Consider the following 144,179-nt stretch of genomic DNA (forward strand, 5'->3'; position numbering starts at 1 on the left):
CGGCTATCTATTACAATGTGCGATCTGCACATTGTAATAGATGGTATGCAAAATCCCCATATACTGCCATACTGCAGTATGGCAGTATATGATAGGATCAATCAGACAACCTATGGTTAAAGTACCCTAGGGAGTCTGAAAAATAGTCAAAAAAAATAATTAAAAAAAGTTAAAAAAAAAAAATTATATTAAAAAAACATAAAAATTCAAATCACCCCCCTTCCCCTAGAACTCATATAAATATGAATAAACAGTAAAAATCCTAAACACATTAGGTATCGCCGCGTCCGAAAATGCCCGATCTATCAAAATATAATAACCGTTTTTCACTGCGTTTTACCCCGTAGCGGAAAATAGCGCCCGAAGTCGCAAATTGCATTTTTTTGCCATTTTGAAAAATAGAAAAAATTCTATAAAAAGTGATCAAAAGGTTACACAGTCCTAAAAATAAAAGCGTTGAAAATGTCATCAGAAGTCGCAAAAAATGACACCACCCACAGCTCTGCACACTAAAGTATGAAAAAGTTATTAGCGCAAGAACACTGTAAAATGAAGAATTTTTTTTCTGTACAGGAGGTTTTAATTTTTGTAAATGTATGAAAACATTATAAAACCTATACAAATTTGGTATCCCCGTGATCATATTGACCCAATGAATGAAGAAGACATGTCATTTGGGGCGCACAGTGAAAGCTGTACAAACCAAGCCTACAAGAAATGGCGCAAATGTGTTTTTTCATCATTTTCACTGCATTTAGAATTTTTTTTCCGCTTCCCAGTACATGCCATGGAATATTTAGTACCATCACTACGAAGTGCAATTTGTTACGCAGAAAATAAGACATCACACAGCTCTGTACATGGAAAAATAAAAAAGTTATAGATTTTTGAAGGTGGGGAGTGAAAAATAAAAACGCAAAAACGAAATAGGGGCCTGGTCCTTAAGGGGTTAAAGGAAGCCTACCACTTTAAGTGGCAGGTATAAGAGGGAACTACCGAGCACCAGCTCAGGGTGAGCTCGCGCCGAGGTTATTTTTGTTAGTGTTTTAAACCGCAGTATCGCGGTTTAAAACACTTTTTAAACTTTATGGCCGAAGCTGCTCCGGCGCAGGGAGGTACGCGCTCGGCGATCACACGCATGGTAAGCGCCGAGCGCGTACCTCCCTGCGCCGGCTATAAAGTTTAAAAAGTGTTTTCAACCGCGATACTGCGGTTTAAAACACTAACAAAAATAAGCTCCGGCACCAGCTCACCCTGAGCTGGTGCTTGGTAGTTCCTTCTTATACCTGTCACTTCAAGTGGTAGGTTTCCTTTAAGGAAGCCCAAGCTGTAATCAACCCCATAGTGGATGATAATGAACCCTAAAGTGCAATGTATAGAATTGTATTCTAATAAATTTATTTTGTCATGACCTTCCCAGAATTTCCATTTAACAGATTTCAATAAGAGGCAGAGAAAAATGGCATGACCTGTCCCGATACTGTTCAGTGGTGGAATCACCATTAAACTTGCAACAAGTGTCTACATATGAATTATCCCCTTTGAAAGCCCAGTGGAATAAAATGTTTTTGGAGTCTATATGATTATTAGGTTGGTATAAAATCCCTGTGTGAACATGCCCTTCAGTGTTTTCTTGACATCCAGAGAACATGTCACACTTATGTAATTGGTGAATCTCCTGACTCCCATCTCTGTGAAGAAGGAGCATCAGATACTCTGAGCAGATGAACAGTTTTGTACTTTTGACCATCCATTTCTTATTTTTGACTCTTATAAACCTATAATTTTATAATATTGATATATTGTTTTTTTTTCTGGAGTCTTTGTTGGGACCCTTTTGCACCAGCCATGGAGTGACTTGGGCGAGAGCCAGGGGCGCTCAATGTGCGGATTATCTCAAGGTGAAGACTTGAAGACTACTAGGGCATCAGCACCTTATTCTGAGGGTAACACGCTTGATGTTGACCAACCCTTAGACTTTAACTCAACTTTTTGTTGGAGCTCAATAATATAGTGAAGTCTGAGAATAGTATAATATTACAACAGTGAAGCCTTTGGAAAAAAGGAAGTCTTGAATGTAGTGAATGCAAGATGTTGTTTTGTTGTAGGACAAGGAAACAGATGTATATAGAAAAACATGAAGTAGAGAATCCACGTGCTCTGGAGTCATCACATACCAGATGTGGTGGAGAAGTTCATTCCCCTTTTGACCAGTTGTCTTTGTCACAGGTTCTATATGGAACTTGTGCTTAATCACGTCATGACCGGCCACTTGGAACTCTTAGTGACTAATCAATTTTTTGCATTTTTCTTCCAGTTATGGGTAGGGATGAGCAAACCTGTTAAAAATTGGGTTGGGCCACTAGTTAAGGGCTTGTTTTTGCAGGGTAAGACAAAGTTCTAAGTGACACAATTTTGGGGTACAAATATTGTACTGAAAAGGTTTTATCTAGTTTTACTGGGAGAAAATTAGAGACAGAAAAAAGCATTTCCACCACTGTAGGACTTTTATTATGTAAATTATGTGTAATGTTTTACTCCTACTGTGCAAAACATGTTGTGTAATGAGAGGTTTACCAACAACCCCAGAACTTTATGGCTAATATGAGTGGTAAGTTGTAGTGAGGACACAAAGTTGCCTAGACCGTGTGGGTACTAGCTGAGCAAGCCTCTCTGAGAATTGAAGAACGATATGAGTGACCTGGAGAGCATGCTCTGTGGTTTGTGGGTGCTACTCATTTTTTATCACTTTCAAAGTTAGGACCATAAAGTCAGTGGTTGATTAAGAAGTGGCAAACAATTTATAATCCTACACTTTATAAGTCCTTTGTTAGACCTCCAGTATAAGATCCATGTCTAGTCCATGGGTAAGACTAGCTTATTATTGGTGAGTTTCACTTGACCCTAGAAGAAATAGAATTGTTTCCTCTAAACCCCTTCCTCATCCAAACCCTTACCTACCTTGGTTGAACTTGATGGACATGTGTCTTTTTTAACCGTATAAACTATGCAACTATGTAAATTGCAGTAGATGTCAGCTGCCAGGTTACACATTGTGTTAGTGTGTTGAACTTAGACTGAAAACTGAAGGTTCACAACAATAATTATCAAGTTAATCGTGTAGGCTGCAGAGTCGGGCTCCTTACCAGAGAAAAAAACAATAAGAAGGGCCAGAAGAACAGTCAGGCCAAAACAAAAAGCCATGGATATAACTCAAACAAGGAACTAGGCAGATCTGGGGACCATAGGTTGGAACCAGTGACCTGGAAACTCACCAAGTCTTACTTTTTGGTGTAACCAAGTAGCAGGTGAATACAGGACAATACTCTTAAACGGCGGGTAATTGACAATCCATCAATCGTCAACAAGACCAGGAACCTTTACTATATATGGAATTACGACCTGGTTGGTGTCCATTGGGTTTAAATGCAGAGCAGAAAAAAGTGTATATAAAAAAAGAGAAAATAGGGAAAATAGAGAATATAGAGAAGGGACCACTGGTGGTATAAATTGAAACCTTTCCCAGGTAAATTGCAGAAACGTCATGGAGGATGAAGAATTTATGATCATGTAGGGTGCAAAGCTCCAACAAGACAAATAAAGATGCCATTACATAAGGTACTTACCCAAGGGGCATGGCGTGAGACTCTTCTACCATCAATCCACTGTAAGACCCTACCTTCTGCTGTACATTAGCTTTCCCTCATTTATATGGTATTTGTATGGAACACTGCGCTTCAATAACAATTTCGTGATTTTGACACAGAACAAATATTATACCCGAAACATTATCCCTGATATATTGTATATAATACATTTTAGTCTCTATGAGAAATATTTTGATATTTGGAAATTCCCTTTAGATACTGGAACAATGAAGGGTTTCATATCACTTGTTTATCAGTACTTGAGCCTCACCAAATAAAAACCTGATTCCTCTTCTAAATTCTCCAAATTTCTCAATAACGAAATGATCCCTATGCCCAGACAGTAGTAGGTCTGTTTTTGTAGATAAGAAAAGACACGGGTGCCTTATGGTGTAGTATGAAAATTATTCAGTAGTTGAGGGTAGGGTTGGAAATGTGTTTGACGTTAAAACAGAGAATGAACTCAACTGATCCAAATATTAAAAATTTGCCTTTATACACTATGGCTTGAACTTCATGGTTTTTCACAAGTTTATACAAGTCAACTTTGATGCCGTCTCAACCTAGGCTGGAAATATTCTCAATAAGCATTTTATCCACACACTGAAGATCAATATAATACCTTCCGATGCCTAAAGTGTAACTGTAAAGTTACCAAATAAAAATTAGTTTTAGCACAGCTGGAGAAAGCCTTTGATAACAATTCCAATGATACCTGCATCAGGCTGCTGGCTTATTCCGGGGCTTAGTTACATCTTGTTCTATCTATCATTCCTTTCTATAAAATGCACTCAGCTTTTCCTGAAGGGGGCGGGGCTTCCTGTTTGTAACATCAGTTGTGGGTGATGAAGCCAGAGTTACTCCTGGCACCACATGAACCACCAAAGATGGTTTTTCAAAGCACCGATCCACTCACTTAGCTCCAAGCATTCTCTTTTTGTGGCTAGCCACAGTTGCTTTGCTCCCAATACTCTTTGCCACATGACAAACATCAAACTGATGTATGATATTTGGAAACTCCTTTTTTATATGAAACCTACCGCCATGGATCTACTTGTTGATCCGTTGGCAGGTTCATCTAATCTATAGTAGGATAACCCTTTATAGGGCTAATCCTTTAGTCTCCCATATCTTTTATAATTTTTAAATGCCCTAATATGCAAATTTAGTAAAGAGGCTACTGGGGCATGGAGTAGCCGGAGCTGAGGCTACACTGTGTGGCTACTCCATGCCCCAGTTGCCTCTTGCAATTCGCACACCAAGCCATCTTCAGCATGCAGCTACGAGGAGCTGAACGCGACTGTCCGCAAAGCCCTACAAAGAGCTATCCTACTATAGATTAGATGAACCTGCAACCGGATCTACCCTAATAGGTAGATCCGTGGTGGTAGGTTTCTTTTAATCATTTTCTGTATGCGATGAGCAGTCCGACAGGCCAATTTTTCAAGCCCTACTGAACTCCCACCAGTTCTAACTGGTCGATATGAAATGCAAGAATTTCTTTGGTTTTCATATCCATAAGGGTATAAGCACTATGGGGCAGATTTACTTACCCAGTCCATTCGCGATCCAGCGGCGCGTTCTCCGACGCTGATTCGGGTATTCTGTCGATTCACTAAGGTAGTGCGCCCGATGACCACCAGGTGTCGCTACTGCGCTGAAGTCCGCCGGAGTTCACTATCCGTTGCTAGGTGCAGGTAAGCGCGTGTCGAGCGACACATTTTTTTTTTGATGCGTCGATTTTTCCGAATCCGACGGGTTTTCCGACAGCCACGCCCCCCGATTTCGGTTGCGTGCATGCCAGCGCCGATGTGCCACAATCTGATCACGTGTTCCAAAAACCCGGTAATTTTCGGGAAACCCGACTAAAAAAAAGCGATTCGGGCCCTTAGTAAATGACCCCCAATATCTTGCACTATGCCCTGGAGAATCACATTGTCCATCACCAGACAAGCACACTCCTTCATTACCCAAGTTACACATATTTTTATCTTGTTCCTGTTTCCAACAGATGTCAATGTTCAGGAACAGATAATTTAATGTGTTTATAATAAATGGATTCTGAGATGAATTTAATCCTATACAAATGTAAAAAATTGTTCATTTTTACATAAGTGTTGCAACTTGCTATGAATAGCAGAATACACCAGTAGATTTCCTATTGCCTTCATGTTAATTTTTGGCTGGCTGTCCCATAATTTGTTGGAATGATTTCTTTCACAGGTGAACAGCACCAATATAAGGGTTCCCATTCTTCTTTTTACTATGTTTGTACATTTTGCACCACATTTAGCTTTTGCTTGATGGTGGACCATGTGTATTAATTTATCCAAGTTGGATTCAAATACTATAAATTTTTTGTTCCCTAACTGCTTTTTCGCATAAAGTTATGCTTACCTTCTCCAAATGCCACTTCGCTCAAACTACTTCCACATGCCTGATCACCATAGCTAAGCTTACGACAGTGGAAAGATTTCGTTAGCTTGTGATTCTTTTGGAACGTAGCTGGATAGCACCATTACACCTGGGACAGAGGACTGGTGACAGAGCAATCTGGCTTCACAAGGGAAGAGATGATGACTGGCTGGACACATGCACCTGGTTAGGTCTCTGAGCCATAATATACCCAATGACCAGGCCAATCCCTATTATAGTCCCTGTCTAGCAAATCAAAATGTACAAGGTCAACAGTGGTCAACAGAATACCTGACCAGAGTTCCATTACAAAAACAATAAGAGGTGGTGGCCATGTAGTAAGCTACTTACAGGGACCCAATAACAGAAATGTTCACATGTAGTGGCTAGGCACAGACATATGACAGTGACCTAATTAGTTTTGAGAAGACCCCCAACCACAAAGTTCAGAGCAAACTTTGCTGGTTAGGGTTCTCGCACCTGACCACGAACTTTATTTGAGGTTCGGAGTTTGGTTCGAAACTGGTCCCAGGCATTATCCAATTGGGGGAAGTTGAGCCCTACCCAAACCCGAAAAGTTCAGTAATAACCTAAACTTTGCAGTTTGGGTCAGTTAGTGCTACAAAACAGTAAGAGATAAGGACTAGAGATGAGCGAGCACTAAAATGCTCGGGTACTCGTTATTCGAGACGAACTTTTCCCGATGCTCGAGTGCTCGTCTCGAATAACGAACCCCATTGAAGTCAATGGGAGACTCGAGCATTTTTCAAGGGGACCAAGGCTCTGCACAGGGAAGCTTGGCCAAACACCTGGGAACCTCAGAAAAGGATGGAAACACCACGGAAATGGACAGGAAACAGCAGGGGCAGCATGCATGGATGCCTCTGAGGCTGCTTAATCGCACCATTATGCCAAAATTATGGGCAACAGCATGGCCATGACAGAGTGACAGAATGAAGCTAGATAGCATCTAAAACATCCAATAATTGACCCTGACACTATAGGGGACGGCATGCAGAGGCAGCGGCAGCAGGCTAGAGAGTGGCATGGCGACATACCCTAAATGGACTCAGGCTTCAAACCAATGGGTGGCAGAGAGGAACCAAAGGAGGTGAGCAAGAAGCGCTCAAATAATATCGGTACATGATAAAAGTTTGCCAGTATATTTTGTGGATTACACAGCAGGGTGGCGACAAAGTTAACATGGAAGCCATGAAAACAACCCAAAATTCTGCCTGACACAGCTCGTTTGATAAGGGGACCATGTATGGAGGCAGTGAACTAGTAGTAGATTAAAGGTGCTGCAGTTAAAACTATGTTAGTTGGATCTTGGCATGGAGTTGGCGCTCCGCTGCCAGGCGAGCTTTCGCCAATCCAAGCCCCTGTCTCTAGGCTACTCCCCAAACAGCACTTCTAAGAACCTTTTGTATAAGATCAAGTGTAGTAGCGTTCTTATAAGTTTAGGATATGGCGGGTGAGGGGAATGTAAACAGATGCGCAAGAAGCGCTGAAATAATATTGGTAAATGATAAAAGTTTATTAGTATATTTTGTGGATAACACAGCTGGGTGGCGACAAAGTTAACAACTTTGATGTGGAATCCATGAAAACAACCCAAATTTCTGCCTGACACACCTCGTTTGATAAAGGGACGATGTATGGAGGCAGCTATATGGACGACTTTTGGAGGTAGCAATGGAGACAACGTGTGGAGGCTGCTATGGAGACAATTTAATTTGGATAGTGCCTGTATGTGGCAGTCCCAAAAATTTTTCAAACCAGAGGAGCAGGTAGGTGGCCCTCCAGAAAAATAGAATAGATTGAGTGCCTGTATGTGGCAGTCCCAAAAAGTTTTCAAACCAGAGGAGCAGGTAGGTGGCCCTCCAGAAAAATTGAATAGATTGAGTGCCTGTATGTGGCAGTCCCAAAAAGTTTTCAAACCAGAGGAGCAGGTAGGTGGCCCTCCAGAAAAATTGAATAGATTGAGTGCCTGTATGTGGCAGTCCCAAAAAGTTTTCAAACCAGAGGAGCAGGTAGGTGGCCCTCCAGAAAAATGGAATCGATTGAGTGCCTGTATGTGGCAGTCCCAAAAAGTTTTCAAACCAGAGGAGCAGGTAGGTGGCCCTCCAGAAAAATAGAATAGATTGAGTGCCTGTATGTGGCACTCCCAAAAATTGTTTAAAACAGAGGAACGGGTCGGTGGCCCTCCAGAAAAATTGAATAGATTGAGTGCCTGTATGTGGCACTCCCAAAAATTGTTTAAAACAGAGGACCGGGTCGGTGGCCCTCCAGAAAAATTAAATGCATAAAGTACTATAGCAAGAGCCAGTGGGCCCTGTCAAAAAATAGCCAGTTTCCTCTGCTTTACTGTACAAAGAGGAGGAGAAGGAGGAAAATGAGGAGGAGGAGGAGTGGATCAATTATTCAGGTTGAGCTTCCTTCACCTGGTGGAGATTGGAAATTATGAGAAATCCAGGCTTTATTCATCTTAATAAGCGTCAGCCTGTCAGCGCTGTCAGTCGACAGGCGTGTACGCTTATCGGTGATGATGCCACCAGCTGCACTGAAAACCCGCTCGGACAAGACGCTAGCGGCAGGGCAGGCAAGAACCTCCAAGGCGTACAGCGCCAGTTCGTGCCACATGTCCAGCTTTGAAACCCAGTAGTTGTAGGGAGCTGTGTGATCATTTAGGACGATGGTATGGTCAGCTACGTACTCCCTCACCATCTTTCTGTAAAGATCAGCCCTACTCTGCCGAGACTGGGGACAGGTGACAGTGTCTTGCTGGGGTGACATAAAGCTGGCAAAAGCCTTGTAAAGCGTACCCTTGCCAGTGCTGGACAAGCTGCCTGCTCGCCTACTCTCCCTCGCTACTTGTCCCGCAGAACTACGCACTCTGCCGCTAGCGCTGTCAGAAGGGAAATACTGTTTCAGCTTGTGCACCAGGGCCTGCTGGTATTCATGCATTCTCACACTCCTTTCCTCTGCAGGGATGAGAGTGGAAAGATTTTGCTTGTACCGTGGGTCCAGGAGAGTGAACACCCAGTAATCGGTGCTGGAATAAATTCTTTGAACGCGAGGGTCACGGGATAGGCAGCCTAGCATGAAATCTGCCATATGCGCCAGAGTACCAACGCGTAAGAATTCACTCCCCTCACTGGCCTGACTGTCCATTTCCTCCTCCTCCAACTCCTCCAACTCCTCTTCTTCTGCCCATACACGCTGAACAGTAAAGGACTCAACAATGGTCCCCTCTTGTGTCTCGCCAACATTCTCCTCCTCATCCTCCTCATCCTCCTCATCCTCCTCCACCTCCTCCGATATGCGCTGAGAAACAGACCTAAGGGTGCTTTGGCTATCAACAAGGGAATCTTCTTCCCCCGTCTCTTGTGACGAGCGCAAAGCTTCCGACTTCATGCTGATCAGAGAGTTTTTCAACAGGCCAAGCAGCGGGATGGTGAGGCTGATGATGGCGGCATCGCCACTGACCATCTGTGTTGACTCCTCAAAGTTACTCAGCACCTGACAGATATCAGACATCCACGTCCACTCCTCATTGTAGACTTGAGGAAGCTGACTGACCTGACTACCAGTTCTGGTGGAAGTTGACATCTGGCAGTCTACAATGGCTCGGCGCTGCTGGTAAACTCTGGATAACATGGTCAGTGTTGAATTCCACCTCGTGGGCACGTCGCACAACAGTCGGTGAGCGGGCAGTTGGAGGCGGCGCTGCGCTGCCCTGAGAGTGGCAGCATCTGTGCTGGACTTCCTGAAATGCGCACAGATGCGGCGCACCTTCGTGAGCAAATCTGACAGATTGGGGTATGTCTTGAGGAAACGCTGAACTATCAGATTTAACACATGGGCCAGGCATGGCACATGTGTCAGTCTGCCGAGTTGCAGAGCCGCCACCAGGTTACGGCCGTTGTCACACACAACCATGCCTGGCTTCAGGTTCAGCGGTGCCAGCCACAGATCAGTCTGCGCCGTGATGCCCTGTAATAGCTCTTGGGCGGTGTGCCTTTTATCGCCTAGGCTCAGCAGTTTGAGCACCGCCTGCTGTCGCTTAGCAACGGCACTGCTGCTGTGCCTAGAGCTACCGACTGATGGCGCCGTGCCCACGGATGGTAGTTCGGAGGAGGAGGTGGAGGAGGGGTGGGAGGAGGAGGAGGAGGCATAGTAGGCCTGAAACACCTGGACCGAGGTAGGCCCCGCAATCCTCGGCGTCGGCAGTATATGACCAGCCCCAGGGTCAGACTCGGTCCCAGCCTCCACCAAGTTAACCCAATGTGCCATCAGCGATATATAGTGGCCCTGCCCGGCAGCACTCGTCCACGTGTCCGTGGTCAGGTGGACCTTGTCAGAAACGGCGTTGGTCAGGGCACGGGTGATGTTGTCTGACACGTGCTGGTGCAGGGCTGGGACGGCACATCGGGAAAAGTAGTGGCGGCTGGGGACCGAATACCGAGGGGCGGCCGCCGCCATGAGGTTGCGAAAGGCCTCGGTCTCTACTAGCCTATAGGGCAGCATCTCCAGGCTAAGCAATCTGGAGATGTGCACATTAAGGGCTTGGGCGTGCGGGTGGGTTGCACTATATTTGCGTTTCCGCTCCAGCGTCTGGGGTATGGAGAGCTGAACGCTGGTGGATGCTGTGGAGGATCGTGGAGGCGACGATGGGGTTTTTGTGGCAGGGTCCTGGGCAGGGGGCTGACTATCAGCTGACACAGGGGAAGGAGCAGTGGTGTGCACGGCCGGAGGTGAACGGGCTTGTTGCCACTGAGTGGGGTGTTTAGCATTCATATGCCTGCGCATACTGGTGGTAGTTAAGCTAGTAGTGGTGGAACCCCTGCTGAGCCTGGTTTGGCAAATGTTGCACACCACAGTCCGTCGGTCATCCGGTGTTTCCTTAAAGAACCTCCAGACTTCTGAAGATCTAGCCCTCGCCGCAAGAGCCCTCGCCACGGGAGCTTCACTAGTTGACACATTTGGCGCTGATGCACCAGCTCTGGCCCTGCCTCTCCGTCTGGCCCCACCACTGCCTCTTCCAACCTGTTCTGGTCGAGGACTCTCCTCCGTCTCAGAAGCACTGTGTTCACCCGGCCTCTCAACCCAGCTTGGGTCTGTCACCTCATCATCCTCCGATCCCTCAGTCTGCTCCCCCCCGGACTTCCTGCCCTGACAACAACTTCCCCACTGTCTGACAACCGTGTCTCCTCATCGTCGGACACCTCTTTACACACTTCCACTACGTCAAGAAGGTCATCATCACCCACAGACTGTGACTGGTGGAAAACCTGGGCATCGGAAAATTGCTCAGCAGCAACCGGACAAGTGGTTTGTGACTGTGGGAAGGGTCCAGAAAACAGTTCCTCAGAGTATGCCGGTTCAAATGCCAAATTTTCCTGGGAGGGGGCAGACTGGGGGTGAGGAGGCTGAGGTGCAGGAGCTGGAGGAGTGGCGATTTCGGTGACATGGGTGGACTGCGTGGAAGACTGACTGGTGGACAAATTGCTCGAAGCATTGTCAGCAATCCACGACATCACCTGTTCGCACTGTTCTGGCCTCAACAGTGCTCTACCACGAGTCCCAGTAACTTCAGACATGAACCTAGGGAGTGTAGCTCTGCGGCGTTCCCCTGCTCCCTCATAAGCAGGTGGTGTCTCACCCCGGCCAGGACCACGGCCTCTGACCCCTGCAGTAGTTGGACGCCCACGTCCCCGCCCTCGTCCTCTACCCCTAGCCCTCGGGTTAAACATTTTTAAAATGAGAGTTATAGCTTTAATTTTTTTTAACTTTTTTTTGTGTTTTTTTTTTTTTTTTGAGTTTTTAAAACCAAACAATGCTATCCTATTGCTATGGCTATTTTCTAGCCAAGTATGAAAGCACACTACTATGCCAGATGAGATGACGCTGAGTTATTAAACAAAATAAACGTAAAATAAAAAAGGACAAATGGCAGACTGTGCCTAATTGAAATCCAACCCCTACTAAATTTTCCCACTTCGGTCTTTGCAATGGATATGTGCGTCACTAAGCGCAAAACACAGCGGTCGCAAGTCTCACTACAAATTGCTGACAATTGGCTAGTAGATGCACTGCAGCAAGTACAGCCACCAGCAGATCAACCAGAAATCAAATATATAACGCTACTGTAGGCGTAAGCCGTTTGGATTCTCCTATGGCTATTTTCTAGCCAAGTATGAAAGCACACTACTATGCCAGATGAGATGACGCTGAGTTATTAAACAAAATAAACGTAAAATAAAAAAGGACAAATGGCAGACTGTGCCTAATTGAAATCCAACCCCTACTAAATTTTCCCACTTCGGTCTTTGCAATGGATATGTGCGTCACTAAGCGCAAAACACAGCGGTCGCAAGTCTCACTACAAATTGCTGACAATTGGCTAGTAGATGCACTGCAGCAAGTACAGCCACCAGCAGATCAACCAGAAATCAAATATATAACGCTACTGTAGGCGTAAGCCATTTGGATTCTCCTATGGCTATTTTCTAGCCAAGTATGAAAGCACACTACTATGCCAGATGAGATGACGCTGAGTTATTAAACAAAATAAACGTAAAATAAAAAAGGACAAATGGCAGACTGTGCCTAATTGAAATCCAACCCCTACTAAATTTTCCCACTTCGGTCTTTGCAATGGATATGTGCGTCACTAAGCGCAAAACACAGCGGTCGCAAGTCTCACTACAAATTGCTGACAATTGGCTAGTAGATGCACTGCAGCAAGTACAGCCACCAGCAGATCAACCAGAAATCAAATATATAACGCTACTGTAGGCGTAAGCCGTTTGGATTCTCCTATGGCTATTTTCTAGCCAAGTATGAAAGCACACTACTATGCCAGATGAGATGACACTGAGTTATTAAACAAAATAAACGTAAAATAAAAAAGGAAAAATGGCAGACTGTGCCTAATTGAAATCCAACCCCTACTAAATTTTCCCACTTTGGTGTTTGAGGTGGATATGTGTGCCACTAAGAGCTAAACACAACGGTAGCAAGTCCCCCTGCTAATTCCTCACAAAATGGTACTAGATGCAAATAAAAAAAAAAAAAAGTATAACGTTATTGTAGCCCTAAGAAGGGCTGTTGGGTTCTTGGAGAATCACTCCTGCCTAACAGTAAGCTAATAGAACACCCTAACGCTTTCCCTGACCAGCAGCAGCTCTCTCCCTAGCGGCATCCAGACACAGAATGATCCGAGCAGCGCGGGCAGCGGCTAGTCTATCCCAGGGTCACCTGATCTGGCCAGCCAACCACTGCTATCGACGTGTAAGGGTACCACGTCATGCTGGGTGGAGTGCAGAGTCTCCTGGCTTGTGATTGGCTCTGTTTCTGGCCGCCAAAAAGCAAAACGGCGGGAGCTGCCATTTTCTCGAGCGGGCGAAGTATTCGTCCGAGCAATGAGCAGTTTCGAGTACGCTAATGCTCGAACGAGCATCAAGCTCGGACGAGCATGTTCGCTCATCTCTAATAAGGACCAAACAACAGACTGACATGGTCCCCATAACAGAAACTATGTGAGGTAGTAGCACTAGGCAAATGTGTATCTAGTAAAAAAGTTAAGTTTATTGAAGTTCATATGAAGTTTATATGCTTACTTTTCATGAAATAGTAGCTGAGTTACATATAAGTGTGAAAATCGACACTGCAAGAAAACGAGAACAACAAAAAAAATTTGACAAAACATTTGACACACATTTTTGAATATTCTCACAATTAAAAATGAAAAAATTAAATTGCTTATTGATTCCAGGTTATTACGAAGCAGTTTTGATAGATCTTATCCCAATAAGGGTCTGCCAAGGGAATCCAGCATTCACAAGACAAATCCACTTTTTTTTGTGGGTATGTGTCTTGCCTCTGGTCTTTTAGAAGTTAATCCTCTGCAATTCAAAAAGAATTAGTATCACGTTGGTAAACGAAAAAAACATTCTCAAATTAATTTAGTGAGATTAGAGGCCTACAACAACTATTGCTCTAAAAAGTTTATCCAGATCATTTTTAACCCCTTACTTCACAATGTTACTCGGTTTTATTGGTGTTTTATCTCCTATCACTCAGTGATGGTCAGTGTAATATTCCACAAAGTGGACGGTGACTCTAACCAGAAACATTATAATACCTGTGAGCTGACAATCTGGTTAAATTATTAGGGTACAGGGTTTATCTAGCCTTTTATTTAGCTTATGAACATTCACTAGTATCCGACACATATAGAAAGAGAGACGAGACCGATCAGAGACGAGAGATCCATAAGATGGATATAACACACAATGACACTCTCCAGCTCTGCTAACTCAACTATAATACACACAGTCAGCTCTGCTATATTACTCCCTCCCCTTCTATATATATCTTATCTGTCTGTAGCTTGTAGATTAAGTCTCCTGCTGATGCTGCTTGCCAGCAGGAAATGCTCACGTGAGCATCTGTGTGAGCTCATCTTGGAATGCAAGGATTGGTGCCGCTGCAGAGAGCAGACAGGAGAAATTATTCATCAGAAGAATCTGCCCTGCCCGACCCTAGTCAGAAGAAGATTGAGGGTCAGATCCAGGGACAACCACAATTGTGTACACCGGGACTGATAGAGACAGATTGAAATTTTATCTGTGAAATCTGTACTTTTGCTTATAACTGTGAATTAGAGAATGTTTTATTTTGTTATCCTGAGTACATTTAAGACTCTTGTCTTTGTGGGAATATCCCTTTAAGAGGAGCTAAAGTAACTGAAGGAGAAATCCTGAAAAAGACAACTAGAGATCTTGATATCTGTCCCAATGTGTACACATACCAGGGTGCAGGATGGGTGTGTTGCTTTGGGTTGGGGTATCTACAATAACCCAATTTCAAATCAGTATAATTTAGAAATATCCAATTTCCTTGTTTCCTGAGATTTTTGTTGCCATGCTCTGGTACATTAGAGTTGTTATATGAACACATGGCCCAAAAGTCAAGAGAACACATGGCCTGATAGTCAAGAGAACATATCTTGTTTCTATATGACTATTTTAAAAGTTTCAAAAGCCTCAGATGAAAAAACAAACTCTTAAGGCTGAAACTAACTGCCTAACTAAAAACGGGGGGAAAATTCAAGAAATGTCGAAAAAAAAGGGTGGAAAAATTCAAGAAATGCCGAAAATATACATTTTATATTTTTGCTCACCATTAATATGGACAGGAAACTTGTGACTCCTCTTCACCACATTCCCTTCTAATATTTTCACCGTGCAGGTGTAATTCCCCGAATCCTCCAGCCCTGCTGACTGAACGTCATACGTATCAGATGGACTGAAGTCCTGAATATTCTTTCCATCTCTATAGAAAGCAAATTCCAGTTCTGTAAGGTTCCTCAGGGGGACTGTGTCACATTTCAGGCTCATGTGATCACCCTCTGTCACCCGAGATGACGCCATCTTTATTTCTGGGTGCAAAAACAATTCTACAAGGCAAAAACACACGAGTGATATAAACAGAAGTTCCAGGGTTTGGATTTTTTGAGATAAGGGTTATTTCCAAAATGTGATGGTCTGATTGTTTCATGGTCACATTGGTAGTCATGTGGGGATTGTGACTTTACTAATAGTCTAAGATTTTGTGAAGTCACATGTTGGAGTTTTATATAGTATATTTCATCTGTTCATGTCTACTATGCTACTACATGGTCACCTTAAGGACCTAATGTTAAAAACTTAATGTTTTTTTAATTATCTAGAATATTTTGAGCTATTTTTTCATCTTGCTGACAAAGAACACTAATTTGCAATGTCATACAGTAATGGGGTGCGGTTGATATCTCCAGGAGCTTTCTGGGTGTAATTGCGGAACCAGATCAAACCTAGCCAATCAGGGTTGAATAACCCTATATGGATGGAGTGTAAGGTTTTGGCCTTGGGGACTTTGTGTATGTTTTAGTAGAAGCAGGTCTCAGGAACATCTATAAAGGTAATGCAAATTCTAGTAAACAAAAGGGCAAGGATGATTAATTTCGAGTGTTATGTGAGTGGAAGGAATCTAGCAAGATATTCGGCACATGGATTATTGACCACAATTATGATTAACGTTTTTCATAATCTTATCAAATTTAGTTAAACTTTCTGAATTCACCTTCAACTTCAATGAATGTTTTGAGACTGTTTTTCGTCATGTTGTTGGTGGCTAAAACTTCACAAGAATAATCTCCGGAATTCCCATATTTAATGGCTGGAATTTCATATGTGTTCAATGACTCAAAGTCCTGGACCTTCTTCCCATTCTGGTAGAACGCAAACCTCAGGTTTCCAGACGATCTCTGCGGACTGAGACTTGTGTCACATGTCAATGACATATGAGCACCTTCTACCAAAGGGTTTGAGTTGGTGGCAATTTTTGGAGGAGCATAGAGCTCTGAGGGGATAAAAATATATTTTGGAAATTTTAGCTTAATCTATAATTTATGGGAAAAAATAAAGTAAGAAGTAGATGACAAAAAAGGGAAAATAGAAGTGATGGCAAAAACTGTTGTAAATTGTGAAACCATGAAAAATGGTTGACAATGGTCAAGACTAAGTTTTTGGCTCATTTTAAGTCAAATTTTTACACAATTTTTGACACAATTTTATGATTAAAGCCATGCTCTCTTTATTACCAAGCTCAGCCCAGAAAACTATCACTTCAATCCAAATTTTTTGCAACCAAAATAGAAAAATTGCTGCATAATATATGTAATTATAATAGAAGTAGTTGGTATTTGAACTCACCTTGGACAATGATGTCTTGTTTTTGACTTGATTTTGTCAGTCCTTGTGTTGTGGAAATCTCACACATATAATCCCCAGAATTTTCCTGCTGAATTTGCAGAACTCTAAATAGATCAGACGAACTGGGTACCTGAACCTCCTTATCACCTTTGTAGAAGGCAAACTGTAGATCGGTAGACTTAATGTGTGGGCTTAGACTTGTTTGACATGCCAGGGTCATGTTATCCCCTTCCACCACTGGATATGGAGTTACCAATATTTTTGGAGTGGAGAAAAGCTCTAAAAGAATTAAAAACATAGTTAATGTGATAGAGCATGAGACGCTCCTATTGACTTGAATTGTGAGCATGCAAACAGTCAAGAGCAAGACAGTCACGAGCAAGATGGACGTCAATGGTCTTCTGTTCTTGAGATAGGTGGGGTCCCATCTGTGTCATAAGTGTGAAAAGGGAAGCTCAATTTCTTTAAAGAGGCTGAGAGACTGTCATGGAATTATTATGAAGTTCATGTCAGTGAAACTCATAGACTACTAACCCACAAGCAGTATGGGCTCGAGAGTGTTCCTAGATTATGATCAGGTCTACCGTGAAGATGTAGAACCATAAATGTCACAGTGCACCAGGAAAGAAACTTAGCCAGGTCAGGATCAGTGTCACCAGGTCTGTTCCTTCTGGAATAGATTTACTGGTATGGCTTAATCCCACATCATGTTATTAGACTTCTTGTAGGTCATACTTGGTGTTAAGGGAGCTGCCTTTCAAGGTAGCAAAAGGAGGTATTGTTTTCCATTTAACACCATTTATCCCAGGTCAACCAAAAAGTATACGGCCAGCTTGTTTATAAGCACCTGACATGTAGGAGGTTGGATGCTCTAGTTGTTGTTTTGAGCCGCCAAAGAATACTGAGTCATTTGTTATTGCTCTTAGGGATTAGAACAGTGATGGAGAACCTTTTGGAGACAGAGTGCCCAACCTACAACCAAAACCTACTTTTGTGTCGCAAAGTGCCAACATGACAATTAAAGCAGTAACCTTTTGATCCCAGTTGTATCACAAGTTTCAACCATATTGGCGTCCTGGGGACACTAATACGATAGAAAGAAGATTGAGAAATTTGGATTATAGCTTCCTTATAGAGTCCCCTGAAGAGGAAGAATCAGGGGACCCGGAGCAGGAGCTCCAACGATAATCCATCTCTGCCCACACCTTCTCGTTGCTCGTGTAGTCCCGGCAGCCAAGGAGGTGTTGCTTCAAAATAGCACCGAGCGTAGCGCTCAAGCCTTCCTCCCGCGATCCAAGACAGCCTTGGGTCTTGGATTGCAGCAGTATGGCTTGAGTCTCGTCTAGCAAATTCTGTGCTGGGGTGAAGGCCTGGGTGCCCACAGAAAGGGCTCCGAGTGCCACCTCTGGCACCCGTGCCATAGGTTCGCCACCACTGGATTAGAACGTGAGAATGTGTAAATAGATGATTTACAGCTGCTTTACAAGGAGAACTCTCAAAGAACATTTTAGAGATTTATGCCCTCATGTTGAGGACACATTCTTAAAGCAAAGCTTTAACCTTCTGCTGATTTTTACTCACTGCCCCAAGCAGCACCTACATAACCATCTAACAAAATAAACTGCAATTGGAATGTAAAGTAAGACATATGGGAAGATGGAGGGTAGTTACCCTAAATGCTCTTGAACACTAGCCCTTCTGTACCACCATATTTTCAAAACTTTTAGAGACTTTATTTTACATTTTTATTCTACATGCTGAGATAACAATCCCTCAAAGGAAACCTATCATCAGAGATCTACCTATTTAGATAAATGTAATTGTGGGTTCCCAGTGACCTTCTAACCACTTATCTATCTTTAGCTAATACCTTTTAATGCTAAGCTACATGTGGTCTCAATGTTGTGCTCAATTGCCAGAAAGGCACGCTCCTTCTCACAGCTAGCTTCTTCAAGTTCTGCTCATGTGTGGTAAACCCTTTGAGCAAGAGCCGCAGAGACTACTAGGGCATGGAATAGTGTTTGCTCTCACTGCCCGGCGAGGCTACTCCACGCTCCAGTAGCATCACTGGGAAATTGACATATTAGAGAAACAATGTAGTTCAGCATGGAAAGTATTCTAGGTTTAGGTAAACATTGATTAGGGGTTAGGTCACTGGGAACTTATCATCAGGTCTACCTTACTAAGTCGATCTCTGATGGCAGATTTCCTTTAAAGAGGTACACAATGGGGCAGATTTACTGACCAGGTCCATTCGCGATCCAGCGGCGCGTTCTCTGCTCTGCATTCGGGTCTGGCCGGGATTTATTAAGGTAGTTCCTCCGCCGTCCACCAGGTGGCGCTGCTGCGCTGAAAAGCATCAGAATGCGCTGGAGTTCACCGAGCCGGGCTGAGTGAAGGCAAGTGCAAGCTCCGCGACAGTTTTTTTTTTTAAATGCGGCGGTTTTTCTGAATCCGTCGGGTTTTCGTTTGGCCACACCCCCCAATTTCTGTCGCGTGCTCGCCGGGACAGATGCCCCAAAATCCGATCACGTGCGCCAAAATCCCGGGGCAATTCAGGGGAAATCGGCGCAAATCGGAAATATTCGGGTAACCCGTCAGGAAAAACGCGAATCGGGCCCTTTGTAAATGACCCCCAATGGGTCTTCCTCTCTCTCAGTTCTTAAAGTGCTGTCAAGGAAGAAACATTTTTCTATACAACCTACTTTTTTTTACTTACTCTCCAGCACAACACAGAGCTGTGTGGGTAGAGGACACATAGCCCCTGCCTTGTTACCAGCTTCTTCTACCTATTTACACATTATATATGAGAACTACAAGGGAAATAGTTGGTATTTCAGCTCACCTTGAACAATGATATCTTGTTTTTGACTTGATTTCTTCAGTCCTTGTGCTGTTGTAATCTCACACTTATAATCCCCAGAATGTTCTTGCTGAATGCGCAGAATTTTATATAGTTCAGAAGAAGAAGGTTCCTGGACCTCCTTATCACCTTTGTAGAAGGCAAACTTCAGATCGCTAGTCTTAACATGTGGACTTACACTTGTATTACATGCCAGGGTCATGTTATCCCCTTCCACCACTGGATATGGAATGACCAATATTTTTGGAGTGGAGAAAAGCTCTAAAAGAAAATGAAATGAATGTGAATACAATTAAATGGAAGTCGCTCTTGTTGACTTGAATGGAGAGCATGAAGTCAGACCAAGCACTGTAACATTTGAGATGAACGTCAATTAACCTCTGTTCTCAAAATTGTTGTGGCTCAATTTCTGTGTAAAGACAGATAGTCATGGAATGATAATGAAGTTTCAAGCACCCCCCACCTGTACTGAGATTTGTCCGCGCATTGTCAGCAGGTTGTGTGCTGTAATCTCCTCCTTCTCCTTTCCTCGTAGTGTGCTGCATGACGAAACTCATTGGGGGGGCATTTATTATTGACTTTCCAACTGTTTTCGATGTTTCTTTTTTTTTGCCCTGCAGTGCCTGTTGTGGTTTATTTATGAAGTGTCAGAGCCACAATATGGGTCCTTTTCCAACTCATGCCTTTTTTTGGGTGCACAATTTGGGCGAACTTTGCCATCAGCTTACTGGCTATACCGCAGGAAGATACATTTTAGTAACACAATCCTTAACCCATTCAGGTTACAAACAGTGGATTTAGTTGCAATAAAATGGATCCAGGGATAGGAAAAAGGCCTCAATACATGAGTATCTGAGTGGGGAAGCCCAGTAGGGTTGTCTCGGGTGCTCCGGCGACCCATGTCCCGGGTCGCAGGTGCACCCGTGTTCCTCCCTGTGCCTCATCATGCCAGCAGCAGCTTCCCTTATCTGTCCATGGTCCAGCGGCGGTCTCCATGCTCCGGCATGCGCGTCCCTGCCTCCATTGGCACATGTGCGCTGATGATTAGCGCTGGCCAGCCACCTTCCTGTGTCCCCTGGCGGATCTTTGTGCCTAGTACCCTAGAGAAAGCTTGCTGCTGATGCTATACGCTGATATTGTGAATTCCCCTTGTGACCCCAGTACTGTTCCTAACTAGGCTTCTTTGCTGCCAGCCCTGACCTTTTGCTCTGTCATTGACTTCGATCCCTTGCTGCCTGTCTTGACCTCTTCCCTCCACAATCACGTTTCTGCTCTACGATTCTGTACTTCGCCTTGGCTGCCACCACAAGCAAAGTTGCGCCTGTGGACTGACCTTGTGGTATCCCGATACAACAAGTCCAACCCACTTTGCGGCGGGCTCTGGTGAGAATCGGTTGCCACTTAGACTCTGCTCCCAGGTGTCTGCTTACGCCATTGCTCACAGTGGTACAGTGGGTCCACTACCCCTGAATCCTGACAAGGGTGATCAGTCCCACTAGGTCCTTTGCACCGGAACTCCAGGGACCAGATTCATAATGGCCCTACTCAAGAACATTGCAATTTAAATGAAAAGAAACATTACTAAGGTTTTGCCAACAAAGAAATCTCAAATTTAATGTATTTAACATACCTTGAATTTGTATATATTTTTCCTGACTTGTTTTATTCACTCCATTATTTGTGTTAACCCCACACTTATAAATCCCAGCATGACCAAGATGAGACACTTTAAGCTCAAATTCTTTAGCTGAACCTGATTCCCGAATGATTTTCCCATTTCTGTAGAATGTAAATTTTAGGACTGTTGTCTTTCTATGTTGGTTTAGACTTGTGTCACATGTCAGAGTCAAGTTATCTCCTTCGACAACTGGATATCGATTTATCTCCATTTTTGGAGTGGAGAAAAGTTCTGGAAAAATAAAATATAGTTTTTATAAATATTTTATGCACAAAAGGAGCAGCAAAAGAAGACATGGGGAAGCTTTGGCTAGTTGGCTTTGGCAAAATCTTAGTCACAACAACTGAAAATCTAAAAATAGATTTCAGGTTTAGGGTGTTTAAATGTTACTGGAAATTTAAATCATTTTGGTGTGTGTGACCCAATACTTACTTGCCCATGCCGCGTGTACACCACCATTTTGGGGAGGATCGTGCTCCTGGATGATGTCACACGCAGTGGCAATCCTCTCCAAAATGGCGCCAACCTAGCTCTACCAGGATTTATTACTACCAGGGCTTTGCTTGCAGTATTTAACAGATTATCACGGTTACTGGTTGGGGCTCGATTCCGGATTCGGGTAACAGGATATTCAAGTTCTGGTTTGGTTGAACTTGGTTGGACCCGAACTTTAGCCGGTCTGCTCATCACTTGTGACTATAGGAAAATAGGACATAATAATTCTAAGTCGTTCAAGACCCACCCAGGTCAACATCTGCAAAAAGTTTGTATGTTCTCTCCATGGTCCTCTGTGTGGGTTTCCTCCGCGCGCTCCGGTTTCCTCCCACACTCCAAAATATACTGGTAGGTTGATTAAATTGCAAGCCCTATTGGCGACAGTGTCCGATTTGGCAAGCTCTGTACAGAGAGGCTTAATCTGTAGGTGCTAAATTAATAAAGAATTATCATTATTATTACTTTATGTGGTTTTTAAGCTTACCTTGAATCCAGATATTTTGCTCTTGACTTAATTTTTTCAAACTCTTTCTTAAAGAAACCTCACAGGTATACTTCCCAGAATGTTCCAGTAGAGCCATCGAAAGTTCATACGTCTTGGATAAACTTGCTCTCCGTACTTTTTTCCCATTTCTGTTGAAGGCAAACCTCAGGTCTGTTGTCTTTCTATTTGGGTTAAGGCTTATATCACATGTCAGTGTCATAAGATCCCCTTCTATTACCGGATTTGGGGAGACAGCCATTATGGGATTATAGAAAAGCACTGAAAGGAAAACCCAAAGCGGTTAATACCAATGGAGAAGATTTATCAATCTGTTCAAGACAGAATTTTGTTGTAATTGGACAAAAAATGTCTAAAATGCCTTGTACCAAAGCTATAGAGTTTTATACTTTTAGAACTATTGTAAAAAATGTGTGATTTAAGGGGGAGTGGGTTTGCAGAAAAAAAGTCATATTGCATATAAGACGCAAGGAAATGTGGTTAATATTGGGGGAAAATTAACATTTTGACTTTTTTTTTGCTCACAGCCAAATAGTCCTGTTGACTGGAGGATCCTGTCCGATCTCAAGCGGCAGAAACTAACCCATAGGGATACCCCTTAGCCATGAATCTTTTTGTTAGCATAGTACTTTGGTCATGCTATTCAGTGTCTGTACCATTTATTCTGGCCAAACGGTATGTTGGTCAGCCATGTCTTATAGTGACTACTCCAGAAATCTATAAATAGCTGTTGCTATCCACTTTCTTTTACCTAAAATACGTCATTTTGGACACTGTAACTGGTAATTTTTAAACCATTTTATATGAATTTTATCATTTTGAAAATATGTATTTATTTTGGAGTTAAGTCATTGTTTTTTCTGACGTTGATACTTCTAGTCCATCTGTTGCCAAGCCTGCCCATTTTAGACAAATTTCCTTGTGTCTTGTATGTTGCCAATCAACAGGTTGGGAAATAGGCTTATTATTTTTTTGCTAAAAGAGTAGTAGGTCATGTCTGGACACCTCAAGGCATTGTTGACCATACATCATGGATGATTACTATTCACCCTTAAAGAGTTATATGCAAAACAGCAAAGTGGGCTATAGATGAGCACCCCCTTGGGGATTGTTTTATTTCACCCAACGTTATTATTTGAGGTGCCTCTCTCTGTTAGTTGTTTTTTTTTTTATTTCCACTATAAAATTATGCAGATGTAACAAAACTTTTACAATTTTTTCTGGTGTAAACAAAGTCAACCAATAGGAGGTGAAAAGAAAAATTATTTTCTTTCAAACAAATATATTCTAACGACTGTGTACTATTTGTACTGCACCGGTTGCATAAAGGTAGCACATGGCCATATTCACTACAACAGGTGATACGGTCATCCATATAAATGCTAGTAATTGTCATGGGTGCTCCCACGACACACATCTCAGGTCGCAGGTTTACCCATGATCCTCTGTGTGCCTCTGCGCCCCGCACTATGAACTTACCTCTCCTCATTCCTGAGTCCCGTCCCGGCAGCCATGCGCGCATGTTCTCATCTCCTAGAGCACGAGCGCAACGGCTACAGAAGATTTAAAAAGCCAGCGCACTGCTGATTAGTGCTGGTCCTTTCAGGAAATGGTTAAAAGCCAGTATCTCCCAGCATTCCCTGCCAGATCTTCATGTTCTATGCCGATGAAAAAGCTTTATCTTCTACCTGTGATTGGATTCCCTGTTGTGACCCCGGACCTGTTCTTGTTTACGCTCCTCCACTGTCAGCCCTGACCTTCTGCTTTGCCTCTGATCCTAAACCTCTACCGCTTGTCTTGACCTCTTGCCTGTCCCTAACCGTGAACTTGCCTACCGACACTGTACCTCGCCTTGGCTGCCACACCTTAGGAACGACCTGGTGGTACCACGCTGCGGCAAATCCAACCCGCTTTGCGGCGGGCTCTGGTAAAAACTGGTGCCACTTAAAGGGGTTATCCGGGTTTTAAAAATTACTGATGGCAGGGCTGGGGTGGGCTAGTTAAACATAATAAACAAGTACTTACCTCCTGCGGCACCGCCGATGTCCCGCACCGCGGTCCCTTTGATCCGTGCCCCTGTTTGTTTACAGAATCATAGAATCTGTGCACAGGGAACTTCCGGTCCGCGATGTGGCCGGCTCCTCTCATCCATCCCTATCTCTCAGCGTTGTAAGCACAAAGGAGACGGGCCGCGGGACATCGGCCACGCCGGACGAGGTAAGTACATGTTTATCATGTTTAAATAGCCCTCCCCAGCCCGGGCCTTAATGATTTTTAAAACCCGGATAACCCCTTTAATCTCCGGTCCCAGGTGTCAGCTTGTGCCATCGTCCGCAGTGGTCCAGTGGGTCCAGTACCCCTGGAGCCTGACAGTAATGCCCACTGTACGAATCCGTACTGTGAGCAAGACTTAAAAAATATAGAGAACGTCCTATTTTCTCCTGTATTATAATCCCATAACCCCATAAAAGCCTACTGGAATATGGTTGTGTACCGTATGCAGTCATGTATAAGTGTAGTATACAGGATAGTGACCTCGTATGCCAACCCATCATATTTTATGTGGAGACGGAACAGATACAGTGACATATGTGCACATATGGTTAAAAAAATGTCATGTATATATGGTTATATATGTGCGTGTAAAAGACTGTCTAGTCTTCCTTTCTCATATTCAGCCCCTTTCACAAGAATGTATGATTTATCCACTCCTGTATATACATGACGTTTTTTTATCTGCATGTGGACGTCTGTCTCAGTTTCCATACCGTATCTGTATAAAATAGGCTGAGCTGGCAAATGATGGTTGCCTGATGGTTGGGAGAATGCACCTCCCACTGGTTCTGCTCTCCTTGGATACTGCACGTATATACTGCAGCATACGGTATTTTAATCATTCCCACAGACTTCAATGGGGAGTACGGAATGGAAATTCTGTAGAAAATAAGACATGCTCTATACTTTTTTGTATCTCGCTCACGGTACCGTATGCTGGACAATACTGTCATTTAACCCCTTTCCGACATGTGATGTAATAGTACGTCACATGCCGGGTCCCGGTGCATGGAGAGGGCTTGCGGGCCGAGCCCTCTCCATAGCCAGTAAGTCTTTGCTGCATATTTCCGGCACCGATCGCGGGTGTCTTCCTGCTGATCGCATGGGCGCCGCCATCTTTCCGAGGATCGCCGCTCCCCGTGACGTCATCGCCATGGTAGCATCGGGTCTCACGAAGACCCGAAGCTACTTCGGGTTAGCCCATTCATTACAATGTGCTATCAGCACATTGTAATGTATGAGGAGTAAAATCCCCATATACTGCCATACTGTAGTATGGCAGTATATGATAGGATCGTACAGACAACCTAGGGTTAAAGTACCCTAGGGAGTCTGAATAATAGTAAAAATAATTAAAAAAAAAAGTAAAAAAAAAAATTATAATAAAAAAACCTAAAAATTCAAATCACTCCCCTTTCCCTAGAACTGATATAAATATAAATAAACAGTAAAAATCATAAACACATTAGGTCTCGCCACGTCCGAAAATGCCCGATCTATCAAAATATGATAAAGATTTTTCACTGCGTTTAACCCCGTAACGGAAAATAGTGCCCATATTTTAAAATGGCACTTTTTTGCCATTTAAAAAAAATTTAAAATTCTATAAAGGGTGATCAAAAGGTCGTACAGTACTAAAAATGATAACATTGTAAACTTAATCAAAATCCGCAAAAAACGGCACAACCCACAGCTCCATACACCAAAGTATGAAAAAGTCATGAGCGCCAGAAGATGGCAAAATCCCCCCAAAAATAATATTTTTTTTAAATGTATGAAAACATTATAAAACCTATATAAATTTAGTTATCCCCATAATCGTACCAACCCAAAAGAATAAAGTAGACCTGTCATTTGGGGCGTACAGTGAATTCTGTAAAATCCAAGCCCACAAGAATACGGCACAAATGCATTTTTTTACCAATTTCACTGCATTTGGAATTTTTTTCCCGCTTCCCAGTACACGGCATGGAATATTAAATACCACCATTGTGAAGTGTAATTTGTTACGCAGGAAATAAGCCATTACACAGCTCTGTACATGAAAAAATAAAAAAGTTACAGATTTTTAAATGTGGGGAGTGAAAAATGAAAACGCAAAAACGAAAAAGGGCGGCGGCGGGAAGGGGTTAAATAGATAGCCTTATTGCAAATTGAAATTATTATAGCCATATGCTACCCATATAAAAACGGTACGGTACGTGTAGAATACTGCCGTTTTCATTCCCGTTTTTGCTAAATCATCCTTGGCACTTGTACTCACCTTGGGCAGTTATACTTTGTTTTTGACTTTGTTTCTTCAGCCCTTGTGTTGTAGAAATCTCACACATATATTCTCCGTAATGTTCCTGTTGGATGCGCAGAATTTTATATAGGTCAGATGTACTGGGTTCCTGAACCTTCACATCTTCTTTATAGAAGGCAAACTGTAGATCACCAGCCCTTATATGGGGGCTTAGACTTGTTTTACATGCCAGGGTGATGGTGTCCCCTTCCACCACTGGATATGGAGCGACCAATATTGTTGGAGTGGAGAAAAGCTCTAGCGGAAACAAATCAAGTGTTAAAGCTATTGTGTGCCCGGTAAGAACAATAGTAATGAAAGACAGGACAAGAAGACATAGGAAAGTCAGAGAGGTTTTAAAACATCAGTTGGTGAGTCCATTTATATTAAGGGAGACCTGCATATTACATTTTTCTTGCATTGCCCCGCCTTCTGGTTCCTGATTGACAGGTCTCACTGTTAGGACATGCTGCTGTATGGAACTAGTACTTAGGGACCGTCTGCCAATATTCAACTACAGACATATTCAGCTCTGTTTACTTATTATTAGAGGTAAATGCTGCATCAAATGCCTTACTCGATGCTTTGCTGGAATGTTGAGAGAGATCTGTTACATCACTAAGCACTTCACGTAATGTGAGCAAGGTGATGTCATCTAAGGTCCTTTACCCAGTATCTTTAACATCTACCGCACATCTGATCATATGAAATCACAGAATCATAGAGGTATGGAGCAGAAGTCCATGGAGGCATAACGGATTTCATGTGATCAGATGTATACATGGGATAGATTTAGGAAGTGTTACAGATTAAAGGACCCTAACTGAATGGTGAGGAGGCATATGACATGCAGATGAGTAGAGGGAGGGGCCTGCCGAACATGACATACCCTTTCTGATACCAGGTAGGATAACATAAAGTTGATTTTATGAGGATGTGAGAGAAACAATTTTTAGCTAAAAGAAGGGTGTCATTAAGTTAATAGGGCTCTTTGGGAACCTGTCACTAGCTGTATTTGTAAAATATGGGTCCCTTTAATGCTGTGTTTGTGTGGATATTGATCTGTCACCTTTGGTTGTTGGTTAAGTACATGGTTAACTCACAGTCATACAGTAAATGGAGTATCATGGGTTTTAAAAGATGCAATGCCAACCACTAGTGGGCGCACATATTGGACAAGAGTAATACTGGAAGACATGTATATTCTATTTACAAGTTATGCTATACAAATCTGATAGATGTAGATTTTTAATTCCCCCCCCCCCCCAGGCCCTAACCATAAGTGCACCTCCTCAGTTACAGTCAAGTCAAAAACAGTGAGTGTTGTTTGATGTCAAAGCTTATTGACCTACATGGTTTCCAAAGAAGAGAAAGCTTGATCGTTCAAATAACTTAGCTTGGAAGGACTGAGTCTTGTGGGGCTCAGTTTAGAGGAGTGGGACAAACATTTATAAGAAAGTTTTTGTAAGGTATAAATACCCTTTGTGGGGCAACTCTTTATCTTTAGAGAAGAAGTCGGCTGATGTAGAAGCATTTTAATAGAATGAATCAATGTATCTGCTGCAGTTTTAGATTTCCTGTTAAAAGGAAATCTACCACTTGAAAAAAGTTAAAAAAAAAAACACCTACACATACTCACCTACACTCCTCTTCATCTGAATCCTAGTGGGGACAAGATGTCCAGTGCACCTGCTAATAAATCACGCCTGCTGTCTGACGTCACGTCTCTCTCCAACACAGGAGAGGGAAGCATCTATTGTTTAGGAGGCATGAATTCCCACCTCACGTTTTGTCACTTTCCTAGCATGGGAGAGGGAGGTGCGAGAGGCTTGTATTATTAGCAGCCCGTAGCACCGGACATCACGTCCTCGTGCTCTGGGTTGCTTTTTATAAGTCTTTTTTTTTAAAGTTATTTTGGTGTGTCACGATTGAGAGATGGTCACTGCAAAGCATAAAAATGGCCAAAGAGAAAGGAAAAGGAAGACAATGTAGACAATGTAGACAATGTAGTTTCCCTTCACCATAGGCACGTGAGGAGTAAATAATAAAGTCACAGAGTATGGATCATTCTCAAAATGAAGAGAGAGAACCAAAACAGTCAGTCCAACAATGAAAAGAAACAGCCAAGAATTGATGCCATCTGGTCAACCCTTAAGTAGATATGGATGTCTCGTGCCAAAAATGCGAAGTAGTCAAATTTTAATCTTAGGCTGCATTCAAACTGCCGTTACCCGCCGTACCGTACCTTAGCGGGCAACGGCAATGTGCGGGGAGAGGCGGAGGAGGTATCTCCATAGGGATACAGGGCACACTGCGCCGTATTACGGGAAAAGATAGGACATGTCCTATCTTTTTCCCGGGTACGGAGTGCTATGGTGCCGGATGTGTGCTGCACCATACTGCTTCCATAGGGTGCCGTGCGCCCATTGCCGCCTATGGGGGACGTATACCGGCCGTATATACGTCAGCCGTGTATACGTCCCCCGTACGGTCATGTGAATGTAGCCTAAAGGTCGGAAAGGCAGCTTTTTTGTCTGTAAACTCTAGAGAATACTAGAGGTGAACAATATAGTAATAGTAAAGCCAGATTTAATTTGGTATGTGAACTCACCTTCAATGTGGATATATTCTATCTGACTTGTTTTTTTCACTCCTTTACTTGTGGAAACCTCGCACTTATAACTCCCAGAATGATCAAGACGAGACACTTTGAGCTCATATTTTTTAGAGGAGCCCAGTTCCTGGATGATTTTCCCATTTCTGTAGAAGGCAAACCACAGGTCCGTAGTTTTTCTATATGGGCTCAGATTTGTATCACAAGTCAATGTCATGATATTTCCTTCCACTACTGGATAGGAATTCACCTTCATATTTGGAGTGGAGAAAAGTTCTGGCAAAAAAAAAAGAAGCCGGAGATGGAGTAAGTTGCTTATGTTTCAGCATTTTTGCATATGGAAGCAGTGAAAGCTCTACAGTGGGACAGAGCTGGATTTAGCCCTAGAGAACCCCAACATAACTTGGTGCCATTTGACACAAATAGTTACGCAATGATGCCTATTTTTCTGGACTTTTTGTTAATAAACTGACCTCTACTCACCGTGCCTCAAACTACAGCACATCAATACAATTTAAAGTTATGGCAGAACAGGGAACAATAGACCACAGTAGTTTTTTAGTAATTTAGAGAATCTCAAAAGCCGCCTCCTCTGGAAAATCATGAAAGCATTAACAATACTCCCACACAAACAGTGTCCCATCCAATTAGCTATATTATATTCAGTGGTTTCCTTTTTATTATAGTTAAAATTCATCAACCATCAAACATAATGTGGGCACATTTACCCGGTCCTGCCGCGATCCCCGATCCGGACGGTCCGACGAAGATGAAGTCCGGTGCGATTCACCAAGATTCACCCCATATCCTGCATGTGTCACTTCCCCGCTCAGGTCCGCCGGAGTTCACCATCTTCTTCCTGGTGCATGTAAGTGCTTGGCTTGTGACACAATTTTGAATGTTAGATCCCGCGCGTTGTCCGAATCCGTTGGATCGTCCGTCAGCCTTCCTCCCCATTTGTATTGCTTAAAACCCAGCGCCGATGTGCCAAAATCCGATTGTGTGTGCCAAAAACCTTTTCTAAATGCGGCGCACATCGGAAATCGACGGGTATTCTGACGATAGTGAGGACCACGGACCCTTAGTAAATGAGCCCCAATATGTTGCCTCTGACCTAAATTAATTATAATATAGTAGCTCCTTAAATCCATTGTGATGTAGGCCTCTCCATCCAAATGACTTAATTGTAAAATAGAGAAAGTAAAAGATTTATATAATGTACATAAATGTAGGGTCTGAACAAAGCTTAATAGATGAATAAAGTACCGTCACCAAGCTTTGTGAATAAATACTTCACCAGAATAAAGCTGAGTAAAAAAAACAGCCCTAGAACAGGGCTCCATACAGAAATATTGTAGCACAACCATAAACCGTACAGTAAAACAACATTAGAATCAGGCTCCTTACAGAAATTCAGTTTCATCTCTGTGCATAAATATAGCACCTGAACCAAGCACAGTACATAAATACAGCACCAGAACCAGGTCCTGTAAAGAAACAGCCCCAGATCTGTACAGAAATATAGCAATAGGTAAAAGCATAGTTTATTAATATAGCATCATAATCAAGCTTGGGGCATAACTGCAGCACCAGGACCAAGCTCAGGACCTACAATTGAAGTTAGAATTCTGTCTTAAAAAGATTAATAATTCCATTGTTTTAAATTTATTTATAAGTGTTTTGTGTGGACTATAGGTCTGGAGGAAACACCACTTACAGTATGTACTTTTTAAAAATTATTTTCAATCCAAAAACTTCCTTAAAGTGTAAGTGCCATTTCTTGCTATGCTGTAGGTCTAGTGGATAGTATGTAGCTGCAATGTCTTAACCTTCCGGTTATTGTTTCCTTGCAAACACAATCCAATCTGTCATTTCAGAATGTTAGGGGGATTCACATAAAATATCACGGGTAGAGATGGGTGAATTGGTTCTAATGATTCTAAATTTGTTTAGAATTTCAGGAAAACTTTGGCATCTTTTTGAAGCAAAGATGCCCGCGGCAATCTGTGGGTTAACACCCGCGATCAGTGCTATCACTATGCAGCAAAGGCTTCCCGGTTATGAAGAGCGTTCAGTCCGTGAGCCCTCTTCATGCACCCGCACCCGGTTGGAATCGAATTTTCGGATGAAATTCGGCAAACCGGGTCGAAACGAATTTTAAGAAACTCGCCCATCTCTAATCATGAATTATGGGGAAAATGTTGATTCTTAAAAGTTGAACTTGATGGACTATTTTCTTTTTCCAGCCTTGTATATTATGATAAAAAGAAAATTAAAGTTAAATTCCACATCTTAACTCACCTTGTACCTGGATATATTTTTTCTCACTTTGTTTTTTCACATTGTTGCTTGAAGACACTTCACACTCGTAACTTCCAGAATCATCTAGGTCAACCACGATAACTTCATATTTTTTAGATGAACTGGGTCTCTGGATCCTACTTCCACTTTTGTAAAATGCAAACTGTAGATTTGTATTCCTTCTGTGTGGGCTCAGAGTCGTATCACACGACAAGGATAAAGGATCACCTTCAACTATAGGATATGGGGGCACCACCAACTGCGGAGTGGAGAAGAGCTCTAGGTAAAACCGGAAAGTTGTAATTATTTTTCCATCGCTAATTTACGTCTCCTGTAACTTCAGAAATATTATTAAAGGAAAAAAAAAACCCTAGACTTAGGTGCTCTTGTCGGAAGAGAATTTACAAAGGTCTTGCAATAACATTATACAGTTGAGGTGCCATAGAGTACATTCTGGAATAGGTTGTGTCAAAATGGTCTCGCCCTGAGAACAAAAAAATTCTATTCCTTGGAGGTGAAAATTCTTTTGATGTAGCTAGGAGAGGTGCCATGATATTATGATTGACCACAAACAGGTTCTGCTACAAACTGATCAGTGTTCACTTACTCAGACTCTTTCCCGAAGGAAGGCAGTGTATTTACAACTAAAGTATCATTTGCAATTGTTAAGTTAAGGCAATAAAGAGAATTAGAATAACACATTGGTACAAAATGGCCGCCTAGATTTGGGAATTGCTTGACATTTTGTTATCTGCTTGCCTCATTCGAAAAACACTTGGATCTATAAATCAGTTTGTACCTCCAAGACCTCATGGTTCTTCGACTTTTTCAAAATTTTATTCATGAATTTAAAAAACTCATCTATATACAACAGACACACTTTATTTGTGGGCACAGATATCAATTGCACCGAAAAAAGGAGGGGTAGTGTCAGAGGTCTCCATCAATCGGCATATTCAGGCATAAGTTGTCATAATGTTATTAAGCCCCTTATTGGAGTCTATTAATAATTATCCAAAATAACAAATAACTAATTTTACTGTAGATTTGGGAATCAAATAACCAATGATTCACAGTGAGGTCAGTCACTCTGCAACTACACGATCCCTACAAAAAAAACATGAAAAAACCCCCAAAACAAAACAGGCAATACATGATGCCTCACTATCTTCCTACTCTACTTGAGGCACTATAGGGATAATTCCCAAATATCACATCGCTCCTCTTCCTAAAGCAAAAATATATGCAATCTTCCAGAATAATAAAATTGGTTTATATGCCACATACAGTATAAGGCAAACAATCCATGCACCATAAATACCTTCCCCCAATGTAACATCCTCTTCCTCACACTTATGAATACAAGGGAAACATTTTTAAAAAAATCATGATCATAAACTTAATCAACATATGTTTTTCATTCACTTCTCTAAGTAGGGGGCCTTAGCATCCTTACACCGGGACATCTAAGCCTTTGCCACTCAACTAGCAAAACCTCCAATCTGTATCCGGCATTCCCTCAAATCTGGGCAATCCTATGTAGCATGAAAAAAAGTACCCTCGCGGCACTCCAACTGAGCCCACTGGTTTTACCCATCAAGACATGTCACAATTGTGGCACCTTCGTAATAAGACACCTTTGTTAGGCCATCGGTTGAACCATTTTTCACTAAGTGGCAGAATTGCTTCCTTATTACTGATAAATTGCAGCTGGTGTCATGACTTTTCATGGCCATATGCACTTCTCTCTTCATGTAGTCAATAGTTTTTCCCCCCAAGTCATTTTTTATTATTATTTATTACTATATACTATTTATTATTATATATGACTTATTTTATGGACATCTGTGGCTTGATTTTTTCACCAGTGTGCATTAGATGATCTGTTACCAACATCTGGGGAGAATTTCATATCCATAGCATCTTTAGAAATATATTGCTGACATGTTCAATGTGTTAAAGCCACTGTATAACTATCAATTTCACATTAGTAGATATTGCAGAGTGATCTATGAAAAAGAAAATTAAAGTCAAGTTCAATTTGATTTGTTAACTCACCTTGTATCTGGATATATTTTTCCCGACTCGGTTTCTTCACATTGTTGCTTGAAGACACTTCACACTGGTAAATTCCAGAATCATCCAGATGAGCAACGCTAACTTCATATTTTTTAGATGCACTGGGTGTCTGTATCCTACTTCCACCTTTGTAAAATGCATACTCTAGGTTTGTATTTCCTCGGTGTGGGCTTAGACTTGTGTCACATGACAGGGACAAAGGTTCACCTTCAACTACAGGATACGAGGGCACCAACAACTCCGGAGTAGAGAAGAGTTCTTGATGAAACCAGAAAATTGTTATTACCTTTTTCATCAATAATTTTCATTTTCTGTTGCTTAGAAAATATTATTAAATGTCAAGTATTGTGTGAAAAATAACAGCACTAGAGATGGGAAGAGACGTTTGTATTGGGAGACAATTTACAAAGGTTAGGTAACTATACACTCACCGGCCACTTTATTAGGTACACCTGTCCAACTGCTCGTTAACACTTAATTTCTAATCAGCCAATCACATGGCGGGAACTCAGTGCATTTAGGCATGTAGACATGGTCAAGACAATCTCCTGCAGTTCAAACCGAGCATCAGTATGGGGAAGAAAGGTAATTTGAGGCCTTTGAACGTGGCATGGTTGTTGGTGCCAGAAGGGCTGATCTGAGTATTTCAGAAACTGCTGATCTACTGGGATTTTCACGCACAACCATCTCAAGGGTTTACAGAGAATGGTCCGAAAAAGAAAAAACATCCAGTGAGTGGCAGTTCTGAGGGCGGAAATGCCTTGTTGATGCCAGAGGTCAGAGGAGAATGGGCAGACTGGTTCGAGCTGATAGAAAGGCAACAGTGACTCAAATCGCCACCCGTTACAACCAAGGTAGGCAGAAGAGCATCTCTGAATGCACAGTATGTCGAACTTTGAGGCAGATGGGCTACAGCAGCAGAAGACCACACCGGGTGCCACTCCTTTCAGCTAAGAAAAGGAAACTGAGGCTACAATTTGCACAAGCTCATCGAAATTGGACAGTAGAAGATTGGAAAAACGTTGCCTGGTCTGATGAGTCTCGATTTCTGCTTCGATATTCGGATGGTAGGGTCAGAATTTGGCGTCATCAACATGAAAGCATGGATCCATCCTGCCTTGTATCAACGGTTCAGGCTGGTGGTGGTGGTGTCATGGTGTGGGGAATATTTTCTTGGCACTCTTTGGGCCCCTTGGTACCAATTGAGCATCGTTGCAATACCACAGCCTACCTGAGTATTGTTGCTGACCATGTCCATCCCTTTATGACCACAATGTACCCAACATCTGATGGCTACTTTCAGCAGGATACTGCGCCATGTCATAAAGCTGGAATCATCTCAGACTGGTTTCTTGAACATGACAATGAGTTCACTGTACTCAAATGGCCTCCACAGTCACCAGATCTCAATCCAATAAAGCATCTTTGGGATGTGGTGGAACGGGAGATTCGCATCATGGATGTGCAGCCGACAAATCTGCGGCAACTGTGTGATGCCATCATGTCAATATGGACCAACATCTCTGAGGAATGCTTCCAGCACCTTGTTGAATCTATGCCACGAAGAATTGAAGCAGTTCTGAAGGCAAAAGGAGGTCCAACCCGTTACTAGCATGGTGTACCTAATAAAGTGGCCGGTGAGTGTATATTACAGTTTATGTCCTACATTCTTATAAAGCAAAGGGTTGTGTCGTGTAACAATGGTCTCATCCTGAGAACACAAAATTTCTATTCCCTGGAGGTGAATTTTTTTTGATGCATGTAGGACAGGTGACATGATATAATAAGTTACTCCAAAAAAGCCCAGTCCCAAAAATATGATTTATTTTACCAAATCTGCCTCTTTTTCTATCTTGTAATTATCTATTGAAATATTTTTGTTATTGGCAATCAAGAGAATCACAGAAACCACTTGGTACAAAATGTTTGCCTCTGATTGGGATTTACTTGAGATTTGCTCTCTACTTGCCTTATTCCACAAACTTGGGTCAACAAAATCATTTTAGACTTCCCAAAGCTCGAGGATCACTAACAGTGCTAACAGTGTTGAGAAGTTTTAGTTCGGTTCAACTCCCCCCTTCCCCCCCCCCGTCAATAACAGCTGCGGTTCTGGCAATGAGTGTGGGTGCTATCTCTTCCATTCATGGTTTTTTTGGGGGACAGGTTTGGGTTCAGTACCCCAACCGAAACAGAATTTTCAAATCTGGGTACAGCCAACCTCATTCAGACCTGAACTTTATCAGGTCCGCTCATCACTATTCACCAACCTTAGGGTCACCTATCTTTTTCCCTAATGTTATATGGCAGTGTTGGCGAACCTTTTAGCGACCGAGTGCCCAAACTACAACAAAGACCCGCTTATTTATCGCAAAGTGCCAACACAGAAATGTAATTTGTGATTTATACTCCCTTCTCTGTCACAGTTTTCATTGATACCAGCCCCTGAGGACACAAATAAAGCAGAAAATAGTCCCAGGTACAGCTGTCACTTAAAAATAGCTCTGTGCACAGCAAGTCCTGGGCTGCCTCGGCTTGAGAAAGCGCCACAGTGCGTGAAACGGCCCCGTTGCCGGAACCTGTCTGTTTACCCCCCTGCATGCTTCCCCACCAATAAAGGACGCTTTTCATGCTTTTGGAACCGGTGAGTGCCGTCATCTCTTTCTATGTTTATGTATGGATATCTTCTTATATACATTGATTGAGCACCGCTGGAAAGTCCTGCCGTGATCACCCCTGCCCCTGGAGAGTCGGGCCACGCGTTGGGCTGTCGGCGGTATCGTTGGGGCTGTGCCCGCCAGAGACTTTTCTCCATTTAATATTCCTGGGCTGTCTGGGACTGCAGGAAGATACCTGGAGTCATCTCTGATGATGGCCTGAGTGCCCACAGAAAGGGCTCTGAGTGCCAACTCTGGCACCAGTTCCATAGGTTAGCCATCACTGTTATATGGTATGGTATATCCTACCATACTTTACTATCATTAGACGCACTCATGACAAGGGAATGTCTCTTCTTCTCCCACAAGGTATAATCAAAATACTTAGTGCATTATTCCCCCTTATGCTTGATTCTAGACCCTCGCAAAACTACACAGGAATTAGTTCAATGTACAATTACCAGGAGTGGGATCTGAACTCATACGAGAAGACCCACTCAGGTTCGGTTTTGACTGAGTTTGGATGAACCTGGGCCTGAAAGCTCAGTTTGGTTTTAACGTACCAAAACAGACTCTATCACATTGGTAACACCAGTGATTGGTGCTAACACTCTTACACTGTTCCCAGCTGTTACCCTTTAAATGCTGATGGTCTGTGCACAGCACCATTTTTGTGATGATCATCGAACCATGTGGTATTATTGCGGAACGGCGATCCTAAGAAAAAAGGTGGTATGCATGCATGTTTTCCAAATTAAAAATGGCTTTGATGCAAATTAGCCTGAGAGGCTCCAGCTACATTCACATTTGCATAATTTGAAAATACTTTTTTGTGTTAAAAAAACAGGGCATAAGAAGCTAGAAGAATAGCAAACCCTGCCAGAGGGGGCACACAGCAGCATGTAAGTTTGCTTGGTTTATCTCCGGCAAGGCCCAGCCTCCCTATATAGCACCCAGCACAGTCTACACTCCTTGCTGGTCAAACTTCCATCAAGCCAGTTCACATTGCTCTGTTCGTGTTTTGCTATCCTTCTGGTATTTGATCTCAGCCTATGTTTCCTTACTTCTAATTTTGGATTGTAATTTTAACTTATTTTTTATGTCTGTCTGTCCACACTTGGCCTCGTTATTGACCTCCTTTTAGGGGGGACCCAATAAGTAAACAGGTAACAGAATGGGGGCTCAGTGCTAGGGCTCACTGTATTTGTGTCCTGCCTGTCACGGGTGCTCCCACGACCCATATCTTGGGCTCACCCGTGCCCCTACCTGTCCCACTCCTGATGCCGGTCCTTCGGCCTTGCGCTTGCATCTCCTAGGGCGCGTGCTTGCTGGCTTCAGAAAATGTAAAGGGCATTTCCCAGAGTTCTGTATAAACCTGCCTCTTCCTGCATACTCTACCGGATCTACACTCCATGTGTCTTAAAGAAAGCTTTGTCTCATGTCCTGTGCTGTGATTTCCTGTTGTGACCCCGGTTCCGTTCCTGACTATGCTCCTCTACTGCCTGCCTTGACCTATTGCTATGTACTCGACTACGATTCTGCTCAACCTCACTGTACCTTGCCTTGGCTGCCACCGCAGACAAATTCGCACCTGTGGAACGACCTGGTGGTACCACGCCGCCGCAAGTCCAACCCACTTTGGGGCGGGCTCTGGTGAAGACCGGGTGCCACTTAGATTCCGGTCCCAGGTGTAGGCTTACGTTATCGTCTGCGGTGGTCCAGTGGGTTCACTACCCGTAAAGCCTGACACTGCCCTTACTTGACCAGAAATCTTGGTATGTGACCCACAGAAGAGGGTTGACTTATTTTTTACCATGACTATGTCACTGACCTCTCTTAGATAAATTTGGGCTAATGAAAAAAACACAAACAGGCACCCAACACATTACAGAAGACCAAAAGGGTTTCGCATTCCTACATAGTAAACTAAGGATTAGCTTCTTATAGAATGATCTACTATTCAGTAGACTGGAGACCATTTCTAATTTGGAAGTATAAGGGGTCTATGAAAAGTAGAAGTCTATAAGTCTAGTAGTGGAGAAGCAAGATTAGAAGTTTGGCATTTGGAACTTACCAAGAACCTGGAGAAAATATGCAGGACTATGTTTTCTTACATCATTTGTTGTAGAAACTGCACAATCATAAGTCCCAGAATCCCCCAGTTCTACTGACTGAACTTTATATTCTTTAAATGAACTGAGTTCCTGAATTTTCTGATTGTATTTGTAGAAGGTAAACTCCAGATATGTCATCCATCTCAATGGGTTAAGTTGTGTGTCACAAGTCAATGTCAATGAATCTCCTTCCACTACTGGATATGGGGTGACCGTCATTTGTGGCGGAGAAAAAAGCACTAAAGGAGACACAAAGGTTATTTGTGAAAGATGCTCTTTATAGTAAAAATGTTCCACTTTTATTTCATATGTTTTATACATCTTGTATGTACTATAGCTGATAATTAAAAGTAAACTTCTATTTATTAAAGGAACCTGTCACCAGGAGACCCATTTTTAGCACTCCCCCAGTCCCCACAGAGTATAGTACATACATTGCCAAAGTGTTTTTCTATAAAAATTAGGATATGTTATATTGTACCTTTCATTAGCATCTGCTGTGTGACTAGGTACTCATCCCCTGGGAGGGGCTGGAAAGGAGCAGTTCCCCCCCACCCTTAGGAAACTGCTCCTCCATGTGTCCATTTCAAATATATGAAAACACACATCACTTGGCTTAGCAACGCCCCCTGCTCCTCTACAGCCAATCCCGAGTGTGGGGAGTTATTCATATATTTGAAAAGTACACGTAGAGGAGTGGTTTCCCAAGGGGGGGGGGGTTGAACTGCACCTTTCCAGCCCCTCCCAGGGGACGAGTGCCTAGTCACACAGCAGATGCTAATAAAAGGTACAATTTAACATATCTTTTTTTCTGTAAAACCTATTTTTTATACACAAATACTTTGGCAGTGTATGTACTATGCTCTGTGGGGAAAATGGGTCTCATGGTGACAGGTTCCCTTTAATATACATAGGCCCACATTTATCAATAACAGTGCAGTGTGTACTATGTGTAGTGTCCTGTGTAGTGTGCAGGGGGCGCCAGATTTGTGTTTTGTGGCACCCGTTCTTCATGGATCTGGTGCCCCCTGCACTGCTCCGACAGAGTGCACCAACTTTTTTGGTGCGCCTTTAACATGAGGCCTGCAACACAGTTCTGTAGTACTTTATATGATCAATGTGTGGCATGGTCCAACTGAGCACCGGACGCCCCCTTCTGTGCAGAAATTTGTGTTTAGGGAATAATAGCACAACTTAGAAACTTCTAAGAATATTAATATAAATAAAAACAAATGAAATATAATAGAAATATTTCCATAGTTAAGGAAATAAAAGATTTCAACCCTTTAGCAGTTCTCAATCTGTGGGGATCGAACAACCCTTTCACAGAGCCTAAGACCTTTAGAAAACATTTGTTTTTGATTTTCTTAGGAACCAGAACACCTCTCCATAGCCACAGTTAAGCCAGGAGACCAGGATCCTACTGCTATCTGCCATGGTCCACTTCCTATCTGTAGCACCTATCTTTGCCCTAGGTCCACACTGCCCCTAGTGTAAGACTGTGCCCATGTATTGACTTCCATACAGAAGAGGAGACGTCCTCTCCATACACCCTTTGCTGTTTGCTGATGTTTCGTGTTTTTTGACAAGGGGTTAAGATTTGTCACCAATCTTAAATGGGTTTCTCCAAGAATCTTATAAAACAATTAGGTAATGGCTTGCTGTTTTTGAATTGCACTTTTAAAGCAATTCAAAGATAGTGGGTACGAGTTACTCTCAATCACAGATGAGTTTACATCTATCTAACAGCAGCAAAATTACACATCCGAAGAAGCAGCAAAAACTATTTTATGGTGGTGGGGTGGAGTCATCAAACATGAGGAACTATATAAAATGGTGGCCTTCAGGACCAATAGGGAAGAGGCTGGGATACATCAACATTCAGCATAGGTCAACGTAAACTTAGAATGACTGATTTAAAGGGAACCTGTCATCAGGAGCCCTTTTCCTGGCTCCCCTGGGAGGGAGAAGATATGGGGGACATGGGAGGTTTTTAAAAATTGTGAAATCGATGCTTGACGGAGCCGTTTCCCGAGGGTGAAGAGGAAACCGCTTCTCACTGGCCACTCCCATGGGACTATGGACACAGCTTTGAATAGAGAAGGTAAACTTTGAACTAACTTATCTTTTTTTTTGGAAAAAGCCACTTGTACTATAAAAAATCTTTGGCAATGTGTGCACTATTCTCTATGGGGACACGGGGGGAGCCAGAAAAAGGGTTCCCTTTAACTAATAAGCAAATTGGGTATGAATCAGATATTGAAACATCAAATATAGTTACATTTCATATTTGTACCAACTTACTTTGAACGTGGATAGGTTGCACACAGCTATCTTTTAGCACAGAAAAAAATGGAAAATATTCCACATATTTGCAGTGATAAAGTCCAGAATCCGTCAGCTGAGCCTTGTGAACTGTATAGTCACAATAACCTAAGCAATTCCTCATACCAAATTCATTTTTGTAATAAAATAATTGAAAATATGGGGTTCCAAAGGGGAGTGGGATGCATCTTACAGTGAATTCTTCACCCTCAAACAGGGGACCTGGGGTCACATGCACGTCAGGACAGAAGTAAGGTACTAGAAGATATAGAGGATGGATACAAAATAGAAGGTTATTATCTTGTACAGATATTTTAGAGGCTGTAAAATATGAAGATTTGGCGGTATGTTATGTTCTAAGTGAAGCTAGTGTACTCACCTAAATGATTCCCCTTTGTAAGTTGGCTCAAGCCCCTTCCCCACCAATAACACCCAATAACGATCGGTGCTGGGGTTGTCCATGAGTGTTGTCACTTTAAATGGCACTGGTGCGGGCCAGGACTGATGACATCACGGGGAGCGTCCCCAAAATGACGGCACCCATTCACATCTGTCAGTGGAGTTTAATGGGCTAACATGAACGATCAATGCCAGTACCAATTGTGGGTGTTACTGGTAGGGGCTTGGGTCCAGGTCAGGACTCCAACAAACCCAAACCCATCACACAAACATCAGCAACAACATAAGTAATTAAGTGACATCTTATATACACATCTTTATGTCTTTTGCTACAATTTGCAAATCAGATAAACAGATAAATCAGATAAAAACTGAAATTATATGATGAAAGCCTTTGAAGGCAATGGGATAAGTCAAGTTGAGGTTGGTTGCAACTGTGTAGCTGTCAACGTAAACTTATCTACAACAAAAGGTCTATGGGTGGCTACCCATTGGTTTATGAATGGGAAACCAATCTCAACCAAATGTAGGGGTTTTCCAAGTATTGGGGAAAACTCAATGGGGGGGCGGGGGCAGTGATGGCAGGAATGCAAACTTACACTGCTGTGACTCCCGATTCATCACATCTTTACTTGCCAGATGTTCCAGAGGGGTTATAGGTAGATACAGGACCCACTTTGACCAATGAAATGTCTGTAGAGGCCATCCATTAATGAAGTGTGTCGTGTTTACCGGTAATACCAGAGCAATGTGGGAACCACAGGAGAACTGTTTTCCCGAATTCCTTGAACATTAATACAGTTGTATAGCAACACACACACAATAGTTACGAGCACCCATATCATTAATTTTTGCATTTTATAATCTACAAGATTGTGTGCACACAAGTAAGGTTCACATAGTAATTGAGATAAGTTCCAAAGGTCCTTGGATTCTTTTCTTCAAGAGAAAGTATCATAAATTGTGGCAGCAACATATCTGTGTTATCCTCACTATAAGCCGATTGGCATCGGCATTATTGGGCGTTTTCCCTTCTGTAAATCAAATCTATAGGTTTATTGGTTGAATTCTATTGACCTATATCTTTATTCAACTTAATATATATATATATATTGTATAATATATATATTCTAAAAAAAATGGAAACTGATCAAAAAGATAATATTATGAATATTGATGAGCGGACCTGACCTGCAATGTTTGGGTCCATGCTGAACATTGTGGGTTTAGGTTCACTTACTGGATTTCAGACAAAAGTTCGGGCTTGGTTTCTATGTTCAGGCTCAACCCCTGATTGTAACGCCCACAAAGAGTTCCGATCGTGGTTGTTAACTCTTTAAATTCAGAGTAATTTACTCTGGTTAAAGGGTTAGCAACAGATAAGCTTTCGGGTTCAGGACCTAAGCCAAACTTTCAGGTCCGAACCTGAACAGGTCTGCTTGTCCTTAGTCATGAATACAGATGAGCGAGCACTAAAATGCTTGAGTGCTCGTTATTCGAGACAAACTTTTCCTGATGCTCGAGTGCTCGTCTCGAATAACGAGCCCTATTGAAGTCAATGGGAGACCCGAGCATTTTTCAAAGGGACCATGGTTCGGGAATAAAATGTGTTAATTAATTGAAAAAGAATGTCTTCTGATAAGTTAGCAGATGTATGCAAACATCCGCAATCTATTCTTCACTGTTCTGCGCGTATATTATCTCCCGACCAGTTAGCAGATGTGAAGAACAGTGAAGAATAGAATAAAAACAGTGAACACAGGATCATTTAAGTGAAAAACACAGTGAAGAATAGATTGCAGATGTTCGGCACATCTGCTTACTTGTCGGGAGATACGCTGTCCCGGGATCCGCTGCTCTTCTTCCACTGACGTCTCCCCGATCTCTCCGTGCTGCCCCATGTCTCCCTGCTGCCCCTTGTCTCCCTGCTGCCCCTTGTCTCCCTGCTGCCCGATGTCTCCCTGCTGCCCGATGTCTCCCTGCTGCCCGATGTCTCCCTGCTGCCCGATGTCTCCCTGCTGCCCGATCTCTCCGTGCTGCCCCATGTCTTCGTGCTGCCCGATCTCTCCATGCTGCCCCATGTCTCCGTGCTGCCCGATCTCTCCATGCTGCCCGATCTCTCCGTGCTGCCCGATGTCTCCGTGCTGCCCGATGTCTCCGTGCTGCCCGATGTCTCCGTGCTGCTCGATGTCTCCCTGCTGCCCCATGTCTCCATGCTGCCCGATCTCTCCGTGCTGCCCGCTTTCCGATGTCTCCGTGCTGCCCGATGTCTCCGTGCTGCCCGATGTCTCCGTGCTGCCCGATGTCTCTGTGCTGCCCCATGTCTCCGTGCTGCCCCATGTCTCCGTGCTGCCCCATGTCTCTGTGCTGCCCGATGTCTCCGTGCTGCCCCATGTCTCCGTGCTGCCCCATGTCTTTGTGCTGCCCGATCTCTCCCTGCTGCCCGATGTCTCCCTGCTGCCCGATCTTTCCGTGCTGCCGCTGCCCCATGTTTCCATGCTGTCCGATGTCTCCCTGCTGCCCGATGTCTCCGTGCTGTTCCCCGATGTCTCCGTGCTGTTCCCCGATGTCTCCGTGCTGCCGCTTCCCCGGTGTCTCTGTGCTGCTCCCTGGTGTCTCTGTCCTGCTCACCGTGTTCTTCAATGTGTTCTATTTTGTTCGCACCGTTCCGCGCGTATCTCCCGACAAGTAAGCTGATGTGCCGCACATCTGTAATCTATTCTTTACTGTGTTTTTCACTTAAATGATTCTGTATTCACTGTGTTCACTGTTTTTATTCTATTCTTCATTGTTCTTCACTGTGTTTTTTTAATTAAATGCTCGATCTCGAGCAGGGGAAATACTCGTCCAAGCAACGAGCCGTACCTTAATACTCGAACGAGCATCAAGCTCGGACGAGTATACTCGCTCATCTTTAGTCATGAATTATTAATCAGATATAAAATTCTTATTTAACGTCTTGTTTAAATAATATTTTTTAAAAATTCTGTAATTAATAAAGGAAAGGCCTTATCACAAACTCCAAGACCCACCTAAAATAAATGGGTTATATTGTAACAGATGTCTTCCTCCAACTCCTAAAAAAAAAAAAATGATTTATTTAATGATACATTTTTCTTCAGCAATTAATACTAATTGCATTATTTTCATTATTTACATTTATGATTCTTCTGACAAATTTGAATGTGGCTTAAAGGGGCTGCATTAAGAAAGTGTATCAGTGTGTATGGGGAGCAGGGGTGGGCAATGCTGGGACCCTAAATTACCTTTAACAAACTGGAACTTGCAGGACTGGCTCATCTAAGCCTTCTAGTCGATCAGAACATAGGAGATTTGACTCCAATTAATTGATCAACTCCAATTAATTGCCTGTTGTTTGTAGTACCCAAATCACCTCCAGACAATTTTTTTTTTGTTTCTATACATGTTTTCTAAATAAAAATTGTCTGTCTTAAAAAATTGATAATAATAAAAGTTAAATTTAAAAATATATATATTTTTCCTTTGGTTGAAGGACCTCCTGTTTGCTCCTATGTGACATCACATGACCTTGGATGGGTTTTGATCACCTGACTCAAACCTGAATAGGGGACATTTATTAGGATTTCTACATCAGTTTTCTGGTTTACAAGCTCTGAAATTAGCAAATTGGCTTCCAAATTACCAGGTATTGCGATTATTATCCCCTTTAAGTCACCTCTCTGCCAAGTTGAGGTGGAGGGGCCTGACGAGGGGCACAGCCGGTGACGGTGTGAGCATGAGTATATTGGAAAACGGTGTAACTGTCCATTATACAAACAATAACTTATATATGCTAAATCTGGAAAAACCCTTAGAAATTCTCCACAAAGTCCATTAATTTATGGTCCAGGGGAAAACAAGAGTCAATTGGGATTTAAACATTTCTAGTAAGTTGGGCACAGAACCACAGAATGGAAGACAACCTTAGATATAATAGAAGGAAAAATCAAATACTCACCAGGGCTGTGCGCCATCACTACTGCAAGAGAGAAACAACAGCACACATTAACAGAACTGAGCAACATAAGACTAAATATCAGAGTTTATTCAGGTCAGTGATACCATAATCATAGAATTGTCCCCCGATATCAGACTGGTGGAGGTCCAACCTTCAGCATGCTCCAAATCAAGGGGTTCTCAGTAACAGAGAATCCAATAGGAAGGAAATAGCGCTGCCCAATGTGTAGTGGTCAGACCAGGTTTCTGCAGATCAGCTCCCATTCAATTGAAATCTAAGCAATGGCTCCAATCAACCACTTAAAAGAAAAATAAAAGGCTAGTAGAACTCACCTCCGCTCCTCTTCATTTGATGCACTGTCCGTTGCTAGTCTTGACACGCCAGGAGTTATAATTATCAGCACAGTCAAGATGTCCGGAGCTCTGGAAGCATGGGAGAGTGAGGTGACTTCTCTCAAGAACCATGGGAGGGGGAAGGGGATGGAGGTGCCGGGAGGGGGGGGGGTGCATAATTAGCAGCCAAGAGCGCGGGACATTCTGTCCCTGCCTTCCATGCTGCTAATTACTAGTGACAGACAGCGCTGGGTTCAAGACGAAGAGGAGCAGAGATGAGTATTTCTAGCTTTTTTTAAGTGGTTGATTTCCTTTAATAAATTAAAACATGTAAAAATTCTCCCCCAAAATGGACTAAATAAATAAAACTCATTACTTACCTCTGGTGATCCTCGCAGCTTTCTTCCTCCTCCTCGCCAGCAGCAAAGACAGAGACATATCCTTGTGCTCTGCCTGTGAGCACTGTGTGATGTGCTGATTGTGCATCGTGATGACATCATAGAGGGCACACATACATGTCTCTGCCTACTTTCCTAATCACTTGCATCTTTTACATGCATACAATTGATTCTTTTAAACTTTCATGGACCCCGGGCCTTTGCCCCTGCCTCCAGTCTAGAGCCTCCCATCAACAATGGCTTCTGTTGGTATTAGGAAGCTCGCCAATGACATTGTGCCGATAGTGCACACCCGTTACAGGATTATTGGGTGTACACTGTTGTTGTGATGCCACAGAGGAGCCTCTTTATACTGTGACCTGTCTATTTTGGACAGACATATGTAGAAATAGTCTTTCTATTGCTAACAGATCAGCTACTGAATTACAAGGAAACGGAATGAAAATGCTGACATTGCTTTTCCCTGACCAAAGTTCCTTCTCATCAACTGGAGAAAGAGGAAGAGCCATGGCGGAGAGTGAAGCAATGCGGGACTAGGTGAGAAGACGTGTATAAATATAGAGATGTCAATGACTCATTTCCATCATATCCGAGACATTTTACACTGGAAATGGTGGCACTTTTGGGGGATTTTTATGATACATAATGGGCCTTACTATTTATCTAAAAATATTTTGGACTCTGGTGCCTCATTGGGAGCTCTGACCATCTTGTCCCTATAATTTTCTTATATTTATGAAAGATGCCTAGTCCTTCCACACCGGCACAGCCCCTTCTGTAGTGTAGGTATCTCAATTGTGTCTATGGTTTTTTTAATATCTCCATAATCAAGAAGGAATAAGCATCATATTGTCACATACTGTATAGTTATTTGGAGAACACAGATCTCATTTGCATGGTCTTTATTTTGACTGGTTTTCTATTAACCCAACCTTGGCATGGGCCATGATAGTGTCATGCAGGAAATTGACCCTGAAAGCAGGCACAGGTTCAAGGGGCTGAGTTGGTATCATGAACCGCTCAGAATGCAGTGCCAAAAATATGTCCGATTGAATTGGATAAAAAAAAAAAATCGGCAACAGCAGCCTCCCCTTATTAATATACTGTCCAGCAAGTCTAAATGTCTCCACCATTTTGTTTGTGTTCATGTAAAACTCTATTTTTGTAATTCATTTTTTATTCAAAGGTTTTTCAATGCTACGGGATACATAATTTTAATGTTTAAAACATGTAAAAGTCTTAAGGGGTTAACAAACAGCCTAAAAGTTGCTTGAAAACTAAATTAGATTGGAAAATTGCTGTTAGATTGTAAGCCCCATAAAGTATAAAAGGTTTACCAGGTTGCTGACTGCCCACTGTAGATTTATGGATCCCGTAAAAGAGGTTTGCACATGAAAGAAAGTTTTTAAATTTGAATCCCCCAGTGATGTTCACACAAAAAAGATCATTTTTACCCCCTTAGTTTACAATTTTACTCAGTTTTATTGCTGTTTTAGCTCCTATCACTCAGTGATGGTCAGTGTAAGATTCCAGAGTGTGAGCGGGGACTCTCTAAGCAGACACTTCTGTGTACTGACAATGTGCTTAGATTATCAGGGTACAGGGTTATCTACACTTTCATTTTGAACATTGTACTGATATCTGACACATAGAAAAAGAGATGAGATGATAAGATCCATGAGATGCATAATGCACAGAATGACACTCTCCAGCTCTGCTAACTCAACTATGAAACACACAGAGCCTGCTCTGCTATACGCGTCCCTCCTGGATAAAGACCTTATCTGTCTGTAGCTTGAAGAGCAGGTCTATGCACACTGCTGCTTGCTGGCAGGAAGTGCCTGTGTCTGAGCTGGTCTCGTAATGCAGGGGGAGGGGCAGGAGGAAGAGAGCACTGCAGTATGCAGACATGAAAAGCTTTGCATGAGACAAATCCCACCATTGTCAGAATATTTACAGTCGGATCCAGGGGCAGTTGTATACACCAAGACTGATAGAGACAGGTTGGAATTATATCTGTGAAATGCTGTATTTTTTTTATGTGTTAATTTGTTATACTAAGTATATTTAAGAATGTTTGTCTTTGTGGGATTACCCCTTTAAAACCACAACATAGCAGGTTTAGGAAACTGCCCAGATAACCCTAGAGAAAAGGTATAAGCAGAGAATAGAGGTAGTGGAGACTGAACACAGGATCGTCAGGATGTCATTTGTAAGAGGCTGCCGCTATGTCTGTCTAGGTACAGTACAGCACAAATAGTGACAGATGTCACTATAAAAGTGCAGTTCTCACCTGTTACTGGGGCTATTCAGCCACAGTTAAAGTGGAAAATTTAAATGTAAAAAAACCTGAAAATATAAAGTTTCCAAAGGTTTATCTCTTCTGACCTATGAGGAACATAAAGTAATAATTACAAATTTAAAAAGTATTAAAAACAAAGACTTAAACCTGAATAACCTGCTAGACAGGAAACTACAAGGAGAAGAGGAAGACATGGGGATCTCCAGAGCACAGGGGGTAAGCACTGAATTTTTTTTTTATGATTAGGGGCCCTGTGTCTGCTCCTAGACAATTTATTAGTGAGTGTGGGCTAACGCTGGACATTTTAAAATGAGAAGTGGCTTCTAGACATTTTATAAATTTGGGAAGGCTGCTGCTGGAAATTTCATTGAAGGGCGGCTACTACTGCTTCATATTTTATTAACAATGGGAGGCTGCTGCTGGACATTTTATTAGTGAGGGGAGGCTGCTTGTGCACATATTTATTAGTGAGGGGAGGCTGGTGCTGGACCGTATATTAATAAGGGGAGTCTGCTTATTGACATGCTTTTAGTGAGGGGAAGCTGGTGCTTGACAGTATATTAATAAGGGGAGGCTGCTGCTTGACATGTTATTAGTGAGCGGCGGCTGGTGCCGGACAGTATATTAATAAGGGGAGGCTGCTGCTTGACATGTTATTAGTGAGCGGAGGCTGGTGCCGGACAGTATATTAATAAGGGGAGGCTGCTGCTTGACATGTTATTAGTGAGTGGCGGCTGGTGCCGGACAGTATATTAATAAGGGGAGGCTGCTTTTGGACAGTATACGTATGGTATAAGAGCAGTGTGTATATGTTTGTGTAACAGACACATGTATTCTCAATTGTAATGGGCAGGACAGGGGTGGCAGCGCAAATTTAGGTATATGGGGGTCCAGATCCAAAGTTCGCTGCAGGCCCACTGGAGTCTTGTTATTCCACAGATGTTAATGACTCCAATCACCATCTTTCAAACTTTAAGAAACAGTCTTTTTTGCACGTGATGTGCTTCCTTAAGCCTGTGATGCAGCTCGCTCTGATAAGTGTGTACTGGTGCCATTACTAAGAGACCAAATATACAAACATTAAGAATTACCCCACACCATGGGAAAATAGCGATGGACCACTGAACCCCGAGCACGTTTTGCTGTCGCTTCCTCAGGGGTAATAAAAAAAAAAAAAGCACCATCCACACTCTGCAACATGATTCTTTTTGCATACAAGACAAATTGCCAACGGACCAATAGCCTCTCTGAGAATACTTCGCCTCTTGTCTTAAAAGTCTTTGCTACGATTTCCTCCTGCAGGACCAACATTTACTTCTTCTATCCTCGCAAATTGCCTGCATGTATCTTTTTGACACGTACCGTCAAGAAGAGGTTAGCAAAGGTATATGCAACTGGCGCACCCATGGCAGTGCCAACCTGCTGCATGCACCACTTGCCACCCAAAGTGAATGCATTATTAGAGAGAATAAAGCAAAGTGATTTACAAATGAATTTATATTTTTATATGGGCCTGCAAATTACCCCAGGTCCTGAACTGGATAAGAAATGGCACCACCATAATAAAAACATATAATAAATGTCAGTTTTTTGTTAATTTGGGTAATAAGAATATTTGTTCAAAAAGCAGAGAATTAAAAATATTTTTAATTTTTTTTTTCTAAAACGTTTCAATATTACGTAAAATTATTTACATACTGTAATTTACTTTAAATCATATAAAACTAAATTGACTGGTAACATAAAATGTAACCTTTTACCCCCAAAAAATGTTTAAAAGTCACTTGGATAAATCAAAGTGTTTTCATTTGTTAATACATATTTGAAAATATGACTTTTACAGGAAACCCAAAAACTTGCTGCTGGGACTTAGGGTCAAATTATCAAATGGCTACGGATTTGCACAAATTTTAGAATGACAGAAGGACCTGCATTTTTTTGATTGACAATGGTGCTTATATGCCAATGTCATACAGACCACAAACAGGGTCACACACCCCATAGTATGCGGCCCACATAGTCATGTGCATGAGGCTTAAGTTCTAAGGTGCCTACATTCACCATGGCTTCCAGGAGCCGCAGTGTCAGCTCCAAATAAGGGACATTATTAGTCATGTACAGGAACCGGTCAATGAAGTAGACACCTTTCCCATCTATGGGCATTTTGGGTAATAAAGGTGGTCAAAACTGCTAAGAATTTGAGACAATAATAAGTGAGCATTTGGACCTTCTATGAAAATTTTTAAGAAGTAAACACTTAATATCGGCACAAAGCTGCATGAGTAATAGTAATAAGTACAATATACAAACTCAATTTCAGTTCCTGCACTACACCACCAGTGTGCGCACAGAGGAGGTACCAATTTTCAACTTACATTTAATGTAACATTCAAAAGTTTTCAAAAATTATGAAGTCCCCGGGTTACATACAAGATCGGTTCTGTAGGTTTGTTCTTAAGTTGAATTTTTAAGTTGAAGTCGGTACTGTATATTTTATAATTGTAACTCCAGACAATTGTTTTTGGTCTCTGTGACAATTGGGTTAGAAAATGTTGGATTGTCATGAGAACCAGGATTTACAATAAATCTTCATTACAGCCACCTGTGATATCTGTTACAGCTGTTTATTGTAGGCTAAGATTAAAGTACAGCAATTACCAACATCCAGAGGTCAGTTTGTAACTAGGAGTCGTCTGTAAGTCGGGTGTTCTTAAGTAGGGCCTGTACTTACATAATAGCTATATTTAGATTTCATATGAGCAACCAGAGACAGTACTGATAGCAGACCACCGAGAAATTGGGAGGTGGAGACCCCTTGCGTTTATCGCCCCACTAAGCCACTCTCAGGCTACCCCCTGGAAGAAATTCTGATTATATTTTGGACTAGATAAGAAGTACTTACAAATTAAGATCAGGAGTGACATTCTAGACATGTTGTCTTCAGGCATGAGGGAGAAGTGACTCCTTCGAAAGCAGAAGCTTTTATTTATTTGTACAATCTGACTTGAGACAATGAATTTTCTCTTCATATCCCAAAATTTTTTTTTAAATAAATTCTTTAGTCATGTCAACACCCAACTGCAAATTTTCCCACTTCCCCTATATTTGGAATGAAGAACAACTATCCAGACCTCATCTGACCTGGTTCATCACTTGACGGTTCGTAAGCTGATGAAGATGTTATTCTGATTTTGAAATCCAATGTTGTCTTGTGTTTTTTTTTTTTCAATTAAATGCACTAAGAAACCTAATTGTGTTTTGATCATCCTTTTACACCAAGGTTAGCACCACCTCCATATCCCATTGTTCTTCATACTTCCTTCTGTGGTGGTGGGTCAAAGGAGTGGTGGATCGTAGGAGTGGTGGACACAGGTTTACACAAAAACACCGTAATATTGTAAACATTTATAATATTAACAAAAGGAACAGTGCAACAACAACAACAACAACAACAACTACTACTACAGTTATACAATTGCTGGTGTAGAGCCCGAATGATAACACCTGATCTCTCTATTTACACTTAAGATGCTGTGATTTGAGGTTAAAGTCAGTGGTGGTCATTGCCTACCACTTTTGCCTGCAACCTAACAACCACGAGGGATGAAACAAAGCTTTGCAAACAACATTTAGGAGTTTAAAGTGAGACAAGATTACCTACTGTATAATGCAGGTTTAGTTTTTTTTGTACTAACCTTGTACTAATGTCTTGGTTCTGTTACGGTACCTATAGTGAAGTGTTGGTTAAGTATAGATTTTGGGGTGCAATGTAAATCCTTCAGACTTGAATCGGTGCAATGTCTGCTATATAAGATTAGTTCTATCCGCACAGCTTGATTGTGTTTAGTGATAAGCGGACCTGAAATACATAATTCAGGTCTCTACCGAATTTGACGGGTTCAGCAGGGTTCTGTCCCTTAGCAACCACAAGTATGTCTTCTGTAGGCTTCCTGTGGTTGGCTGGGCTGAACATGTGACGATCAGGGCACTCTGAAGATCTGCATTAGGTTACTTATAAGCAGCTACAGTGCAGGGATCTTTTTACTGATTGCAGAGGATGAAACAGCAATACTTGGAAAGATGTGCAGTAATATGTGGATCAGAAAAGTGCTCTTCCCGGTGAATAGTGAGCAGTAATACATGGATCATGGAAGTGCTCTTCTCTGTGAATAGCTATTTACAAAAAGGGCCTGGCGGCCCCACTAAGACCCATTGGTTGAGAAAAATTCATCTTAGGCATAAAAATGCAATTTTTTATTGATATGCATTAAAATAGAAAATTCAGTGAAAGTAGCACTATAAGGGTGATTAAAAATCTACAGTCAGTAGAGACCTAAATGTACATATATGTCCTTAATTGTTCTTCTCTGTGAATAGCACACATTAATGTGTGAATCACAAAAGTGTTCTTGTTAGTGAATAGAGCACAGTGATACATAATAGTAGATCATAATAGTGCTCTTCTTAGCTAACTGATAAGGGACAACTAGCCGATGTCTCTTTCTGCGCCAAAGTGCAAAACACAGTGATGAAGACAAGACAATATAAACACAGAAGAATTCCCTCCAGAGCCAGGTCAAAACCAAGAGGACGAAGAAAGTACAAAATTACAGGCATAAAGATAGTCTGAATACAATCGGAGAGTCAAAATAGCAGAGTACATTGTATAAAAATAACAGGATAACCGGGAGCTTACTAATGCAACATCCCCACCGAGCCGTCAGCATGCAGAGCTATCAGGTACTAGAACCCGAAGTGGCTGGCTATGGTGGCAGCTCAGCTGCAGGTGTCATGGAAGCCTGGGGTAATGATGTAGGCCTCTTCTGCGCCCATCCGGGCTGTCAAGGTGGATCAAGAAGAGGTGGGGCCGCTTGTGTAGAGGGAATCTCTGGTATAGGTGTCTATCTTCCTGGAAGTTGTAATTTGGGAGGCCTGTGAGGGTAGCGACAGGCCAAGGGCTGTAGATTGGCTGGTTATGGTGACGATGAGTGCCACTTGCTAGAAGGAATGTCACCGTAGACCAGTGGTCGCTTTCACTGTTAAGAGGCTCCTATGGAGCCAGGTGGGCTCTGCTGCCTCAGCAATCTCCTTAGTAGCAGTATAAAGAGACGCACACTAATCCCTAAAGTGAGACAAATCCAAAAGGACAGAGTCCAGACTAATCTCAAGAAAGAAACCCAGAGCTTTAGACCAAAAATATGAGAGATTTATCAGAAGTGTCTGGGGTAAAACTGTTCTACTCGCCCATGGAAACCAAACAGAGCTTACCTTTAGTTTTATAAACAGCTGGGGGAAAATGAAAGCTAAGTTCTGATTGGTTGCAATGGACAACTAGAACAGCTCTGCTCTAAGACACCTCTGATCAATCTCCCCCCATATGTTTAGGTTTGGTCTGTCTAGACACCCTGGGTTGCTAGCCAATGACAGCCTGCAAAATCTCAGGAAGATACATGATGTAACCATCATAATATAAAAGCAACATTATCCCTTGCAGGTTACAGACAAATGAAATACATTCAAATAATCACATGCTATGCCCTATTTCAACCACTTGTTGGTAATGTGGTGCCAGGTGTAGGCAGTTTAATATATAAGTCCAAGAAAAACACGAGACTCCGCAACAGTGCTTGATTAAAAATATTCGTCTTCCATTGAAGAACTCTTTATTTTCGGCAAATCCAATAAAACATGGCAAGCATAATCCCCTCAAGTGCATATGAGGTCATGAAAAGCCTACGCGTTTCTGGTGCACAATGCACCCTTAGTCATGGCTAACCTTCCATTGTGTGTGTCGGAATAAGAGCCGCTCCCCTGCCCCACCCCAGTCACATGACTAGGTTGTTGCAGAAGAGCGGACCGAACTCCGGCACTGGATACCAGTATATTGAAGGTATAACATATTACCATAATTAAAAGATATAATGGAGTTGTTAAAAAACAGAAATTCAAGAAAAACCCATATATATTTCATCTATGTGTACACAAGTGGATACTTTTGATGCACCATGTCCGGTCATGGTAGTTAGCCTGTCCTGGTATAATAGATGTTCTGGTCCAGAGTTTGGTATATCGGTAAGTTTGTGCATCTCTCATACTTGAGATATTTACATATGAGAAAACAGATATAAAAATAAAACTAAAACATGATATGTTCCCTCGTGTAACATTAGGTATTCCATTTCTCTATGCCAAAACAAAGGGTCCAACGATATGCACACCCAATCGTAATTGTACTCCAGTAATACTCATATTATAACTTTAAACATGACAGAATATCAACGTTCTTATAGCAATCTAATAATGAAACATAATTTCATGCTTATGATTTAAACCTTTAGGGAACCTTGTATCTAGGCAAAAAATCCAATAGGCCTCTCTATCTCGTAGGACCTTGGCTCTGTCTCCAAGCGAAAGGGGGACAAAAACCCTCCTATTATAAAAATAAAAAACCCAAGAAGGACTCTAATAAAACTCCAGCAAAAAACGGGTTAGAAGGGGCGGGAGAAAACACAAAAAATCCAGCAACCCCGTACCGGAAACTACGAAGCCAACTGGAATGACTGTAAGAGATAACAAAAAAGAAGGAGTTGATGTATTAAATTTATCGGACATTCCCCTTACACCTGCACAAATTGAGGTTTTGTCATTGGGTCTCAACTTTGCTATATCGTCAAACTTTGATCTATTCTCCACATTAAAAGATGTTAATAATTTCATACGTAAATTAACGGTTAAAAAACACTTTTTTTCCACCCTGGACACATCCACGGATGGGACAGACCAACATTATACACCTGTCAAAAATCGGTTTTGTGATTTAAATTTTGAAGATCAAAACTTGATTTTCGCTCTGTCAAATATGAATGCCTTTCCAGAAGATAGAGTGAATATCAATGAAAACATATGTGAATTTAATGTGTCCAATCCGAGCTTTTACCCTATCCAAGCTAGAGTGGATGCAATGGATAGGTTTCAGGAGGTAATAGAGAGGGAACTTCTAACATTGCATAAAAATAAACACAGTAATAAACCCAATCTTTCCTCCATACAGAAAAAAGCCATCTTCGAATTAGAAAGGGATAAAGAAAGAGTTATTAAGATGGCGGATAAGGGGGGTACTGTGGTTGTTATGAGTAAGGATATGTATAAAATACAAATAGAGAATATGTTACACGATACAACGACTTATAGATTACTCCCCACAAACCCGACAAATACGTTTATGAAAGAAATGTACTCCTTGATAGATGACGGTATAGCATTACATGTACTGGCAGAAAAACAAGGTGACTTTATCAAAGTAAGAACCCCAGTCACCCCCATATTACATGCATTACCAAAAATTCATAAGAGCATAACTTTACCTCCTATGAGACCTATAGTTTCCGGGATAGGATCCCTTAATGAACGTCTATGCCAGTGGCTGGATGTTCATCTGCAGCCCTTAGTTAAACGCATTCCGGGATACCTACAAGACTCTACTGACGTTCTAAGAGCCTTTAGGAATATAGAATGGACTACCGAATCCATTTGGGTCAGCTGTGACGTAGTCTCTTTGTATACTGCTATCCCACACACTGTTGCGATGGAGGCTTTGACCTTCCACTTAGATAAATACAGTAGTTACACTACAGACTGTAAGTTATTCATCAGAGAAACTACATGGTACCTTATGACTCATAATTTTTTTGAGTTTGACCAAGTTTTTTACCTAGAGACCAAGGGGGTCTGTATGGGGGCGAAGTTTTCGCCCTCATTGGCCAACTTGGTCATGGCATTTTGGGAGGAACATTTCATCTATACCCCTGTTAACCCTTTTCTGTCTTCCATGCGCTGGTACGGCAGATACATCGACGATCTCTTGATTATATGGGACGCCGATGTGTCTGCCGTACCGGCGTTTGTGGATTACATTAACAATAACGCTTTTAATTTGAGGTTCACGCACCATGTGGACCCGAAACATATGTTTTTTTTTTTATTTATCCCTAAATATTTCCAGTGAGAATAAAATCATTTCCTCTACCCATCGGAAAGAGACAGCGGGAAATACTATCCTGCACGCGAATAGCTCACATCCCAGACACACGATTAGAGCTATCCCAGTGGGAGAGATAACTAGGGCCAAAAGGAATTGTACAGAGCAAGAAAGCTACAATCACGAAACTTCCCAAATACAACGTAGATTGACAGACAGAAAATACCCACAGTGGATGATGAGAAGAGCAGGGGTTATAGTTGATAACAAGGAACGGGAACATATGCTTACAAGAAAGGAGAAACCTTCAAAAAAGGATATGCCTAGGAATGCCCCCGTTTTAAGTTTACAATTTTCAGACCAGTTCCATGAAATAAAACAAATTATACATAGACATATACCAATTTTGTTTGAGGATAGGATCCTGTCTGAAATTTTGAATAAAGGTTGCCAACTGGTCGCTAGAAGAACAAAAACTATAGGCAACCATGTTTCCTCTAGCCTGTTTAGATCTAAGGAGCGAAGTAACCGTACCTGGTTGGCACAGAAGGGTTTCTATAAGTGAGGAACTTACCCATGTAAGACGTGCAATTTTGTGTCACCTACTAAGTATTTTTTTTTTTTAACTCGGACGGAGATCACAGGTTCATCATTAATAGCTATGTAAGCTGTAATAGCGATCATGTAATATATCTGGTGGGCTGTACCTTATGCCATAAGATATATGTGGGGTGTACTACTCGTAAATTTAAACAAAGATTCCTAGAACACCTTAGGGATATTAATAACTGGTACAAACTAAACACGCTGGAACAAAGTGAAAAAAAGAAGAGTTTATCGGGGGTGGCACGACATTTTATTGACGTACATAAAGGCAAGGTAGCATCTCTATATGGGGTTGTAATTGAGCAGATAAAACCCCTGGTGAGGGGAGGAGACAGAGCCAAGGTCCTACGAGATAGAGAGGCCTATTGGATTTTTTGCCTAGATACAAGGTTCCCTAAAGGTTTAAATCATAAGCATGAAATTATGTTTCATTATTAGATTGCTATAAGAACGTTGATATTCTGTCATGTTTAAAGTTATAATATGAGTATTACTGGAGTACAATTACGATTGGGTGTGCATATCGTTGGACCCTTTGTTTTGGCATAGAGAAATGGAATACCTAATGTTACACGAGGGAACATATCATGTTTTAGTTTTATTTTTATATCTGTTTTCTCATATGTAAATATCTCAAGTATGAGAGATGCACAAACTTACCGATAAACCAAACTCTGGACCGGAACATCTATTATACCAGGACAGGCTAACTACCATGACCGGACATGGTGCATCAAAAGTATCCACTTGTGTACACATAGATGAAATATATATGGGTTTTTCTTGAATTTCTGTTTTTTAACAACTCCATTATATCTTTTAATTATGGTAATATGTTATACCTTCAATATACTGGTATCCAGTGCCGGAGTTCGGTCCGCTCTTCTGCAACAACCTAGTCATGTGACTGGGGTGGGGCAGGGGAGCGGCTCTTATTCCGACACACACAATGGAAGGTTAGCCATGACTAAGGGTGCATTGTGCACCAGAAACGCGTAGGCTTTTCATGACCTCATATGCACTTGAGGGGATTATGCTTGCCATGTTTTATTGGATTTGCCGAAAATAAAGAGTTCTTCAATGGAAGACGAATATTTTTAATCAAGCACTGTTGCGGAGTCTCGTGTTTTTCTTGGACTTATGTGCGGCACCAACACAGGTGTGGATCTCCAGCTCGTGCGCAACCAAAGAGTCACGGTGAGCTGTATCTTTTCTCTTTTTTTGTTGATCAGTTTAATATATAAGTGACCCTGAATGTGAATGAGGCTCCAAATAACTGGCTTTACCTTTAGTTGGGATCTCATGGGGTAATCAGTCCTACGAGCCCCCTTGGAGGAAGACTATCAACAGTTTGTATTGGCCCAACTCCTTGAAATTACACCAAGAACAGAGTGTATAGCAGCCAAAAAACCGAGTGAGCAAGCCGCTTATGTGATATCGGAGTGATTGGAGAGGGATCCTGTCAATCACAGAGGGTTAACTCTATGGAAACCAGAGCACAGTTTGCAAAGGACTGATGGGTGTGATGCAAATCAGTCAAGGTAGCAAGGAAATCTAAGACAGTGTTCACACTATCAATTTCACAGTTAAACACAATGACACAATCAGCGCCTCCTCAGGCGTAGTCCACAGACAGAAAATGATGGCAGCATCACGTTATACCTAAGGCCACATACATATTCTTATATATCAAAGACAAAGACTTTTCTTTTTCCCCGTGTTGTTTTATTGCGCTGCAGCTATCTCACTCTTCCAGTGATGGTAGGATATAGAGGCACAAATTATTAATATGATTGTACATAATATAAGCCTCATTATATTTGAATGGATGTAATCTCGCTGAACTTGTCCATTGCTCTGATTTTTACCTAAAAACAAAATAGATAAAGAAATGAGATTCAGCTTTAATAATAATTCATAATAATAATTCCTTTATTTATATAGCACACACAGATTACGCAGCGCTGCACAGAACGGTGTGGGAGGAAACCGGAGGACCCGGAGGAAACCTACGCAAACACGGAGAGAACATACAAATTCTTTGCAGATATTGACCTGGATGGGACTTGAACCCAGGACTCCAGCGCTGCAAGGCTGTAGTGCTAACCACTGAGCCACCATACTTTATAAGTACAAAGTAGATATCGGATTTAAAGGGGTTGTCCACTTTCAACAAATAATTGATAATAATTAGCATCACACAGCTCTGATTATTCTCTGTGATGATAACGGCTCCTGCACCTGCATTGATACAGCTAATGTATTGCAAAATTGTATAACTTTTCCTTACACAAACAATATCAATTATTTGCCGAAAATGGACAACCCCTCTTAGGGCTCAAGGGGATATAATGATAGTTGAACATGACTAATAAATGCGGTTTTATATTGCCCTGTCAAGATAATAAAGAGGGGCTCCAACCCTATAATCTTCATTCAGTACATTCAGTGCTCTAGCTCTCAACACACATGTATACCAGAGCCCTTCCAGCGCTTCAAATGGTCTTTGAATGTCCTTCAACTACAGAAGTGAAAGCAAACAGCCTACCCAAGAAGGTTGGTTCTGGTTCTGTATGTTGGTAGTAAATGTGAAACCATTGAAGAAATGAAGACATGTGCTAAGATACAAAGAAGATATTAACTGTATTCTAAAATAATAATAAGCTTTCCTCTTAGAACTTCCTCAATCAGTAGAGAGCAACTTGTTATCCCCCTTTTCAGTGTATAGTTAGGTGTGTCATTGTTTGAGGGCCCCATAAACACCTTAAAAGGGTTGTCCGAGTTTTGAAAAAAAAACTATATGTGGCCGGGAGCGGGCTGCCTAAAACAATAAAGATGTACTTACCTTCCGGTGCCCTCCGGTCCGGGCGCCATGTAAATAAGCATGGCCCCCGGAGCAGCGCTGGACTCATATTTCGGCCGGACCCGACAACCTTCCGGCCCCCATACACAATGCTGTGTATAGGGACGGATAGGTATACCCGGCCACGGCCGGCCGGAAGCTGAATGCAGCGCTGCTCCGGCGGTCATGTTTGTTTACATGGCGCCCGGACCGGAGCGACAGCAGTGCTGGATACGGGAGGGCACCGGAAGGTAAGTACATCTTTATTGTTTTAGGCAGCCCGCTCCCGGCCACATATAGTTTTTTTTCAAAACTCGGACAACCCCTTTAAAGGAATCCTACCATCACGGATCTACCTAATACCTACCTATGGATCTAATGTATGTAAGAATAGCCCTTTTTGGGGCTAATCCTTTACTCCCCTTTATCTTTTATTATCTTTAATCCGGGAATCTGCACATTTTCTAAAGAGTCTACTGGGGAGTGGAGAAGCCTCTTTGATCCTCCTACCAGATACTACTTATCCCCGAAACCAGAGTTCTGCGCATGCGCAGAACACAGGCCGGTGGCTGCACAATCTCTGCTCCGAAGTCTGTGCTACTACAATGTGCAGAACTCCGGTTTCACGGATGAGGAGCTGCATGCTGAAGCTATCTGGTAGGAGGATCAAAGAGGATACTGGGGTGTGAAGTAGCCTTGTCGTGTAGCCTCATCTCCTGCGACTCCATGCCCCAGGAGACTCTTTAGAAAATTTGCACATTCCCCGATTAAAGATAATAAAAGATATAGTGGAGTGAAGGATTAGCCCTAAAAAGGGCTATCCTTATACACATTAGATGCACCTACCACTGGATCTACCTTAACAGGTAGATCCGTGGTGGTAGGTTTCCTTTAATACATATAACTCTTGAGGTCAGAACATTTGTATGTTATCCAGATATCTTCTCCAGCATCAGAACCTTATCAAACATGGTCAAATTGTCTACTCTTCTACACCTACCATATATCTGGATGTGGGTTCCATTGCTCCTCTTCCACACATTGCGGGTTGTAGATTTGACTTCACAGATATAATTCCCAGAATCCTTCAGCTGAGCAGACTGAAGGCTATAACTATTAGATGAACCAAACTCTTGGACAATCCTCCAATCCTTGTAGAACGAGAAGTTTAGCTTTGTTCCGTCACTTTGAAGTTTGAGGTTTGTGTCACAGGTCAAGGTCAAGGGATGTCCTTCTGTCGTTGCATTTACAGTCACGATGATTTGAGGAGAAGAGAAAATTTCTGTAGTAGAGAAAGCATCAACACTTTTTAAACCAAATAGCCAAAATATCTGGCACGTAGCTTGGTTTTTCCTGATATTTTGTTGACTTCCTTTCAGGATGTACTGGATTATTTACTATATCTCAAAGGTAGGTGGTCCTGTTTGCCGATCAGTGCCACCCAATGTATTAAAACCAATGCAATTGCACTTGTACTCAGGAGAATCTGATAATGTTGCTTATAGGGGCTTTTTGATGGTCCTGTCCTCCGGTAGCTCTGTAATGGACTGTTTATGAAGGACAATTAGCGGGGACTGTTCCAATGGAATTTATTTTTATAGAAGAGCTTTTATCATTGACTATGTATGGGGACACTTCTCATATGAGACATGTAGATGGATTTGGTTATAGGGAGCTCTCTTTGTTTATTGTGGGCACTAATTGTATTGTTCATCAAATTATTTATCGGGAAATCTTTAACAGAACCTGTCATCTCAGGGATATTTTTCACTGGGAACAAGTTCCCATAGACACTGTAGAGTGCATAGCGGACGTGTTTTTATTAAAACTTTGTTTTAATCAGTAGGAGACTTTATCTGGCTCCCTTCCAGAGTCCTGGGGAGGGCATTTCAAATCCTGAGACATGGTTTTATAAAAAAAACTATGTCATTTAGATTGAGAAATAATCAATACAAAACTTTTACCTGGCTCCCTACCAGAATATTCATTGGAGTCCTGGGGGAGGGCCATTTCAAATTCTGAGACATGTTTTTATAAAAAAATCTGTGTCATTTGGGTTGAGAAATAATCAATAGGAAACATTCCCTGGCTCTCTGCCAGAATATTCAGCATGCTGGAGGAGGTTGGAGAAATATTAATGAGCGAAAAGCAAGGGGATATGCAAAAGAGAAGGCGCATGCCTCCCTGGACTCTGAAAACTCTGGCAGGGAGCCAGGTAAAGTTTCCTATTGTTTATTTACCAAGCCTAACATATTTTTTCATAAAAACATGCCTGCTATATATTTTATAGTGATGATGGGAACCTGTCCCCAGTGAAAAATAGCTCAGTGGTGACAGGTCCCTTTAATGTGGACTCAAATGGCCTTATTCATGAAGAACATTTTTATTACATTTTTTATAAGCAGCTTTGTAATATAGGTGTTTCATAAAGGTGCTTTATAGTGGTATTGTTTATAAGGGGAAATCCAATAGCACCCCTCATCAGGGATACTCTGGCAGCAATGATCATGAAGGACACTCTGGTGGTGGCAGTGATCATGAAGGACACTCTGGTGGTGGCAATGATCATGAAGGACACTCTGATGGTGGCAGTGATCATGAAGGACACTGGTGGTGGCAGTAATCATGGAGGACACTCTGGTGGTGGTAGTAATCATGGAGGACACTCTGGTGGTGGCAGTGAACATGGAGGATGCTCTGGCAGCAGTGATCATGAAGGACACTCAGGTGGGGGCAGTGATCATGAAGGACACTCTGGTGGTGGTAGTGATCATGAAGGACACTCTGGTGGTGGCAGTGATCATGGAGGACATTCTGGTGGTGGCAATGATCATGAAGGACACTCTGATGGTGGCAGTGATCATGAAGGACACTCTGGTGGTGGCAGTAATCATGGAGGACACTCTGGTGGTGGCAGTGAACATGGAGGATGCTCTGGCAGCAGTGATCATGAAGGACACTCAGGTGGTGGCAGTGATCATGAAGGACACTCTGGTGGTGACAGTAATCATGGAGGATGCTCTGGTGGTGGCAGTGATCAGGAAGGACACTCTGGTGGTGGCAGAGATCATGGAGGATGCTCTGGTGGTGGCAGTGATCAGGAAGGACACTCTGGTGGTGGCAGTGATCATGGAGATCTGAGGATCTGATAACAGTGAGTGAATGGGATTTACCTTTCACAGAGATCAATGCTTCTTCAGCATAGGTTTCTTCTGTAGTAAAGTAGAATTTCTTTCCACATTTGTATCTTCCTGTGTCATTTGTAGAAAGATCATATAGATGTAAATTACTCATTTTGAGGGATGACTGTAAGACTTTGTTATCCTTGTAGAAGGTGATGCCTCTGACTTCCTTATCATTTCCAGGATAAGAGTGACATCGCAAATGAATTGAGTCTCCTTCATAAACCTTAGGGGGGACCTGCAGGATTACAAAGTCTGGAAAGAAGAAAGGGCCAACTGAGATGTTATGATATGAAATACAATTCCAATATTTCTTCTAGTTGAAGCCACCAATAGGAGGCGCTCACTGCATCAGGATTTCTAAGTAAAGTAAGTAAATCTGTCAGACTCTACATTACCCCTAGAGGGAGATACATGCAATATAATAAATGAGCTTCACTTACCAACTGTGACATCCAGTGTGACAGGGTCACTTATTTTACCGACGCCAGCCTTGCACTGGTATTCTCCCCCATCGCCAAGTTGAGCAGAATCTATAGTAATGTTCTTGTTTTCTGCATTTAGCTTTACACCATCTTTGTACCAGTAATATCTCATTTCTATCGGAGGTACTGAACCTACATCGCATAAGATGATGATATTGTCGAAGGTTAATATCTTGTTCCAGTTTGGTATAAAAATTACTTGTGGTTTAATAAAAATCCCTGAAAAAACAAGAGATGAATGAAATATCAGCACCCAAGGTTACCCATCTCCTTATTCATCATCGTCACACATGCCACCTCTGAGATGGAGGAAGAGGATTGGTCTTGGGGTAGCATTGGATAGGCAACTGTGACTCAACCGATAACCATGTGTGTCCCACCAGCAGTGTAAAGGAAAAAATTAACTAACAATTTTTAATATTTTCCTTTTCTACCACGAAAATGAAAAGATATTTTTGTTGAGAAAATCCACCTGGACATTGCCTTTTCACTGCCCTTGTTACAGTACAATGGGACTGGGTATCCATTTGGAATAAATAGTCTCCTTTCAGTCAAACAAGCTGCTCCATTCAGCCTGTCCTACTAGGACATTATTACTCCTCTCCCAACTCTACTCTGTACCTCATTATTTACATATAAAGTAAAGGGAATTTAGGAAAATTAAGTCCATCTGAACTGGAAAAGAAGGGGAAATCAACATATTTCATATTTCAACTCTGGATAGCCTTTCACAAGAAAAATAGGTCACACAACTAATTTCGTCCCTCACATTGGTCTTTCCCAAATGCAAGTTGAGAGGGTCAATTCCCTAAAAAGTGGGCAAACACAATTTTGCATGAGAGGTCTTTTTTCTTTTGTTTGAAAGCCCAGAGTAAGTGCTTAGGTGTCTCCATGAGTCCATGGGGAAGGGCTTATCCTTGGAATCAGTCCGGTCTGACCATGTATAACTCTGCATTAGTCGAGGTCGAGGTCTGTTATACGGAAATGTATCTCTGGTGGAATCGGAAGAAATAATTTATACCAAATTATAACATTATTACTTACCAGCATTTCCTATGGTCAGTGCTGCAAAACAGAAAAGATTTTGTTATATGATAACTCAGATAAAAAGTGGAATCTTTTTATTTCTTTTTTTTTACAAAAACAAAGTCTTTTCCCAAACTAAATTTGCAATGATTGAGGTAGTGGTCATAGGGGAATGCTATGACCTGGTTCATGAAGTTCTCAGCGTTAGGCTACATTCAAACTGATTTATTCCTGCATGGCTACACCTGGGCAGGCATATGTCCAGCGCCATGGAGAGGTGGAGGGGTGACCCCTCCCCTCTCCATAGAGATCCACAGAGCTCAGGCCGTAACACGGGGAAAAATAGCATATGTATTGCTCCGTGCGTCCATTGCCGTCTATGGAGGACGTATGTACGGCCTTATACTGTATTTCTGTTTTCTCCACTAGGTGAAACAGTGACATAGGTCCTACCTAGAGATGAGCGAGCACTCGGGTACTCGTTATTCGAGACAAACTTTTCCCGATGCTCGAGTGCACGTCTCGAATAACGAGCCCCATTGAAGGAAATGGGAGACTCGAGCATTTTTCAAGGGGACCAAGGATCTGCAGAGGGAAGCTTGGCCAAGCACCTGGGAACCTCAGAAAAGGATGGAAACACCACGGAAATGGACAGGAAACAACAGGGGCAGCATGCATGGATGCCTCTGAGGCTGCTTAATCGCATCATTATGCCAAAAGTATGGGCAACAGCATGGCAATGACAGAGTGACCGAATGAGGCTAGATAGCATCTAAAACATCCAATAATTGACCCTGACACTATAGGGGACTATGCAGAGGCAGCGGCAGCAGCGGCAGGCTAGAGAGTGTCTTGGCAACATACCCCAAATGGACTCAGGCTTAAAACCAATGGGTGGCAGAGAGGAACCAAAGGAGGTGAGCAAGAAGCGCTCAAATAATATCGGTAAATGATAAAAGTTTGCCAGTATATTTTGTGGATTACACAGCAGGGTGGCGACAAAGTTAACAAGTTTGATGAGGAAGCCATGAAAACAACCCAAAATTCTGCCTGACACAGCTCGTTTGATAAGGGGACCATGTATGGAGGCAGTGAACTAGTAGTAGATTAAAGTTGCTGCAGTTAAAACTATGTTAGTTGGATCTTGGGATGGAGCTGACGCTCTGCTACCAGGCGAGCTTTCGCCAATCCAAGCCCCTGTCTCTAGGCTACTCCCCAAACAGCACTTCTAAGAACCTTTTGTATAAGATCAAGTGTAGTAGCGTTCTTATAAGTTTAGGATATGGCGGGTGAGGGGAATGTAAACAGATGCGCAAGAAGCGCTGAAATAATATTGGTAAATGATAAAAGTTTGCCAGTATATTTTGTGGATTACACAGCAGGGTGGCGATAAAGTTAACAAGTTTGATGTGGAAGCCATGAAAACAACCCAAAATTCTGCCTGACACAGCTCGTTTGATAAGGGGACTATGTATGGAGGCAGTGAACTAGTAGTAGATTAAAGGTGCTGCAGTTAAAACTATGTTAGTTGGATCTTGGGATGGAGCTGGCGCTCCGCTGCCAGGCGAGCTTTCGCCAATCCAAGCCCCTGTCTCTAGGCTACTCCCCAAACAGCACTTCTAAGAACCTTTTGTATAAGATCAAGTGTAGTAGCGTTCTTATAAGTTTGGGTTCTGGCGGGTGAGGGGAATGTAAACAGATGCGCAAGAAGCGCTGAAATAATATTGGTAAATGATAAAAGTTTGCCAGTATATTTTGTGGATTACACAGCAGGGTGGCGACAAAGTTAACATGGAAGCCATGAAAACAATCCAAAATTCTGCCTGACACAGCTCGTTTGATAAGGGGACCATGTATGGAGGCAGCTATATGGACTACTTTTGGAGGCAGCTATGGCGATGACGTGTGGAGGTAGCAATGGAGACAACGTGTGAAGGCAGCTAAAAAGACGACGTGTGGAGGCTGCTATGGAGACAATTTAATTTGGATAGTGCCTGTATGTGGCAGTCCAAAAAAGTTTTCAAACCAGAGGAGCAGGTAGCTGGTCCTCCAAAAAGATTAAATAAATTGAGTGCCTGTATGTGGCAGTCCAAAAAAGTTTTCAAACCAGAGAAGCAGGTAGCTGGTCCTCCAGAAAAATTACATAGATTGAGTGCCTGTATGTGGCACTCCCAAAAATTGTTTAAAACAGAGGACAGGGTAGTTGGCCCTCCAGAAAAATTAAATACATAGAGTACTATAGCCAGAGCCAGTTGGCCCTGGCAAAAAAATTGCCAGTTTCCTCTGCTTTAGTGTACAAAGAGGAGGAGAAGGAGGACAATGAGGAGGAGGAGTGCATACATTATTCAGGTTCAGCTTCTTTCACCTGGTGGAGAATGGAAATGCGGAGAAATCCAGGCTTTATTCATCTTGATAAGCGTCAGCCTGTCAGTGCTGTCAGTCGACAGGCGTGTACGCTTATCGGTGATGATGCCACCAGCTGCACTGAAAACCCGCTCGGACAACATGCTAGCGGCAGGGCAGGCAAGAAACTCCAAGGCGTACAGCGCCAGTTCGTGCCACATGTCCAGCTTTGAAACCCAGTAGTTGTAGGGAGCTGTGTGATCATTTAGGACGATGGTATGGTCAGCTACGTACTCCCTCACCATCTTTCTGTAAAGATCAGCCCTACTCTGCCGAGACTGGGGACAGGTGACAGTGTCTTGCTGGGGTGACAAAAAACTGGCAAAGGCCTTGTAAAGCGTACCCCTGCCAGTGCTGGACAAGCTGCCTGGTCGCCTACTCTCCCTCGCTACTTGTCCCGCAGAAGTACACCCTCTGCCGCTAGCACTTTTAGAAGGGAAATACTGTTTCAGCTTGTGCACCAGGGCCTGCTGGTATTCATGCATTCTCACACTCCTTTCCTCTCCAGGGATGAGAGTGGAAAGATTTTGCTTGTACCGTGGGTCCAGGAGAGTGAACACCCAGTAATCGGTGCTGGAATAAATTCTTTGAATGCGAGGGTCACGGGATAGGCAGCTTAGCATGAAATCTGCCATATGCGCCAGAGTCCCAATGCGCAAGAATTCACTCCCCTCACTGGCCTGACTGTCCATTTCCTCCTCCTCCAACTCCTCCAACTCCTCTTCTTCTGCCCATACACGCTGAACAGTGAAGGACTGAACAATGGTCCCCTCTTCTGTCTCGCCAACATTCTCCTCCTCTTCCTCCTCATCCTCCTCCTCATCATCCTCATCCTCCTCCACCTCCTCATCCTCCTCATCCTCCTCATCCTCCTCATCCTCCTCCGATATGCGCTGAGAAACAGACCTAAGGGTGCTTTGGCTATCAACAAGGGAATCTTCTTCCCCCGTCTCTTGTGACGAGCGCAAAGCTTCCGACTTCATGCTGAACAGAGAGTTTTTCAACAGGCCAAGCAGCGGGATGGTGAGGCTGATGATGGCGGCATCACCACTGACCAACTGTGTTGACTCCTCAAAGTTACTCAGCACCTGACAGATATCAGACATCCACGTCCACTCCTCATTGTAGACTTGAGGAAGCTGACTGACCTGACTACCAGTTCTGGTGGAAGTTGACATCTGGCAGTCTACAATCGCTCTGCGCTGCTGGTAAACTCTGGATAACATGGTTAGTGTTGAATTCCACCTCGTGGGCACATCGCACAACAGTCGGTGAGCGCGCAGTTGGAGGCGGCGCTGCGCTGCCCTGAGAGTGGCAGCATCTGTGCTGGACTTCCTGAAATGCGCACAGATGTGGCGCACCTTCGTGAGCAAATCAGACAGATTGGGGTATGTCTTGAGGAACCGCTGAACTATGAGATTTAACACATGGGCCAGTCATGGCACATGTGTCAGTCTGCCGAGTTGCAGAGCTGCCACCAGGTTACGGCCGTTGTCACACACAACCATGCCTGGCTTCAGGTTCAGCGGTGCCAGCCACAGATCAGTCTGCGCCGTGATGCCCTGTAATAACTCTTGGGCGGTGTGCCTTTTATCGCCTAGGCTCAGCAGTTTGAGCACCGCCTGCTGCCTCGAGCTACCGACTGATGGCGCCATGCCCACGGATGGTAATTCAGAGGAGGAGGTGGAGGAGGGGTGGGAGGAGGAGGCATAGTAGGCCTTTGAGACCTGGACCGAGGTAGGCCCCGCAATCCTCGGCGTCGGCAGTATATGACCAGCCGCAGGGTCAGACTCGGTCCCAGCCTCCACCAAGTTAACCCAATGTGCCGTCAGCGATATATAGTGGCCCTGCCCGGCAGCACTCGTCCACGTGTCCGTGGTCAGGTGGACCTTGTCAGAAATGGCGTTGGTCAGGGCACGGAGGATGTTCTCTGACACGTGCTGGTGCAGGGCTGGGACGGCACATCGGGAAAAGTAGTGGCGGCTGGGGACCGAATATCGAGGGGTGGCTGCCGCCATGAGGTTTCGAAAGGCTTCGGTCTCTACCAGCCTATAGGGCAGCATCTCCAGGCTAAGCAACTTGGAGATGTGGACGTTGAGGGCTTGGGCGTGTGGGTGGGTTGCGCTATACGTCCTTTTGCGCTCCAGCGTCTGGGGTATGGAGAGCTGAACACTGGTGGATGCTGTGGAGGATCGTGGAGGCGAAGATGGGGTTTTCGCATGGGAGGTGTTTGGGCCAGGGTCCTGGCAGGGGGCTGACTAGCAGATGACACAGGGGAAGGAGCAGTGGTGTTCCCGGCCGGAGGTGAATGGGCTTGGTGCCATTGAGTGGGGTGTTTAGCATTCAGATGCCTGCGCATACTGGTGGTAGTTAAGCTAGTAGTGGTGGAATCCCTGCTGATCCTGGTTTGGAAAAGGTTGCACACCACAGTCCGTCGGTCATCCGGTGTTTCTTTAAAGTACCTCCAGACTTCTGAAAATCTAGCCCTCGCCACGGGAGCTTGACTACGGGCAACATTTGGCGCTGATGCACCAGCTCTGGCCCTGCTTCTCCGTCTGGCCCCACCACTGCCTCTTCCAACCTGTTCTGCTATAGGACTCGCCTCCGTCTCAGAAGCACTGTGTTCACCCGGCCTATCAACCAAGCTCGGGTCTGTCACCTCATCATCCTCCGATCCCTCAGTCTGCTCCCCCCTCGGACTTCCTGCCCTGACAACAACTTCACCACTGTCTGACAACTGTGTCTCCTCATCTTCCGACACCTCTTTACACACTTCTTCCACTACGTGAATAATGTCATCATCACCCACAGACTGCGACTGGTGGAAAACCTGGGCATCGGAAAATAGCTCAGCAGCAGCAGGACAAGTGGTTTGTGACTGTGGGAAGGGTCCAGAAAACAGTTCCTCAGAGTATGCCGGTTCAAATGCCAAATTTTGGTGGGAGGGGGCAGACTGGGGGGAAGGAGGCTGAGGTGGAGGAGCTGGAGGAGTGCCGATTTCGGTGACATGGGTGGACTGCGTGGAAGACTGACTGGTGGACAAATGGCTAGAAGCATTGTCCGCAATCCACGACATCACCTCTTCGCACTGTTCTGGCCTCAACAGTGCTCTACCACGAGTCCCAGTAACTTGAGACATGATGAACTTAGGGAGTGTACCTCTTCGGCGTTCCCCTGCTCCCCCGTCAGCAGGTGGTGTCTCACCCCGCCCAGGACCACGGCCTCTGACCCCTGCAGTAGTTGGACGCCCACGTCCACGCCCTCGTCCTCTACCTCTAGCCCTCGGGTTAAACATTTTCCAAATTAAAGTGTAAACTTGAAAAAAAAAAAATTTGTGTTTATTTTTTTTTAGTTTTTTATTTTTTTTAACAAAACGATGCTATCCTATTGCTATGGCTAGTTTCTAACCTACACTGACAGCACACAACTGGATTTTGTGCTTTGCAAGATGAGTTTGAGCTATAAAATGAAATAAAGGTAAAAAAAAAAAATAAATCAGCAGACTCTGCCTAATTCTAATCAAACCCCTAATAAATTGTCCCACTTTGGTGTTTGAGGTGGATATGTGTGTCACTAAGAGCTAAACACAACGGTAGCAAGTCCCCCTGCAAATTCCTCACAATATGGTACTAGCTGCACTACTAGTGCCAGCAAGCCCAGCCACAAGCAAACCAAAAAAAAAAAGTATAACGTTATTGTAGCCCTAAGAAGGGCTGTTGGGTTCTTGTAGAATCACTCTTGCCTAACACTATTCTAATAGAACACCCTAACGCTTTCCCTGACCAGCAGCAGCTCTCTCCCTAGCGGCATCCAGACACAGAATGATCCGAGCAGTGCAGGCAGGGGCTAGTCTATTCCAGGGTCACCTGATCTGGCCAGCCAACCACTGCTATCGACGTGTAAGGGTACCACGTCATGCTGGGTGGAGTGCAGAGTCTCCTGGCTTGTGATTGGCTCTGTTTCTGGCCGCCAAAAAGCAAAACGGCGGGAAATGCCATTTTCTCGAGCGGGCGAAGTATTCGTCCGAGCAACGAGCAGTTTCGAGTACGCTAATGCTCGAACGAGCATCAAGCTCGGACGAGTATGTTCGCTCATCTCTAGTCCTACCATAAGCCTCATTGTGACCTATGCATTGTACACATTTTAAGCTCCACCGGAAAGCACCACCTAGAAGAGAAGAAATGCTTTAGCTCAGTGAAGGACAAATCAGTCATCAGCTTCCTTTTTCCTGCTCCTCTCATATCTGTGACTAGAGTCAGGAAGTAATAAGTCTTAATGAGAGTTTGCCAATTAAAGCCACCTTATAGGCACGAGGAGACTTATAGCCATTGATGCTCCACCAGAGGATTCTGGGAAATATGCAAATATAGTTTTCCAGGTCAGAAAAAGGAAAACAATACCTTCATTAAAGGAAACCTACCACTGCTCGCATGATAAAATCATGCGAGCAGACCACCTGGTAGGCTATTTAATACTGATGCCGGCACATACTTTAGTTTGGCACAGTGATCTTTAGTTGAACTAAAAAAATGTTTTACATACATATGAAAATAGCTCTGTGGTGCTACCCCTACGTCATCTTCGGAAGGGAGATGCCTTCCGATTAGAGATGAGCGAACATGCTCGTCCGAGCTTGATGCTCGTTCGAGCATTAGCGTACTCGAAACTGCTCGTTGCTCGGACGAATACTTCGCCCGCTCGAGAAAATGGCAGCTCCCGCCGTTTTGCTTTTTGGCGGCCAGAAACAGAGCCAATCACAAGCCAGGAGACTCTGCACTCCACCCAGCATGACGTGGTACCCTTACACGTCGATAGCAGTGGTTGGCTGGCCAGATCAGGTGACCCTGGGATAGACTAGCCGCTGCCCGCGCTGCTCGGATCATTCTCTGTCTGGATGCCGCTAGGGAGAGAGCTGCTGCTGGTCAGGGAAAGCGTTAGGGTGTTCTATTAGCTTACTGTTAGGCAGGAGTGATTCTCCAAGAACCCAACAGCCCTTCTTAGGGCTACAATAATGTTCTACTTTTTTTTTTTTTTTATTTGCATCTAGTACCATTTTGTGAGGAATTAGCAGGGGGACTTGCTACCGTTGTGTTTAGCTCTTAGTGACGCACATATCCACCTCAAACACCAAAGTGGGAAAATTTAGTAGGGGTTGGATTTCAATTAGGCACAGTCTGCCATTTTTCCTTTTTTATTTTACGTTTATTTTGTTTAATAACTCAGTGTCATCTCATCTGGCATAGTAGTGTGCTTTCATACTTGGCTAGAAAATAGCCATAGGAGAATCCAAACGGCTTACGCCTACAGTAGCGTTATATATTTGATTTCTGGTTGATCTGCTGGTGGCTGGCCTTGCTGTAGTGCATCTACTAGCCAATTGTGAGCAATTTGTAGTGAGACTTGCGACCGCTGTGTTTTGCGCTTAGTGACGCACATATCCATTGCAAAGACCGAAGTGGGAAAATTTAGTAGGGGTTGGATTTCAATTAGGCACAGTCTGCCATTTGTCCTTTTTTATTTTACGTTTATTTTGTTTAATAACTCAGTGTCCTCTCATCTGGCATAGTAGTGTGCTTTCATACTTGGCTAGAAAATAGCCATAGCAATAGGATAGCATCGTTTGGTTTTAAAAACTCAAAAACACAAAAAAAAAAAAAAAACACAAAAAAAAGTTAAAAAAAAATTAAAGCTATAACTCTCATTTTAAAAATGTTTAACCCGAGGGCTAGGGGTAGAGGACGAGGGCGGGGACGTGGGCGTCCAACTACTGCAGGGGTCAGAGGCCGTGGTCCTGGCCGGGGTGAGACACCACCTGCTTATGAGGGAGCAGGGGAACGCCGCAGAGCTACACTCCCTAGGTTCATGTCTGAAGTTACTGGGACTCGTGGTAGAGCACTGTTGAGGCCAGAACAATGCGAACAGGTGATGTCGTGGATTGCCGACAATGCTTCGAGCAATTTGTCCACCAGTCAGTCTTCCACGCAGTCCACCCATGTCACCGAAATCTGCACTCCTCCAGCTCCTGCACCTCAGCCTCCTCCCCCCCAGTCTGCCCCCTCCCAGCAAAATTTGCCATTTGAACCGGCATACTCTGAGGAACTGTTTTCTGGACCCTTCCCACAGTCACAAACCACTTGTCCGGTTGCTGATGAGCAATTTTCCGATGCCCAGGTTTTCCACCAGTCGCAGTCTGTGGGTGATGATGACCTTGTTGACGTACTGGAAGAAGTGTGTAAAGAGGTGTCCGACGATGAGGAGACACGGTTGTCAGACAGTGGTGAAGTTGTTGTCAGGGCAGGAAGTCCGAGGGGGGAGCAGACTGAGGGATCGGAGGATGATGAGGTGACAGACCCAAGCTGGGTTGAGAGGCCGGGTGAACACAGTGCTTCTGAGACGGAGGAGAGTCCTCGACCAGAACAGGTTGGAAGAGGCAGTGGTGGGGCCAGACGGAGAGGCAGGGCCAGAGCTGGTGCATCAGCGCCAAATGTGTCAACTAGTGAAGCTCCCGTGGCGAGGGCTCCTGCGGCGAGGGCTAGATTTTCAGAAGTCTGGAGGTTCTTTAAGGAAACACCGGATGACCGACAGACTGTGGTGTGCCACATTTGCCAAACCAGGATCAGCAGGGGTTCCACCACTAATAGCTTAACTACCACCAGTATGCGCAGGCATATGAATGCTAAACACCCCCCTCAGTGGCAACAAGTGCGTTCACCTCCGGCCGTGCACACCACTGCTCCTTCCCCTGTGTCAGCTGATAGTCAGCCCCCTGCCCAGGACCCTGCCACAAAAACCCCATCGTCGCCTCCACGATCCTCCACAGCATCCACCAGCGTTCAGCTCTCCATACCCCAGACGCTGGAGCGGAAACGCAAATATAGTGCAACCCACCCGCACGCCCAAGCCCTTAATGTGCACATCTCCAGATTGCTTAGCCTGGAGATGCTGCCCTATAGGCTAGTAGAGACCGAGGCCTTTCGCAACCTCATGGCGGCGGCCGCCCCTCGGTATTCGGTCCCCAGCCGCCACTACTTTTCCCGATGTGCCGTCCCAGCCCTGAACCAGCACGTGTCAGACAACATCATCCGTGCCCTGACCAACGCCATTTCTGACAAGGTCCACCTGACCACGGACACGTGGACGAGTGCTGCCGGGCAGGGCCACTATATATCGCTGACGGCACATTGGGTTAACTTGGTGGAGGCTGGGACCGAGTCTGACCCTGGGGCTGGTCATATACTGCCGACGCCGAGGATTGCGGGGCCTACCTCGGTCCAGGTGTTTCAGGCCTACTATGCCTCCTCCTCCTCCCACCCCTCCTCCACCTCCTCCTCCGAACTACCATCCGTGGGCACGGCGCCATCAGTCGGTAGCTCTAGGCACAGCAGCAGTGCCGTTGCTAAGCGACAGCAGGCGGTGCTCAAACTGCTGAGCCTAGGCGATAAAAGGCACACCGCCCAAGAGCTATTACAGGGCATCACGGCGCAGACTGATCTGTGGCTGGCACCGCTGAACCTGAAGCCAGGCATGGTTGTGTGTGACAACGGCCGTAACCTGGTGGCGGCTCTGCAACTCGGCAGACTGACACATGTGCCATGCCTGGCCCATGTGTTAAATCTGATAGTTCAGCGTTTCCTCAAGACATACCCCAATCTGTCAGATTTGCTCACGAAGGTGCGCCGCATCTGTGCGCATTTCAGGAAGTCCAGCACAGATGCTGCCACTCTCAGGGCAGCGCAGCGCCGCCTCCAACTGCCCGCTCACCGACTGTTGTGCGACGTGCCCACGAGGTGGAATTCAACACTGACCATGTTATCCAGAGTTTACCAGCAGCGCCGAGCCATTGTAGACTGCCAGATGTCAACTTCCACCAGAACTGGTAGTCAGGTCAGTCAGCTTCCTCAAGTCTACAATGAGGAGTGGACGTGGATGTCTGATATCTGTCAGGTGCTGAGTAACTTTGAGGAGTCAACACAGATGGTCAGTGGCGATGCCGCCATCATCAGCCTCACCATCCCGCTGCTTGGCCTGTTGAAAAACTCTCTGATCAGCATGAAGTCGGAAGCTTTGCGCTCGTCACAAGAGACGGGGGAAGAAGATTCCCTTGTTGATAGCCAAAGCACCCTTAGGTCTGTTTCTCAGCGCATATCGGAGGAGGTGGAGGTGGAGGAGGATGAGGAGGAAGAGGAGGAGAATGTTGGCGAGACACAAGAGGGGACCATTGTTGAGTCCTTCACTGTTCAGCGTGTATGGGCAGAAGAAGAGGAGTTGGAGGAGTTGGAGGAGGAGGAAATGGACAGTCAGGCCAGTGAGGGGAGTGAATTCTTACGCGTTGGTACTCTGGCGCATATGGCAGATTTCATGCTAGGCTGCCTATCCCGTGACCCTCGCGTTCAAAGAATTTATTCCAGCACCGATTACTGGGTGTTCACTCTCCTGGACCCACGGTACAAGCAAAATCTTTCCACTCTCATCCCTGCAGAGGAAAGGAGTGTGAGAATGCATGAATACCAGCAGGCCCTGGTTCACAAGCTGAAACTGTATTTCCCTTCTGACAGCGCTAGCGGCAGAGTGCGTAGTTCTGCGGGACAAGTAGCGAGGGAGAGTAGGCGAGCAGGCAGCTTGTCCAGCACTGGCAAGGGTACGCTTTACAAGGCTTTTGCCAGCTTTATGTCACCCCAGCAAGACACTGTCACCTGTCCCCAGTCTCGGCAGAGTAGGGCTGATCTTTACAGAAAGATGGTGAGGGAGTACGTAGCTGACCATACCATCGTCCTAAATGATCACACAGCTCCCTACAACTACTGGGTTTCAAAGCTGGACATTTGGCACGAACTGGCGCTGTACGCCTTGGAGGTTCTTGCCTGCCCTGCCGCTAGCGTCTTGTCCGAGCGGGTTTTCAGTGCAGCTGGTGGCATCATCACCGATAAGCGTACACGCCTGTCGACTGACAGCGCTGACAGGCTGACGCTTATTAAGATGAATAAAGCCTGGATTTCTCATAATTTCCAATCTCCACCAGGTGAAGGAAGCTCAACCTGAATAATGTATCCACTCCTCCTCATTTTCCTCCTTCTCCTCCTCTTTGTACAGTAAAGCAGAGGAAACTGGCTATTTTTTGACAGGGCCCACTGGCTCTAGCTATAGTACTTTATGCATTTAATTTTTCTGGAGGGCCACCTACCCGGTCCTCTGTTTTAAACAATTTTTGGGAGTGCCACATACAGGCACTCAATCTATTCAATTTTTCTGGAGGGCCACCTACCTGCTCCTCTGGTTTGAAAACTTTTTTGGACTGCCACATACAGGCACTCAATCTATTCCATTTTACTGGAGGGCCACCTACCTGCTCCTCTGGTTTGAAAAGTTTTTTGGACTGCCACATACAGGCACTCAATCTATTCAATTTTTCTGGAGGGCCACCTACCCGCTCCTCTGGTTTGAAAACTTTTTTGGACTGCCACATACAGGCACTCAATCTATTCCATTTTACTGGAGGGCCACCTACCTGCTCCTCTGGTTTGAAAACTTTTTTGGACTGCCACATACAGGCACTCAATCTATTTCATTTTTCTGGAGGGCCACCTACCCGCTCCTCTGGTTTGAAAACTTTTTTGGACTGCCACATACAGGCACTCAATCTATTTCATTTTTCTGGAGGGCCACCTACCTGCTCCTCTGGTTTGAAAACTTTTTTGCACTGCCACATACAGGCACTATCCAAATTAAATTGTCTCCATAGCAGCCTCCACACGTTGTCTCCATTGCTACCTCCAAAAGTCGTCCATATAGCTGCCTCCATACATCGTCCCCTTATCAAACGAGGTGTGTCAGGCAGAAATTTGGGTTGTTTTCATGGATTCCACATCAAAGTTGTTAACTTTGTCGCCACCCTGCTGTGTTATCCACAAAATATACTGGCAAACTTTTATCATTTACCAATATTATTTCAGCGCTTCTTGCGCATCTGTTTACTTTCCCCTCACCCGGCATATCCTAAACTTATAAGAACGCTACTACTCTTGATCTTATACAAAAGGTTCTTAGAAGTGCTGTTTGGGGAGTAGCCTAGAGACAGGGGCTTGGATTGGCGAAAGCTCGCCTGGCAGCGGAGCGCCAGCTCCATGCGCATCATGCGCTTCTTGCGCATCTGTTTACATTCCCCTCACCCGCCATATCCCAAACTTATAAGAACGCTACTACACTTAACTTGGTGCAGGCTGGGACCGAGTCTGACCCTGGGGCTGGTCATATACTGCCGACGCAGAGAATTGCGGGGCCTACCTCGGTCCAGGTCTCAAAGGTCTAGTATACCTCCTCCTCCTCCCACCCCTCCTCCACCTCTCCTCCACCTCCTCCTCCTCCGAATTACCATCCGTGGCCATGGCGCCATCAGTCGGTAGCTCTAGGCACAGCAGCAGTGCCATCGCTAAGCGACAGCAGGCGGTGCTCAAACTGCTGAGCCTAGGCGATAAAAGGCACACCGCCCAAGAGCTATTACAGGGCATTCCACATCAAACTTGTTAACTTTGTCGCCACCCTGCTGTGTAATCCACAAAATATACTTGCAAACTTTTATTATTTACCGATATTATTTCAGCGCTTCTTGCGCATCTGTTTACATTCCCCTCACCCGCCATATCCTAAACTTATAAGAACGCTACTACACTTGATCTTATACAAAAGGTTCTTAGAAGTGCTGTTTGGGGAGTAGCCTAGAGACAGGGGCTTGGATTGGCGAAAGCTCACCTGGCAGCGGAGCGCCAGCTCCATGCGCATCATGCGCTTCTTGCGCATCTGTTTACATTCCCCTCACCCGCCATATCCCAAACTTATAAGAACGCTACTACACTTGATCTTATACTAAAGGTTCTTAGAAGTGCTGTTTGGGGAGTAGCCTAGAGACAGGGGCTTGGATTGGCGAAAGCTCGCCTGGCAGCGGAGCGCCAGCTCCATGCCAAGATCCAACTAACATAGTTTTAACTGCAGCACCTTTAATCTACTACTAGTTCACTGCCTCCATACATGGTCCCCTTATCAAACGAGCTGTGTCAGGCAGAATTTTGGGTTGTTTTCATGGCTTCCATGTTAACTTTGTCGCCACCCTGCTGTGTAATCCACAAAATATACTGGCAAACTTTTATCATGTACCGATATTATTTGAGCGCTTCTTGCTCACCTCCTTTGGTTCCTCTCTGCCACCCATTGGTTTGAAGCCTGAGTCCATTTAGAGTATGTCGCCATGCCACTCTCTAGCCTGCCGCTGCTGCCGCTGCCTCTGCATGCCGTCCCCTATAGTGTCAGGGTCAATTATTGGATGTTTTAGATGCTATCTAGCTTCATTCTGTCACTCTGTCATGGCCATGCTGTTGCCCATAATTTTGGCATAATGGTGCGATTAAGCAGCCTCAGAGGCATCCATGCATGCTGCCCCTGCTGTTTCCTGTCCATTTCCGTGGTGTTTCCATCCTTTTCTGCGGTTCCCAGGTGTTTGGCCAAGCTTCCCTGTGCAGAGCCTTGGTCCCCTTGAAAAATGCTCGAGTCTCCCATTGACTTCAATGGGGCTCGTTATTCGAGACGAGCACTCGAGCATCGGGAAAAGTTCGTCTCGAATAACGAGTACCCGAGCATTTTAGTGCTCGCTCATCTCTACTTCCGATCTTTAATTATTCCCGCCTCCTTCATTGTAGCCGTCCTCCGTCAGGTGCCGAGAGCCATGAGTTCACCAAGCTCTCGGCACCTATCGCCGGCCGGCTGTGTGAGAGTTAGTATCTGCGCACGTGCGATAGGTGCCGAGAGCTTGGTGACGTCCAACATCCAGAGGTCCCTTTGTAACTAAGGGTCGTTGGGTCTTCCTAAGTAGGGGACCAAAGTCGAACGGATCGGTTCTAAGGTTCATTAAAGTTCAATGGACTTTCTGTTAGTATCCATTTGCACATGGTGCTTTAGGCTTCCATTTGTAATGTTTTAGTGAAAACTGAAAGTGTAAAAATTTCCTATACAAGAAAGTTTCTTTTTTATGACAAAAAAACATTTTTTAGAAGACTAGGGGGGGGGGGGGGGGTATTCTAATTTCCAGAACTTAATGTAACATTGATTCACACAGATTTGATTCACACTTCGATTCTTACTGAAAACTGATGCAGTGACGCTTCAGTGCAGTGAATCTCGAATGATTCGCTCACCTGCACATGAGACGTAAACCTGCAGGAGTGGAGGTGCTAAAGAAACTTCTCTGGACCTTTATATTGCATATAATATATATTAATGGCCACAATAAAGCTAATGATGAGATGTAGAATAATCAGGTACTTACAGATTAGGATAAAGAGTACCCGGGCGGACATGGTGCCTGCAGCTGTGTAATGGTCCTTCTCTGTCCCAACGCAAGGACAATATACTGTACAACATGCATTGACACCACTGGTAGCCTGACCTATAACTTCCTATATAGATACATACGGGGAGTAACTTGTCATCAGACCACACGCTATTGCTTTTAAACCTGTGGTTTTTCTTACTTATGAGAAGTCTTGACCAAGACAGAAAAGACAATGGTGGGAATTTGTAAAGACCTGTATTTTAAACACCAGTCTTTAAATTCCCCCTGCCGCCGCTCCGGCACTGGTATCTACTAAGAGGATAGCAGATTGGGCATAATCTTTGCCAGTTTGGACCTCAGACCAGGTCTAGACTGGAGGAGATTTCTGCTATAGTCTTTCCGGTGGAGACTGTAGTAACTTCAAACTTGCTGGGGATGGCGATATTTATGTGGCTTCTCTGCTAGAAAACTCCCAAAGGGGCACATTTTACTTTTACTATGTCTTCTCTGCACATAATATTGGGAAGCAGGATTTATGCAATACCCCTACGTAGTAGGACACATAAAAAACACCACATGGTTGAATAACATATCCTGAAACATGAGTGTAGCAATTTTTCTGGCCTTCAGATGCCCCCCATCCTGCTACACTTTTTCTCGTCAGTGACCGGGCAAGGGATCTATAACATCCCACTCTTCACCCCTGGTCCACCCTCATGGCACGGAGGTCACATGAGGTGGAAAAAGTCACCATTCTTGGCTGTGTGTCAGAAATTTCAACCTTGTACACCAGTACTAGTCATTGGTGTTGACTGATTTGACAGTTTGGGTCCTCAAGACAAAACTCCAAACTTCTTCTAGGCATAACACCTTTAGATGCTTCCAGGAGGGACAATCATTCCCAAAATATCAGCTTCATTTTGGAGAAGTACACTTGGATTACCACATATGAACCCAACCGGAAGATACTTTTCTGACATTGACGAAGTTATCAGACCATCACTCAAACACCTCTCTATGCTCTTTATAAAAAGAAAATGGAAGACCATCTAGGCCTGGTGCCGAATCCCCCGAAAAAGATTCCAGGGAATCATTTATTTTTTTGGATAGTGATGTCCATTTCAAGTGTCTTAATTTGGGTCTCTGCTAACTGTGGGAAAGTAATACCATCCAAAAATTCTTCTAGGTCCAACCTGAAAATACTTTTCAAGTTCTTTGTCGGGTCAACTCTTCCCTACTAGTCATTATCAATGCCCCCCCCCCCCCCATTGTTTCTTCTTTGTTTTAACGTATATACATTTATATATTCAGCTCTGAGCAAAGATTGCTTTGCCATATCCTGACCTTTTTGTATTTGGGAGGCCTCACGCACACGACTTTGGATGTTAGCTAACCAGTTACCGGTCACATCACTGTGTATGCTCCATGTGTGCAATGTGCCGTGAGCGATCCGACCGCCCACGCTGGATAGTCAATCGTTATGGACTTTGCCGGCTTGAGCGCTGCTCACACGTTGTTGTCGGGCAGGTGGCAAGAAACGGATCAAGTGCAAAATAGGGTCTTTCATTGAATGATAAATTGTTTTTTTTTTTTATTGATGACTTTTTTATCACTTGTTATAACAAGAGTCTTTGATTTTATTATTTCTGGCCAGACACCATAAGAAAAGGGAACCAAGCTGGCTCCCAAAACTTGTCATCAGATTTCACCAGGGCCATGGGATCTGGGTTCCACATTTATTTCATGTGGCCCATCTGAGCTTCGGTAAAATTAGTTAGATGAATTCAAAAACTATAATCAGATCAGATTTTTTAGAAGCATGTACAATCTTTACACCTGTACTACCTTTGTTGGGTAGGTCAACAGAATATGATAGTGCCATAGTACCTCGTAGTACCTCATAGTACCTGCCATAGTACCTCATAGTACCTGCCATAGTACCTCATAGTACCTGCCATAGTACCTCATAGTACCTGCCATAAAACCTCATAGTACCTGCCATAGTACCTCATAGTACCTGCCATAGAACCTCATAGTACCTGCCATAGTACCTCATAGTACCTGCCATAGTACCTCGTACCTGCCATAGAGCCTCATAGTACCTGCCATAGTACCTCATAGTACCTGCCATAGTACAGTACCTCATAGTACCTGCCATAGTACCTCATAGTACCTGCCCAGTGGCGTAACAACCACCGTAGCAGCCGTAGCGCTTGCTACGGGGCCCGGGCGCAGGGGGGCCCGTGATGGACGGGGAAAGTATACCTTTATTAAGTTGCTTCCTGCCTCTGGCAGGAAGCCAAAACGGTGATTTAATGAACTGTAGAATTATACTGTATTAATGACATGCCTCCGGGCCCATCCCATTACCGCCCCTGACTGCAGGCCTCATATGAGGTAGGCGGAAAGATAGTGGGATGGGCCCGGGGGCACATCATTAGCAAAGTATAATTCACTGCTTGTCCCTGTACCTCCCCTGATTGCTGCTTCAGAAGATCGGCCGGCCGGCCCCGCTCACTTCACTTCCTGTGCGCGCCTCACGTGCTGCCTAGTCCGGTACAGCCTGCGCGCCTCGCCCGCTGCTTAGTCTGACCTGGCCGGCGCCTCACCCGCTGGATTGTCTGGTCCAGCCCATGCCTCACACGCTGCCCTGTCTGGCCCAGCCCGCGCGCCTCACCCGCTGCCTGGTCCGGCCCGTGCGTCTGACAGACCTGTCCATCCTTCCCGACCGAGTGACATCTGAGCTGAAGATGGGTGAGTAAACACTTGTAATTGTGTGTATGTTGTGTGTGTATATACTGGATGTGTGTGTGTGTATACTGGATGTGTGTGTGTATATATGTGTGTATATATGTGTGTATATGTGTGTGTATATATGTGTGTATGTTGTGTGTGTATATACTGGATGTGTGTGTATTAGAGATGAGCGAGCACTAAAATGCTCGGGTGCTCGTTATTCGAGACGAACTTTTCCAGATGCTCGAGTGCTCGTCTCGAATAACGAGCCCCATTGAAGTCAATGGGAGACCCGAGCATTTTTCCAAGGGACCATGGTTCGGGAATAAAATGTGTTATTTAATTGAAATAGAATGTCTTCTGATAAGTTAGCAGATGTATGCAAACATCTGCAATCTATTCTTCACTGTTCCGCGTGTATATTATCTCCCGACAAGTTAGCAGATGTGAAGAACAGTGAAGAATAGAATAAAAACAATGAACACAGGATCATTTAAGTGAAAAACACAGTGAAGAATAGATTACAGATGTTCTGCACATCTGCTTACTTGTCGGGGTGATACGCTGTCCCGGGATCCGCTCCTCTTCTTCCACTGAAGTCTCCCCCGGGCTCTGCCCGATGTCTCCCCCGGGCTCTGCCCGATGTCTCCCCCGGGCTCTGCCCGATGTCTCCCCCGGGCTCTGCCCGATGTCTCCCCCGGGCTCTGCCCGATGTCTCCCCCGGGCTCTGCCCGATGTCTCCCCCGGGCTCTGCCCGATGTCTCCCCCGGGCTCTGCCCGATGTCTCCCCCGGGCTCTGCCCGATGTCTCCCCCGGGCTCTGCCCGATGTCTCCCCCGGGCTCTGCCCGATGTCTCCCCCGGGCTCTGCCCGATGTCTCCCCCGTGCTCTGCCCGATGTCTCCCCCGGGCTCTGCCCGATGTCTCCCCCGTGCTCTGCCCTATGTCTCCCCCGTGCTCTGCCCGATGTCTCCCCCGTGCTCTGCCCGATGTCTCCCCCGTGCTCTGCCCGATGTCTCCCTGCTGCCGTTCCGCGCGTATCTCCCGACAAGTAAGCAGATGTGCCGAACATCTGTAATCTATTCTTCACTGTGTTCTTCACTGTCTTTTTCACTTAAATGAACCTGTGTTCACTGTTTTTATTCTATTCTTCACTGTTCTTCACTGTTTTTTTAATTAAATGCTCGATCTCGAGCAGGGGAAATACTCGTCCGAGCAACGAGCCGTTTCGAGCACCTTAATACTCGAACGAGCATCAAGCTCGGACGAGTATACTCGCTCATCTCTAGTGTGTATATATGTGTGTATGTTGTGTGTGTATATACTGGATGTGTGTGTATATATGTGTGTATGTTGTGTGTGTATACTAGATGTGTGTGTATATATGTGTGTATGTTGTGTGTGTATATACTGGATGTGTGTGTATATGTGTGTATGTTGTGCGTGTATATACTGGATGTGTGTGTATATGTGTGTATGTTGTGCGTTTATATACTGGATGTGTGTGTATATGTGTGTATGTTGTGCGTGTATATACTGGATGTGTGTGTATATATGTGTGTATGTTGTGCGTGTATATACTGGATGTGTGTGTATATGTGTGTATGTTGTGTGTGTATATACTGGATGTGTGTGTATATATGTGATGGTTGTGTGTATGTTGTGTGTGTATATACTGGATGTGTGTGTATACATGTGATGGTTGTGTATATACTGGATGTGTGTGTGTTGTGTATATACTGGATGTGTGTGTGTTGTGTATATACTGGATATGTGTGTGTTGTGTATATACTGGATGCGTGTGTATATGCTGTATATACTAGATGCGTGTGTGCATGTATGCTGTATATAATGTATGTGTGTATTAATGCATGAATGCGTAGACAGGTCTATGAGTGTAAAAATGATGCCACTGAGGCTCATTTGCATCATTTTTATGTATGGCCCGTGTGCTTGGTCTGCAATCCTTGTTTCAGGTGGTAGATGTCCTTTAAGAATCCATCTAGACAAAAAACAGACATCCTGTCCCATGGCACAAACCGAAGTTTTTCATGAGTTGTAGGTATCTTAGAGTCCTAATTGTAACCTAATGTAAACTGCTGTGGACTTTCTACAGATTCTGAAAGACTACAATTTTTATCTACAAAAAACAAATGAGTCAACCAAAAACTCCTCCCCTTCTGTGACAGTTATACACAGGAAGTAGTTGATAATAGTCTGGGTTATATGTAGTTGAGAGGAATGTTGTATTTGGGTCACTGTTTCCACACAAGCCACACCTAAATGTGACTTCCTGTTTGTGGTCCAGCGCTTGTACCTTTATACAGGAGTAATAGAATTTTGGCTACAATTATTCACTTTCCACCACCTCCATCAACCCATACTGTACATCGTTTATATGTTATATCTGTATATCTCCTGTATATAATGATATATGTACAGCCGGTATAACCTGGGGATCTCCTGTATATAATGATATATGTACAGCTGGTATAACCTGGGGATCTCCTGTATATAGTGATATATGTACAGACGGTATAACCTGGGGATCCCCTGTATATAATGATATATGTACAGCCGGTATAACCTGGGGATCTCCTGTATAAAATGATATATGTACAGCTGGTATAACCTGGGGATATCCTGTATATAATGATATATGTACAGCTGGTATAACCTGAGGATCTTCTGTATATAATGATATATGTACAGCCGGTATAACCTGGGGATCTCCTGTATATAATGATATATGTACAGCCGGTATAACCTGGGGATCCCCTGTATATAATGATATATGTACAGCCGGTATAACCTGGGGATCTCCTGTATAAAATGATATATGTACAGCTGGTATAACCTGGGGATCTCCTGTATATAATGATATATGTACAGCCGGTATAACCTGGGGATCTCCTGTATATAATGATATATGTACAGCCGGTATAACCTGGGGATCCCCTGTATATAATGATATATGTACAGCCGGTATAACCTGGGGATCTCCTGTATATAATGATATATGTACAGCTGGTATAACCTGGGGATCTCCTATATATAATGATATATGTACAGCCGGTATAACCTGGGGATCTCCTGTATATAATGATATATGTACAGCCGGTATAACCTGGGGATCTCCTGTATATAGTGATATATGTACAGCCGGTATAACCTGGGGATCTCCTGTATATAATGATATATGTACAGCCGGTATAACCTGGGGATCTCCTGTATATAATGATATATGTACAGCCGGTATAACCTGGGGATCTCCTGTATATAATGATATATGTACAGCCGGTATAACCTGGGCATCTCCTGTATATAATGATATATGTACAGCTGGTATAACCTGCGGATTAGAGATGAGCGAGCACTAAAATGCTCGGGTACTCGTTATTCGAGACGAACTTTTCCCGATGCTCGAGTGCTCGTTTCGAGTAACGAGCCCCATTGAAGTCAATGGGAGACTCAAGCATTTTTCGAGGGGACCAAGGCTCTGCACAGGGAAGCTTGGCCAAACACCTGGGAACCTCAGAAAAGGATGGAAACACCACGGAAATGGACAGGAAACAGCAGGGGCAGCATGCATGGATGCCTCTGAGGCTGCTTAATCGCATCATTATGCCAAAATTATGGGCAACAGCATGGCCATGACAGAGTGACCGAATGAGGCTAGATAGCATCTAAAACATCCAATAATTGACCCTGACACTATAGGGGACGGCATGCAGAGGCAGCGGCAGCAGGCTAGAGAGTGTCATGGCGACATACCCTAAATGGACTCAGGCTTCAAACCAATGGGTGGCAGAGAGGAACCAAAGGAGGTGAGCAAGAAGCGCTCAAATAATATCGGTACATGATAAAAGTTTGCCAGTATATTTTGTGGATTACACAGCAGGGTGGCGACAAAGTTAACATGGAAGCCATGAAAACAATCCAAAATTCTGCCTGACACAGCTCGTTTGATAAGGGGACCATGTATGGAGGCAGTGAACTAGTAGTAGATTAAAGGTGCTGCAGTTAAAACTATGTTAGTTGGATCTTGGCATGGAGCTGGCGCTCCGCTGCCAGGCGAGCTTTTGCCAATCCAAGCCCCTGTCTCTAGGCTACTCCCCAAACAGCACTTCTAAGAACCTTTTGTATAAGATCAAGTGTAGTAGCGTTCTTATAAGTTTGGGATATGGCGGGTGAGGGGAATGTAAACATCTGCGCAAGAAGCGCTGAAATAATATCCGTAAATGAAAAAAGTTTTCCAGTATATTTTGTGGCTTACACAGCAGGGTGGCGACAAAGTTAACAAGTTTGATGCGGAATGCCCTGTAATAGCTCTTGGGCGGTGTGTCTTTTATCACCTAGGCTCAGCAGTTTGAGCACCGCCTGCTGTCGCTTAGCGACGGCACTGCTGCTGTGCCTAGAGCTACCGACTGATGGCGCCATGCCCACGGATGGTAATTCGGAGGAGGAGGTGGAGGAGGGGTGGGAGGAGGAGGAGGCATAGTAGGCCTGAAACACCTGGACCGAGGTAGGCCCCCGCAATCCTCTGCGTCGGCAGTATATGACCAGCCCCAGGGTCAGACTCAGTCCCAGCCTGCACCAAGTTAAGTGTAGTAGCGTTCTTATAAGTTTGGAATATGGCGGGTGAGGGGAATGTAAACAGATGCGCAAGAAGCGCTGAAATAATATCCGTAAATGGTAAAAGTTTGCCAGTATATTTTGAGGATTACACAGCAGGGTGGTGACAAAGTTAACAAGTTTGTTGTGGAAGCCATGAAAACAACCCAAAATTCTTCCTGACACAGCACGTTTGATAAGGCGGCCATGTATGGAGGCAGTGAACTAGTAGTAGATTAAAGGTGCTGCAGTTAAAACTATGTTAGTTGGTTCTTGGCATGGAGCTGGCGCTCCGCTGCCAGGCGAGCTTTCGCCAATCCAAGCCCCTGTCTCTAGGCTACTCCCCAAACAGCACTTCTAAGAACCTTTTGTATAAGATCAAGTGTAGTAGCGTTCTTATAAGTTTAGGATATGGCGGGTGAGGGGAATGTAAACAGATGCGCAAGAAGCGCTGAAATAATATCCGTAAATGGTAAAAGTTTGCCAGTGTATTTTGTGGATAACACAGCAGGGTGGCGACAAAGTTAACAACTTTGATGTGGAATCAATGAAAACAACCCAAATTTCGGCCTGACACACCTCGTTTGATAAAGGGACGATGTATGGAGGCAGCTATATGGACGACTTTTGGAGGTAGCAATGGAGACAACGTGTGGAGGCTGCTATGGAGACAATTCAATTTGGATAGTGCCTGTATGTGGCAGTCCAAAAAAGTTTTCAAACCAGAGGAGCAGGTAGGTGGCCCTCCAGAAAAATGGAATAGATTGAGTGCCTGTATGTGGCAGTCCAAAAAAGTTTTCAAACCAGAGGAGCAGGTAGGTGGCCCTCCAGAAAAATGGAATAGATTGAGTGCCTGTATGTGGCAGTCCAAAAAAGTTTTCAAACCAGAGGAGCAGGTAGGTGGCCCTCCATAAAAATGGAATAGATTGAGTGCCTGTATGTGGCAGTCCAAAAAAGTTTTCAAACCAGAGGAGCAGGTAGGTGGCCCTCCATAAAAATGGAATAGATTGAGTGCCTGTATGTGGCAGTCCAAAAAAGTTTTCAAACCAGAGGAGCAGGTAGGTGGCCCTCCAGAAAAATGGAATAGATTGAGTGCCTGTATGTGGCAGTCCAAAAAAGTTTTCAAACCAGAGGAGCAGGTAGGTGGCCCTCCATAAAAATGGAATAGATTGAGTGCCTGTATGTGGCAGTCCAAAAAAGTTTTCAAACCAGAGGAGCAGGTAGGTGGCCCTCCATAAAAATGGAATAGATTGAGTGCCTGTATGTGGCAGTCCAAAAAAATTTTCAAACCAGAGGAGCAGGTAGGTGGCCCTCCAGAAAAATGGAATAGATTGAGTGCCTGTATGTGGCAGTCCAAAAAAGTTTTCAAACCAGAGGAGCAGGTAGGTGGCCCTCCATAAAAATGGAATAGATTGAGTGCCTGTATGTGGCAGTCCAAAAAAGTTTTCAAACCAGAGGAGCAGGTAGGTGGCCCTCCATAAAAATGGAATAGATTGAGTGCCTGTATGTGGCAGTCCAAAAAAGTTTTCAAACCAGAGGAGCAGGTAGGTGGCCCTCCATAAAAATTGAATAGATTGAGTGCCTGTATGTGGCACTCCCAAAAATTGTTTAAAACAGAGGACCGGGTCGGTGGCCCTCAATAAAAATTAAATGCATAAAGTACTATAGCTAGAGCCAGTGGGCCCTGTAAAAAAATAGCCAGTTTCCTCTGCTTTACTGTACAAAGAGGAGGAGAAGGAGGAAAATGAGGAGGAGGAGGAGGAGTGGATAAATTATTCAGGTTGAGCTTCCTTCACCTGGTGGAGATTGGAAATTAGGAGAAATCCAGGCTTTATTCATCTTGATAAGCGTCAGCCTGTCAGCGCTGTCAGTCGACAGGCGTGTACGCTTATCGGTGATGATGCCACCAGCTGCACTGAAAACCCGCTCGGACAAGACGCTAGCGGCAGGGCAGGCAAGAACCTCCAAGGCGTACAGCGCCAGTTCGTGCCACATGTCCAGCTTTGAAACCCAGTAGTTGTAGGGAGCTGTGTGATCATTTAGGACGATGGTATGGTCACCTACGTACTCCCTCACCATCTTTCTGTAAAGATCAGCCCTACTCTGCCGAGACTGGGGACAGGTGACAGTGTCTTGCTGGGGTGACATAAAGCTGGCAAAAGCCTTGTAAAGCGTACCCTTGCCAGTGCTGGACAAGCTGCCTGCTCGCCTACTCTCCCTCGCTACTTGTCCCGCAGAACTACGCACTCTGCCGCTAGCGCTGTCAGAAGGGAAATACTGTTTCAGCTTGTGCACCAGGGCCTGCTGGTATTCATGCATTCTCACACTCCTTTCCTCTCCAGGGATGAGAGTGGAAAGATTTTGCTTGTACCGTGGGTCCAGGAGAGTGAACACCCAGTAATCGGTGCTGGAATAAATTCTTTGAACGCGAGGGTCACGGGATAGGCAGCCTAGCATGAAATCTGCCATATGCGCCAGAGTACCAACGCGTAAGAATTCACTCCCCTCACTGGCCTGACTGTCCATTTCCTCCTCCTCCAACTCCTCCAACTCCTCTTCTTCTGCCCATACACGCTCAACAGTGAAGGACTCAACAATGGTCCCCTCTTGTGTCTCGCCAACATTCTCCTCCTCTTCCTCCTCATCCTCCTCCACCTCCTCCGATATGCGCTGAGAAACAGACCTAAGGGTGCTTTGGCTATCAACAAGGGAATCTTCTTCCCCCGTCTCTTGTGAGGAGCGCAAAGCTTCCGACTTCATGCTGACCAGAGAGTTTTTCAACAGGCCAAGCAGCGGGATGGTGAGGCTGATGATGGCGGCATCGCCACTGACCATCTGTGTTGACTCCTCAAAGTTACTCAGCACCTGACAGATATCAGACATCCACGTCCACTCCTCATTGTAGACTTGAGGAAGCTGACTGACCTGACTACCAGTTCTGGTGGAAGTTGACATCTGGCAGTCTACAATCGCTCGGCGCTGCTGGTAAACTCTGGATAACATGGTCAGTGTTGAATTCCACCTCGTGGGCATGTCGCACAACAGTCGGTGAGCGGGCAGTTGGAGGCGGCGCTGCGCTGCCCTGAGAGTGGCAGCATCTGTGCTGGACTTCCTGAAATGCGCACAGATGCGGCGCACCTTCGTGAGCAAATCAGACAGATTGGGGTATGTCTTGAGGAAACGCTGAACTATCAGATTTAACACATGGGCCAGGCATGGCACATGTGTCAGTCTGCCGAGTTGCAGAGCCGCCACCAGGTTACGGCCGTTGTCACACACAACCATGCCTGGCTTCAGGTTCAGCGGTGCCAGCCACAGATCAGTCTGCGCCGTGATGCCCTGTAATAGTTCTTGGGCGGTGTGCCTTTTATCGCCTAGGCTCAGCAGTTTCAGCACCGCCTGCTGTCGCTTAGCGACTGCACTGCTGCTGTGCCTAGAGCTACCGACTGATGGCGCCATGCCCACTGATGGTCGTTTGGAGGAGGAGGTGGAGGAGGGGTGGGAGGAGGAGGAGGCATAGTAGGCCTGAAACACCTGGACCGAGGTAGGCCCCGCAATCCTCGGCGTCGGCAGTATATGACCAGCCGCAGGGTCAGACTCGGTCCCAGCCTTCACCAAGTTAACCCAATGTGCCGTCAGCGATATATAGTGGCCCTGCCCGGCAGCACTCGTCCACGTGTCCGTGGTCAGGTGGACCTTGTCAGAAACGGCGTTGGTCAGGGCACGGATTATGTTGTCTGACACGTGCTGGTGCAGGGCTGGGACGGCACATCGGGAAAAGTAGTGGTGGCTGGGGACCGAATACCGAGGGGCGGCCGCCGCCATGAGGCTGCGAAAGGCCTCGGTCTCTACTAGCCTATAGGGCAGCATCTCCAGGCTTAGCAATCTGGAGATGTGCACATTAAGGGCTTGGGCGTGCGGGTGGGTTGCACTATATTTGCGTTTCCGCTCCAGCGTCTGGGGTATGGAGAGCTGAACGCTGGTGGATGCTGTGGAGGATCGTGGAGGCGACGATGGGGTTTTTGTGGCAGGGTCCTGGGCAGGGGGCTGACTATCAGCTGACACAGGGGAAGGAGCAGTGGTGTGCACGGCCGGAGGTGAACGCGCTTGTTGCCACTGAGTGGGGTGTTTAGCATTCATATGCCTGCGCATACTGGTGGTAGTTAAGCTAGTAGTGGTGGAACCCCTGCTGATCCTGGTTAGGCAAATGTGGCACACCACAGTCCGTCGGTCATCCGGTGTTTCCTTAAAGAACCTCCAGACTTCTGAAAATCTAGCCCTCGCCGCAGGAGCCCTCGCCACGGGAGCTTCACTAGTTGACACATTTGGCGCTGATGCACCAGCTCTGGCCCTGCCTCTCCGTCTGGCCCCACCACTGCCTCTTCCAACCTGTTCTGGTCGAGGACTCTCCTCCATCTCAGAAGCACTGTGTTCACCCGGCCTCTCAACCCAGCTTGGGTCTGTCACCTCATCATCCTCCGATCCCTCAGTCTGCTCCCCCCTCGGACTTCCTGCCCTGACAACAACTTCCCCACTGTCTGACAACCGTGTCTCCTCATCGTCGGACACCTCTTTACACACTTCTTCCACTACGTCAACAAGGTCATCATCACCCACAGACTGCGACTGGTGGAAAACCTGGGCATCGGAAAATTGCTCATCAGCAACCGGACAAGTGGTTTGTGACTGTGGGAAGGGTCCAGAAAACAGTTCCTCAGAGTATGCCGGTTCAAATGGCAAATTTTGCTGGGAGGGGGCAGACTGGGGGGGAGGAGGCTGAGGTGCAGGAGCTGGAGGAGTGCCGATTTCGGTGACATGGGTGGACTGCGTGGAAGACTGACTGGTGGACAAATTGCACGAAGCATTGTCGGCAATCCACGAAATCACCTGTTCGCACTGTTCTGGCCTCAACAGTGCTCTACCACGAGTCCCAGTAACTTCAGACATGAACCTAGGGAGTGTAGCTCTGCGGCGTTCCCCTGCTCCCTCATCAGCAGGTGGTGTCTCACCCCGCCCAGGACCACGGCCTCTGACCCCTGCAGTAGTTGGACGCCAACGTCCCCGCCCTCGTCCTCTACCCCTAGCCCTCGGGTTAAACATTTTGAAAATGAGAGTTATAACTTTAATTTTTTTTTTACCTTTTTTTTGTGTTTTTTTTTTTTTTGTGTGTTTTTTAGTTTTTAAAACCAAACGATGCTATCCTATTGCTATGGCTATTTTCTAGCCAAGTATGAAAGCACACTGCTATGCCAGATGAGATGACGCTGAGTTATGAAAAAAATAAACGTAAAATAAAAAAGGAAATGGCAGACTGTGCCTAATTGAAATCCAACCCCGGGCCCTAATAAATTTTCCCACTTCGGTCTTTGCGATGGATATGTGCGTCACTAAGCGCAAAACACAGTGGTCGCAAGTCTCACTCCAAATTGCTCACAATTTGCTAGTAGATGCACTGCAACAACTACAGCCACCAGCAGATCAACCAGAAATCAAATATATATAACGCTACTGTAGGCGTAAGTAAGCCGTTTGGATTCTCCTATGGCTATTTTCTAGCCAAGTATTAAAGCACACTACTATGCCAGATGAGATGACGCTGAGTTATGAAAAAAATAAACGTAAAATAAAAAAGGAAATGGCAGACTGTGCCTAATTGAAATCCAACCCCGGGCCCTAATAAATTTTCCCACTTCGGTCTTTGCGATGGATATGTGCGTCACTAAGCGCAAAACACAGTGGTCGCAAGTCTCACTCCAAATTGCTCACAATTTGCTAGTAGATGCACTGCAACAACTACAGCCACCAGCAGATCAACCAGAAATCAAATATATATAACGCTACTGTAGGCATAAGTAAGCCGTTTGGATTCTCCTATGGCTATTTTCTAGCCAAGTATTAAAGCACACTACTATGCCAGATGAGATGACGCTGAGTTATGAAAAAAATAAACGTAAAATAAAAAAGGAAATGGCAGACTGTGCCTAATTGAAATCCAACCCCGGGCCCTAATAAATTTTCCCACTTCGGTCTTTGCGATGGATATGTGCGTCACTAAGCGCAAAACACATTGGTCGCAAGTCTCACTCCAAATTCCTCACAATATGGTACTACTACCACACTACTAGTGCCAGCAAGCCCAGCCACAAGCAAATAAAAAAAAAAAGGATAACGTTATTGTAGCCCTAAGAAGGACTGTTGGCTTCTTGGAGAATCTCTCCTGCCTAACAGTAAGCTAATAGAACACCCTAACGCTTTCCCTGACCAGCAGCAGCTCTCTCCCTAGCGGCATCCAGACAGAGAATGATCCGAGCAGCGCAGGCAAGGGCTAGTCTATCCCAGGGTCACCTGATCTGGCCAGCCAACCACTGCTATCGACGTGTAAGAGTACCACGTCATGCTGGGTGGAGTGCAGAGTCTCCTGGCTTGTGATTGGCTCTGTTTCTGGCCGCCAAAAAGCAAAACGGGAGCTGCCATTTTCTCGAGCGGGCGAAATACTCGTCCGAGCAACGAGCAGTTACGAGTACGCTAATGCTCGATCGAGCATCAAGCTCGGACGAGTATGTTCGCTCATCTCTACTGTGGATCTCCTGTATATAATGATATTTGTACAGCTGGTATAACCTGGGGATCTCCTGTATATAGTGATATGTGTACAGCCGGTATAACCTGGGGATCTCCTGTATATAATGATATATGTACAGCTGGTATAACCTGGGGATCTCCTGTATATAATGATATATGTACAGCCGGTATAACCTGGGGATCTCCTGTATATAATGATATATGTACAGCTGGTATAACCTGGGGATCTCCTGTATATAATGATATATGTACAGCCGGTATAACCTGGGGATCTCCTGTATATAATGATATATGTACAGCCGGTATAACCTGGGGATCTCCTGTATATAATGATATATGTACAGCCGGTATAACCTGGGGATCTCCTGTATATAATGATATATGTACAGCCGGTATAACCTGGGGATCTCCTGTATATAATGATATATGTACAGCCGGTATAACCTGGGGATCTCCTGTATATAATGATATATGTACAGCCGGTATAACCTGGGGATCTCCTGTATATAATTATATATGTACAGCTGGTATAACCTGTGGATCTCCTGTATATAATGATATTTGTACAGCTGGTATAACCGGGGGATCTCCTGTATATAATGATATATGTACAGCCGGTATAACCGGGGGATCTCCTGTATATAATGATATATGTACAGCTGGTATAACCTGGGGATCTCCTGTATATAATGATATATGTACAGCCGGTATAACCTGGGGATCTCCTGTATATAATGATATATGTACAGCCGGTATAACCTGGGGATCTCCTGTATATAATGATATATGTACAGCTGGTATAACCTGGGGATCTCCTGTATATAATGATATATGTACAGCCGGTATAACCTGGGGATCTCCTGCATATAATGATATATGTACAGCCGGTATAACCTGGGGATCTCCTGTATATAATGATATATGTACAGCCGGTATAACCTGGGGATCTCCTGTATATAATGATATATGTACAGCCGGTATAACCTGGGGATCTCCTGTATATAATGATATATGTACAGCCGGTATAACCTGGGGATCTCCTGTATATAATGATATATGTACAGCCGGTATAACCTGGGGATCTCCTGTATATAATGATATATGTACAGCCGGTATAACCTGGGGATCTCCTGTATATAATGATATATGTACAGCCGGTATAACCTGGGGATCTCCTGTATATAATGATATATGTACAGCTGGTATAACCTGGGGATCTCCTGTATATAATGATATATGTACAGCTGGTATAACCTGGGGATCTCCTGTATATAATGATATATATATAGCCGGTATAACCTGGGGATCTCCTGTATATAATGATATATGTACAGCTGGTATAACCTGGGGATCTCCTGTATATAATGATATATATATAGCCGGTATAACCTGGGGATCTCCTGTATATAATGATATATGTACAGCCGGTATAACCTGGGGATCTCCTGTATATAATGATATATGTACAGCTGGTATAACCTGGGGATCTCCTGTATATAATGATATATGTACAGCTGGTATAACCTGGGGATCTCCTGTATATAATGATATATATATAGCCGGTATTACCTGGGGATCTCCTGTATATAATGATCCATGTACAGTTGCTATAACCTGGGTATTTTCAAAAATGTAGTTGAGTATTTAGAAAAGACCGTTTATTTTATACATTTAAATTAATTATGATTCACTTCTGACATGATTGACAATGATTCCGAATAAACCAATTAATAAGCAAACAGATAACGACAATCTAATAATGTTCTGTAGTGTGTAATCCGTCTTCCCACCTAAAAGAGAACATATTGAAGTTTAATTCATAGTTTTCATGGAGCTAATCAAATGATAATGTTAGTTGTTCCTCTATTTTCCTTGTTTATTTCTGATCAATTTTTTATGCCTTTTACATCTATTTTTTGACATTTCTGTAATTGTCTTACGAGCACATATTCTGCAATATTTTTAGAGTTTTTATGCTTTTACCTCCAGTTTTTAAGAATTGTAATAAACCAGTGACACAATGTCATACAGGATATGACCATGTTGGTGAGTCCCGCCCCTGCTTAAGCAAAAGATAATAAATCAACACCAATCTGTGCCTAAGATGGATAAATTTAGCTTTACTTTAGAAGTGTGACCTCCTGTATTTTTCGGCTCCACGTTAGGTTTATCATAATTTTGCTCACCTTCAATATGGACAGGGGTGGCAGGACTCCACTTGCTCACTCTGCTGGCGTTCACCAGACAGAAATACTTCCCCGAATCGTGAGGCTTTGCTGATGAAATGTTATATTTATTGGATGGACTTTCCTGAAGTTTCTCTTTTTCTCTGTAGAAAATAAACTGAAGTTCCACATTCTTGTTCTTCAGACTTAGACTTGTGTTACAGGTCAGGGTGATGTCCTGACCCTCAACCACCAGGTCTCGGGATACTTGTAATGATGGGAAAGAGAAGAGTTCTAGAGGGACAAAAAGACCATGTAGTTGGTTAAGAAAAGAGGAACTTATTTTTAGAGACATTTTTAGACTATTTTTAAACTATTGTGACTACTGTGAGCGGGGAGCCTGCTACAGGTGGGCAGAGAGCAGGAATGACTGGCTGAGCTGGGAGGGAGCTATATACTTTGGGTGGAGGAGAATGCAACGGAGGTTTTTTCAATTGGGGGTGGAGTTAGAGGCCTTATAAAGGCAAGCAGTGTCAAGGCTTGGGGTCAGTGAACCCCCTGGACCACCACGGACGATGACACAAGCCAACACCTGGGAACGGAATCTAAGTGGCACCCGGTCTTCACCAGAGCCCGCCGCAAAGCAGGTTGGTCTTGTTGCGGCGTGGTACCACCAGGTCATTCCATAGGCGCAACGTGTCCGGGGTGGCAGCCAGGGTCGAGGTACAGAATCAACAGGCAATCTCATAGTCCTGACAGGCAGATGGTCCAGGCAGGCGGCAGTGGTTCAAGGTCAGGGACGAAGCAAGAGGTCGGGGCTGGCAGCAGAAGAGTGAAGTCAATAACAGGTCCAGGGTCACAACGGGAAATCCGATCAATAGCTCGAAGCACAGGAAACAGCTTTCTCATAGGCATAAGTACAAAGGCTGGGCAGGGAATGCTGGGAGTTGCCGGACTTTATCCATTTCCTGAAAAGGGACAGCACCAATTAGCGGTGTGCTGTCCCTCTAAATCGCCTGAAGCCGGAGCGCACACCCGAGGAGACGGGAACGCACGCACAAAGCCGATGGACTGGAATCCGGAACAAGGAGAGGTGAGACAGGGCGGAGGGTATGGGGCTCACCAAGCATCACGGGTGAGCCTGCGACCTGAGACTTGGGTCGCGGGAGCACCCTGGACAGGCAGGAAGGGCAAGTCTACTTCTGGACAGAAATAAATGGTGGGTGGTTAAGCTAGGAGTGTATGGTTTTTCCCTAGGCCCAGATCTCAGTCATCTCCAGGTCATGTGTCCACATCCATTTTTAGTCAAGGAAGTCCTACTTCTTATTCCCAACCAGAGAATGATGCCAAAATCCTATTGGATAGGCAATTTTGGTGCCCTTCCTGTGTCAGAGGCTTCTGCAGCCAATGGCATCTCAATGAAACCACTATTTTAATAAACTGTTTGACTATTAGAAGGACACTTTAATGTGCCCGATCAGGGCCACAATAGAAGTCTAATGCTCTCGTTCATGGTACGGTGAGCACACAGTTTGTTACCGCAGTGTGACTGAGTCAGACAGCCACTTGTCTGTCTAAGGAGGTAAGAGGGGATATGAGCTCTCACCCCTCCTCCTCCCAGCCCTGTGCTCCCCCGCGATTCATCCAAGCGATCACAAGGCCATCTGAAACCACCCATTTTAAGGTACAGATAGAAGGCAGATTGGACCACACTGCATTTCATAATATATCTTAGTTATCTGCACTCAATGCATATTGTGAGCAGACTGTACCACAAATAATAATGTGTGTAGTAATGTCAGTCTTATACAGTAGCAGCGCAGTTACTGGACTTTACAGTCCACAGATCATTTTGCCACTTTTCCCACTGCGCCTTCCATTGCAGAATTCAACCTGACCCCAAAGGGAATGTCTGACAAGGTAGAAAAAGACATGTTATTTTCCTTGTACCTTCCTATACCAAAATTATTTGCATATTGTGTAGTCCACAGAACCACAAGCCTGATGGGATCTGAAACACGAGATTGACATCATTAAAATGGTTCTAGGTGCGATAGAACCCAAGACAGGGGCGTATTTTCAAAACATTCATAGTTTTTAAGAATTGTAATAAACCAGTGACACAATGTCATACAGGAAGTGACTACGTTGGTGAATCCCGCCCCCGCTTAAACAAAAAAAATTATATTGACCTCTGTTATAAGCTTTACAATCGCTAGGGGACATTTTCACCTTGACATTTTGCAGCTCCATAATAAGTTTATAAAATTTTTCTCACCTTCAACATGGACAGGTGTGGCAGGACTCCACTTGCCCACTCCTCGGGCTTTCGCCAGACAGTAATACTTTCCAGAATCTTGAAGGTCAGCTGATGAAATTTCATATTTATTGCATGCACTCTTTTGAAGTTCCTCTTTCTCTCTGTAGAAAGTCAACAGAAATTCCACATTCTTGTTCTTCAGACTTGTGTTACAGGTCAGAGTGATGTCCTGACCCTCTACCACCGGATCTCGGGATACTTGTAATAATGGGAAAGAGAAGAGTTCTAGAGAGACAAGAATGACATGTGGTTGGTTAAGGAAAGGTTGAACCCTCTGTCACCACCTGCTGCGGATTCTCCTAGAATCTAAGCAGCTGTGTGATGCCTTCTCTGAAACATAGGCAGCCCATTTATGTAATTGCACTACTTGCATCCCCAGCAGGAGATGATATATTATCATTTTACCACAACCTAAGAATTGTATTTTAATGTTCTCTCTCTAAGATCCCTATTAAGGTCTTCTATATTCTGTCACGAGTGTTCCCGTGACGCATATCAGCTAAAGGAAATTTAAAGGGCTATTGCGCCGTTAATTGGTGCTGGCCATTTCCCAGAAGACCATTTAAGCCTGCCTCTTCCTGCGCACCCTGCCAGATCTTTGTGCTATATGCCTTGGAAAAAGCTTGTATTGTTGCCCTGCGCTCATGTATTAACTACCCGTTGTGACCCCGGACCTGTTCCCGTTTCTGCTCCTCCACTGCCACTCCGGACCTTCTACTCTGCCTCTGACCCTGAACCTTTGCTGCCGGTCTTGACCTCATGCCTGTCCCCGACCACGAACCTGCGTTTTCTTTCTGTACCTCGCCTTGGCTGCCACCGTGGATAAAGTCGCATCTGTGGAATGACCTGGTGGTGCTACCCCGCAGCAAATCCAACCTGCTTTGAGGCGGGCTCTTATGAAGACCGGGTGCCACTTAGACTCCGGTCCCAGATGTTGGCTTACGTCATCGTCCACGTTGGTCCAGTCAGTTCACTACCCCTGGAACCTGACATATTCTTTTTTTTTTTATAAACTCATTGGACCAAACCATCTCTAAGATTAACCTTCAGTTTAAGGAATACATTGGTCCATAACAGTTTGCTACCTTTGACTTTCAACTTGGTCTCTTGATGTCTAAATCAGACCTTGACTGTGGAACCCAACTTTGACCACCGACTTCTGACACCAAATTAACAAGAATGCTCTAAAATGGATAGTAGTCATAGGACTTGCCTCAAAGTCTCCTCCCCTTAATCTTTCTCTTCTAAAGGCCCCATTTACACAAATGTGTTTTACTGCCACGTGTTAGCCATTTTCCCAGCACCTACCATATGACCGCATTACTTTTCATGGGATAACACGGCCTTCTGCATAAGTTGATAGTCTATACCACCAAAGATGGAGCATGTCCCTTTACTGACTTCTTCTCACCTGCTATAGTGACAGAAAAGTTTCCGCTCATCTTTAGATCACTGCCATCTTTATTTCTTATTTCACAAGTGTAATTCCCAGAATTCTCTTGATAAACCGATCGAATGTGATATATTTTGAATGAACTGAAGCTCTGAATCTCTAGTCCATTCCTGTAGAAGGCGTACTGCAGCACCATCTTCTGTCTTTTTTCGTGAAGACTTGTGTCACACGTAAGCAACAAAGGATCTCCTTCCACCAAATCACTTATCCCTTTTATTATTGCTGAAATAACGCCCCCTGGAGGAGAAAAAATGAAGTGAATACAAATATTTACTTATTTTTTATGTTATGATTTACCGAAAGCATCACATCAGCATTTTGTGATCACTGCACTCCACTCCACTCCACTCCACTCACTGGGTCTTCTCAGTACAGCGTAGGGAACTAGTTTGATTGTGTGAGAGGCTATTAACTATGGTCAGTGAGTAAGAGTTCTCCTCATGGAGAGAGTTTGGCAGTTAAGGCCGCCCTATAGGCGTCTGAAAACATAAAGCCAGAGATGCTCCACTAGGGAATTTCTGGGAAATATGCAAATACGTTTTCCAAGGTGTTAGGCATTGTTTTCCATTTAACACCTTGGAAAACTTATTTGCATACTTGCCAGAACTCCCTAGTGGAGAATCTATGGCTTTAAAGAGAATCTACCACCAGGAAGAAGGACTGTATGCAAATGAGCCATAGGTGTTAACAGAGACTGGAGCCCATCAGTCTTTCATCCTGGTGGTAGATGTCCTTTAAGTCTCCACACGGCTTTAACTGGCAAACTCTCCATAAGGACAACTCTTATCTTATGACCGAAATTCAATTAAGACAGTCAGGAAGGAGTAAGGCAGTGTCCAGACCAGTTAGTACAGAATAAAACCTAAGAACAAAATCACACTCATCAGCCCATCCTCATCCATACTAATTCCAGATGTTCTAGTACCACGAAATAGTGATGTAAAATTTAAAAAATTAAGCCTATCATCTGTCCCCTAGCATTGGTGTAAAATGAAATACTCACCAAAGTTTTGCACACTGAGCACTGCAGGAGAGAAGATATAACAGGATGTTATAATGAGGGATTTATACAGAATTGTTTTCTTGGTCAAATCAAGTATTAGTTATTTGTTATTTCTAAAAATCTACGTTTTGAGAAAAAAACTGTCAAAGGCTTAAAATGACCTTGTCACAAGCCCTTACACATATCTAAGACTATATTCACATGGCTCTATGGGGAACATACACTCACCGGCCACTTTATTAGGTACACCGGTCCAACTGCTCGTTAACACTTAATTTCTAATCAGCCAATCACATGGCGGCAACTCAGTGCATTTAGGCATGTAGACATGGTCAAGACAATCTCCTGCAGTTCAAACCGAGCATCAGTATGCGAAAGAAAGGTGATTTGAGTGCCTTTGAACGTGGCATGGTTGTTGGTGCCAGAAGGGTTTGTCTGAGTATTTCAGAAACTGCTGATCTACTGGGATTTTCACGCACAACCATCTCTAGGGTTTACAGAGAATGGTCCGAAAAAGAAAAAACATCCAGTGAGCGGCGGTTCTGTGGGCGGAAATGCCTTGTTGATGCCAGAGGTCAGAGGAGAATGGGCAGACTGGTTCGAGCTGATAGAAAGGCAACAGTGACTCAAATCGCCACCCGTTACAACCAAGGTAGGCAGAAGAGCATCTCTGAACGCACAGTACGTCGAACTTTGAGGCAGATGGGCTACAGCAGCAGAAGACCACACCGGGTGCCACTCCTTTCAGCTAAGAACAGGAAACTGAGGCTACAATGTGCACAAGCTCATCGAAATTGGACAGTAGAAGATTGGAAAAACGTTGCATGGTCTGATGAGTCTCGATTTCTGCTGCGACATTCGGATGGTAGGATCAGAATTTGGCGTCAACAACATGAAAGCATGGATCCATCCTGCCTTGTATCAACGGTTCAGGCTGGTGGTGGTGGTGTCATGGTGTGGGGAATATTTTCTTGGCACTCTTTGGGCCCCTTGGTACAACGCCACAGCCTACCTGAGTATTGTTGCTGACCATGTCCATCCCTTTATGAGCACAATGTACCCTGTAACATCTGATGGCTACTTTCAGCAGGATAATGCGCCATGTCATAAAGCTGGAAGCATCTCAGACTGGTTTCTTGAACATGACAATGAGTTCACTGTACTCAAATGGCCTCCACAGTCACCAGATCTCAATCCAATAGAGCATCTTTGGGATGTGGTGGAACGGCAGATTCGCATCATGGATGTGCAGCCGACAAATCTGCAAAAGGGGGTCCAACACGTTACTAGCATGGTGTACCTAATAAAGTGTCCGTTGAGTGTATATATATGGCTGACGTACATACGCCGTATATAAGTCCCCCACAGATGGCAAAGGGCGCATGGTGCTGTACGGGAGCAGTACAGTGCAGCACACATGGGGTTCCGTAGCCGGGAGATTTATAGGACATGTCCTATCTTTCCCCAGAATACGGCGCCGTGCACCATATATCACTATGAAGGTGGGGGGAGAGTGTCTATTATAAATGTACCAAATTATTGATAATCCTTGTTCCCATGGTTTTAAAGTACTACAGAACTCGATATAAGAAGTTCTTGGATTTGGATTTTTATCTACAGCTCACTTTTATGATTCTGTAGTACACAGAACCACAAGCCTGATGGGCCCTAAAAGATAAGATTCTCATTATTAAAATGGTAGAATGGTTCAAGGCGCTATAGAGCCCAAGATAGGGGAATCTGAAGTGATTTCTGGAAAACAAACAATATTAAAAGATGATATAAAACAATAGTTACACTTTAAAAGGCTTGTATGTATCACACACGTGTAGGATTCTTCTGCGTTGCAGTGCTGTATCTGGCAAAGTAGTTGCGTTCATCTGGTAAATGAATAATTTAATGGGTTTTGGCTCCGGACGGAAGCCTTCCTCAGGTGAATTTTCTCCTGATGAAGGCTCCCAATCGGAGCCGAAACACGTTAAAAATAATAACAATAAATTATAATAACATATAATAACAATAAATTATTAATTTACCGGATGAAAGCAAATGGCTACTTTGTTGGACGCAGCACTGAAACGTACGAGAATCCTAAATGTGTGAGATACATATTTCCGGAAGTCCTCCCTTCTGGGCCGGCGGCTGTCATCTTGTGGCTAGCTTCATCCGTGTTCATCACTCAGGACAGAATACAGTCCGATATGCTTATGCTTCTACCACATAAGGTGAGAGTCATTCTACAGGACCGTAGTCCTGTAGACTACGATCACCTGGTTTACTATTGCACTTGAGTCTTGTTTGCGCTTGTCTTCCATCTCTCTACCTGTCTATCTATATGACTACAGAGTTCTTACACTGATCATAATTCCCAGTTCCTGCACACTTTAAAAGACTTGGCCACCTTGGCATAAAAATATTAAAATATAATATATTCACGATAAAAAAATCAGGCCTCCCAATTACAGATGGTTAACCCCTCACCTCCGCCTTTCCTCCAGTCCCTGGTCCATTCAGTGGCTCTGAGCTGCGTAAACTGAGAAAAAAATATTTAAAAAAACTCCAGTTCCGAGAAACATTCTGTCCTTGCATTTGGGAAAGATTTAGATTATTATTCTCCATATGACTACAGACACTTAGTCACACAGTCCTACTGTAGACAGCAGTTTAGTGGTGGTCTCCAAGTAGTTGGACCCCTCCGAATCGGCTGATAAATACTGTAATATTTAATACCGTAATAAATGTAGAAGACTTACAGAGGAGAACCAGCCATATGCTCGAGGTGTTGAGTCCAGTCATGGCTAAGGAAGCGAATGGTCTTCTGTCTAAACGAAGAAGTACTTCTTCTTCCACCTTACCTGGTACTCCAACTCTTCATAGAAAGGAAAACTGTGTTACGTGTTGAGATCTTATCCAAACGGAATGCTTACAATATTACCGATCCCTTCCCTTTAGAACCTGGTGATGACTATAAATGGTCGCCCCTTACTCAAGTCTTCTATGTATAAAAATACTTCCTCCACAACACTGTTCCTCAAGTATCTTCCATACAGTATCACATCACTTCATCTTCAGGCTATCTATCTCTCACAATCCTTTCTGTAGGTTTTCTATATCTCACACCATCCTGTGCTCTAGTTCTCTAAATGTCACTAAATTATCAGGTTGTCTTTCTCTCTCATCAGTTTTTACGTTCTTCATGTTCCACCACTCTGGCCTTGAAGTCCAGTCACTACACGCTGTCCTCTATTCACAGTTAAGGTGATAAGTTGCTGATAGGTCAAAGTCCCAGTGTTGGGACCCCCACTGCTCATAAGAACAGGACTCAGTTGCACCCCAAATGATTGAGGTGGCAGGTGGCCCATGTGGCTCCATTCACAGTCTATGACACCGACAGAAGTGGTCGACTACTGGACTCAGATATCTCCATTAGTGTCATAATGATAGAGCAGAACAATGGGCAGCAGGGAGCATGTGCGGCAGCTGCTCTATTCATCTGGGGATACAACAGACCCACCTGCTCATGATCGGATCTGCCTATAACACTTGTTGTGATTGGACAAATATGTCACACCACCCCTTAAACTTCTTCTATTCTTGCTTTTATTCTAGTAAAACAATTTGCACATGTGAACCGTCTTGGCTTTAGTGTCATTTGTTTTGACCTGCAATAGAAAAATACATGATGGAAATATTGTCAATAGTTACTAGTGAAGAGTAGACCCGAACCACAATATTCGGGTCCATGCACCGATTGCAGATGTTACCAATGAGCTTTGGGCAAAACTGAATTCGACCAAGAACTTCTTGTGGAAGTCCATATTTGAGTTTGATGTAACGCTCATCTGTATCACCCACAATCAATTGATCAATCTGATCATCACATGTCTGATATGACCATTTGGGTTTCCAGCATCCGTATGAAAATCGGACCCCATGTAATTCATGTGAAGCAGGAAAAGTCTTTAAAATATTGAGATATTTAAACATAAATTACATAAGAACAGCACGGTGGCTCAGTGGTTGGTATAATACCGCTATAGTCCACTGGCGAATTTGCCAGTGGCATTTAAAGAGGTAAAGCCTGCGATCAGTGCCAGCACCAATTGTGAATGTTACTGATGGGGAGGTTAAGCTGAACCTGGTACCAAACTTGTAATGAAGATTGGGGTCTGGTCTGTACAAACCAAACTTTGTGGTTCTAATCCACTCAACATTAATACCAAAGTAGTAACGTAATGTACAGGTGGTCCCCGACTTAAGAACACTAGACTTATAGACGACCCCTAGTTACAAACGGACCTTTGGTAATTGATAATTCACTGTACTTTAGCCTTAGGTTACAATAAACAGCTGTAACAGTTATCACAGGCGTCTGTAATGAAGCTTTAGTGTTAATCCTGGTTCTTATGACAATTCAACATTTTTAAAATCCAATTGTCACTGAGACCAAAAAGAAATTTGGCCGGGGGTACAATTATAAAATATACAGTTCTGACTTACATACAAATTCAACTTAAGGACAAACCTAAAGAAGCAATCCTGTACGTAACTCGAGGACTGCCTCTACTGTGTAATGTGCCGATTCTGCTGTCTTTGTTCTGCAATAAACCGTTTAATGACTAACCTGGAGTAATGATACTCAAAATAATTTCCCATCGGGATTAAAAAAAAATGTATTCTATTCTACAATAGCATTTTTTTCCCTTTCAGATCTTTATTTTTTTGCTCGGATGCATTTTATGGGTTTTGCATTTATATTTAAAGTGGGAACGTGCTCAAATGTTTGTGGTTAAGATGTGAGGATATTGATAAGTTTCTGTAGCTAAAAAATCCACAACACAGGAAGATGACGCATGATCTTATCCATGGGTGCCCCCGGACACTGTGCTGTGAAGATGACGCCTGATCTTATCCATGGGTGCCCCCGGACACTGTGCTGTGAAGATGAGGCATGATCTTATCCATGGGTGCCCCCGGACACTGTGCTGTGAAGATGACGCCTGATCTTATCCATGGGTGCCCCCGGACACTGAGCACCATGCGGTGCACTATATAAAGATATTGCTCTCACCCTATCCATTTGTGATATATTTAGCTTTTTCTTTGTAATTGGTGGGTTGTACATGTAGCGCCCCTCACCCATGCTGGTATAAGGGAAAATAGCAACGTTTTCCAGGATGGGATAAGGAAAACTACACCTCTTTTATCTACCTTGTAAGGCAGCTCCCTTGACATCAAGCATGACCTTCAGGAAGTCTTATGACATGATGCGGGATTAAGACCAAACCAGTAGATCTATTCCAGAAGGAACTGACTCCCAACTGTAGACATCGCTGTTTCGACCTGATTGTGTAGAGAACTAGTTTGGCTGGGTGAGAGGCTTGTGACTAGGGTCGGGAAGTAAGGTAGCTAAAAGAGGTGTGGTTTTCCTTATCCCATCCTGGAAATCTTTGCATATTTTCCCAGTATCCCCCTAGTGGAACATCCATGGCTATACGACTCCACACGCCTACATGGTGGCCCTAATTAGCAGTCTCCATAAGAAGAACTCTTACCTCCGATTGCTATCTTATCATAATTGGTGAAGTTGCTAGAGACAGAATCTGTGAACATGCCGCTCTGGAGGAGACACTTCCTGGACATTTCCCGGGGAGTAGGTGGCTACCCAAATCTAATTCTAGTAAATTAATACTACTGCAGGGGAGAGTGGTAGCAAACGGTGCTTGGCTCTGTGATTGGAGCCTGAAGGACCCTTGGAGTAAGTGAAGGATTAGACAAAAATCAATTTTGACCTCTCGTTTCCCATTAGGTTTCTGCTCCCTCTTCCTTCAGGCACTTTAACTTAGAGTTTATCGGCTCAATGTACAATGTACTTCATGGCAGGTTCCCATACAGATCATACATATGGAATAGAAATAAGGTCCGCTGACTTTCCCCTAATGTGTGTGGGAACATCCACACTGCCTGCACTAGTCACATTAAATATTACTCTTTTATGTAGAGATCATAAACTTTGTGGTGAACTGCAGGACTTCCTGTTAGACGCTGGACCGATGCAGCAACAGAACTAGGTAGGAGCTGAATACTTCAATCATCAAAGCAATCATTTACAAAAAGCACATTGTAATTCCGGTAACGATTAAATTGAATTTCACATTTCCTTAATCTGAGTTCTAAGTTCTGTTAAGTATTGAGTGTCAGCTGAAAGCTACCCTGCAGAGACAGAGAAGCCCCCGAGAACAATACATTTATATTACCTCCTTTCATGGGAATTACAGGGAACCTGTCATCACAAAGGACATATTAAAGTGATGACAGGTTTCAAATGTAATGCTGAATGCACATCACCTTTTTATTAGTACATATATTATTTTAATCCTTCACAATCATGTAGTTTATCTTACCTGGCTCCCTGCCAGATTCCCAGTGCTGAGTCCAGGGGGATGGGGACAATTCAAATCTAAACAGTGGTCTGCACGCCCATCCCCTATCCCTAGTTTCAAAACCTTATCCTCTCTCGCTCTCCTCCTCTTACTTATATTGGCTCACTATGGAGTTTGTGTAGCTCCTAACTCCTTAGAAACTGGGCCTAGCGACGGTAAGCATGCGCACTAAGAATGGAGACACTTCTCAGGGCACATGACCGGTGAAGAAAGCTTGCTGTGTAAGTGAGAGTATCTGAAGTAAGCAAAAGAAGGCAAGAGAGGATGTGAGAGGGGGTGTTTCTAAAAGAGTGGCACTGAGGGAAGAGGGATCGGAGTGCAAATGACTGTTTTGATTTGTAATGCCCCCCTCGGGATTCAGCACTGGGATTTTAGCAGGGAGCCAGGAAGAAAAACTACAAGATTGTAAAGGATAAAAACGATGTATGTTCTTACATTTTTTGGTTTATGTGTAAAGATGTGAAAATGTATTAGTCATTTCATTGATTTAGTACAAATCTGCTGAATATCCAGCACCAAATCAAATCCAAATCTTGTCAGATTCACTTTGGACAAATAATGTGGCTCCAATTGCCCTGGAAATTGGCATATAATCCCTTTTAGTCTTGTACAGGGGCAAAACTACAGTAGTAGCCGCCATAGCAGCTGCTATGGGGCCCACAGAGGCTGGCAGCCCAGCATGTGGGATTTTTGGATGTGAATATGCTGTATGTGTGTATTTGTGTTATGTATATGCTCTAATGTCTGTGTATATGATGCATATTTGGTACTGTATTTATGTGTGCATATGCTGTATGTATGTATATATGGTGTGCATACACAATGGGGCAGATTTACTTACCCGGTCCATTCGCGATCCAGCGGCGCGTTCTCTGTGCTGGATTCGGGTCCGGCCGGGATTTATTAAGGCAGTTCCTCCGACGTCCACCAGGTGAAGTTACATGGAACGCACTGGAATACACCGAGCCGGGCTGAGTGAAGGTAAGTGCAATTTTCGCAACACATTTTTTTTTCCCAATCCGTCAGGTTTTCGTTCGGCCACGCCCCCCGATTTCCATCACGTGCGCCAAAATCCCGGGGCAATACAGGGGAAATCGGCGCAAATCGGAAATATTCGGGTAACACATCGGGAAAACGCGAATTGGGCCCTTAGTAAATGACCCCCTTTATGTATATTTATTAAGAGGTAGGTGGGGCCCTGCAGAAGTTAGCCCTCCTAGTTATGCCACTGGTCCTATAAAACACAGATATCTTTTTTTTCTTTTAAGTTCATTAGGGTTAAGGTAATAGTTAGGATAGGGTTAACATAAGGGAAAAAATAAATACATAATATAATTTCCAAGAGTGCTGATTCAAATCTATCCGAAACGTAAACATTCGGTGAAGCTTCAGCAAATCGAAAACTTGAATGATTCTCTCATCGCTGTTTTGTTGTTGCCATATTCTCAAAGCTGTAAATATTTTATCCCTTAATCAAAAGAGCAGTCTTGGGGCTTGTGTTTTGCAGGATAAGTTAACATTTTTAACGGTACTATTAGGGAAATTATCTGACTTTTTGATCACTTTTTATTAATGTTTTTGTGTGGAAGTTAAGGCAGTGAAAGGATTAAATAGCAGTGCACATAGATATCACAGTTCAGGACAGATGTAGCAGGGACCAGGCTGTGTCTCCTGCTGCTGATCACACAGGTTCATAATGCCAGAACAATCACCAGGGCGAGTATGATCATCCTGATGCTAAAGTACTGGCTAATCAGGACATGTATACTTGTTCTGGCCCCAGAAAAGATTGTTTTATCTTGAAGACATCTATGCTACAGGGAAAACACCATTTCCTCTAGTGGTCCAAAAACCAAGTAGAACCATTATCCAAGGGGTATATAGCTACACATGATGCTTTTACTGCCGTTTAGATCATCACTGAATGTTCGTCAAGGCATACAGAATTCCTGCTTCTTACGATTGTGCTGTGTGCAGACTCTCCGTGCTTCTTTGTCTAAGCTCTGCTGAAAAGGAGGAGCTGTAGCAGATGTGATTCATCCTGCTCCCTCCCCTCCTCCTGTCTCTGTCAGTAAGGAAAGGCAGTGAAAGAGGGACACAGTGGATGATGCCATGAGGGCAGCCTAGAGCAGTGGGAGAGGAAGCCGTGTTTATGCAGAGGGCAGCATAGTGAGAACAGAGATAGGCTGAAGCTCTCACAGGAGACAAAGACACAGGTACATATATACGCAGAGACATGTCTAATGGAAGAGCGGAATAAAGAACCGGCCTAAGCCACTTAACCAACCCCAACACTGTGTATGCTTTATTTCCAAACCAATTTATGGCAGTAAACACATGTAGATGCATGGAATTTTTTTTAAAAAAACATCAACTCCGTGGATGTTTGTTATATAAAATTTGAAGCCAATCCAGACTTCAATCCAGGTTCATACAAATTGTCTTATGATGAAATTCATCCTACTCAATGGGCTAGCAACTTACCCCTGCTCCCCATCTCTCCAACACGTGACATATAGACATGGCACTTTGCTGAATTAATTAAAAAACTTTGATGTTTTGAACTCCAGAATCAAGTGTGACCATTACCATTACTTGAAAGTTCCATAATCCATCCAATTTGGTCCATCGACTACCCACTCATCCACAACCCGATGTAGCTGGACCAAGTCATGCAAACCTTCAATGCCTTTCCTTGGGGTTGATCCATTTTACTATTCATGACCACCTACAAAACTATGGTGTACATGTTGCCATCAACTTTTACCATTTCACTTTCTATCATCTCAGGTCACCGCTATGGTTTGCAGTCTATGAGTCCGTGCCTCTCGTCTGCTTCTTGCTGTAGCTGGAAAGTTATCTGCAGGTCGTACAACCACATAGTCACCACTACGTTTCTGACGTAGGTTTCCCTTTCCTGTATTGACCATATTCAAGTCTCAACTAATGAACACTCAAAATGAACCCTGTGATCCTATGCTATGCCACAGCTACTCTTCTCATCCTAAAATTCATGGATTCAGCAGGACTTGGTAAGCACAGGGAGATGGGGACTGGTAGGACTTGTATATGGAGACCTTTATTTTGATTCATTCAACGAATATTCTCTCGTAGATGTAGAATGTTTTGGGTGTTGCAATTCCGTGTCCTCGTAGATGAGGTCTACATACTGCACCATAGGTTGATTAGAGTGGATTTTTTTTTCATTTCCTTTTTCAAATAACTTTTTTTATACAAAGTAGAAATCCTGTTATATAAGGCAGCACTCCCACTAATTATGTAATGTTTCATCCTTTATTTATACATTAATACCACAAAGATGGGGGAGAACATGGGAGAGAGTTTTTTGGGACCATTTCGTTTCTCTTCAGCGTTTTTTTTCTAGAATTCCCTCTTTTATGTTAAACTTCATCCCTCACCTATCTAATAGAGAGTCAAATGCTCATAAACTGAGAAGAATAATATTTTTAACTTTTTGAGTTGAGTCTCTTTGAGAGGTTGGAGAAGTAAAATCATTTGTGGGCTCTATAGCAGCTCAACCATGGTTCTGGTTTTATTGTACCTTTCTGCATGATCAGGGTTCAGACATACAGGCAGTAAAATGCATGCACACATGGACAAAATTGTTTGTACCCCTCGTTTAATGAAAGAAAAACCCTGAAATGGTCACAGAAATAACTTGAATGTGACAAAAATAAATTACATTTCTAAGAAAATGAACAAATAAAAGGCCCATTGCTTTACAACCCAGGCTTCAACAGATTTTTTAAACAATAAAAATCATTAAACAGGTCAGAAGTAATGGTAGTACGGATAAGTGAAGGAAAACAAAGCCTACAACCCAGGGTGGTGAGGTAAGGCTATGTAGATATAATATATGCAAAGGAATTGTCTAAAAGTAAATTTAGTGACCTGAGAACCCCTTTTATTGGGGATAACCCCCCAAAAAATCATTAAAAGCAAGACTGGAATATGCAAACATGTTGACAAGTCAAAAAGCTTCTGGGAGCCACCATCTACAATTACAACTCCCATGATCCCTCAGTTCTCAGTAACTACTCCTCTCTCTTATGCTTTGCTCTGCTCCCAGTGATGTGACAGACTGTCCTGCTCTGTTACCATTGTAATGATGTGTAACTGCCTCATTGAGATGACATTGCACCACAACACCGGCCATCCTGGATGCACTGCAACCAACCAACTACAGGCAAACATAGTGGTCATCACATAACCGACACAGGCAGCTGCAGGACATGTGATGTGGACATGTGACTTGTGGCCATCTTCTGTCCTGTGTCTCCTCCCCAAGGACAATCACATGACTGATTAAAAAGCCAGTATCATTTTAATTCTCCTTTATAGTGTATGTCCACAGCACAGCATGAGATGCTCATCTTTACATTGGATGCCAGAACATGTTTCCAGTTGGTTTGAGCCCAAGATAAGGACACATGAAGTGAAATTACCCCCTATCCTCTTCTATTTAATCTTCTTTATAATTAAAGTTCATTTGTATATATATTTGAATGTGATTTTAATAGATAAAGTTTTTTTTAAAGAGGTTTAAAATAAAGGAGGTAAGTCTATATACAGACAGTTACATACAAGATTTGTTCTCTTGGTTTGTTCTTAAGTTTAATTTGTATGTAAGTCAGAACTGCATATTTTATAATTGTAACCCCAGCTGGAATTTTATTGGTCTATGTGACAAATGGATTTAAAAAATCTTGGATTCTTATAAGAACCAGGATTAACAATAACGCTTCATTACAGACACCTGTGATAACTGTTACAGTTGATCATTGTAGCCTGGGGCTAAAGTACAGTAAATTACAAATATCCAGAGGTCCGTTTGTAACTAGGGTTCGTCTGTAAGTCGGGTGTTTTAAGTAGTGGACCGCCTGTAGAATATTTTACACCATATCCAAGGGGGTTGGTAGTCTTGGTCAAGCTCCACCAGTAACATGCTGCCATTTTGGGGAGGGTTGTTGCTCTTGATGAATTCATCAGGGAGCAACACTCCTCCTCAAAATGGTGGCACCCTGCATCAACAACATGCCTTTAACAGCCTCTGCACCATTTAAATGCAGCTACGAATTTGGGAATATGAAAAGAGTTAACTGCCACTGAACACGGGTATTAATGGAGGGTGAATTGATCTGGAGGATCAGAACCTGAAATGTTTGGGTCCGCTCAACACTTGTACTGTTTACATTTCATGGATTTATTTTGTGTCGGCTTCTTAATAAACCACAGCTTCTGGACAAGCGTTGTCCTTTTACGGTTCTAAGAATTGGGACATTCTCATTGTTGATGAAGACTCCATGCTAGCAGAAATAGAGTAACTATATCTCAAATTGGTTTCCAGGAGCTGTTGCCAGACCTGAAGTGACCTTCACACCAAACTGGGGCAAAGTGTTCACAGGAGAATCTATAATTATCACATGCGTTGTTGAGTCAACCGTGGAAAATCCGATCATCTTCTGGTACAAGAACGGGAATCAGTGGAAAATTGACAAGCAGATGTTTACAATTGACTACACCAAAATTGAAGATACCGGAGATTACCAGTGCCGGGCTCCAACTGGTGATGTCAGTGAGATTGTTAGGCTGGAAGTTGCTTATAGTAAGTATCATATCTAGAGGTGAAGACTATAGAGGTGATGTAGATATTTGGAGCGTAAATTGTGTGACCTCAACTACAACCATGAGACCACTGCCGAAAAAAAATTATAAATAACCACTGTTAAAACAGTGGCAGAAAGGTTTTTAGGTTCAATCAGTTATTAAAGTCCTAGTACAACTACTTCCTGTACAACCTCCTGTAGATCATCCTGTAAGAAACAATCAAGGTCTAGCTATCCTGAGGCCATCTACGGCTTTAAGCTAGTAGCAAATCATAATATGGGTGATCTGGGTGGCAGTCTGGTGCCTAAGGCTTCTGAGAGCCCAGGACCTACCAAGAGAGGAACATTCATACACGTTTGTTGGCTGTTGACACACATGTCCTCCAAAGGTCCTTAAAGGACATCTACCACCAGGATGAAGGATTGTAAACAAAGCCCACTTACATGCTGGTGTGTGCCGTTTCTTCTTGTAGATTCTAATGCCTTTTGTTTTTAAGAAATAAAGTTTTTCAAAAGTATGCAAATAAGCCTGAAAGGCTTCGGGCTCCATTGACATCTATAGAGCTCTAAGGTTTATTTGCATAATTTTTAAAACCTTTTTTTTTTTGTAAAACCATTGTCCTAAGAAGCTAGAAGACTAGAGCAGAATGTCAGAGTGCTGGGTTTACAATCCTTTATCCTGGTGGTAGATGTCTTTTAAACTACAGAACCTCGAGTCCACAGGATGGACCTTCCTCATTTCCCAAGAAACTTGATTCAGATACTGTACGTAAGCATGTCAAACCGTTTAGACAAATTAGTCTTATGGGGGCACTCACATTTCATTTAGCCTAGGGCCCACCCTAATCCATTCCTGCTCATAGCAGCATGTGTTAATCTTAGACCTTCGAATGGGAAATTTCCATGGCAAAGTTCCTTAAAGATAACCTTAGGTGAATGGACTCTGTAAGATGTGTAAGATGTGATCCATGAGGCCACCAAAGAACGGTTATTGAAAGACGTTTTTTTTTCCTTTAGGCTATCTCATCCTACAAGTCCCATCCTCAGTCTATGAGGGTGATGATGTGTTTCTCAGATGCTACAGCTGGCCTGGGTTCTCATTGCGGCGTACACTATTCTACAAGGACCAAAGTGCATTTCTTCCATCAGATGGGGGCAATGGTCTTCTTCTGAGCAATTTTAAGAAAGACATGGCCGGCAAATACAAATGTGTAAAGAAAGATGAGCAAACGGCCATTGCAACTTATTCTGATGAGACCTTCATTCATGTCAGAGGTAATCATTGATTCATATTTATATAACACGGACTAGTGTGGATTTAGGATAGTCCTTCAGAGATCATTTTTTAGCCTATGGAAGATGAAGCCTATTGATCATCTTTATGTACAGTACACAGCAATATGTAGGTGTCACCAGTATGTGGTAATATCATTGGGCCAATCCAGCTGAAATCTATGCAGGCATTAATATTTATTAAAAATATTTCTCATTTTTTTTGTTATAAGGAACAAGCCATTTTAAAGGACATCGACCATCACATTACCTGATGGTAGATGATTACAACTCACCTCCCCGTTCCGTCGCGTCGCCGGATGCACTGATCTTCTCTTAGTATGACTTTGAATGGCCTCATTTAGTATAAATATAACACCTCACCTCAGTGCTCCATCCCAATATATTATATTCATGCCCCCAGCCAAACTAGCTCCGCCTACATATTGTACAGAGAGCCGATGACTTCAAAGCCCGGGCACCACAGTTAATGTTGTTCATGCACAACACGTGCAAAATTCGCAGAGAGAGCAAATGATGTAGCGGCGGAGCACCAAGGTACTCTTCAGAGCTTGTTTGCGTATTTGCATATTTTCTAAAGTAATATTTATACTACATGTGGCCATTCAAAGTTATAATAAAAGAAGATCAGTGCACCCGGAGATGGGACCAGGAGGTGAGTTGATCTGATGGCAGCTGTAATCTTATGGTAGAGGTCCTTTAAGTGTAAAGGTCAAATCTAAATATTGAACTGATGTCAAAGTGCCAACTGCTTGGACCTCCGAGATGAGCTGTTATGTGTGGGGGAAATGGTAAGGAAGTGCAGCACATGGGAGACATTATACTCAATCATGAAATCAATGGGATTTCTATCAGTTGCATCATAGTCTTGGGTTCACTAGAAGAGCGGTCCCCAATCTTCTTTTTTGCATCAGGAACCACTAGAATACATTGGGGCAGATTTACTTACCCGGTCCATTCGTGTTCCAGCGGCGCGTTCTCTGCGGAGGATTCGGGTCCGGCCGGGATTCACTAAGGTAGTTCCACCGACGTCCACCAGGTGGCGCTGCTGCACTGAAGTTCCTCGGAATGCACTGAACTTCACCAAGCTGGGCCAAGTACAGGTAAACGTCTGTCCAGCGACACTTTTTAAAAAAAAAATATGGTGGTTTTTCCGAATCCATTGGGTTTTTGTTCAGCCACGACCCCGATTTCCATCGCGTGCACGCCAGTGCCGATGCGCCACAATCCTATCGCGTGCGGCAAAAACCCGGGGCAAGTCATGAAAAATCGGGTAACCCGCTGTAAAAACGTGATTCAGGCCCTTAGTAAATGATCCCCAATATGTCAATGTTTCTAATTATTATTGGGTGACCTGCTTGAAGTCTACCTCAACCCTTGACAAGATTCCCAGGATCTTCTCCTTTGCTCCTCCCTCCTTTCACCAGTACCAATACAGATGTATGCGCTACTCCTGAGCACCTCAACTGTACCCTGAGTCAGTATGTATCACTTACCTCTACAAAACATACTCAATGGAGGTGAGGTGGAGATGCCAAGGGGGAGCAGCAAGACAATAATTTGGGGGATTTTGTGGCAGACATCTCCAGGACTACCCTGTAAATAACACAATTACTGTAGTCTTGTTGTGGCCAGGGACTTATTGATCTATAACCTGTATTGGTCCATGGCCTGTGCTTGAGGACCATTGCGCTAGAGGATGAAAGATGAAAACGTGAACATTCCGCACTACTGTTACTATTTCTTTTCTTTATCGCATGGTGAGTATGTTCCAGTATAATGATGTGTCAAATGTATAACTCTACATTTTCTAGATCTTTTCTCAGACCCAAAATTGGTGGTGACCCCTAATCCAACACTGGAAGGTGATGAGATGACACTCGTGTGTTACACAAACCTTAGTCTTCTGAGACAAGCTACAAAGCTGCTATTTGCTTTCTACAGAAAAGGTCAAAATGTTCAGTTTTTCACCCACTTCAATAAATATAGTATCAGGTCTGTTCTTATAGAAGATTCTGATAAATACTCCTGTATGGTGAAGACGTCCCCCAGCAATGTGAGAAAGGAAAGTCCAGTGTTGTATGTTCAGGTACACGGTGAGTAACAAATCGCAGAGAGAGCTTTGTTTTATAGCCTAATGATACATAGCACATAATTACCATATATACTCGAGTATAAGCCTAGTTTTTTAGCACAAAAAAATGTGCTGAAAACCCAAACTCGGCTTATACTCGAGTCAAAAAAATATCAAAACTCACCTTTCTGGCTTCCCCCGTTGCTGGCTATATACTGGGGCTGGTTATATACTGGGACAGGTGGCTGGCTATATACTGGGGGATATGGGCTGGCAGGCTGGCAAGCTATATACTACAGGAAGCAGGCTGTATACTACAGGGGGCAGGCTGTATATTATAGGGGGCTGGCTGGCTATATACTGGGGAGGCTGTGACCAATGCATTTCCCACCCTCGAGTCAATAGGTTTTCCTAGGTTTTTCTGGTAAAATTAGGGGCCTCAGCTTATACTTGGGTCAGCTTATACTCGAGTATATACGGTACTAAGTTTTCTATAAATATACACTATGATCATAAATATGTTTCTCCCCCCGCCCTTCTGATGGTTTGGCCCATTTAGATGAAATATAGCATCGACATGACATGGGACCATCATGACATGGCCATATAAACTGAAAAATGAACGGGAAGGATGAGAACACACCTTGTCATTCTACATTTCATATTAAGTTATTATTTATATATATTTTTTCCATAGAGTTATTCTCAAATCCAGTCATAGAAACGGAACCCAATCAAACTATCGAAGGTGATCGCATGACCCTAACCTGTGACACAAGTCTCACCAAGCATCGGGAGATTACAGAACTGTTATTTGCTTTTTACATGAATGGATTGAAAGTCCAAAGTTTCAATTCATCCAATAAGTATCTTATTCCATCCATCCAGCTGGAGGATTCTGGGAATTATTCCTGTGAAGTAAAAACCTCAAGGAAAAATGTGAGGAAAAAGAGCCAGGAGATGAACATCCAAGTACAAGGCAAGTATCTGGTCATGTGCCACTGAGATTTATCGTATTTAAACATGTAGCAAATATCGCCTATCTAGACACTGGTCTTCCTCAGAAGATCTCGAGAGAAAATCCCAAATTGTCCATCAACTCCAACTCTTTGACTCTTTTAATATTGTCTCTATTTCTCATGAGTGGTACCAGACTTTCTGCTCCAGCCCTGGACCTTCTGCCAGTAGAGAACCTAATTGTCATATTGGGTACTAAGACTACGTTATTTGGGTTCTCTACTGGATGGGGTTTTCTGGGCATCTGCCATTAGAGAATAAATACATTGATCAGGGTCTTGACTTAAACCAAACTAGAATTGATGGAAGAATGTTTTGCAAAGGATGAAAAGAGTTGGTGAAAAGTCGTAAAGTTGATCCAACCAGTTGATGGTACTACAGGTAAAACTATATAAATTAGTATTTCACGCCTTGATGTAATTGCCATTGCACTTGATCTTTTGATTGATACCTGATATGCCTTGTTCCTTCACTTTTTAAAACTATAGGCCCACAGATAAAGGGGTTGGCGACTTTTCAATAAATCTCTTACATACTAAGACATGTGTAATGTATATGCACTTCTGTCCTTGTTCCTTTGAGTGGAAAGATAACTTGGCAAGGGCTAAGGTTTCTTTCCACATATGGCATGGAGTAGTATCCAACTTGTGCACCGCCAATCCCATATGGAGTGATGTGTATCCGGAACTAAGCAACTCCTATTCATCTGAGCTCAGACATGTTAATAAAGAAGCATGGAGAGTCTGCACACAGCACCAATTAAGTAGCAGGCAGTCTGAATCATTTAAAGAACATTCTGGAATTATCCAAAAGGCAATAAAGACACATTAAAATGTATGTAAAAAAGTGGTCAACCCCTTTAGGGATGCTTCTGAAGGAACCACTAGATACCCAGATTGTCCAGATTGTCCAGATTTTTGGAACTTAACTGCATTATTTTGTTTTTCTAGTACGAATCAAAACTTTCAATAATTTATTAATATTAATATAGTATTAATCTTTATTATTAATAATAAAATATTTTATTAACTTTAGTTTTAGACGCAAAGTCTGAAAGTTACGAACTACAGAACATGGTGAGACTAGCGATATCAGTGTTTGTATTTATGATCTGCTGGGTAATGATTATTAAGTATTGCTAGCAATTGGAAAAAAAATTGGAAGACCATACACAGCGATGTCCAGGCTAAGAAGAAATCGATCAAAGGAGGATTTGAGTCAATGTTTTAGTCTACGGATTATTCTTCACTACAAACAGAGTTTTGAAGATCAGTAGAGAAGTTCTGATAAAAGGGTCAGAAGATCTTGTGATGAGGAATTGCCTGAAGATGTAATGTACTGTTGGAGTTTGTATTCATCTGAGAAGACAGGTGTACCATCTTCTAGATGTCAGCTTAATATCTGTCAAGGTTCAAGGTCAACACTGGGGGTAACACTTGAACGCCACATATATGGAACGACTACAAACTTAATCAGTCCGTGAAAAATAATCCTGGATTTCCACCTTATTCGATCTATGTCTACAGATTGCCAGCTAAACTACCTCTGAAACTGATCTGGAAAGAGTGGGTGGAGCCTTTATATAATTTGGAGGTGTGGAAGAAGATCCATCTTTATATCTGTATTGTAATACTTTCTGCTCCTCTCCAGAAAAATTCGGAAATTGGGATATTTGGAACCCTTGTGGGAAAAAGCTCCACTAAAATTTCTGTTTGATGTGTCATAAAATTAAAAAAAAAGGTCTTGTTTTGATGTAAAACATTTTACAGTTTACAGTTTCCGATTTTGCAGAAAACCCATGAAGGGGCAGAATTTGGGGAAAAATAAATGAAAAGACAGAACAATGCCCATATAGTTTTCCTTGCCCCTTTCTTTCCACAGTGATGGTATTTTATGATCTGAAGTAGCTTGTCAGTATTTATCTAACCAGCAGTAAAGTGGTTGACAACTAACCTATTCCTGTATTTGCCCTAAAGCAGAGTCATATTGAGATTGCCCTCACTTCCCGTGATATCTTGTGTTCTCTTATTCAGTAAGATTCCTACAATTAAATCCACTGAATACTGCATAGGGTGCATACAGACTGTGTATAGGGACTAGACTGGGAAATTTCAGTAATAGATACTAGCAGCGGATCAGTTACATGAAATGTATAGTCTGTGCTGTGTGAGTGGTAAAGTTTAATAACTTCTCTGCACTGTGCACAAAGTGCAAAGAGTACAATGTGGGGGAAGGCTGCAGAGGACTCTATGACACAGCTTGAGGTGCAGAGTGAGACAGAGAAAGTTCTGCAGGCTCACAGACTGAGAAGGAGGGACTGATTGGGAACAGGGGAGAAGTTGTACCTCACTATTCTGTGTAGGTAACTCAGCTACACAGAGAGCGCAGATGTCACATGACGTCCTTCTTTCTATGAGAGCAGGTCATAAAAGAAATCAGCACACCCAGGAGACAAAGCTATGGCAAAGCCAGGCTAAACTGAGGAGGATAGCAAAGAAACTATTGCACATAGGTGATCAAGATAATAAGCAAAATTGTCTTACATCCCAAGAGCTATTTATTTGTAAAAAAAAAAGGCTAATGTGCACTTTAAATGTACTAAGTGAATTAATATATATATATATATATATATATATATATATATATATATATCAGTGTTTGTAAGTGTGTTGTCACTGTATTTCCTCTTATTAAACCACATTTACTGCATGATTTCCTGTCAGCTGTGATTGTTACTATTTAAACACTGTACATATATTGTATACTGGAGAAGTTACTGTCTCTTATTGAGGTTTTTTTAGTTCTGGAGTATAATACAGGATGTAACTCAGGATCAATACAGGATAAGTAATGTCATGTATGTACACAGTGACTGCACCAGCAGCAGAATAGTGAGTGCAGCTCTGGGGTATAATACAGGATGTAACTCAGGATCAGTACAGGATAAGTAATGTCATGTATGTACACAGTGACTGCACCAGCAGCAGAATAGTGAGTGCAGCTCTGGAGTATAATACAGGATGTAACTCAGGATCAATACAGGATAAGTAATGTCATGTATGTACACAGTGACTGCACCAGCAGCAGAATAGTGAGTGCAGCTCTGGAGTATAATACAGGATGTAACTCAGGATCAATACAGGATAAGTAATGTCATGTATGTACACAGTGACTGCACCAGCAGCAGATAGTGAGAGCAGCTCTGGAGGCGGTTACCTCGTTAGAGGAGGGTGTGGCTGTGTGTGAAGCTGCTCTGTGCTTGTGCTCCTGAGCTCCTGGAGGATCCATCTACCTACCCAGGGCCTGCTCTCTCCTCTCCCAGGGAGGGAGTTAGGTTCCTGGGGATGAGCGAGGGAGCCGACTCCCAGGCTCCTGCTTCCCGGGCCAGGCCGGCGGGGGGCAGGAGAGGACAGCAACCGGCCAGCGCTATGGAGGACTCAGGGGTGAGACGTTCCACCAGGAGTCCTAGTAATACTGCTCCTGCTCCCCCTGAGTCCAATGTGAAGCAACACCGTAAGAAGCCGGACGTCCGTGATGGTGCGGGTGAGAGCGGTCCTTCCGGGGCTGGAGCCATGAAGCGGAGTGCTCACAGAGGTAAGGCTGACCATGCGGGGGGAGGCTGGGCGGTGCAGGGGCCCCGGGAGTCTTTGTCCACCTATGCCTCCCGGGTCCAGAGCCACCTCTGTGAGTACGAAGAGGCGACTAAGACCATCAGGAGGCTCCGGGAGGAGCTGCGTTGTGCCCGCGCCAGGGCGAACACGGCGCCTAAGAAGAGAAAAACTGAGATATGTTGTGAAATTAACAAACTTAAAGCGGATATTGATAAACTGATGAAAAGAAAAAACTTTATTTGCAACAACAGCGGACCATTTAAAGAAAAACTTTTAAATGATGACCGATTTGCTCAGATGGCTGATAACAGAGAGCAAAGGCTGAAGGGGTTGCAGCCTGCGAGCCAGGTGGAGGAGGAGGATGATGATGATGATGACGAGCAGCAGTTCCCACCTGGCGGCCTGCAGGAAGATCAGCAGGCCTCGTGCAGTGGGCCCCCTGCAGGACAGCCAGCAGTAACACCTCGCTCGGGGGAGGACAGTGACACCGGCAGCCAGGGAGGGGCGCTCATGGCGGAGATCCGGCTGCTCGAGTCCCCAGTGCGCATGGAAAACTTTTCTTTTGGCGATGAACTCCCAGAGGAAGCCGCTGGGGGGAGCAGCCGGAGGAAGGCGAAGAAGAACAGGCCCAAGCAGCAAGAAGAGGTACGTTTCATCTTTACCCCCCTCCCTGTACACCCCCCCGGGCAAAGCGCAGGGTCAGCTCACTGTGCAAGCCCTGCTACCCAAACCCCCCCGAGTTCTGCTGTGGACCCGGTGCAAAGGTGCAGGGAGATTACAGGTGTGACATCTGATGTGGCGATGGGCTCCGTCTTTGTTTGTGGTAACAGTGGGGGAGCAGGGGAGGCATCGGCCGCAAGGCCGGACAGTCAGGGCGGCTTGGATGTGGCGATACCATCAAAATCCAGTGCTGTGGTGCGTCCCCCGGTGGGAGGGGGGGATAGCCCGGCACTGGTGGCAGCTTCCGGTGCCTTGGTGCCTCTTCGTGCCTCGGCGCCTCTTCATGCTGTCGCTGCTGATCACTTGGTTATGGGGCGGCGTCAGTGTGGAGGGGTCGCTGAGGCTGAGAGCTCCGGACCTCCCAGACAGAAGGTACTCTTTTGTGTCGGTGTTGGGGATAATGACAATTCTGTGCAGACCGGAGATCAGCGGCGCCTCACACCGGCTAAGGAGCAGCGGCGAATGTTACCAAGCCCCAGGAGAAGTAAAATAACATCTGCTACCGATGATGCGGAGGGCACAAGTGCGACAAGAGTTGGGGTCCCCTTTGGGCGATGCTCTGCGAGGGGACCCGCGTCCCTTGTGCCCAAAGATGCGGAGGTGGTCATGTCCCCTGATATTGTTGCTGGTCCAGCCAGTGTGAATGGTGTCAATAATGTTGTGGTGGCTAGTGAGAATGGTGTCAGTAATGTTGTGGTGGCTAGTGTAAATGGTGTGAGTGGTGCAGAACCGTTACCAGTTATGGGAGTGAGTGATGGAGGGACTGGTGGTGCGAGTGGCATGGAGGTGGGTAGTGTTAATGTGGTGGGTGCAGGGGTTGGTCCGGTTGCTCCCCCAGTGGCGGCCCCCGTTAAGAGCTATGCCAGTGTTGCTGCTGGGGGAAGTAGGGTTCCATCATCCTCGTCTCTGGGCTCTGGGGACGGCTTTTTGCAACGGCGCCTCCTGCAGGCCTTACAGAAGGGTGAAAGGACGATCAATGTAGCGGGGCAGGAGGTTGATTTGTCGTTTTGGATAGAGAGGCACGGCCTGTCTGCCTTCCGAGAGCAAAGAGGCAGGGAGACATCATGGTCGCTCCCGACAACCGGGCCGGGTGCTAACCGTAGGAATGTGGTGCGTCTTCGGTGGCGTGGCAGTGATGTGTGTCCCCCTCGGGCACGGGTAGTTGAGCTGCTGCTGAAGATGGACTTCAAGGCGGCTGACATCTTTGCCTTGATCCATCCCTATGGTACATCTGAGTTTGATATCAGCTTTGTTCGGCCGGAGGGGCTTGAGCTCTTCTGGTCCAACTATGAACTGAGGTACAACGAGCCCGAGTGGCGGGACTTTGCTGTGCAAGCAGTGTCCCGCCAGAGCGAACTCAAGAAAGTGACCGTTCTTACCCGTAACGAATCACTATCTTGCTTTGACATCATGACCTGGATAAATCGTTATGGAGAGGTAATGGGAGTACCCGAGAAAAATCGTGACGAGTATGGTATCTGGTCAGGGGCCTGGACCTTCATGGTGAAGTTGAGGCGTTCAGGTAACTCAGTCGCCCACATCCCTTCATCAGCCTTCCTGGGGAGGGATCGGATCCTGATCTTCTACCGGGGGCAGCCTAAGCTGTGTCACAGGTGCGGTGACCCCACACATTTCAGCGCAAACTGCACCGTGCAGAAGTGTGCGTTGTGTGGGGGTGTCGGCCATCTCGCTGCATCCTGTACAGGGCAGATTAGGTGTAACCTGTGTGGTGATCTCGGTCACCCGTACAGTCGTTGTCCTCTTTCCTTCGCTAATGCAGGCTCAGCCTCAGCGGATGAAAGCCATGAGGCTGAATCTGCTGGGGAGGGGACTAGCAGAGGCGGAGGAATGGAGGGGCCAGGGAAGAAAGACAGGAAAAAGACGCCTGCCCAGCTAAGGCGTCTAGAGAAGCGTCAACAGGAGAGAGAGCAGGGGGAGTCTCGGGCTACTGGGACAACCTCTGGCGCTATCCTGGAGACCACACCTGTCGCTGAGGCCCCAGGGGATGATGTACTGGATGAGGAGGTCAGGAGGATCGAGAGAGAGGAAGGTGCCACGTCCTCAGACTCCTCCCATTATGAGAGTATGGACGAGGATAATAGGGCGTGGCTAGAGGAAAAGCGTAAGCGTGGCGCCAAAAAGAAGAAAAAGGGTAAAAAGAAGGGAGGTGTAAGATCTTCTCCCACCCCGACTAAGGTACCCAAGAAAAGTGCAACCAACCCCCCGCTGGTCGAACTTTCAAATCGATTCCTGGCCCTGGGTGGAGCCTCTCCTGCCGATGGAGGGGCTGAGGGCGAAGGGCCAGAGGTGGCGGAGCCTGCAGGGGGTGCCGAGTCTCCCCCTGGGGAGTCAGGGTCCTCAGGAGGGGAGACTGGCCCAGAGTCTGGAGACGAGGATGAGGGGGCAGGTCCTGGATCTGCCCCTGAAGCATCAGAGGTGCGGGAGATGGACACCACAATATGTCTAAAAAGGGGGTGTTCATTTCCCGAGGGTGGTGGTAAGATGGGTAAAAAGAAAGCCGTCTAACTCAATCACTCATGATGGCGGCACCCACTCCGTTGACGCTGGCGTCCATTAATGTCGCCAGCATTAAGTCTGATGCGGCTAGATTTGTGGCCTTTGATTTTCTCGGCCGTGTTGAAGCCAACATTTTATTTTTGCAGGAGACCAGGCTGCCAGATTTGGCGGCCGTGTTTAAAGCTAAGAGGGAATGGAGACACGGGCCTTCCTATTGGTCTCTTGCGGCCGAGCCGTATAGCGGAGTGGCGGTTCTTTTTACCGCACCGGTAGAATGCCGACGAGTTATTGAGTTAGAAATGGGGAGGTGCCTGATCCTGGATGTCCTCATGAAGGGACAAGAACTTCGCCTAATTAACATCTATGGTCCCCAGTCCAAGTGGGACAGGAAGTGTCTCTTTATGAGGATCAAGCCCTACCTTTTTACAAGTCGGCAGGTGGTCTTTGGAGGGGACTTCAATGCTGTCACGAGGTCCCAGGATAGGGGAGGTTCCAGAGACAAGCTGACTTATGATAGCGTCGCACTTAATAGCATAGCTAGTGAGGCTCGCCTGGTGGATGTCCACATCCGGCACACCCCAGGCCACGCGGGGTTCACCTATTATAGGGGTAGCTGCAGGTCTAGAATAGACAGGTTTTATTTAAAGGAGGAAGCCATTTCTTCAGCAGTGTCCGTTGTTGAGGTGGAGTTCTCCGATCACTGTTTAATTTTGTTTTCTCTGAATGTTACAGAGACCCCCCGGATGGGAAGAGGCTACTGGAAGCTCAATTCGTCTCTCCTGGAAAAAGCGGAGATCAGACAATCCTTTGAGGACTTTCTTCAGAGCCAGGTACCATTGCTGGGCCTTTGTAGCAGTAAGTCAGAGTGGTGGGAGATGCTCAAGAAAAGGGTGGCGAGATTCTTCCGCCAGCTCTCGAGCCTCAGGAGCCTGGACAGGTACCGCCTGTATCAGGGCCTGAGGAGGAAACTCGAGCATCTCGTCTCGACTGGAGGTAGTCGTGAGGACATCTCCAGAGTGAAATCCTTGCTGAAGAGGTGTCAGTACGATAGACACGCATCTTTGGTTTTTGAGAGGGATTACGGGAAATACCGCTCGCCCGAGATGTCAGTGAATGGTAAAGTTGTCACAGGACTGGTTGACAGTACGGGATCCCTGAAAAGGTCCAGATCAGGGATTCTGGAGGTCGTCAGATCCTTCTACTCGCACCTCTTGGGCAGGAAGGATCTAGATCGGGATGTGATGTCGGCTTTCCTGGCTGAAACTGTCCCTGAGCCAGGAGTAGACCCCTCTCTTGATGTTTTGACCGAAGTGATTAGGGAAGAGGAAGTCAGCCTGGCGATTGAAGGGCTCGCCCTCAAGAAATCGCCGGGTCCGGATGGCTTACCATCCGAGTTTTATAAGACCTTTAAGGACGCCTTGGTTCCCCTCTTGACTGAGGTATTCAATGAGTGTCTTTCCTCGGGCGCTCTGCCGAAGTCAATGAGGAGGTCTGCCCTGATCATTCTGTCAAAGGGTAAGGACCGATCTCGTGTTGAGAACTGGCGGCCCATAGCGCTTCTCAATACGGACAGAAAGGTTTTGGCAAAGGTGCTGTTTAATCGGCTGGTGCAGTTTGCACCCCGGCTCCTTTCGGGGACCCAGCACTGCTCTGTTCCAGGCCGCAGTACATTTAGTGCTGTGCTGTGTGTCCGGGAGGCAGTGGAGCAGGGCAGGGCTGGTAACTGGAAGGGGTACTTGCTGTCCTTGGATCAGGCAAAAGCTTTTGATCGGGTTAACCACGAGTACCTCTGGTCTGTCCTTCTGAGGTATGGCCTGCCGGGTGGGTTTGTCAATTGGCTAAAGGTTTTGTACGCAGGGGCAGAGAGTTTCCCGCTTGTGAACGGTTGGATTGGCCGCTCTTTTGAGGTCGGGTCTGGTGTTCGCCAGGGTTGTCCTCTGAGCCCACTTTTATACGTGTTCGCGATTGACCCATTCCTTAGGAGGGTTGATCGTGGGCCGTTGGTGGGAGTCGGGATGGATCGGGCAGCACCGGAAGCCACTCTAAGGGTGGTAGCGTATGCTGATGATGTCACCGTTTTCGTGTCCTCGGGAGGGGAGGCGCAATGGGTGATGTCAGAGGTTGACCGCTACTCAGAGGTTTCTGGGTCCAAGATCAACCGGGATAAGTGTGAGAGTCTCTGGCTGGGAGAGGGGGATCCAGGCTTTGATCTCCCGGACACTCTTCCAGGGCCCCAGGACTCCGCCAAAGTTCTCGGCATCGAATTCGGCCAGGGGGATTACCCCATGCAAAACTGGGATGGCAGGCTTAAGATCGCCGCTCAGAAGGTGGACCAGTGGAAGGGTTGGTCTTTGACCCTCAGAGAAAGGGTTAATCTGATCAAAACTTACCTGCTCCCGTTACTGATTTATCTGGGCAGTGTGTGCATGTTGCCAGAACCCCTCTGGACTCGGGTCTACAGTCTGTTCTTCCAGCTGTTATGGGGGAATAGGCTGAACCTTATCAAGAGGGAGGTTACTTACCGCACGAGGAGACAAGGAGGGTTGTGTATGGTCAACCCTGTGGTGTTCCTAGTGAATACCTTTCTTAAGATCAATGTAGCAAACCTCTGGAAAGAGAGGGCTCCTCCGTGGGTATACTCCTGCAGGGGATGGTTTCGGCCTTTCTTCCAGGAATGGGAGACAGGAGGGCAAGTGAAGGATCTCCGTACACCGCATGGGCATCTTCCGGCTTACGCTACCCCGGTTCTGAAGGTGATTCGCCGGTGGGGTCTGGGAATGTGGGAGATCAGGACCATGTCGAAGAAAATCCTTGACCAAAGGGTTCTGTTGACCCATTTCCAGAAGCCTCTGGCCCTCAGGGATTGCCCAAGTCGGGATCTGAGGGTGGGTTTGAGTTTATTGAATTCCATCAGGATCCCCTTGAAGTTTTGGGACGTGACTTGGCGCTGCTTCCATGGAAAGCTGTGTGTGAGGGACAATCTGAAGTGTAGGAGCTCTGAGGAAAGGGGTTGTCCCCGGGAGGAGTGCGGTGGCCTGCTGGAGAGCATGGACCACTTCCTGCTTCAGTGCCCCTTTAACACAGAGGTGTACAACCGGGTGGGCGCTTCCATCCATTGGTCCGGGTTGGCCAGTCTCTCCTATGCGGAGTGGGCCTATGGAGCATTCAGAGGCCTGGGTGGCCGGGACCGCTGCACGTTATTCTTAGTTAGTCTAGTGGTCAGGTACCACACGTGGAACGCACGGTGTTTAGTGTCGACGCAGCGTAAAATCCTCCCGGTGGATGAGGTGGTTAGGAACATTCTGGGTGACCTGGTGAAGGTGCGCTCTCTGGAGTATGAGAGGCTGGGCACGGGGAGGGCCTCTCTCCTTTGGAGGGGGTTCTCCTTTAGTGTCCCTTAGTCTGTCATCTCCTCTCCTGGTGTTGGGCTGATGCTGCACTGTAGATTTTTGTTTTATATCTGGGCATGTAGTGATGTTGGGCTTGCAGGCGCCGAACCTGGGCTTTATGTGGTTTTGATTGATGTTGTTTAGACTTTATTTGTATTCTGTTTTCTTTATGTTATGTTGTAATTACTGTATATATTGTATATAGTTGGGTTTGGGACATAGTGTTAGGTTGGGAGGGGGGTGATAGTGGTGGACTTATGAACTGACCCTGGACACTGGTCTGGACTACTTAACGCAAACTTTGGACGTTAGACCAGTGTCTGGGGGGAAGGGGAGGGTGCGGGCGAGGGATTTAGTTTAGTGTAGTGTTGTGTGTATTCTGTATATTAAAAAAAATGGGTGTGGGATGTGATCTGTGTGGGGTGGTTTGTTATTAGAGGGTGTGGGGTGGGTTTATGTATATTTATGGTCATTTATGTTTATTTGTGGGTGTGGCTTGTGTTTGTTATTGGTTTGGTTTAGGATGTAATAATCGGTTGGGTGGGGGTTGTGGTAATTGGTGTTTATTCATTTTGGTGTATTGTAAGTTATTATTTTTGCTAGGTATGAATGGGGCTGGACCAGCAGGTAAGATATTGTATATAGTGTATATTATGTTTTGTTTGTGTTATGTTTTTTACTTTTATATAAAATAAAAGATCTACAGGATGTAACTCAGGATCAGTACAGGATAAGTAATGTCATGTATGTACACAGTGACTGCACCAGCAGCAGAATAGTGAGTGCAGCTCTGGAGTATAATACAGGATGTAACTCAGGATCAGTACAGGATAAGTAATGCCATGTATATACACAGTGACTGCACCAGCAGAATAGTGAGTGCAGCTCTGGGGTATAATACAGGATGTAACTCAGGATCAGTACAGGATAAGTAATGTCATGTATGTACACAGTGACTGCACCAGCAGCAGAATAGTGAGTGCAGCTCTGGGGTATAATACAGGATGTAACTCAGGAACAGTACAGGATAAGTAATGTCATGTATGTACACAGTGACTGCACCAGCAGCAGAATAGTGAGTGCAGCTCTGGCGTATAATACAAGATGTAACTCAGGATCAGTACAGGATAAGTAATGTCATGTATGTACACAGTGACTGCACCAGCAGCAGAATAGTGAGTGCAGCTCTGGCGTATAATACAGGATGTAACTCAGGATCAGTACAGGATAAGTAATGTCATGTATGTACACAGTGACTGCACCAGCAGCAGAATAGTGAGTGCAGCTCTGGGGTATAATACATGATGTAACTCAGGATCAGTACAGGATAAGTAATGTCATGTATGTACACAGTGACTGCACCAGCAGCAGAATAGTGAGTGCAGCTCTGGGGTATAATACATGATGTAACTCAGGATCAGTACAGGATAAGTAATGTCATGTATGTACACAGTGACTGCACCAGCAGCAGAATAGTGAGTGCAGCTCTGGGGTATAATACATGATGTAACTCAGGATCAGTACAGGATAAGTAATGTCATAAAAACGTTCAAAACTTTCACACCCCAAGAAAAGTGCATGTGCAACACATTAAAAGTGCTCCAGTGACGACTTCACATGAAGAAAACTTGCATTCATAGACACGAGAAACACTACGGCACCTCGATTAGGATAAAAATCAGCTTCTTTACTGGTAATCAATTAAAAACACGGAATCGTTAGGCTACAGACAAGCACAATGCCTGCGCGTTTCGGATTTCCTCAGCCATGGCTACATTACAAATGAGACGCAACATATTTATAAAAACAAGCAGCCTATAGCCTCCTGCCCAAAGCCACATTATAATAGTAAACATTTCCCAAAATATTTCCAAAAAAAGGTTAAATGTGAATGGAAGGTATCACAATAATTATATACCCATGAAATATCATATAAGAAGAAACCTTTAGCCGAGTCATTTTTAAAATTCAACCCATTAAGGTGCCGGGTGCCTAGTTTAAAGATCCATTGGGGGTCATTTACTAAGGGCCCGATTCGCGTTTTCCCGACGTGTTACCCGAATATTTCCGATTTGCGCTGTTTTTCCCTGAATTGCCCCGGGATTTTGGCGCACGCGATTGGATTGCGGTGCATCGGCGCCGACATGCACGTGTCAGAAATCGGGGGGCGTGGCCGAACGAAAACCCAACGGATTCGGAAAACCCGCCGCATTTTAAATAAAAAAAAGTATCGCTCGGCACGCGCTTACCTTCACTAAGCCCGGCTCGGTGTATTCCAGTGCGTTCCGATGCTCTTCAGCGCAGCAGCGACATCTGGTGGACGTCGGAGGAACTGCCTTAGTGAATCTCGGCCGGACCCGAATCCACCGCAGAGAACGCGCCACTGGATCGCGAATGGACCGGGTAAGTAAATCTGCCCCAACGTTTTACAACACAAACATTAGAAAATGCCTGGAATACACTAGAAATGCCCTTTAAATAGCCTGAGGTTCTGTGGATGAGAGGCTGCAAGTAACGGTCCACCCATCACTTCGCCTCTCACCCAGAGAACCAGTACCGAAAATAATTGGACGTAATGGTGGAGGAAATTTAACCTTGTGAGTCTTGGGTAAACCATGAAAAATAGATATTAAAGGGGTTGTCCTCCCACAAAGACAAGTTTCTTACATTTTCTCAGGATAACAAAATAACACATTCTCTAATTCACTGTTATTAACAAAAATCCACCAAGTCCAACCAGTCCTGATGTACACAGTTTCAGTTGCCCCTAGATCCGACCATGTAACTTCAGACTTTAGGGTCAGGTGGCGGCCATATTGTTTTTTGTGTGAGAGAGTGCAGATGAGATTTCTGTGTCTTGTGTCTGTAGCCCCACCCCCTACACGGAGCTCAGAGACACAGACATTGGCGGTCATTTACTTAGGGCCCGATTCGCGTTTTCCCGACGTGTTACCCGAATATTTCCGATTTGCGCCGATTGTACCTGAATTGCCCCGGGATTTTGGCGCACGCGATCGGATTGTGGCGCATCAGCGCTGGCATGCACGCGGCGGAAATCAGGGGGCGTGGCCGAACGAAAACCCGACGGATTCGGAAAAACCGCCGCATTTAATAACTGAAAATGTGTCGCTTGGGAAGCGCTTACCTTCACCTGGTCCGGCTCGGTGTATTCCGATTAGATGCATTTCAGCGCAGCATCGCCACCTGGTGGACGGCGGAGGAACTGCCATCATAAATCCCGTCCGGACCCGAATCCAGCGCAGAGAACGCGCCGCTGGATCGCGAATGGGCCGGGTAAGTAAATCTGCCCCATTGATTCACTTCCTGCCAGGAGATTGTGAAGAGAGACAAGCTGCAAAATATAAGCTACAAGGAGATAAGTGAACAGTGGGAAGGGGGAGGCAGGCACATGTCTGGTAACTGGTAGGGTTACTCACCATCACCTACACCCAGTGTAGCACGGTCACTTATCTCTCCAGGTCTGGTCTGACATCGTTAACTTCCACTGTGTGATGTTCTAGCATCTTGTATTGCATAGAATTTCCCATTGTGTACAGGATAATTGTCTCCTGTATATGATATATGTACAACCGCTATAACCTGGGTATCTCCTGTATATAATGATATATGTACAGCCGGTATAACCTGGGGATCTCCTGGACATAATGATATATGTACAGCTGGTATACCCTGGGGATCTCCTGTATATAATGAAATATGTACAGCCGGTATAACCTGGGGATCTCCTGTATATAATGATATATGTACAGCCGGTATAACCTGGGGATCTCCTGTATATAATGATATATGTACAGCCGGTATAACCTGGGGATCTCCTGTATATAATGATATATGTACAGCCGGTATAACCTGGGGATCTCCTGTATATAATGATATATATACAGCTGCTATAACCTGGGGATCTCCTGTACATAATGATATATGTACAGCCGGTATAACCTGGGGATCTCCTGTATATAATGATATATGTACAGCTGGCATAACCTGGGGATCTCCTGTATATAATGATATATGTACAGCTGGTATAACCTGGGGGTCTCCTGTATATAATGATATATGTACAGCCGGTATAACCTGGGGATCTCCTGTATATAATGATATATGTACAGCCGGTATAACCTGGGGATCTCCTGTATATAATGATATATGTACAGCTGGTATAACCTGGGGATCTCCTGTATATAATGATATATGTACAGCTGGTATAACCTGGGGATCTCCTGTATATAATGATATATGTACAGCCGGTATAACCTGGGGATCTCCTGTATGTAATGATATATGTACAGCTGGTATAACCTAGGGATCTCCTGTATATAATGATACATGTACAGCCGGTATAACCTGGGGATCTCCTATATGTAATGATATATGTACAGCTGGTATAACCTAGGGATCTCCTGTATATAATGATACATGTACAGCCGGTAAAACCTGGGGATCTCCTGTATATAATGATATATGTACAGCTGGTATAACCTGGGGATCTCCTGTATATAATGATATATGTACAGCTCGTATAACCTGGGGATCTCCTGTATATAATGATATATGTACAGCCGGTATAACCTGGGGATCTCCTGTATATAATGATATATGTACAGCTGGCATAACCTGGGGATCTCCTGTATATAATGATATATGTACAGCTGGTATAACCTGGGGGTCTCCTGTATATAATGATATATGTACAGCCGGTATAACCTGGGGATCTCCTGTATATAATGATATATGTACAGCCGGTATAACCTGGGGATCTCCTGTATATAATGATATATGTACAGCCGGTATAACCTGGGTATCTCCTGTATATAATGATATATGTACAGCCGGTATAACCTGGGGATCTCCTGGACATAATGATATATGTACAGCTGGTATACCCTGGGGATCTCCTGTATATAATGAAATATGTACAGCCGGTATAACCTGGGGATCTCCTGTATATAATGATATATATACAGCTGCTATAACCTTGGGATCTCCTGTATATAATGATATATGTACAGCCGGTATAACCTGGGGATCTCCTGTATATAATGATATATGTACAGCTGGCATAACCTGGGGATCTCCTGTATATAATGATATATGTACAGCTGGTATAACCTGGGGGTCTCCTGTATATAATGATATATGTACAGCCGGTATAACCTGGGGATCTCCTGTATATAATGATATATGTACAGCCGGTATAACCTGGGGATCTCCTGTATATAATGATATATGTACAGCTGGTATAACCTGGGGATCTCCTGTATATAATGATATATGTGCAGCTGGTATAACCTGGGGATCTCCTGTATATAATGATATATGTACAGCTCGTATAACCTGGGGATCTCCTGTATATAATGATATATGTACAGCCGGTATAACCTGGGGATCTCCTGTATGTAATGATATATGTACAGCCGGTATAACCTAGGGATCTCCTGTATATAATGATACATGTACAGCCGGTATAACCTGGGGATCTCCTATATGTAATGATATATGTACAGCTGGTATAACCTAGGGATCTCCTGTATATAATGATACATGTACAGCCGGTAAAACCTGGGGATCTCCTGTATATAATGATATATGTACAGCTGGTATAACCTGGGGATCTCCTGTATATAATGATATATGTACAGCTCGTATAACCTGGGGATCTCCTGTATATAATGATATATGTACAGCCGGTATAACCTGGGGATCTCCTGTATATAATGATATATGTACAGCTGGTATAACCTGGGGATCTCCTGTATATAATGATATATGTACAGCCGGTATAACCTGGGGATCTCCTGTATATAATGATACATGTACAGCCGGTAAAACCTGGGGATCTCCTGTATATAATGATATATGTACAGCTGGTATAACCTGGGGATCTCCTGTATATAATGATATATGTACAGCCGGTATAACCTGGGGATCTCCTGTATATAATGATATATGTACAACTGGTATAACCTGGGGATCTCCTGTATATAATGATATATGTATAGCTGGTATAACCTGGGGATCCCCTGTATATAATGATATATGTACAACCGGTATAACCTGGGGATCTCCTGTATATAATGATATATGTACAGCCGGTATAACCTGGGGATCTCCTGTATATAATGATATATGTACAGCCGGTATAACCTGGGGATCTCCTGTATATAATGATATATGTATAGCTGGTATAACCTGGGGGTCTCCTGTATATAATGATATATGTACAGCCGGTATAACCTGGGGATCTCCTGTATATAATGATATATGTACAACCGGTATAACCTGGGGGTCTCCTGTATATAGTGATATTTGTACAGCTGGTATAACCGGGGATCTCCTGTATATAATGATATATGTACAGCTGGTATAACCTGGGGATATCCTGTATATAATGATATATGTACAGCTCGTATAACCTGGGGATCTCCTGTATATAATGATATATGTACAGCCGGTATAACCTGGGGATCTCCTGTATGTAATGATATATGTACAGCTGGTATAACCTAGGGATCTCCTGTATATAATGATACATGTACAGCCGGTAAAACCTGGGGATCTCCTGTATATAATGATATATGTACAGCTGGTATAACCTGGGGATCTCCTGTATATAATGATATATGTACAGCTGGTATAACCTGGGGATCTCCTGTATATAATGATATATGTACAGCTGGTATAACCTGGGGATCTCCTGTATATAATGATATATGTACAGCTCGTATAACCTGGGGATCTCCTGTATATAATGATATATGTACAGCCGGTATAACCTGGGGATCTCCTGTATATAATGATATATGTACAGCCGGTATAACCTGGGGATCTCCTGTATATAATGATATATGTACAGCCGGTATAACCTGGGGATCTCCTGTATATAATGATATATGTACAGCCGGTATAACCTGGGGATCTCCTGTATATAATGATATATGTACAACTGGTATAACCTGGGGATCTCCTGTATATAATGATATATGTATAGCTGGTATAACCTGGGGATCCCCTGTATATAATGATATATGTACAACCGGTATAACCTGGGGATCTCCTGTATATAATGATATATGTACAGCCGGTATAACCTGGGGATCTCCTGTATATAATGATATATGTACAGCCGGTATAACCTGGGGATCTCCTGTATATAATGATATATGTATAGCTGGTATAACCTGGGGGTCTCCTGTATATAATGATATATGTACAGCCGGTATAACCTGGGGATCTCCTGTATATAATGATATATGTACAACCGGTATAACCTGGGGGTCTCCTGTATATAGTGATATTTGTACAGCTGGTATAACCGGGGATCTCCTGTATATAATGATATATGTACAGCTGGTATAACCTGGGGATATCCTGTATATAATGATATATGTACAGCTCGTATAACCTGGGGATCTCCTGTATATAATGATATATGTACAGCCGGTATAACCTGGGGATCTCCTGTATGTAATGATACATGTACAGCCGGTAAAACCTGGGGATCTCCTGTATATATTGATACATGTACAGCCGGTAAAACCTGGGGATCTCCTGTATATAATGATATATGTACAGCTGGTATAACCTGGGGATCTCCTGTATATAATGATATATGTACAGCTGGTATAACCTAAGGATCTCCTGTATATAATGATATATGTACAGCCGGTATAACCTGGGGATCTCCTGTATATAATGATATATGTACAGCCGGTATAACCTGGGGATCTCCTGTATATAATGATATATGTACAACTGGTATAACCTGGGGATCTCCTGTATATAATGATATATGTATAGCTGGTATAACCTGGGGATCCCCTGTATATAATGATATATGTACAACCGGTATAACCTGGGGATCTCCTGTATATAATGATATATGTACAGCCGGTATAACCTGGGGATCTCCTGTATGTAATGATATATGTACAGCTGGTATAACCTAGGGATCTCCTGTATATAATGATACATGTACAGCCGGTAAAACCTGGGGATCTCCTGTATATAATGATATATGTACAGCTGGCATAACCTGGGGATCTCCTGTATATAATGATATATGTACAGCTGGTATAACCTGGGGGTCTCCTGTATATAATGATATATGTACAGCCGGTATAACCTGGGGATCTCCTGTATATAATGATATATGTACAGCCGGTATAACCTGGGGATCTCCTGTATATAATGATATATGTACAGCTGGTATAACCTGGGGATCTCCTGTATATAATGATATATGTACAGCTGGTATAACCTGGGGATCTCCTGTATATAATGATATATGTACAGCCGGTATAACCTGGGGATCTCCTGTATGTAATGATATATGTACAGCTGGTATAACCTAGGGATCTCCTGTATATAATGATACATGTACAGCCGGTATAACCTGGGGATCTCCTATATGTAATGATATATGTACAGCTGGTATAACCTAGGGATCTCCTGTATATAATGATACATGTACAGCCGGTAAAACCTGGGGATCTCCTGTATATAATGATATATGTACAGCTGGTATAACCTGGGGATCTCCTGTATATAATGATATATGTACAGCTCGTATAACCTGGGGATCTCCTGTATATAATGATATATGTACAGCCGGTATAACCTGGGGATCTCCTGTATATAATGATATATGTACAGCTGGCATAACCTGGGGATCTCCTGTATATAATGATATATGTACAGCTGGTATAACCTGGGGGTCTCCTGTATATAATGATATATGTACAGCCGGTATAACCTGGGGATCTCCTGTATATAATGATATATGTACAGCCGGTATAACCTGGGGATCTCCTGTATATAATGATATATGTACAGCCGGTATAACCTGGGTATCTCCTGTATATAATGATATATGTACAGCCGGTATAACCTGGGGATCTCCTGGACATAATGATATATGTACAGCTGGTATACCCTGGGGATCTCCTGTATATAATGAAATATGTACAGCCGGTATAACCTGGGGATCTCCTGTATATAATGATATATATACAGCTGCTATAACCTTGGGATCTCCTGTATATAATGATATATGTACAGCCGGTATAACCTGGGGATCTCCTGTATATAATGATATATGTACAGCTGGCATAACCTGGGGATCTCCTGTATATAATGATATATGTACAGCTGGTATAACCTGGGGGTCTCCTGTATATAATGATATATGTACAGCCGGTATAACCTGGGGATCTCCTGTATATAATGATATATGTACAGCCGGTATAACCTGGGGATCTCCTGTATATAATGATATATGTACAGCTGGTATAACCTGGGGATCTCCTGTATATAATGATATATGTGCAGCTGGTATAACCTGGGGATCTCCTGTATATAATGATATATGTACAGCTCGTATAACCTGGGGATCTCCTGTATATAATGATATATGTACAGCCGGTATAACCTGGGGATCTCCTGTATGTAATGATATATGTACAGCCGGTATAACCTAGGGATCTCCTGTATATAATGATACATGTACAGCCGGTATAACCTGGGGATCTCCTATATGTAATGATATATGTACAGCTGGTATAACCTAGGGATCTCCTGTATATAATGATACATGTACAGCCGGTAAAACCTGGGGATCTCCTGTATATAATGATATATGTACAGCTGGTATAACCTGGGGATCTCCTGTATATAATGATATATGTACAGCTCGTATAACCTGGGGATCTCCTGTATATAATGATATATGTACAGCCGGTATAACCTGGGGATCTCCTGTATATAATGATATATGTACAGCTGGTATAACCTGGGGATCTCCTGTATATAATGATATATGTACAGCCGGTATAACCTGGGGATCTCCTGTATATAATGATACATGTACAGCCGGTAAAACCTGGGGATCTCCTGTATATAATGATATATGTACAGCTGGTATAACCTGGGGATCTCCTGTATATAATGATATATGTACAGCCGGTATAACCTGGGGATCTCCTGTATATAATGATATATGTACAACTGGTATAACCTGGGGATCTCCTGTATATAATGATATATGTATAGCTGGTATAACCTGGGGATCCCCTGTATATAATGATATATGTACAACCGGTATAACCTGGGGATCTCCTGTATATAATGATATATGTACAGCCGGTATAACCTGGGGATCTCCTGTATATAATGATATATGTACAGCCGGTATAACCTGGGGATCTCCTGTATATAATGATATATGTATAGCTGGTATAACCTGGGGGTCTCCTGTATATAATGATATATGTACAGCCGGTATAACCTGGGGATCTCCTGTATATAATGATATATGTACAACCGGTATAACCTGGGGGTCTCCTGTATATAGTGATATTTGTACAGCTGGTATAACCGGGGATCTCCTGTATATAATGATATATGTACAGCTGGTATAACCTGGGGATATCCTGTATATAATGATATATGTACAGCTCGTATAACCTGGGGATCTCCTGTATATAATGATATATGTACAGCCGGTATAACCTGGGGATCTCCTGTATGTAATGATATATGTACAGCTGGTATAACCTAGGGATCTCCTGTATATAATGATACATGTACAGCCGGTAAAACCTGGGGATCTCCTGTATATAATGATATATGTACAGCTGGTATAACCTGGGGATCTCCTGTATATAATGATATATGTACAGCTGGTATAACCTGGGGATCTCCTGTATATAATGATATATGTACAGCTGGTATAACCTGGGGATCTCCTGTATATAATGATATATGTACAGCTCGTATAACCTGGGGATCTCCTGTATATAATGATATATGTACAGCCGGTATAACCTGGGGATCTCCTGTATATAATGATATATGTACAGCCGGTATAACCTGGGGATCTCCTGTATATAATGATATATGTACAGCCGGTATAACCTGGGGATCTCCTGTATATAATGATATATGTACAGCCGGTATAACCTGGGGATCTCCTGTATATAATGATATATGTACAACTGGTATAACCTGGGGATCTCCTGTATATAATGATATATGTATAGCTGGTATAACCTGGGGATCCCCTGTATATAATGATATATGTACAACCGGTATAACCTGGGGATCTCCTGTATATAATGATATATGTACAGCCGGTATAACCTGGGGATCTCCTGTATATAATGATATATGTACAGCCGGTATAACCTGGGGATCTCCTGTATATAATGATATATGTATAGCTGGTATAACCTGGGGGTCTCCTGTATATAATGATATATGTACAGCCGGTATAACCTGGGGATCTCCTGTATATAATGATATATGTACAACCGGTATAACCTGGGGGTCTCCTGTATATAGTGATATTTGTACAGCTGGTATAACCGGGGATCTCCTGTATATAATGATATATGTACAGCTGGTATAACCTGGGGATATCCTGTATATAATGATATATGTACAGCTCGTATAACCTGGGGATCTCCTGTATATAATGATATATGTACAGCCGGTATAACCTGGGGATCTCCTGTATGTAATGATACATGTACAGCCGGTAAAACCTGGGGATCTCCTGTATATATTGATACATGTACAGCCGGTAAAACCTGGGGATCTCCTGTATATAATGATATATGTACAGCTGGTATAACCTGGGGATCTCCTGTATATAATGATATATGTACAGCTGGTATAACCTAAGGATCTCCTGTATATAATGATATATGTACAGCCGGTATAACCTGGGGATCTCCTGTATATAATGATATATGTACAGCCGGTATAACCTGGGGATCTCCTGTATATAATGATATATGTACAACTGGTATAACCTGGGGATCTCCTGTATATAATGATATATGTATAGCTGGTATAACCTGGGGATCCCCTGTATATAATGATATATGTACAACCGGTATAACCTGGGGATCTCCTGTATATAATGATATATGTACAGCCGGTATAACCTGGGGATCTCCTGTATGTAATGATATATGTACAGCTGGTATAACCTAGGGATCTCCTGTATATAATGATACATGTACAGCCGGTAAAACCTGGGGATCTCCTGTATATAATGATATATGTACAGCTGGTATAACCTGGGGATCTCCTGTATATAATGATATATGTACAGCTGGTATAACCTAAGGATCTCCTGTATATAATGATATATGTACAGCCGGTATAACCTGGGGATCTCCTGTATATAATGATATATGTACAGCCGGTATAACCTGGGGATCTCCTGTATATAATGATATATGTACAACTGGAATAACCTGGGGATCTCCTGTATATAATGATATATGTATAGCTGGTATAACCTGGGGATCCCCTGTATATAATGATATATGTACAACCGGTATAACCTGGGGATCTCCTGTATATAATGATATATGTACAACCGGTATAACCTGGGGGTCTCCTGTATATAGTGATATTTGTACAGCTGGTATAACCGGGGATCTCCTGTATATAATGACATATGTACAGCTGGTATAACCTGGGGATCTCCTGTATATAATGATATATGTACAGCCGGTATGACCTGGGGATCTCCTGTATAAAATGATATATGTACAGCGGTATAACCTGGGGATGTCCTGTATATAATGATATATGTACAGCTGGTATAACCTGGGGATCTCCTGGATCTAATGATATATGTACAGCCGGTATAACCTGGGGATCTCCTGTATATAATGAAATATGTACAGCTGGTATAACCTGGGGATCTCCTCTATAAAATGATAAATGTACAGCTGGTATAACCTGGGGATCTCCTGTATATAATGATATATATACAGCCGGTATAACCTGGGGATCTCCTGTATATAATGATATATGTACAGCTGGTATAACCTGGGGATCTCCTGAATATAATGATATATGTACAGCCGGTATAACCTGGGGATCTCCTGTATATAATGATATATGTACAGCCGGTATAACCTGGGGATCTCATGTATATAATGATATATGTACAGCTGGTATCACCTGGGGATCTCCTGTATATAATGATATATATACAGCTGGTATAACCTGGGGATCTCCTGTATATAATGATATATGTACAGCTGGTATAACCTGGGGATCTCCTGTATATAATGATATATGTACAGCCGGTATAACCTGGGGATCTCCTGTATATAATGATATATGTACAGCCGGTATAACCTGGGGATCTCCTGTATATAATGATATATGTACAGCCGGTATAACCTGGGGATCTCCTGTATATAATGATATATGTACAGTCGGTATAACCTGGGGATTTCCTGGATATAATGTTATATGTACAGCCGGTATAACCTGGGGATCTCCTGTATATAATGATATATGTACAGCCGGTATAACCTGGGGATCTCCTGGATATAATGTTATATGTACAGTCGGTATAACCTGGGGATCTCCTGTATATAATGATATATGTACAGCTGGTATAACCTGGGGATCTCCTGTATATAATGATATATGTACAGCCGGTATAACCTGGGGATCTCCTGTATATAATGATATATGTACAGCCGGTATAACCTGGGGATCTCCTGTATATAATGATATATGTACAGCCGGTATAACCTGGGGATCTCCTGTATATAATGATATATGTACAGTCGGTATAACCTGGGGATTTCCTGGATATAATGTTATATGTACAGCCGGTATAACCTGGGGATCTCCTGTATATAATGATATATGTACAGCCGGTATAACCTGGGGATCTCCTGGATATAATGTTATATGTACAGTCGGTATAACCTGGGGATGTCCTGTATATAATGATATGTGTACAGCTGGTATAACCTGGGGATCTTCTGTATATAATGATATATGTACAGCTGGTATAACCTGGGGATCTCCTGTATATAATGATATATGTACAGCCGGTATAACCTGGGGGTCTCCTGTATATAATGATATATGTACAGCTGGTATAACCTGGGGATCTCCTGTATATAATGATATATGTACAGCCGGTATAACCTGGGGATCTCCTGGATATAATGTTATATGTACAGTCGGTATAACCTGGGGATCTCCTGTATATAGTGATATATGTACAGCTGGTATAACCTGGGGATCTCCTGTATATAATGATATATATACAGCTGGTATAACCTGGGGATCTCCTGTATATAATGATATATGTACAGCCGCTATAACCTGGGGATCTCCTGTATATAATGATATATGTACAGCCGGTATAACCTGGGGATCCCCTGTATATAATGATATATGTACAGCCGGTATAACCTGGGGATCTCCTGTATATAATGATATATGTACAGCCGGTATAACCTGGGGATCTCCTGTATATAATGATATATGTACAGCTGGTATAACCTGGGGATCTCCTGTATATAATGATATATGTACAGCTGGTATAACCTGGGGATCTCCTGTATATAATGATATATGTACAGCTGGTATAACCTGGGGATCTCCTGTATATAATGATATATATACAGCCGGTATAACCTGGGGATCTCCTGTATATAATGATATATGTACAGCTGGTATAACCTGGGGATCTCCTGTATATAATGATATATGTACAGCCGGTATAACCTGGGGATCTCCTGTATATAATGATACATGTACAGCTGGTATAACCTGGGGATCTCCTGTATATAATGATATATGTACAGCCGGTATAACCTGGGGATCTCCTGTATATAATGATATATGTACAGCTGGTATGAGTTTTACATTAAATTAATTAAGTAAAAAGATATATATTTTATTGTAAATTTTGTAATTTATTAAGCTTCACTTCTGACATGAAAGACGATGATTGCAAACAAACCAATTAATAAGCCAACAGATAATATTAGTCGCACTATGTTCTGTGTCGTGTAATCCTTTTTTCGACCTAAAATAGAAGATATTGAGGGTTAATATTTATGTATTTTGATAAATCTAAAAATCTAAAATGAAAGTAGTTTTCCTCCTATTTGTATAACATTTGTATTTAAATAATAAATAAATACATAAAATATAAATAAATAATAGATACTTTGCCATCTATCCAGCCCTGCACTAGATGGAGCTTAGTTCTTAGCTTTGCTTTAGCTTGGGACATCCTGACTTTTTAGGCTTTTAATAAGTTTGTTACAGTTTTGCTCACCTTTTACATGGACAGGTGTGGCAGGACTCCACTTATTCACTCCTCGGGCTCCCACCAGACAGTGATACGTCCCAGAATCCTGAAGGTTTGCTGATGAAATTTCATATTTATTGGATGAACTTTCCTGAATATTTTCGGTTCCTTTATAGAATATAAACTGAAGTTCCACATTCTTGTTCTTCAGACTTAGACTTGTGTTACAGGTCAGAGTGATGTCCTGACCCTCTACCACCGGATCTCGGGATACTTGTAATAATGGGAATGAGAAGAGCTCTAGAGGGACAAGAATGACCATGGAGTTGGTTATGGTGAACTGTGTCCACTGTCAATTTCAGTCAAAGTCGTTTAGATGGTCATCTGGGGCATGAGGCTTTATGGGCCAGTGGTGACCCAAAGGGTCCACCATCTCAATAAAGAGTTTGACTGTGAGAACCGTAGTTGTACTGTCTCTTAAAGTACAAATAGGCAACTTTTCAGGGAAAATCACACATGATAACATGATATATTTAACAATCCCAGTGGACAATCCACTCCGAATGTGCGTTATTTGTCTACAAATTTAGACCAATACAATGTACGTAATATTTGTACAATACAAAAGCAACATAGTAAAAGGAAATCTACCATCAGGATCGAGGATTTAAAACCTGGTGTATTCCTATACCCTTATTTTTAAGCAAACGAAGCCTTTGCATATTATGCAAATAAGCCTGAGGGGCTCTAAACTCCCATAGGTGTCTATGGAGCCTGGAGCCCCTCGGGATTATTTGCATTTTTTTTGCATTTTTTTTTTTTTATAACCAGGGCATAAGAAGCTAAAAGAAAAGCACATCCTGCAAGAGGGGGCACACACCAAAATGTCAGTGTGCATGGTTTGCAATTCTTTATCCTGGTGGTGGATTTCCTTTAAAAGGATTTGGGGATTTAGCTCTGGGTTAGAGTCTCCTGACTCAGTTCCTGGGATTGCTTTCTGTGGTATCAGTAAAGGTGTGCTCCACACTGACTCTCTCTTCACTCAGACCATGTGCTCTCCCTGCACAGGGGTTTTATACTCCCCCCAGTAGTGTGGTAGCTCCTCTCCAATCACACTCCAGTTTACAATACAGCCACATAATTGGATAATATATTACACCCATTTAACTATTGCCTTTCCAGGCAGAATGTACAGCTGCTATTACATAATGACCAGGTTTAGAACTTACATAGAAGGTTCGCGACTCCCCCTAACAGCTCCTGACCTGGAGAGGGCGCTATTTAAGAGAGAGAGATAGGACAGACACAAACACTTCTTCTCACCTGCTATAGTGACAAGAAAGTTCCCGCTCATTTTTCGAACACTGTCATCTGCAGTTCTTACTTCACATGTATAATTCCCAGAATTCTGCTGGTGAACCATGGGAACATGATATTTATTGGATGAACTGAGTGTCGGAAGTTCTAATCCATTTCTGAAGAAGGCGTAACGCAGCTCCGTATTCTGTCTCTCCTGGTGAAGACTTGTGTCACATGTGAGGAGCAGGGAATCTCCTTCTACTAAATCATATTCCCCCAAAATTACCGGTGAGGTGACATCCCCTGGAGGAGACACAAATGACAGGTTTTTATTTTATTCATTTTTCCATAAGACTCAAAGTCCACCCCCATCGGCTATTTTGGTAGCCACCAGGCACCAAAATCTGTGCCCTATATGGAACTAGAAAAAGATAGTCATCCGATGTATGGTGGCCATGTATGGTGCGTTACTCCTGCTGTATATCAGGGAATAGGAGCTGAGTTGTAGTTTTGGATGGTCTATAGCAGTGATGGAGAACCTTTTGGAGACAGAGGGGGCCATTTACGAAGGACCCGAATTGCGTTTTTCCGTCGGGTTATCCGAATTTTACCGTTTTGCGTTGATTTTCCCTGAATTGTCCCGGGTTTTTGGCGCACGCGATCGGATTGTGGCGCATCAGCGATGGCATGGACGTGATGGAAATCGGGGGGCGTGGCCGTAAGAAAACCCGATGGATTCGGAAAAATCGCCGTATTTAAAAAAAAAGCGTCGCTTGACACGCACTTCCCTACACCCAGGGTAGGATGGTGAACTTCAGTGAACTCCGACGGAATTCAGCATAGCAGCGAAACCTGGTGGACATCAGGGGAACTACCTTAGTGAATCACCGGAAGGTCAATAGGTTCTGGTCTCCTGTCAAAACACCTGATTACTGTAGGGTCTGACTATTGGACCCACAGGGACCACATAATGATAACCTATCCAGTAGGTCGGTCCTCAATATGTAAAATTGAGGCGATGGGCTGAAATAACCCTATAAGGGAAGGATGAAATCAGATGAGGAAGATGTAATGGTTGGACAGAGGTCATCTCCATTCACCAGAGCCATGGCCCATAGTGCAGCTAATCCAGTTCTGAAGACAGGTGCTGCATCTATCGATGGAATATCCCT

The 144,179-nt window shown here is 43.9% G+C and overlaps 3 protein-coding genes across 6 annotated transcripts in view; 1 reads left to right on the forward strand and 2 right to left on the reverse strand.

Annotated features, from left to right (window-relative positions):
* Nucleotides 1-13,635: 13,635 nt before the first annotated feature.
* Nucleotides 13,636-99,044, reverse strand: LOC140069988 (hemicentin-1-like). The gene is made up of 20 exons (XM_072116321.1): nucleotides 98,867-99,044; nucleotides 97,414-97,680; nucleotides 95,157-95,429; nucleotides 94,662-94,760; nucleotides 64,337-64,357; nucleotides 63,251-63,511; nucleotides 62,799-63,062; nucleotides 60,626-60,907; nucleotides 38,425-38,703; nucleotides 33,676-33,954; nucleotides 31,618-31,896; nucleotides 29,314-29,592; nucleotides 26,682-26,960; nucleotides 22,346-22,624; nucleotides 21,319-21,597; nucleotides 19,671-19,949; nucleotides 16,826-17,104; nucleotides 16,194-16,472; nucleotides 15,253-15,528; nucleotides 13,636-13,972 (listed from the first exon to the last, which is right to left on the reverse strand). Exons 1-20 carry the CDS (start codon nucleotides 99,042-99,044, stop codon nucleotides 13,965-13,967), a joined length of 4,719 nt encoding a protein of 1,572 aa, XP_071972422.1. The 3' UTR covers nucleotides 13,636-13,964.
* A 10,123-nt stretch (nucleotides 99,045-109,167) lies between these two features.
* LOC140069989 (high affinity immunoglobulin gamma Fc receptor I-like) lies at nucleotides 109,168-116,619 on the forward strand. The gene is made up of 6 exons (XM_072116322.1): nucleotides 109,168-109,386; nucleotides 111,723-111,980; nucleotides 112,999-113,256; nucleotides 115,089-115,370; nucleotides 116,046-116,327; nucleotides 116,378-116,619. Exons 1-6 carry the CDS (start codon nucleotides 109,314-109,316, stop codon nucleotides 116,617-116,619), a joined length of 1,395 nt encoding a protein of 464 aa, XP_071972423.1. The 5' UTR covers nucleotides 109,168-109,313.
* A 24,713-nt stretch (nucleotides 116,620-141,332) lies between these two features.
* Nucleotides 141,333-144,179, reverse strand: part of LOC140069327 (high affinity immunoglobulin gamma Fc receptor I-like) — a 23,542-nt gene continuing 20,695 nt past the window's right edge. For all 4 annotated transcript variants that reach the window (XM_072114884.1, XM_072114882.1, XM_072114885.1 and 1 more), the window contains 3 exons: nucleotides 143,032-143,310; nucleotides 141,736-142,008; nucleotides 141,333-141,480 (listed from right to left, as the gene is read on the reverse strand). In XM_072114884.1, the coding sequence (XP_071970985.1) occupies nucleotides 141,371-141,480; nucleotides 141,736-142,008; nucleotides 143,032-143,310 (662 nt within the window). In that variant the 3' untranslated portion in view covers nucleotides 141,333-141,370. The remainder of the gene's footprint in view (nucleotides 141,481-141,735; nucleotides 142,009-143,031; nucleotides 143,311-144,179) is intronic.

This window comes from Engystomops pustulosus, chromosome 7 (genome assembly GCF_040894005.1).
Source record: "Engystomops pustulosus chromosome 7, aEngPut4.maternal, whole genome shotgun sequence".
Taxonomy (NCBI): Eukaryota; Metazoa; Chordata; class Amphibia; order Anura; family Leptodactylidae; genus Engystomops; species Engystomops pustulosus.

What these genes read in the sequence shown, in the direction of transcription:
- LOC140069988 (XM_072116321.1), bottom strand. Translation starts at nt 99,044, where the DNA reads ATGGTGCTGCAGTACGCCTTCTACAGGAATGGACTAGAGATTCAGAGC. An exon ending in CACACTGGATGTCACAGTTG is followed by an intron (nt 63,063 to 63,250) that starts GTAAGTGAAGCT and finishes TCTTCTTTCCAG; the next exon opens with ACTTTGTAATCCTGCAGGTC. An exon ending in AAAATATATACAAATTCAAG is followed by an intron (nt 19,950 to 21,318) that starts GTATGTTAAATA and finishes ATTTTCTTTTAG; the next exon opens with AGCTTTTCTCCACTCCAAAA.
- LOC140069989 (XM_072116322.1), top strand. Translation starts at nt 109,314, where the DNA reads ATGAACCCTGTGATCCTATGCTATGCCACAGCTACTCTTCTCATCCTA. An exon ending in GACCTTCATTCATGTCAGAG is followed by an intron (nt 113,257 to 115,088) that starts GTAATCATTGAT and finishes TACATTTTCTAG; the next exon opens with ATCTTTTCTCAGACCCAAAA. An exon ending in GTTGTATGTTCAGGTACACG is followed by an intron (nt 115,371 to 116,045) that starts GTGAGTAACAAA and finishes TTTTTTCCATAG; the next exon opens with AGTTATTCTCAAATCCAGTC.